The 144,179-nt window shown below is 42.1% G+C and overlaps 1 protein-coding gene, 3 long non-coding RNA genes and 1 pseudogene across 4 annotated transcripts; all 5 read left to right on the top strand.

Moving 5' to 3' along the window:
- The first annotated feature begins 14,750 nt into the window (after window positions 1-14,750).
- LOC133105633 (uncharacterized) lies at window positions 14,751-17,417 on the top strand. Its single transcript, XR_009703881.1, has 3 exons — window positions 14,751-14,829; window positions 15,973-16,044; window positions 16,929-17,417. It is a non-coding gene; the product is annotated as an uncharacterized LOC133105633 (long non-coding RNA).
- Window positions 17,418-21,640: 4,223 nt separating this feature from the next.
- LOC133141605 (butyrophilin-like protein 2) lies at window positions 21,641-27,543 on the top strand (annotated as a pseudogene).
- Window positions 27,544-38,142: 10,599 nt separating this feature from the next.
- On the top strand, window positions 38,143-86,107 carry LOC133141375 (uncharacterized). The gene is made up of 11 exons (XM_061261900.1): window positions 38,143-38,221; window positions 41,364-41,459; window positions 41,807-41,893; window positions 43,111-43,185; window positions 76,877-76,984; window positions 79,141-79,218; window positions 79,835-79,936; window positions 84,011-84,079; window positions 84,328-84,420; window positions 85,099-85,197; window positions 85,539-86,107. Exons 3-11 carry the CDS (start codon window positions 41,839-41,841, stop codon window positions 85,820-85,822), a joined length of 963 nt encoding a protein of 320 aa, XP_061117884.1. The 5' UTR covers window positions 38,143-38,221; window positions 41,364-41,459; window positions 41,807-41,838; the 3' UTR covers window positions 85,823-86,107.
- Window positions 45,349-50,996, top strand: LOC133141421 (uncharacterized). Its single transcript, XR_009710100.1, has 6 exons — window positions 45,349-45,404; window positions 47,205-47,306; window positions 48,956-49,027; window positions 49,273-49,365; window positions 50,031-50,129; window positions 50,470-50,996. It is a non-coding gene; the product is annotated as an uncharacterized LOC133141421 (long non-coding RNA).
- Window positions 86,108-92,386: 6,279 nt separating the features above from the next.
- Window positions 92,387-97,027, top strand: LOC133105508 (uncharacterized). The gene is made up of 3 exons (XR_009703860.1): window positions 92,387-92,465; window positions 95,311-95,380; window positions 96,550-97,027. It is a non-coding gene; the product is annotated as an uncharacterized LOC133105508 (long non-coding RNA).
- Window positions 97,028-144,179: the final 47,152 nt, after the last annotated feature.

Below are 144,179 nucleotides of genomic sequence, written 5' to 3' on the forward strand. Positions count from 1 at the left end.
TCTTATTGTGGCTACACCGGGACTTGAACCACCAACCTTCCAGCGCCCAGTCACGTACCTTAGGCATTAGGCTACAGGCTACTTATTTCAGTGGTGCATTCAATTTATTGGATTGAATTTGCCATTTTGCTGAAAATAAAATGAACAGGAAGTATTATTTTACATGCATAATGGAGCATGAAGGTGTTTTTCAGAACGGCTGGTGGTGACTGGTGCAGACGTGCCTGTATTTGCATATGCTGGTGAAGATGTGATTCTGAACTGCTCAGTGGACACCCATGTTCCTCTTGGAGAGTTAGAAGTAGAGTGGATGAAGACAAATGAAGAAATCCAGGTGCTGCTGTTTATGGAGGGGCGGTACAGACCGGAGTCACAGCCTGAGAGATTCAGAGGGCGTGCTGAGTTCTTCAGTGAGGAGATTCCCAAAGGCAACTTCTCAATGAAACTGAGGGATGTAAAAACTGAAGACAGAGGGGAATTCATGTGCACAGTCCACACAGACAGAGAATCGGTCAATGCAACGGCATACGTACAAGAACTCGGTAAGGAATGTGATCACATACTAATTAATTCCAAATATTACATTTACCAGAAAAGGGGAAAGAACATAGTGTAATGTTTTAATTGTGAAATAAGCATATTTCTCATCCAGTATGTTTTGTCATTACTGTCTAACATTCAAATTCTAATCCTTAAAACATTTCAGTCAAGCAAAAGATTTATGTAAATAATGTCAGCCATTCATAAACCATACAACAATATTGCAGTGTACTGAGCAGGAAAGATATGAGGCAATGTTTTGGTGATGCATGCAGATCTTCAAGTTATAAAACTATAGGCCTATACTTCAGTCTGAAATTTGTTCAAAGATCATTGTTGTGTTTTTTTTGTTTGTTCAGGACACTTCACCATGGGTTGGTAGGGGAGACTTACGATTTTTTAAAATAATCAGTAGAGTTCTAGAACATGTCTGTCAACCAGTACAGTCCAGTACAACCAAAGGTTGCGGCCATGAAATGTTACACATTGCCCGATAAACTGTACAAAATCTGCGATGATGCCCCTTAACTAGTAAAGTAAAAATGCCCTGCCCTCATATCTGCCAATAATTAAAGCCTTGGTGTTTATATCCATCCTTCACTCCAGTTCAATGCCCTAAACAACAAATAGAGGCTGATCTCCAGAAATGGTTCCATCTTTCCTCTACCCCATAAGATAAATATTGGACCACCCCCCCCCCCCCCCTAGAGATACTTTGATGTACTTTGATCCCAAAATTAAACTAGAAACCAAAAAACACAAAACATTACCTGGAGGGCTGTCTCTACCGCTCAATTACAACTTGTATAGATCCCAATCCAAGGTCTGCCGACATATCGAAGAAAGGCTGGTATATCAGACTTCAGGATGTTATTCACTCGACTATTCCTCTGTGACAAGCTCTTCTAAGCTCTTCTGCGTTTTGAGCCCACAACCTCATATCTTCTCACATCTTTTCGGGGAAAAAGTCAAGAAACATACAAATGCAATCTGCAAATAGTAATTTAGCCACTCCCATTTTTCATAACTATACACTGTTAACAGACTCCTCTCTTGACATTATAACCACTGGATTCAGAACATCAGCATATTTATTCTTCAAGGGTTCCGATTATATCTTTTCTACACAAGGACTCAGAACTGTACTGTCCTCTCAGGTCCTCTTCGCACTTGTACTTGTGTTTGATTTGCACTTCGTTGTACATCGCTCTGGATAAGAGCGTCTGCTCAATGCTATGTAATGTAATGTAATATTTTACTCAGTCCTCACTGTGCTGACAGAATGCTACATTGCCGGTTTGGCAGTAAAAAGTTGTTGAAAAACACATTTTCCTTACAGAGGAAGAAGAAATAGGACAAAATCATGCCTTTTCCAACAATGCCACCTGACGTTCTTCTGTTCAGCCTTTGATTCATTGAACTCTTTGTCACAGGTTTTTCCAATTGGCATATAAGCACCCTGGTTTTATCTATGGCTGCTGCAGTTTTTGCAGTTTTTATCGGCATTCCTGTTCTTCGATGTATACAAAATGAAGGTAGGTGTGAACTCACTTCATATAATTTGCCACTGAATGTATGATAAAATACAGCTCTTGCTGTATTTTGCAGTATTTTTCATGAAATATATACATATATACAGTATATTTAAATGTGCACAAATGGACTGGGAATTGATGGAAGAATACTCTGCACCTGGTCAAATCCACATATTGTTATTTACCATTATTGTGGTAGTAGTCTTATCAAATAGCTTGTTTCATTTTTATGAATTTACACTCAGTGAGCACTTTAATAAGTAGACTTATTATTTTTTTTCTACTGCTGTAGCCTATCCACATAGAGTAATGATGCGTTGTGTGCTCAGTGCTGCATTTCTGCATACCACTGTTGTAATGTGTGGTTATTTGCATTACTGTCACCTTGCTGGCAGCTTTGACCAGTCTGGCCATTCTCCTCTGACATCACTCATTAACAAGGCATTTCTGTCAGTGGATTTTTTTGTTTTGTTTTTTGCACCATTCTTTGCAAACCTGTGAATTCACATTCTGTGAAAATCCCAGGCGATCAACAGTTTCTGCGATACTGAAACCACCATGTCTGCCACCAACAATCATTCCACGGTCAAAGTACATTTTTTTCCTCATTCTCATGGTTGATTTGAACATTAACTGAAGCTCCTGACCTGTATCAACATGATTGCACTGCTGCCACACAATTGGCTGATTAGATAATCACCACTGAATAAGTAGGTGTAATAAAGTTCCTAATAAAGTGCTAAGTGAGTGTATAGTGCCTGCAATGAATTACGGGAGCTTGAGGCAAGGGAACTGTGAGTGCACTTATTTGTGATGATATTTAAAAGATATGAATGGTTCATTGACACAAACAAGCAATTTTTCTGAATCTTAAGAGCACAATTTTGTGAAATAGGGAATTTGACTTGCGCACACTGTTTCTACTGCCTTCAGACCGTAAAATCCATTTGAATTTTTTTGCATTTGTGCCAATTAGCTCTAATTTTAATCAAACCAACCTTGTCAGTTCTTGAGTACAAAGAGAAGGTAAGCCAGCCTCTGAGAATATAAACAACCGGGCATATTGGTTATAAAATACATTTTAAGCCGCGGTGGCGCAACAGGCTAAGATGCAGCGAACCTTGCTGTTGCGGTTCAGTTCATTGCAGTTGCACACCGCACGGCCAAAAGGATGAGTTTGGCCGGGTCACGGGGAGCGGCATAATTGGCTCGCCGCTCCGAGGGAGGGGGGAGGACTCAGCGGGGGGAGGCTCGCCGCATACAACAACAGCCCCGATCGCCTCGGAGTCACAGTCACATGGAGACGATGCGGCCTGGAGAAGAAGGCGTGTCGCTCTCGGGATCGTTAGATCTGTTCTTACTGCTGTATGTGTGCGGTGTATCCTCGATAACATGCTTAATTAATATAGATAGGGTACAATTGCCAACAAAATTGGGAGAAAAGGGGAAAGATCTGAAATAAATTCATAAAAGAAAATACATTTTATATTTTAGGGAATTCCTCATATTCCCTAAATACTAATCTTAGCACTGTTATGACCCAGCACATGATTAATAAAAATATTGTTCCATAGCTCAAATAATGTGTGCAAGAACATGTGTGTTAATTCTGACTTTTTCTTACTTCTTAGATGAAAGCAACAGGGCTCTGTTGCTATATTACATCCACGTCTCAGTTCCATGCATCCTGATATTCATCGCATTCGCCTTATGGGGTACAATTGAAGGTAAGTCTGCCTGCTTTGCTTAGTGCAGCTATTTCTAACAGTGTTCATGTTGTGATCCTTGACTATGGAGAGTGTAGACATGCAATCCTCCCCAAAACACCCGCCTGATTATTTTAACACCACAGACTCCCCTGCATCAGCTGCAGAAATTGCAGCATCAGAGTGAATGCACAGATTAATAAGAAACCACTAATCACTTGACCGTTACCATACTTTCTGCAGGGTCCCGCGGAGTAGCCATTCCAAAATGTGGAGAAAATAAGTTAAAAGAATAAAACTGATAAATAAAAAATACAGAGCTGCAGTCTTGGCACTGCTTGTGTTCTGATGTCCATTTTATTTTGCAGGTTCCTTTCGAGAGGCTTATGTTTGCTCTGTTATAAATTTCATGAGGATCCTAAGGATATTTAAGATGTCTCCATATAAACCTCCTGGTATGTTTTTATTTCATAATGCAGTAGTTTATTATCATAATTACATAACTCTGCCTCCTACATCACAAGATTTTATGTCCATATCCAATATTTTTTTCTTAGCTTAAAAATGAAGGCTTATCAAGAGTCCTTCATAGTGAGGCATTCTGTTTAGTTAGCTCATTTTAAACCAGCATGAAGACCAGAGAGCTGTCTTTGGGATTAAAGCAAGCCATTTTGAAGCTACTGTGCCACAAGATGCAACGGAAGGCAAGATTACAATTTGGAAATAAGTACAGAGATGAACCATTCACCTAACCTTTTTTGGAGAAGTAAGCCTTGAAATTTATCGTCCTATTGTCAACCAGAATGTTCTCCTTGTAGTGTGTCACAAGGATAACCACTCTCCTTATCCCTCCCCTATAACTCCTGACCCACAGTTTGCACCGCTGGCCTCCAGGCAAGACAATGCACATATTTGACTAACGTTGGGTTCACTTAAATTAGAGTGCCTTTTAAGGACTCTAAGACTATTTCTGGTTATATTCATGTAGCATTATCTAGCTAGCTAGTTGTTTTCATAAGGACATTATAGTCATGCTTTTATCCTAACTTGGCTAGCTATCTAGCAAAAATGATCATTGGATAAGTCAGCGTTCTTACCTTAGCTATCAATACTTGGTCAATGGTTGGCATTCATGAAGTGAATGAAGCGCTGTACAATTGATGCTTCACATTCACCCATTCATACACCGACAGCGTTTGGCTGCCATGTAAGGCACCAACCAGCTCGTCAGGAGCATTTGGGGGTTACGTGTCTTGCTAAGGGACACTTCGACACAGCCCGGGCGAGGGATCGAACCGGCAACCCTCCGACTGCCAGACGACTGCTCTTACTGCCTGAGCCATGTCGCATACTAATACTTGATATATGATGTTAGCTAGCTTGTGAAAATTCAGTCTCCCAAGATAAGCATGTATCATGGAAGTAGCTATGGTAACAAACAATAATGTGTGGAAAGTGGGAGCATGGTCTGTCAATCAGAGCTAATTGACCGTTCTTGTTACCACACCAAGACAGTTTGGGTAAACCTTTATTGTGGGAAATTTAGGCTTAGAAAATATGTTTTAAAATAAAAAAGTACGCATTGTATTTTGTTATTTTTGCCTAAAGACAACTGGCAAGTGTCACATTCAAACCACCATGTTACTCTTTTAAAATGAGTGGTTTCTTTTTACAGGTCCATGTCACATTAGACTCTCGAAATTGGCTGTGCCATTGGAGATGTTTGTCATTTTAGCAGGGTTCAATTCTGGTAAGTACATACTGCATACAATTATTTTAGTGCTTTTACAAAATGGGTTGCATTTTCTTTATTATATGACGTGGTTTAAAATGTAAACAAGTAGATTTTTAACATTTGAATAATTTATTATTCCTTCAGCTGTGTATGCTCTTCAGCCATCATTTACAGACATTTACATAGTAGAGCTTGGAGTATATTTTGGAGCGATGCTATTTTTTGGATTAATGGCACTGTGTGTTTCCGGTAAGAATATACATTTTTCATTTTACAATATTGTAAAATATGTTTCACATTCATGTGCTTACTATCAGTGATTGTATGCAAATGTCCAGTGGGATATATTGCATACCTTGCCTGAAATAAGTATGTTTATTATATACAATTGACTTGCTATGTATTATGAATAGGCAAGATTTCCGCACGTGGGATCCCTCATCTGTGCACGAGGATTTTGTTTTGCGTGGTTTCTTTTTTTCAATCATGATTAATTTCTTGCCTTAGCCCTTTTGTACCTTAGCCCTTTGATTACTTGGATTTTGACCCTTTGCTTGTGTTCCCGACTATTCTTTTGCTTGCTGTTTTGGTGTTGTCTTGGCTTGGACTCGGAATAAGCACTACGTTTTGGGATTATCCCGTGTTCTGCATCTGGGTCCTCAGTGCTGTGCGTAACAGGCCCTTGCAGGAATAGGAGGGCGTCTTCCAACAGAGGTGAGTGACCTGTGTAAATGGTGGATGTGTCCTGTGCCCTTTTGGTTTTCTGTGTTTTCGTTAGGCCCACAGCACATGCCTTAGGTTAGGAATCTCTCTGCAATGAAATCTAATTAGGAGCATTACGGTTTGACCAGCACCTGATAGGCTTAATTTGATCTATACGTTTCCCAGCAGATGGAGGGATTCCTAACATATGGCATGGGTAAATAGGATAGGTAAGGTGAAGGTTTATAGTGTAGGCATGGTAAGTGAAGCATGACTAGTGTAGGCATGGTATGGCAATTGAACGGTTATGCAAATGATGCATTATTTGAAATGTGTTAGTATAGTCCCTTTAAATTGGAAAAACGTCAGAATCACATTCAGTTTTTACGTTATCAATGCAGTCCTGTAGCACAGTGCTTAATGTTTTGCATCATCTATTTTTTCAGTTTGTCGGGTGATTAAATTGAGAAATTGATTGGCAAAGATCTGGTTGTCTTGGTGGATTGTTTGAGTGGAATCCTGTGTTTCTCATTAATATCCATCTGTTTCTCATGTTTATGCTTCTGCACATAACTGTTCCACCTGTCCCTATACAGCATGACCAAATGCACATCTGACCTAGTGACGTTAATTTGTGCAGCAGAAGGGCAAGACTGAGATGTGTGTCCACATGCTTTTGTAACCAGAAGTGTCAAACACCGTTCTTTTCTGTGCTTACAGTGTTGAAACCTTTAACTGTGATTCTGTTGCTACAACTCAGCATCAATTTCCAATTAATATGCTTCATGACCTTCATGCGTCGTAAATTTTTGGTCACAGTGGGTAAGTTGCCCTTTTATTAAATAGTTCATAACAAAAAATACCTACTACATACAGGGCTAACAGACACAGCAAAGGAAAGCCAAAACGTAGTCACGGTCACAGGCAAAAGTTTGATAACAAGTAGATAGTCCAAACAGGCAGATAAATAAAAACAAAACCCAAAGTCACAAACTGGGAATCCAAACTAAGTCCAAACACAGCGGGTCAAACACGAACAGAAGGAGAATCCAAAAGGCGGTGGTAGAGGTACACAAAACGGGTTGACGCACAGGCAGATCAGACAGAGAATCAGCTGGAGAGAATGGCTCGAGCTCATTACAATCTGGCAAAGAACGAACAGAACAGACAGGTTTAAATAGACAGGTAACGAAGGGAAATGAGAAATAAGGTGTGCATGATAATCAAGAAGTGGGACGCAGGTGACACGAATGAATGACATGAATGAACAGACTACAGAAAGAACAGAGGGAAACAAAAGGCGAAACACTGGGAAAACACAGATTATCTGTACATGAAAAGGGGACAGCTTTTTTAGTTTTTCTTCATCACAGATATATGAAAGGTATCACAGTATGTGTTTTTTCAATTAATAACATGGTTTTTAATTCTTAATCCATACATCTGTCAATGTAATTTTTTTAATTAAATGACGGACAGCAAAAATGTGTTAACTGCACTTAAGTTGTTAAGGTCTATGAACGCAAACATGTTTGAGATTATAAACATTAAGAATATAAACTATAAGCCTGGTGTATGGGAATTGGATCGATATTCTTTGTGTAACTGATGATCTCTCAGCAATAGAGGTGTTTTACTACATTTAACAAGTAAACGATACGTACACTCACCAAGCACTTTATTAGGAACATTTTTACTTTATTACACCTACTTATTCATGCGATTATCTAATCAGCCAATTGTGTGGCAGCAGTGCAATCATGTACAGTGGGAGCAATAATTATTTGATCCCTTGCTGATTTTGTAGGTTTGCCCACTTACAAAGAATGGAACTGTGTAGAATTTTAATCATCGGTACATTTTAACATTGAGAGATAGAATATCACAAAATAATCCACAATAACAACATCATATAAATTTTATGAATTTATTATCGTATTTTTGCATGAAATAAATATTTGATCCCCTCCCAATCAGCAATAATTCTGGCTCCCACTGACCAGTTAGTTTTCCAATAAGAAGCACTCCTAATCTCAACTCATTACCCAAAACACCTGTGTCAACTCGTTACATTGTTATGTAGCTGTATAAACGACACCTGTCCACACAATCAATCAGATTCCAATGTTTCCACCATGGCCAAGACAAAGGAGCTGTCTAAGGACATCAGGGACAAAATTGTAGACCTGCAGAAGGCTGGGATGGGCTACAAGAAAATAAGCAAGCAGCTTGGTGAGACTGTTGGAGCAATTATTAGAAAATGGAAGAAACACGAAGTCACCGCCAATCTCCCTCGGTCTGGGGCTCCACGCAAGATCTTGCCTCGTGGGATATCAATGATCATGAGAAAGGTCAGGGATCAGCCCAGTACTACACAGGAGGAGCTTGTTAATGACCTGAAGGCAGTTGGGACCACAGTCACGAAGAGAACCATCAGTAACACACTACACCGTGAAGGATTAAAATCCTGCTGCGCGCGCAAGGTTCCTCTGCTGAAGAAGGCACATGTACAGGCCCGTCTGAAGTTTGCCAAAGAACACCTGGATGATCCAGAGGAGGCTTGGGAGAAGGTGATGTGGTCAGATGAGACCAAGAGCTATTTGGCATCAACTCGACTCGCCGTGTTTGGAGGAAGAGAAATGCTGAGTACAACCCCAAGAACACCATCCCCTCTGTGAAGCATGGAGGTGGAAACCTTATGCTTTGGGGGTGTTTCTCAGTTAAGGGGACAGGACGACTTCACTGTATCGAGGGGAGGATGAATGGGGCCAACATGACAATGTGACATCCAACACGATAATGACCCAAAACATACAGCCAAGGCAACAAAGGAGTGGCTCAAAAAGAAGCATATTAAGGTCCTGGAGTGGCCTAGCCAGTCTCCAGACCTAAATCCCATCGAAAATCTGTGGAGGGTGCTGAAGCTTCGAGTTGCCAAGAGACAGCCTCGGAACCTTAAGGATTTGGAGAGAATCTGCAAAGAGGAGTGGACCAAAATCCCTCCCAAGATCTGTGCAAACCTGGTGAAAAACTACAACAAACGTCTGACCTCTGTGCTTGCAAACAAAGGTTTCTCCACCAAGTATTAAGTCCTATTGTTCTATGGATCAAATACTTATTTCATGTGAAAATATGATATTAAATTTATAAAATGTATATAATGTTGTTATTGTGGATTATTTTGTGATATTCTGTCTCTCAATGTTAAAATGTACCGATGATTAAAATTCTACACAGTTCCATTCCTTGTAAGTGGGCAAACCTACAAAATCAGCAAGGGATCAAATAATTATTGCTCCCACTGTAGATACAGGTCAGGAGCTTCAGTTAATATTCACATCAACCATCAGAATGGGGAAATCTAAGTTTTGATCTAAGTGATTTTGACCGTGGAATGATTGTTGGTGGCAGACAGGGTGGTTTGAGTATCTCAGAAACTGCTGATCTCCTTGGATTTTCATATACACTGGTCTCTAGAGTTTGCAAAGAACGGTGCAACAAAACTACCAAAAATCCAGTGAGCAGCAGTTCTGCAGACTGAATGAGAGATGTGAGAGGAGAATGGCCAGACTGGTCAAAGCTGACAGGAAAGTGACAGTAACACAAATAAGCACACATTACAACAGTGGTATGCAGAAGAGCATCTCTGAACATACAACGCATCATAACATTAAATGGATAGTCTACAGCAGTAGAAGTAAAAAATAATAAGTCTAATAAATACCTAATAATGTGTTCACTGAGTGTATATCCTAAAGCAAAGGGATTCACCAGCATCAGTTAATAACACATCTTTATTGTGTTCCTTTCTGTTTTTCAGTGTTGTTTGCAGTGAAAGTTTTTCTGCTTGCTGTCTCTGGATTTGTATTTGTCATGCAGGAAGTATGTGGATGTAAGTATAACTTGCTACATTGTACTGATGAAGGGCTTTTTTTATTTGTAATGAGGACGTTGAATCCATACAATTTGCAGTGCCGTTTGTGTAGGCTGGCTTATGATATTCCCACCCCTGCACTATGGGGGCTGCTGGTGATGTCACTGACTGCTGTTTTAGCGTTTTTCTTCACAGCTCTTAGGATTCATCTTGTCATGAATTGCTGATTTCATGCTGATTGCAGGATTTCTTTGGCTTCCTTTTAGATTTGCGTCAGAAAGTCTTCCTTCTACCTTGGGTCATTCTTGATATTGCATTGAGCTTTGTAAATCTGGGCATCATTTTGGAAAACGATAAAGGTATGGAATTTAGTTTGTGTTGATATATTTAATAATTTTTGCTCCTGTTGATTAAGCTTAGTCTGCCCTGATGTATCGCACGTTTTCATAAAGAGACTTCTCACCTCCATTATTACATTATTATTCAACATAAGCAGACTGTAGGCCTGGTCTTCAAACCCCCATGCCCCAGTGCAGTGACGTGGACACTGTGTTGTAGGAGACGCCGTCTTTCAGATAAGACGTTAAACCGAGGTCCTGACTCACTGGGGTCATTAGAGATCCCATGACACACTTTGTCCCGGTTAAATTCCAAACCCTGGTTTTTATTCAACCTGCCACCTAATCACCCCTGATTTAATTGGCCAAAAATTTGCCCTCTCCCTCTCCACCTCAGCTGTTGTGTGGAGAGCATTCTGGCACAAAATGGCTGCCATTGCATCACCCGGGTGGAGCTGCACACTGGTGGGGGTTGAGACCAGTTCCCCTTTATCACTGTAAAGTGCTTTGAGTGTGAGAAAAGAGCTATATAAATATACCTACCTACCTACCTAGCTACCTACCCAACCACCTACCTACCTATCTACCTTCCTTCCTGATAAATCCTCTGCTTTCTCCCTGTCTAAATAATGAAAAATAGGGCAGAAAAATTCTAAAAATAAAATGGTTTGTTCACAACTTTAATGAACTGATATGTGTGTTACTGCAGAGCTCCCTGTATGGATGTGTTTCTATGTGTTCCTCTACGTCCTGACTGCCACAGCGGCCTTTCAGCACAACACTGATGATTATGATGGTGGTTTTAAATGGGGTACAGTATCATTTGATTAATGCTTTTTTATCATTGATCGTGGAGCTTGATAGACTTTGGACTGGTTTTGATTCCTATTTTATCCACATAAACAACCAATTTGAATTACTTGTCATTGTTTTTATTCTTTTTCTGTATCAGGAGTAACTGTACGACCAGTAAAAACCAGGATAGAGTGACATAATTAAAAATGACAACTACATTTAACACAGTGTACATAATGAATCATTTTTATTCAAGTAAATAAACGTACTTAAGAAACCGATTTCATCTGAAAATCAAGCATGATATTTTTACTTAACTTGCATACTCAAACGGCCCTCCTTGCTTTTCAGATGTAGCTCATTTCCTAGTGTACGTGTTTGGTTCTACTTTAAGTGTCATTAATTCAGTTGCTCTAGCAACAGAAGTGTTTCTGAAAGCAGGTGAGTACGGTAAAAACATTTTGCATCTCAATGAAAACATCTGTGGTGATTGTCCCCTTGGTGATGTGAGAAGTGTATTCAAAGTATGCATTCCCTTTTTGCACACTTTATTGTGTTGTAGATATAGTTTTAAATGGATAAAATTGCCAAAAATGGATAAGAATTGATAAATGTTTATCAATCTACTCTCAATAACCCATAATGGCACTCCAAATTGTGGTCAGGTGCATCCTGTTTGCTTTAATTATGTGCAGTACCGGTTTGGACCACTGGAGGGTGGTTTGGTCCTTTGACAGACTTTTCAACCTATTTACTCACAGGTGTAATCATTTCAGTGCAGTCAGGCCACACCCTCGATAAACCCTCCTCTCACAGCACTCTGTGTAATTTGTGTTACGCTGAGGCTGGTAAACATTATCGCTGGGTCTCTGAGTTTGTTGGAGTCTAACTCTCCCTTAGAATACTCTATTTTCATTGAGAATAGTGTTTGTGGGAGTCTACTGTGTTAGTTTATTTGCTCCTGCAAGTTGACTTTTTGGGCGGCACGGATGGTGCAGTGGGTAGCACTGCTGCCTCACAGCAAGGAGGTCCTGGGTTCGAATCCCCGTCGGCCGGGGCCTCTCTGTGCGGAGTTTGCATGTTCTCCCCGTGTCTGCGTGGGTTTCCTCCGGGTACTCCGGTTTCCTCCCACAGTCCAAAGACATGCATGTTAGGCTGATTGGAGAGTCTAAATTGCCCGTAGGTATGAGTGTGTGAGTGAATGGTGTGTGTGCCCTGCGATGGACTGGCGACCTGTCCAGGGTGTATTCCTGCCTTTCGCCCAATGTATGCTGGGATAGGCTCCAGCCCCCCTGCGACCCTCTTCAGGATAAGCGGGTTCAGATAATGGATGGATGGAAGTTGACTTTTTGGGATCAATTTAAGTTCACCTTCTTCATGCTTCTGTTTGTGAGAATTTTTCTTCCCTGGTGGGATAGGTTTCAGTTAAAGGTTATACCTCCTTTTACCTTTTTGTTTTCCTGTCCCTTTAGTCTGATTTGCAGATTTAGTGGTTGTTCGTTTGCGAACAGCTTTTAGGAGCCCTGGTGCCTGCGTTTGGCCTAACACCCCAAGCCCCACCTTACAAATTATCCTCATCCTTGTGTCTAGAACTTGACTGTAGTCCACCTGTGGCAAATTGAATTGATTTGACATAGTTTAGGAAGGCGCACACCTATGTACACTGCACACACATTCAGACTGCAGGTCAGGACAAAACCAAGCCATGAAGGCCTAGGAACTCTCAACCTCTTCAATAAAATTGTGGCGAGGCATAGATCAGGGCAAGAGTATAAAACCATTTCTAATGATTTGAGTCTTCCCAGGAGCACAATGGTAGACATTTGGAACCACCAGGACAACTGAGTAATCGGGTAAGAAGGGCCTTGGTCAGGGAGGTGACCAAGAACCCAACGGTCACATTAACAGAGCTTTGGGAGAACTTGCCATTGACACGCAAATTCAAACTACCGGCAAACTGAATGTAGCATTCCACTATCCGATATCTACATAATAATTGAGTGTGACCACTGTTACCATAATTTTATTAAATCCATCGATTTTCCAACTCTTTTTTTTTTTTGTCTAGTACTGTAATCACTATCCAAGGGTTTTTTTAAGAGCTGTGTTCTATCTAATGTTCGCCAGTACTACCTTACCTAAATCTTCCAGAACCTTGTAGTTTTAACTATTTCTAAAATCAAGTAGCATTGTTGCCATAAAAGAAACCTCCTTAGACCAGTAGCATTATTACCCAAATCAAATATATTGAAAGTCAAATTTACCTGCCTTAAATGGACCGCATTAATCGTGTCACCACAACGATTGCCCTGCGCAATATAAAATGAAATGCAGGGTTGGACCACAGCATCTCAGACTTTTTTCTTTTTCTGTGTGTTGGTTGATAATTATAGGGTTTTTACGTTCTACAAATGAGTGGGGAGGACTATTTGAAACGTTTCAGTCCTCACGTTGGCGCTGATTATGTATGGGAAGCAGTGTATACTGCAATTTGTAATCTGCCATAAAATGGGCTTTGGGCTTTGGGCTTTGGGCTTTGGGCGATTATAAGACTGCCTTCTCCCTCGGTACTGTACTTTGGTTTTGGCTGGATTTTACGTGTATGAACATTGCTTGTTTTTTTTTTACTACGCTCACTGGACGCTCCTTGAATAAAGTCCTGATGGGACTTTATTACACCCCTGTTTCTGAGTCCTGCATTTTGGGTCCAACCCCCCCACGCACCTGTCTCAGAGTGGGGAATGTTAAATGAGGGTGTTGGCTGTTAAAACCGCTGGATTTGGAAAACGTATTTTATTAACTTCACTTCCCTGACACAAAAGTGTTAGAAATTATTGTAAATGTGACCATCTCTGAGAAATGTGTTGTACTTGTGCTGACTCTGGAAATCACAACGGCGCTAAACTGTGCGATTCTCTAAGTTTTTGTTATTATGTTTGTCTTTACAGAGAAAGGGAAGCGAACTGTGGAAGATTTTTGGTTGATTGTCTTGCCTTTTGAATCTTTATTTTTGGCCTGTTGGGTTGGTTTACAGATGTATGCATACTGTAAGTATCCTTTGGAAATATTGCTAACATTCGGTACGCTTCATATATGTCTGATATTTCTCAGATTACTCAATATTCCTAAAATTGCTTCAAATTGAAGACAACATCTTGCATGTGTTAATGCAATATTGTCATTTTGTGCTATATGTTGACCATCTTTGTCACTTTGGACTGTAGATAAGCGGAAAAGAGAAAAGTAAGTACAAACTACTTGTAATTAATTCACTTGCCTCAATTATGAGTGCATTAATTTGGTATCATTTTGAGCATATTCTTTGTTTTTGGTTATTACAATATTTCAGAATAGAACATGTGAAAAGCTTCATTTTTCTAATGTTTGAGTTGACTAAGTATATTCTTAGATGTTAAGTATAAAATCAAGATATAGTGAAAACCCTTCTAAATTAGGGGATTTAATAGTCTGAATCTAATTTGCTTTCACTGTTTGTTGCAATATTGTCATTTGATTTTTACTCCGAATAAGACATGAATTGATGCACATTGCCCAGTGCTGCCGAAGACGAGTCCAATCTCCAGCATCATCTCGGCATGATCAGGTATCAGAGACCGAGTGGGATCTGGGGTGGGGGGGGGGCGAGCTCAATCTGGGCCATGACTGGATCTCTCAAGATCCCAAACAAACCTCAAAATCAGCCAGGAAGTTAACGGATTTAAAGGTACAATGTGTAATTTCGGACTTCTAACAGAGAGGAATCACAGCAACAAACACACTGAAACCACAGCACTATTTATCCCAACACCCAACAATCATGCCACGGTCAAAATCACTGAGATCACATTTTTCCCCATTCTGATGGTTGATGTGAACATTAACTGAAGCTCCTGACCCATATCTGCATGAGCGTATGCATTGCACTGCTGCCACTTGATTGGCTGATTATACACTCACTGAGCACTTTATTAGGAAAATGTTTACTTTATTACACCTACTTATTCATGCGATTATCTAATCAGCCAATTGTGTGGCAGCAGTGCAATGCATGCATCAATGTAGATACGGGTCAGGAGCTTCAGTTAATGTTCACATCAACCATCAGAATGAGGAAAAAATTACTTTGACCATGGAATGATTGTTGGTGGCAGACAGGGTGGTTTGAGTATCTCAGAAACTGTTGATCTCCTGGGATTTTCACACACACTGGTGTCTAGAGTTTGCAAAGGATGGTGCAAAAAAAACAAAAGAATTCCAGTGAGCAGCAGTTCTGCAGACAGTAATGTCTTGTTAATGAGAGACACCAGAGGAGAATGGCCAGACTGGTCAAAGCTGACAGGAAGGTGACAGTAACGCAAATAACCACACATTACGACAGTGGTATGCAGAAGAGCATCTCTGAACACACAATGCATCATAACTCTCAGTGGATAGGCTACAGCAGAAGTCTAAAAAACAAATGCCAAATACCTAATAAAGTGCTCACTGAGTGACATTTGAAATAAACATAATTATCACAATAGTTCATTATTATGTTATTATGCACACACGGTAAAGTCAATAATGGTTTCAAATGAAAAATAAATGAATAAATCCTACAACACTGACTCAAATTAAAATCCATGCATCTGCAATTCTCTGAATATTCAGATGTTCCAACTCATCCTTTAAGATTACATTTAGGTTTTGTAAACTTGTTCTTGTTCAGAAGTTTCATGTATAACTTCAATATCGTTTCTCTTTGTAGACACCACAAGCAAAAGCAGTAGAGATGGACCCTCTCTCTCCACCTGAGCAGAGTACAGCACAAAGGCAGGAGGTATTTATCTGTGAGCCAGTCTGTCCACCAGGGGGCCTTGCTGCAGTCCTGAAGATTCTAGTGTAGAAACACATCAAAGTTACATTTGCGAATCATTCTTGGAAATATGTTACCCAGGCCAGTTGTTATGATTCCATACAGCAGTGTAGGTAAGCTTAATTTTATCTCATCTAGTATTTTTGGAACAGAATGGAGTGTAGCTGGATCAAGTGTGAAAAAACAAGATCTACTATGACTGGATCTTTTAAGCAAGACAATGATCCAAAGCAAATTTCGAAATCAACCAAGAAATGGTCGACTGAATGAAAAATCCAGACTTAAACCCAATTGACAGATTCTGTGGTCAAACATCCCCCAATAAACGCACCCATCTCATAACACACTGTCGAAGACTCAGTAGTGTTATCCTTGGTAGCCATGGTGTATAAAATACCGAAAAGGTGTGAATATTTATAGCACCAAATGGAGTTACATGAGAGTACATTCAGTACTCATGGTATTTAATTTGTATAGGCTCGTTCATCTTCAAGGGTAGGAATAATATTGTGGTGCACTGTATATTATACACGCAGCACGATTACTGTGAAGGGGTGTTTCCTTTTAATTCCAAATTAAGTAATTGTTGAATATGTTATGTGTGCACAGAAACATTGAGTGTTAAATTAACTCTGAGGATATTTTTATTGTGTGGCCTCATATGAGTCAGTTAGAGTTCATTATCACTGAATTTGTAACTGTTCAGCACACTGATCAGACTGAACTCTAACCCACCACGGCTGGGATCAGTTCACACCACGCTCACATACTGTCATCCTGTTTATCACATAACCTTGTCATCTGTGTTATTGTTTTAGAAATGTTTTTTTATCTCTCTGGTTTTACAGGGAATATGAAGATGGTCTCAGTGACGTGTATAGGATCCTTTGTTGTCGACACAAGGACACAGTCTAAGGACCAGATTATGTGTACCCACAATGCACTTTGCAGTATTGTTATTTGCTAATTGGTACACTGAATTATGACATCATTCATCTGTAAATATCAGTTCTCCCTTTGCTAATACTGCTCCATGCTGAAAACATGTTCCGGCTTTGTTTGAAATCAGGATGTTTGTTTCTCAAGAACATTTCTCTCATATTCTAAAGCCGAGCTAGCGAACACAGCTTTAGTGAAAATACAAAATTTTTGGCCATTTTTGTTGAATTCAATGGCACTTTATTTTCTTTATTCTTTATTTAGGAGACGCAGTGCATTGTGACACTGCGATGTCAATGCGTTTGTTACCTGCTTGTTTTCATGAGTGTGGCAACTAGCGGTGCTGAGGATGCTACAGCACTCCTTGTTGAGCGCATGGCAAAATGCTTTGTATGAGAACGACCCTATAACATTTTAATTAAATTCATTAAAACACTTTGCATAATGTCACTGTTGTTATTGACATAAACATTGTATGTTTTCAGAATATTGGGGACATCATTTTCTTTACACTTTATAATTTAATTATAGTGTTTCTTGTGTAAAATTCCGCAATGACCAGCTTGAAATGACCACCTACCATGTCTTTGAAAACCTAGCTTGAGCTGGTCAAACCATGTTGAGTATGAAGCTGGTATGAACAATCGACTGTAGAAAAATATGGACCGAGTGCCTGTTACCTCACCACTGACTATCCATGGGCCTGTTACCTCACCCACTGACTATCCATGGGCCTGTTACCTGACTATCCAAACCCACACAAACACGGGGAGAACATGCAAACTCCACACAGGCCCCAGCCGACGGGGATTCGAACCCAGGACCTCCTTGCTGTGAGGCGGCAGTGCTACCCACTGCACCACCCATGCCGCCTGCTAGCAAACATAGCTTTAGTTAATGCTGTGAAAATGTTACATTTTTCGCCATTTTTGTTGAGTTCAATGGTACTTTATTTTCTTTATTCTTTATTTAGGACACGCAGTGCATTATGACACTGCGGTGTGAATACGTTTGTTACCTGTTTGTTTTCATGAGTGTGGCGACTACAGCAAGGCTGTAGTATCGCACATGTAGGGCAGCCTGTAGCGTAGTGGTTAAGGTAAATGACTGGCACATGGAAGGTCGGTGGTTTTAATCCCGGAGTAGCCACAATATGATCCGCACAGCCGTTGGGCCCTTGAGCATCTTGGGCCTCTGGTTAAGAGCATCTAACAAATGCCAATAATGAAATGTCATGCAAAAGCACTCCCTGTTGAGCTCATGGCAAAATGATTTGTATGAGAACGACCTTAAAACATTTTAATTAAAACACTTTGCATAATGTTGCTGTTGTTATTGACATAAACATTGTATGTTTTCAGAATATTGGGGACATCATTTGCTTTACACTTTATAATTTAATAATAGTGTTTCCTGTGTAAAATTCCGCTATGACCAGCTTGAAATGACCAGCTACCAGGTGTTTCAAAACCTAGCTTGAGCTGGTCAAACCATGTTGAGTATGGAGCTGGTGTGAACAATCGACTGTAGAAAAATATGGACCGAGTGTCTGTTACCTCACCCACTGACTATCCGTGGGCTTGGGAAGAGTGTTTGGAAGCACTGGAAGTCAAGTTTACCGGTCTAAACTGGTCAACCAGCTACCAGCAGTTTCAAAACCTAGCTTGAGCTGTTTGACAGCAGGGAGAGCTAATGCACGCCATAGGCTGCACAGGATAAGTTGGCTAAAAACATTTCCTGTTGACGTAAAAGGAGCACGACTGAAGATGACCCAGGAAAGTAACTGGACTCCCACTATTGCCTGGTACCAGCACCGGCGCTGAGATGGTATGAGGTAATGTTACCTACACTCAGCAACACCCACAGTAGCCCTATAGGGTAATGAGGAGTCTAACGTGACAACACCCACAGTAGCCCTATAGGGTAATGAGTCTAATGTGACAACACCCACAGTAGCCCTATAGGGTAATGAGGAGTCTAATGTTACCTACACTCAGCAACACCCACCGTAGCCCTATAGGGTAATGAGGAGTCTAACATGACAACACCCACAGTAGCCCTATAGGGTAATGAGTCTAACGTGACAACACCCACAGTTGCCCTATAGGGTAATGAGTCTAATGTGACAACACCCACAGTAGCCCTATAGGGTAATGAGTCTAACGTGACAACACCCACAGTAGCCCTATAGGGTAATGAGGAGTCTAATGTTACCTACACTCAGTGAGCACTTTATTAGGCATTTATTACACTTATTTTTTAGACTTATTGGTCTTCTGCTGCTGTAGCCTTTCCACTTAGAGGTTGCTGATGCGTTGTGTGTTCAGAGATGCTCTTCTGCACACCACTGTTGTAATGTGTGGTTATTTGTGTTACTGTCACCTTCCTGTCAGCTTCCACCAGTCTGGCCCTTCAGTAACAACACGTTTCTTCACACAGAACTGCTGCTCACTGGGTGTTTTTTTGTTTTACACAACATTCCCTGCAAACTAGAGATTGTTCTATGTTAAAAACCCAGGAGATCATTAGTTTCTGAGATGCCCTGTCTGGTGACTACAATCATTTCACGTTCAAAGTCACTAAAATCACATTTCTTCCCCATTCTGACATTTGGTCTGGCTACATTTCGTGAGAGTGATAGTGTTGTGTGTTTTTCTTGTGTGAAAGCAGTGTCTTTGGATAAATGTAGCACATTCTATTAATCAGTCAAATTTTCCATCCATCCATCCATCCATCCATTATCTGAACCCGCTTATCCTGAACAGGGTCGCAGGGGGGCTGGAGCCTATCCCAGCATACATTGGGCGAAAGGCAAGAATGCACCCTGGACAGGTCGCCAGTCCATCACAGGACTCAGTCAAATTTTGCTATATATAATTTGTGTATAAATTACGTTTGCCTGAATATCAATTTGTATTATTCCCTGCACAAACCAGCGCACTTTGTATGCAGAGAGCCCCCATAGGTAAGGTCAAGCTCAAACCCATTCAAATCAGATAAATAACAATCCCCTGATGTGCAGCGTATGAAATATATTGATATACAGTACACATGTACATTGGGCTCCAGCATTATTGCCACCCCCGATAAAGCTTAACAAAAGGTTTTTGTAAACCAAAATACAATACTTATTGACTGAAGCTTTATTTTCCAATGTGCGTAAAATAGTATGTTTTATTAATGATTCAGTAGAATCAATGGAAATATCACAGGAAACAGACTATGTGGTGATAGGGTAACCAGAGACAAAAACGCTAGGAGGAGACGCAGTGTGGTGGGGTGGAGACGCAGTGCGGGGGGAGGAGACGTAACTTCAAAGCAACTTACAGTTGACTAAGGACAATGCCCCCTGTAGCAATGCGGGGTTAGGGCCTTGCTCAAGGGCCCAACAGCTGTCAGGATCTTATTAGAACCACCGACCTTGCGTGTCCCAGTCATTTACCTTAACCACTACCCTACAGGCCACCCTAATGGCCGACTCGAATGGCCAAGTGTAGCACTTTGTATTCATAGTTTCCCCAATTTCAGAGCACCATGATGTTTAAGATTCAGGTGCAAGGCAGAGTGGGGTAAGTTGTCACATGGGTTGAACACTGTTCATTTCTCAAAAACAAGAGGCACTCCCTCAAAAATGTAATAGCTATTTTGTGTGACTTTGACTTCTGAGGTAAACCTCCTGTTTATCTATGGTGAAAACCACCCTATTCTGAGGTGAGGATAGACATTTCTTATTTATTTTACGTTAATAAAAAAAATATACAAAAATATATTTTTGTACTGAGTAAAGGAGAGAATAAAGTGTCTTTTGATACTTTAGCTGCAGTTAATCAGCACCAAGGAGTAAAAAAAAAAGGCTTTGTGTTTCCTGTTTAAAGCCTTTCAAACTTGAATTTCTAAAACTTACGTTTCAAAAAAGAAGCTTTAAAGGCCATTGCATGTCCATTGGAAGATCAGACACCGATCTAAGATACAGTACATTGGTAGAAAAATGTATTCTTTTATTTTCATGCAACCAGGTTTGATGGTATTTGTTATCAGTGCAGCATTAATAGTACAATGGCAGAACAACACCTACCTAATCTACCTCCCACCTACACCGACCCAACCAACCAACCAATCTACCTACTGTACATACATACATACATACATACATACAAACGCTGCAGTGGTGTATACTAAGGCCTGTTACATACGCTATGCAAGCAACACATGCAACGACACGATTAGCAAAGCAAGGGGTGTTTCTCACGCTCCTGCGGAGAAAAATGCGTCGGGTAAATTTTCTATCGGGATGCAAGCATGGCACAATGCCAAACTTTCCGTTAGAGGCGCCTAATGTAAATACTGTTCACCGAACTACAAGTAAAAAACAATCATTTCCTTTGTGAACTGCTTTGAGAAATGACTACAGAAACATTTGAGTGGCATTTGGCTGAGCTGGTGCGGGCATATAAACATTTAATCACCATTTATTAAAAAAGAATCCATGCCCCATCCATGTTACCCATTTAGACCAGATTAGCCGAGGCTGCCACCTTGTGGCAGTGTGGGACCTCCAATAGAAGCTTGAGCTTGCCTATGTCCCAAATCTGCACTGTTGCTTGTGTTTCTTGAGTAGAGTATGCCTAGCGAGACAAATCGTAAACTATAGGAGAGCGAAATCGTAGATGAGATATTGAAATGGTGTCTATTATTGTGGGGAACGGTGTTATTCATGAAATACTTGTTTCTTAACTAAAACTTGACACCAAATGTTTTGTAGGTTTTTGCACGTATTCTGACGGATTTTCAAAGTGATCTGTTCTGGTCTCAGGTTTGTCAGTGCGAGGTCCTGCGATGCCACTACGTGTCCAGCTGGGGGCGTCTGTGACGTTGCCCTGCTCTGTGGATACCCCAATACCTCTGCGTGAGCTGGAGGTGCAGTGGACGAGGGAAGCCTGGTGCATCTGTTCCTGGGAGGAGAGAGTCGGCCAGAATCACAGAGCCCAGCGTACAGCGGCAGGGCCGAGTTTTTCACTGAAGAAATCTCCAAAGGAAACTTCTCTCTGCTGCTTAGGAATGTAACCACCGAAGACAAAGGGATGTACAAGTGTGTAGTTCACACTGAACACGAGTCCAATGAAACAAATGTGACAATAGATACTGGTAAGTTTCCAAATCCAGTTTTACGCCACTTTTTTGTTTTTACATATAGACAGTCTGAAAAGGTACTCTCTTTACTGCATCAAAGTTGTTAAATCAGCCATTTTCTTAGCTTAGAGGCACAAAGGCGTAAGAAGGTAAAATATTAAAATCAAATTCAAATGAAAAAGTTACTTGTGTTTTTCAGAACGGCTGGTGGTGACTGGTGCAGACGTGCCCGTATTTGCTTATGTTGGTGAAGATGTGATTCTGAACTGCTCAGTGGACACTCATGTTCCTCTCGGAGAGTTAGAAGTAGAGTGGATGAAGACAAATGAAGAAATCCTGGTGCTGCTGTTTATGGAGGGGCGGTACAGACCGGAGTCACAGCCTGAGAGATTCAGAGGGCGTGCTGAGTTCTTCAGTGAGGAGATTCCCAAAGGCAACTTCTCAATGAAACTGAGGGATATAAAAACTGAAGACAGAGGGGAATTCATGTGCATAGTCCATACAAACAAGGAATCAATCAATGCAAGGACATACGTACAAAAACTGGGTATGTACAACAAAGCAAGTAGACAGACTGATGGATGACTGATGCCTTAGTCTCCAAAAACACCCACAAGCCTCGGGTTCTTTTTAATGTTTTTAATTCCCTTATTAACCCCCGTGATGTATCCCCCATCATATCTTCACCCACACTCTGTGAACATTTTCTTAAATTTTTCATTGAGAAGGTCTCTACTCTTAGGCTAGCCCACACGAGTGTTAACACATTGAGTGTTACCATTGACCCTGCTCCATCTCTGTGCTCTGCCATTTTTGACCAGTTTGAGCCTATATCCCTCTCTTCGCTCTCAGATATAATTAAGCATCTGCGGCCTACATATTGCCCCTCAGACAGCATCCCCTCTCGTCTTCTCAAAGAAGTTTTTGATTCAGTTGGTGCTGCATTCAAACATGCTGTAGTGCAACCACTGCTCAAAAAGAAAAATCTTGACCCCTCGGTTCTCTCTAACTTTAGGCCTATCTCCAAGTTACCTTTTTCGTCTAAAGTATTGGAGAAAGCAGTTTTTATTCAGTTACAATCATTTTTAGATAAAAATGACTTCTGTGAAAAGTTTCAGTCTGGTTTTAAACCTCGGCACAGTACTGAAACTGCCCTTTTACGAGTTTTTAATGATCTGATAATAACTACAGACTCTGGTGAGCCTGCTATCCTGGTGCTCTTAGACTTGACAGCGGCATTTGACACCGTGAATCATGAGATTCTTTTATCTCGCCTTGAACACTGTGTGGGTATTAAGGGGGCTGCCTTGGAGTGGTTTCGGTCGTACCTATTGGACAGGAGTTTCTCTGTCCATGTGGGAGATTACTCCTCAGATACAGCCCCACTCACTTGTGCAGTCCCCCAGGGCTCTATTCTAGGTCCTATTTTATTTTCTTTATATATGCTGCCCCTGGGGTCAATTTTCAGGAAGCATACCCTTTCTTTCCATTGCTATGCTGATGATGTACAGATTTACTTACCTGTAAAATCTCAATGCAAGAAGTCACTGCAGCTTTTACTTGCATGTCTTAAAGACTTAAAAAACTGGATGGATGCTAACTTCCTGCATTTAAATGAAAATAAGACAGAGGTCATTATGTTTGGACATCCAGCTCAATTGGAGGACATTGTTGGTGCTTTGGGCCCCTGGCCCCCAAAAATGTTCCTGCAGCGAAAAGCCTTGGTTTCACCTTTGACAGTGCCTTTAAACTTGAGAAGCAAATTAGTGCTGTTGTCAAAGCTGCCTTTTTTCAGTTAAGACAAATAGCCAAGGTCAAGGCCTATCTTTCTCAAAAAGATTTGGAAAGAGTGGTCCATGCTTTTATAACATCTCGGCGGGACTACTGCAATTCTCTATATATAGGCTCTCTCTGCCGTCTGCAGCTAGTGCAGAACGCTGCTGCCCGCCTTCTGACTGGCAAAAAGAAACGGGAGCATATTACACCAGCACTGTCATCCCTACATTGGCTTCCTGTCCGTTACAGAATAAATTTTAAAATTTTATTATTTGTTTTTAAGGCAATGAATGGTCTAGCACCTACGTACTTGTCTGAACTCCTCAATATGTATACCCCGGCTAGATCACTTAGATCATGCAATCAGCAACTTTTGGATGTCCCTATGTCGAGGAGAGCTAGGAGGGGTGACCGGGCCTTTGAGGTAGCTGGCCCCAGCCTACCGCCACATATTAAATCTGCCCAAAACATAGATGTTTTTAAATCCTTGTTAAAAACCCACCTTTTTAGTGAGGCCTTTATGTCAGACATAAATGGGAAATCCAGATAATGTACATGTATTTCATTTTATTTCATTTCATTTCATTTCATTTCATTTTATTTCTTTTTATTTCTTTTTATCTCATTTTATTTCATTTTATCTTTAATTTTATTGCCTGGTTTTGTACAGCACTTTGGTCAACCATGGTTGTTTTAAATGTGCTTTATAAATAAAGTTTATTATTATTATTACTCTTACACACAATTTCACTCCAAATAAAATTTTCCAGAAAAGAGGAAAACGGAGAATGTAGTGTATTAATAGTGAATCAAGCATTTGAAAACATATATATAACATGTATATATATTTGCCTCCAATATGGTTTGTCATTAATGTCTAACATTTCAAAATCGCAAGATATCATTAAACATTTTTAGTCAGGTGTTAAATCTGTAAATAATGTCATTGCTAGAAATCCATTGCTTTCAAATTGCCAGTAGTGATTGTTACATCAGCATTAAACACAAGAAGAACATTCTAATCACATGCTGCATGTGAGATTTCTTCACCTTAAAGGGATATTTTACTTTGGTATAAAACAATTAAAATGTAATTTTGTGGAGATTACTCCATTATGTTTGAAGAGCATGAATAGAAGAAACATCAGCTGCCCCTGCTGATCCAGGTTGTCTGGCTCAAAATTCATTTACAGGATATTGCCAAAAGTAATAGTTTTAATGAGCAAACTAACTTCGGAGGGTAATAGATTGAGAAAAGAAATAATGTAAAATATGTTTGCGCGGCATGGATGGTGCAGTGGGTAGCACTGCCGCCTCACAGCGAGGAGGTCCTGGGTTCGAATCCCCGTCGGCTGGGGCCTCTCTGTGTGGAGTTTGCATGTTCTCCCTGTGTCTGCGTGGGTTTCCTCCGGGTACTCCGGTTTCCTCCCACAGTCCAAAGACATGCACGTTAGGCTGATTGGAGAGTCTAAATTGCCCGTAGGTATGAGTGTGTGAGTGAATGGTGTGTGTGCCCTGCGATAGACTGGCAACCTGTCCAGGGTGTATTCCTGCCTTTCGCCCAATGTATGCTGGGATAGGCTCCAGCCCCCCTGCGACCCTGATCAGGATAAGTGGGTTCAGATAATGGATGGATGGATGGATGTTTGAAGAGCATGAATAGAAGAAACATCAGCTGCCCCTGCTGATCCAGGTTGTCTGGCTCAAAATTCATTTACAGGATATTGCCAAAAGTAATAGTTTTAATGAGCAAACTAACTTCGGAGGGTAATAGATTGAGAAAAGAAATAATGTAAAATATGTTTGCGCGGCATGGATGGTGCAGTGGGTAGCACTGCCGCCTCACAGCGAGGAGGTCCTGGGTTCAAATCCCTGTTGGCCGGGGGGCCTCTCTGTGCGGAGCTTGTATGTTCTCCCCGTGTTTGTGTGGGTTTCCTCCGGGTACTCCGGTTTCCTCCTACAGTCCAAAGACATGCAGGTTAGGCTGATTGGAGAGTCTGTTCAGAATAAGATGATGGTTGAATGTATTTTTGTTTGCCTTATAAAAGTAAAAGCATATAAACATAACCTCTGATGCTCTGTGGGGGGCAACATGAGGTCAGGAGGTAAGAGTGGTTGTCAGGCAGTCGGAGGGTTCCTGGGTTTAACCCCCCACCGTGGGTGTGTAGAAGTGGGTATTTCCCCAATTGCTCCCAGCGATCTGGCTGGTGCCAGTTGGTGTGAGTGTGTGTGTGTGAGTATGTGTGAATGCATCAATTGCAATCAATCTGTACCAAGTGCTTTGGATGCAATAACATCATAACAGGAGGGAGTAACCAAACATGTAAAACATACGGCTCCGGGTTAGGGAGTCGACATTTGCATAGATTGAAGACGTAGTGATAGTCAGAGACAGGTGCAAACACTTCGCTGAAACTAAGCGAGTAATCAGGGATAGCATAGGGAGGCGAAGTTATAGAACAGTGCAGAAACACTAAGAGATTGCGTTAGTGAATTAGTAACGTGAATACTTCTAAACTACCCAATAAAAGTGACTGTTAGTTAGTTATTTAGTAAGACAGACAGTAAGTGTATTAATCGGATTAGTATTGTACAATATCTAGATTAGTAGTAGTTAGTAAGAATAGTGCTTTACAACATTTAACTACTGTAACCTTAGTTAATAGACCCATTACATTTTCAAGTATATTAATTGCTCTTTGACTATTGTTTTATGCAGGTGTAACATTTCTGACACTTGAACCGTGTGGGTGAAAACCTCATTACCTAGCCTGATGGTAATAGGAAGTGTGCCTAGACTGTCTAAATAATCACCAGTCACTGACTTAGGAAAAAGTTCAGAGCGTTGCATAGCTTTTGTTCTCAGAGATGGAATAGACATTCTAAAGGCTTCACTAATTAGTGATATGTCTGAACCTGTGTCTAAGTAGACTTTTGTGGCAATGTCCTCAATGACAGCCATTACATAGCGTGTGGCCTTTTTGTGCGAGGGTGGCAACACCTGTTGTGGGGCCTCATCACCAGTAGCAGCAGATACTTGGCCCACAGCATCTGCTACCATTCGTTTCCCCGCTCAAGGGGGTCTTCTTCAAAGCTCACATGATGGTTCCTCTCCCTGTGTGGTGGGTGTCTTTCCCCAGCAGGGTGGGCTTGGTGTGAGTCATACCTGGGTCTAGCTGAATCATATGGGGAAGAGTAGGAGGCGTGACTGTAGGAGTCATTTTGGTGTGTGTATCTTGCGTTGAAGCGGTCAGGAGAGCGGCACCTGTCTGGGCTGTAGTGCCTGAAGCGATCCTGACTGCTGGCAGAATGATGATCACGTCGATGATGTGGAGAAGATGGAGGAGTAGGTGAGTAGCGCCTATCACGGCGACCAGGAGAGTATCTGGGATGGGGATAATCACTCTGAGACCTGCTGGATCTCTGATGGTTGGTTGCAGAGGAGTAGGCACCACGCTCAGGAGACACAGATGGAGAGCGGCGATATCTTCCTCTGCTACCCTCACCCTCGTACTTGTGTTTGAAGAATTCAGCATGGGGAGCTCGGTGACTAGCAGAGTGGCTAAAATCTTGTCCCAGCTGAGTAACTTCAAGCCTGAGTGCATGAACATCCTTTGAGAGCTGCTTGACAGCATCAAAAAGTCCAGCAGATGGGTCAGAGTGAGGTTTTCTATGGTTGGTGGCAATCATAGCTGAAAGTGGCTCACCTTGTGGAGCAGGAGGAGCAGCATACTGTGTGGTTGCATGTGAAGAAGCAGGTGGAGGAAGGAATTTCAAAGCTTCCTGTGCACGTTCCCATCTACATGCAACAGCTAAGGCATCCTCCAGTATTTCAGTGTCCATTTTCATGACATTTTGCTTGAAGAATGGGATCTAAACCAGCAACAAATCTTCTGAAGCGTTCCATTGTAATAGCTGGCCACAGTTAGGAAATGCCTCCAGTACCAGCCTTGTGATTTCCGCAGCATAAACCTCTAAAGGTTCCTTAGGCAAACGCTGTCTGGCATTCACAAAAGACTGGAAGTGAAGCAAAAATTCTTTCCTCCCAAAAACATCATTTAGCTTAGCTGCACAGTCGCCATAGTCCCGCTGCACGTCTGGTGATAACGACAGCCAATATGCCAGTGCATCTCCACTAAGGAGAATTATCGTGGCAATATCTAACTGCTGTCCATCTGCACAGGCTTTAACTGCCAGCTCCAATCTACTTTTCCACACTGAAAAACTTTATCCTTACCATCTCCATGGAAATAAGGTAATTCCACTCTGTAGTGAAACACGGTCTTTGTCGTCTCTCGTTGGGCCGCGTCGCCATTAGCGTCGGGAGACTCGTCCTCAGCATCATTGAATACTGACCGCAACGACATGCTGAAAGTACTGTCCAACTTAAACAGCCTGGCGAAAATAAGTTAAAAAAATATTCGGTCTGCTTTTCCTTCTACAAGTGTCCGTTTCTTATTTAACAGTCCGTTTGACTGAAACAAACTCACGGAGTGCACCCGTAGACCGCAGCCGTTATTCGATAATTCCGGCCGGCGTCTGTTAGTTGAGTGCCTTGGCTCACGTCGAAAATTAAGAAAACACCGCTGCCACCAATCTGTAACCCTTATTTTTGTAGGGGTAGCTTTCTCCAGTCCTTCTGGCCTGAGTAACGCACGGGTTACAATGGATATTATCACTGTTTATTTCTTCCAATAACGACAACCAATACGGCACGACAGTAACTGACAACTCCACACTGTCTCCCCCACTAAACTGTCCCCCGCACACAACAGCAGGTAGGAATCAAAACCCAACAACTCAGAAATGTTACACCTGCATAAAACAATAGTCAAAGAGCAATTAATATACTTGAAAATGTAATGGGTCTATTAACTAAGGTTACACTACCAAGAGAAGCAGGAAGTAAGAATCGCGAGTTTGGAAGGAATGTTGAAAACCCGAAACTACCGTATAGTGGGACACGCAGACAGGGGAGTGACTAGGCTGGTAAACATTCAGATGCAGACATAACAGGGGATGACAAATTAGAACTGTAATGGAAAACGATAACCAAGGATGTATGAAAAATGAATAAATAACAAGAATAAACATAAATACAAACAGGACAGATACAGAAACATTACAGCCTCTCTGTGTGGAGTACACCCTGGACAGGTCGCCAGTCCATCGCAGGGCACACACACCATTCACTCACACACTCATACCCACGGGCAATTTAGACTCTCCAATCAGCCTAACCTGCATGTCTTTGGACTGGAAGGAGGAAACCGGAGTACCCAGAGGAAACTCACACGAACACGGGGAGGACATGCAAACTCCGCACAGAGAGGCCCCGGCCGATCAGGATTCAAACCCAGGACCTCCTTGCTGTGAGGCGGCAGTGCCACCCACTGCACCATGCAATTTGCATTAATTTGATTATTATTTGAAACCAGTTTTGCAGGCTCTGTTGGAGAGGCCTATGTTTGCAGTACTATAAATCTCATGAGGATCCTTGTGATATTTCAGATGTCTCCATACATGAAGTCACTTTCTGGTACGTTTTATTTTTATAATGCAGTATTTTGTGAAAATAATCACAAAATTATTTATTACTGGTCGAAGTCTATTTATTTATTTCTGGTCCTATATAACACAGGATTTTATGTCCATATATGGTACCAGAAGACAGAATGTATTCTTAGCTTAAAAATGAAAGCTTGTCAATTTGTTTCTCACACTCAATGAGACATTCTGTTTAGTCAGCCCAAGTCTATTCAATTTCTTGTGATTACAAAATTCTTATCTGGATAAAAGTAGCTGGAGTGAAACTGTTCCAACTTGCCCCAGCTATGGGGAAAGTGGAAACAGCTGGGGTAAGTTCAAACAAAGTCCAAAATGTCAGAAAACATGTCAGAAAGAATGCTTTGTTTTAATACAAGTGAAAGGTTGGTGAATCAAGCATTTCTTACTGTTGACATTTTTAAACTGATAATTGTCCTGCAGCTAGAAATGGTCTATATTTTGTGTACTCCAACCGCATTTGGCAACATTAATATGTAATGAATGCCTGGGAGGAAATTGATAAGAGCGAGTGCTAAGCAGGACCGAATAAGTGCGTGGTACACATGGAATGTGTAAGGAATAATGCACAGCGAGGTGGTCATTACACGGTTTTAACGCATGATGCGGGGCGAAGAACCACCCAATGCCAAGCCCAGGTGTGTGCCTACTTAATCAGTAGGCGTGGTCCTCCGTTTGGCTTGCCTCTCTCTCACAAACCCAGCCCCACCTACCATGCTCCCCTTCTCAGACCCCACCTGTTTAAACTATTTCTTCTCTTTTATCTCAAACACTTTTGTTTTTTCATATACCATATAGTATACAGTACTGTGCAGAATTCTTAGGCACCCGTATAACATTCTGTACAGATAGGATTATTTCAAAAATAATTCAATGAAAGGTCATAAATAAACGTACTATACATTTTACATTACATTTGAGTCATTTGGCAGAATAGTTCAAAACGGAATCAAATCAATAGTTTTTGTGACCACCCTTCGGCGTTAAAACTGCATCACTTCTCTGAGATGGCCAATGCTGTCCTACAGTTCTATAAGACAATCAGCAGGGAGGTTGTTCCAAGCATGTTGGAGAACTTGCCACAGTTCTTCTTCAGATTTTGGTTGGCTCCTTGCTTCTGATCTCAGACAGACTTGATCAAGTATTTTATGTAATTGCTTACAGAAATATGTTACTTTTTTAAATTAAATGCGAAAATATCTCTGTAACAATTTAATCTTTTGGATTTATATTTAGAAATCTCAAATGTGTTATTTTATACGAACACACAAATAAACGTATGTATAATAAAGTCTAGGGTGCCTAAGACTTCTGCATAGTACTGTATATATACTACACTTTTTAAGTCACAATGGGTAAAAGTGTCTGTTGAATTAATAAATTCTATTTATGCTGTGGCTCCTGGTAGAGAATCAAGGCTTCCGCATGTGTTTTTGAAACTTTCAAGAACGTAATAGTCAAAAAGTAGCGTCATGTGTCATCCAGATTGACAGTCTTGATTGTTTGTCCCAATTCCCAGCGATGTGTTTTGTAAACAAATACCGGTCATGTGAGGACTGAAATTAATTTTGCATTTTTAATATAGTAACATCGTGTTTTGCTGATTATAATTTGGCTGAAAAATAGTAAAGCTGAGTTGTCAAAGAAGTACTATCCTTAAAAAGCGAGTCAGGGTTGGGTGTGGACTGTGGACAGGCGTGGCTAAGGCGCGGCTAAGGCTCGGAGCAGGTTACGATGACAACGCTGCCCAATGACGTAACCCTCAAATTCAAAATAACTTACTTCGTCTGGCAATTCTTTGGATGAGAGAGAGGCCGGTGTTAAAATCCCACCTCGGTCTCAAGCAAATCTCCAACTCGTTACACTAGCAACTAGCAACAGAAAATTAAACTTTAGGAAGCTTTCAAGTTGTGTTAGGAGAGCTCTGTTTCGGGCTCTGGCTGTCTCCAACCAGGAAATACAGCAACATCACGAGCACTGGATACTACTGTTAAAATGACTGGTTTCTTTTTGCAGGTGCATGTTATAACATGGTCACAAACTTGGCACTGCCTTTGGAGAATTTTGGCATTTCAACTGGGTTAAATTCTGTACTGTACATACAGTACAAAATACTGTTGGTTCTAGATCACAGGATCTAAAAAGTGAAAAGCCAACTTACTCACATGATTTTAGCATTTTAAACATTTCTCTTTCCGCTTGACTTTGCTGTAGACCAGATGTGTATTACACCACTTTTGGTTCAGAGATGTAATGTGGGGTAGCAGTAGAACCCTGACCTGCCTGTGTACCTAAAAAAACATTGACTAAAATCATCAACATGACTATTTTCTGTTTCTCAGTGTTTAGCTGGTAAGAGTGATTTTATGTTCAGGGTTAGAAAGGGAACTGGCTGCACTATGCACAAGGTAGGAACTGTACTGTTAATTGTACTGCAAAAAACATTTTTTTTAAACATTTCAATTTAGTTAATTTTGTGGGCTCGCATTTCTGTTCAAATCAGTGGTATATCTCCTGAGGTATGTGACATACCACGCCCAAGATAGAATAAGAAACATCATTGTTGGAATCTGCTTTGGAATCATCGTATTGTATGGTTTATCTACAATTGTTTGTACAGGTAAGACTATACTTTACAAAACTTCAAAAGGAATGAATTGCTGTTCCTTGTCATCCATCCATTACCTTAACCCACTTATCCTGAACAGGGTCGCAGGGGGGCTGGAGCCTATCCCAGCATACATTGGGCGAAAGGCAGGAATACACCCTGGACAGGTCACCAGTCCATCGCAGGGCACACACACCATTCACTCACACACTCATACACTCATACCTATGGACTCTCCAATCAGCCTATCCTGCATGTCTTTGGACTGTGGGAGGAAACCGGAGTACCCGGAGGAAACCCACGCAGACACAGGGATTCGAACCCAGGACCTCCTTGCTGTGAGGCGGCAGTGCTACCCACTGCACCATTCATGCCGCCCTGTTCCTTGTCATGCGTAACGTATACATTGTGTGTTTTCTTGCAGGTGTGAAGTGAGACGTGTGGTGATACACTGTTCCTGAGTGTTTCTCTGGCTGAAGTGGACCGTTTTTGTGGAAATACTCTTTCTGATATACACACATGATGGAGCCTTTTTCTCAATGGGTAAGTTACCCTTTAGAATAAACATAAACCAAGCATGAACAGTACCAAGCATGTGCCGATGCACAGAAACATAAGCTCTCAGGCTGTCACAACGGCATGGCTCATCCAACGAAGTGAATAAAATCCCCAGCATCCATAGGTTCAGAATGCAGCCATGGAGGACCACAGTGTCTGCTGGATTTAAGACTGTTTCAAAGCCAGGGATTCGTTTTTTTTTTGTGTGTGCTATAGCTCCACCTCTCTCAACCTATGAGTGTGTGGAGAGCCTTGTAGTATATCAGTAATGTAGGAATATGAGAAAGGGGTCTTTATCACTGTGGTACAGGTCTTAGATTGCATTTAGGATTGGAGTTTCTGAAGTTTCCATCATTGATTAAGTGCTCCCACACCCTTAGAAGGCACGGGTAATGGCAGTCTAATGGTACATCTTCCATTTGATTTCTGGTTTTTGATTATTAGCTGTACATGAAACAAGACTGTTCTTCTGTTTGTTGCATTTTTCTGTCATAAATATATGAATTCAATGTAAATACTTCACAATTGAGTTAGTGTGTTGATAACTAGCCATATATTTGACCTCGTTTTTTAAAAGGATGAAAGTATTTGGTTTTTTATGCTGACATATTAATGTTCAGCGAATCCTTCTTGATCAAAGAAGCTTGGTCTTGGTCGGTCTTTCCCATTGTATTTATAATTTAGCATACTTTAAGAAATATAACTTAAGAAAAATAACTGTATGACCAGAAAAATAATTTAAAACAATGGGAAGATGCTACATGCAAAATGACAAATGTTACGTCCCTCTGGTGTCTAGGGGTAGGAGGATTGCGTAACATATATGTTGATGGGTGTGTTGCTTTAACTTGTGGAAGAACCTGTGCACTTGTAACTCGCTTTGGATTAAAAGCGTCTGCCAAATGACTGAAATGTAAAATGTAAATGTATGATGGGTGTCGAGTGCATTCAGTGTAAATAATGACAAGAATTAAAGTGCAAAAAGTGTATAAATTACAAAAAGTGCAAGAAGAGCTATTTACAAAGGTATTACAGTACAATCACATTTAGGTCACAAGGCCAAGGGACACTGTAAAATGAATTGATAATGTAAAACCTAATATCCTCACTATAAAATGAATTGATCATGTAAACCCTTCTAATATCCTCACTGTAAAATGAATTGATAATGTAAAATCCTCTAATATCCTCACTGTAAAAGGAATTGATCATGTAAAACCTTCTAAATGAATGGTAATAATTATGAAAATCTCTAAATAGCTTTCACTGTGTGTTCTAACAATGACGTTTGGTTTTAGTTTTTACTGATAATAAGAGGAGACTGGATGTTTGTCCAGAGCAGCCGAAGACAAGGCCGGTCTCTTACATCATCTCTGCACAATCAGGTGTGTCAGGAAATGATCTCTCCTCGTGTTATTAGGATAAATTTCAAATTTATTTTTCTTCATCAAGAAAACAGACAAGGCGCAGCAGAGAGAGGGTTTATGGTTACAAATTAAAACAGAAATAAATGAGAAAATCTTGACACTGACTTGAATCAAAATGTAAGTCCGTGGACCTCTTTGAATATTCAGCTGTCCCCACTTTCCAACATGAAGCTCTTATGTTATGTTATATTATGTTAAAGTAACATAATTCATGTATAATTCTCTTTGTAGATCCTAGAGGAAGCTGTAGAGATGGTACCTCTCTCTCGACCAGAGTAGGGAACAGCACACAGGAGTCAGTCTGTCCACAAGGTAGCATTACTGCAGTCCTCAAGATGACATCTTGCACAGTTTCTAGTTAAGACGTTAAGAGGTTTAATTTGCAAAGCATCCTGGGAAATGTGGTACAGAGCATACGTTATTGGTCCACACATATCAGAGATCAAAGAACAAGAATCTCAATCTGGGCCACAACAGGATCAAAATTTAAAAAATTAAATAATCCTCGGCAAACTTATTTATCAACCAAGAAATAGTTCACTGGATGAAAAATGAATCTTGCAAATGTCATCTTAGTCTGCAGACTTGAACTCTAACTTTTCAATTTGAACTGCAGCGAGCAATAAAGGTCCACAGAATGAAGGTTCAGAAGGATCTTGACAGATTCTGTGGTGAAAGAGCCTCCCTGTGTCCACACATCTCATGAAGCACTGCACACTTGGTAGTGTTATTACTGAATGTCAGGTATTAAAGGAACAATAGGGAAGATTTTTGTGCTAAAACATTGTTACAAGACCATTGTAAATCCCTTCCTGTCATTGAAAAAGGCTCACTTACGTGTTGACTCACCCTCTGTCTGTGCTTATAGTCCTTAAATTCAGGCTTCAAAATATGCAGTTGATGGGCCGGCACTCTGTACCAAAACATTGTATAGCTTTACAATAATTCAAGCTCATTGGTTGAAAATTGGTTCTAATTGCCACAGCAAATGGCGTTTCAACGTCAGCGGGGGGCGGATGTCCACTTCAGGGCCTGTCCATCCAGACACAGCCAGAGGGACCTGAAGGACTGCAACTCCCAGCATGCACAGAGGCCTGTCAGACTCATGCCTGAAGAACAGCAGCTCCCAGCATGCACTGAGGCACGTCAGACTCGTGCCTGAAGAACAGCAGCTCCCAGCATGCACTGAGGCCTGTCAGACTCGTGCCTGAAGAACAGCAGCTCCCAGCATGCACTGAGGTACGTCAGACCTGCGCCACAGACAGCTATATGCATGCCACATGGGATTGCACACCAATTTAACAATTCTGGCGGGACATCACAGACAACCCCTTCCTTCTTTTAATAAATAATAATAATAATAATAATACATTTTATTTGAAGTGGCGCCTCTCTAGACACTCAAGGTCACCTTACATTGGGCAAAATACAAAATAAACATGGTAAAAACATGATACAAAATATCCCATTTAAAATCATCAACAAAAATAGAAACCATGATACAATATATCCAATTAAAAATAATTTACAATGAACATACAATTAATATCAAACCAACAGACAGCAGACAGAGATAGACACAAGAACATGTAAAGGGAAGGAAACAGTCAGGGGTATGCAAGAGTAAACAGATGAGTTTTGAGAAAAACGAATACCAAGGAATTTCTAGGTTTTTGCAGTGCACGCATTCTGACGGAATTTCAAAGTGATCTGTTTTTCCGTGCGAGGTCCTGCGATGCCACTACGTGTCCAGCTGGGAGCGTCTGTGACGTTGCCCTGCTCTGTGGATACCCCAATACCTCTGCATGAGCTGGTGGTGCTGTGGATGAGGGATTCTGGAAGCCTGGTGCATCTGTTCCTGGGAAGAGAGAGTCGGCCAGAATCACAGAGCCCAGCGTACAGCGGCAGGGCCGAGTTTTTCACTGAAGAAATCTCCAAAGGAAACTTCTCTCTGCTGCTTAGGAATGTAACCACCGAAGACAAAGGAATGTACAAGTGTGTAGTTCAAACTGAACAAGAGTCTAGTGAAACAAATGTGACAATAGATACTGGTAAGTAGCCCCACCACCTTTTATGCGGTCTAACATTTTGAGAAGGATAATAATAATAATTTGTTATTTTGCTGACATTTTCATCCAAAGCAACTTACAGTTGACTAAGCAGAGGACAATGCCCCCTGTAGCAATGCGGGGTTAGGGCCTTGCTCAAGTGCCCAACAGCTGGCTGGATCTTATTGTGGCTACACTGGGGCTTATTGTGGCTACATTAGGCTACAGGCTACTTATTTCAATGGTGCATTCAATTTATTAGACAACAAACTGAATTAGCCATTTTGCTGAAAATAAAATGAACAGGAAGTATTATTTTACATGCATAAAGGAGCATGAAGGTGAAATTTGCCACACCCTATTAAAAATGAAATGCAAATGAAAAAGTTACTTGTGTTTTTCAGAGTGGCTGGTGGTGACTGGTGCAGACGTGCCTGTATTTGCATATGCTGGTGAAGATGTGATTCTGAACTGCTCAGTGGACACCCATGTTCCTCTCAGAGAGTTACAAGTTGAGTGGATGAAGACAAATGAAGAAATCCAGGTGCTGCTGTTTATGGAGGGGTGGTACAGACCGGAGTCACAGCCTGAGAGATTCAGAGGGCGTGCTGAGTTCTTCAGTGAGGAGATTCCCAAAGGCAACTTCTCAATGAAACTGTGGGATGTAAAAACTGAAGACAGAGGGGAATTCATGTGCACAGTCCATACAGACAGAGAATCAGTCAATGCAACGGCATACGTACAAGAACCGGGTAAGGAATGTGATCACATACTAATTAATTCCAAATATTACATTTATCAGAAAAGGGGAAAACACATAGAGTGTAATGTTTTAATAGTGAAATAAGCATATTTCTCATCCAGTATGTTTTGTCATTACTGTCTCATTTCAGTCGAGCAAAAAATGTATGTAAATAATGTCAGCCATCCATAAACCATACAACAATATTGCAGTGTACTGAGCATGAATGATCTTCATGAAGCAATGTTTTGGTGATGCATGCAGATCTTCAAGTTATAAAACTATAGGCCTATACTTCAGTCTGAAATCTGTGGGGTTTTTTTCTTCAGGAAACTTCACCATGGGTTGGTAGGGGAGACTTACGATTTTTAAAATAATCAGTAGAGTTCTAGGACATATCTGTCAACCAGTTCAGTACAGTACAAGCAAAGGTTGCGGCCATGAAATGTTACACATTGCCCGATAAACTGTACAAAATCTGCGATGATGCCCCTTAACTCATGAAGTAAAAATGCCCTGCCCTCACATATGCCAATAATTAAAGCCTTGGTGTTCATATCCATCCCGCACTCCAGTTCAATGCCCTAAACAACTTTCAAAATATTTTTCAACAAATAGAGAATAGATCTCCAGAAATGGTTCCATCTTTCCTCTACCCCATAAGATAAATATTGGACCACCCTCCCCCTAGAGATTTGGAAAGGCAAACATCCCAAAATTAACCAAAAACCATCCAACACAAAACATTACCTGGAGGGCTGTCTCTACCACTCAATAACAACTTATATAGATCCCAATCCAAGGTCTGCCGACATAAGGAAGAAAGGCTGGTATATCAGACTTTGGGATGTTGTTCACTCGACTATTCCTCTGTGACAAGCTCTTCTAAGCTCTTGTGCGTTTTCAGCCCACAACCTCATATCTTCTCACATCTTTTCGGGGAAAAAGTCAAGAAACATACAAATGCAATCTGCAAATAGTAATTTAGCCACTCCCATTTTTCATAACTATACACTGTTAACAGACTCCTGTCTTGACATTATAACCACTGGATATAATGAGCACATCTTACTCAGTCCTCACTGTGCTGACAGAATGCTACATTGCCGGTTTGGCAATAAAAAGTTGTTGTAAAAACACATTTCCCTTACAGAGAAGAAGAAATAGGACAAAATCATGCCTTTTCCAACAATGCCACCTGACGTTCTTCTGTTCAGCCTTTGATTCATTTAACTCTTTGTCACAGGTTTTTCCAATTGGCATATAAGCACCCTGGTTTTATCTGTGGCTGCTGCAGTTTTTGCAGTTTTTATCTGCATTCCTGTTCTTCGATGTATACAAAATCAAGGTAGGTATGAACTCACTTCATATAATTTCCCACTGAATGTATGATAAAATACAGCTCTTGCTGTATTTTGCAGTATTTTTCATGAAATATATACATATATGCAGTATATTTAAATATGCACAAATGGACTGGGAATTGATGGAAGAATATTCTGCACCTAGTCAAATCCACATATTGTTACATTACATTACATTACATTACGTGGCATTTAGCAGACGCTCTTATCCAGAGCGACATACAACAAAGTGCAAATCAATCACAAGAACAAGTGCAAAAGTAGACCTGAGAGGACAGTACAGTTCCGAGTCCTAGTGTAAACATACAGAAATTCAGAACCCTTGAAGAGTACAATCAACATTCAAACTAGCATACCACTGTTGGCAGCTAGAATACAACAACAGCCAATAAAAACACAATACCTATACAATATCTATACATAAGTGCCATTATGGTCTAAGGGGAGGGAAAGGTATAGCCTGAAGAGATGGGTCTTCAGTCTGCGCTTGAAGGAGGTCAGAGACTCTACCGTTCTGACATCCACCGGGAGGTCATTCCACCACCGTGGGATCAGGACAGACAGCAGTCGTGAGCGTGAAGAGCAGGTGTGGCGAGGGGGAGGCGCCAGACGGCACGAAATGGCAGAACGGAAGGGTCTTGTTGGTGTATAGGTCTTGATAAGGGATTGAATATACACGGGGGCTGATCCTTTAACTGCCTGGTATGCGAGCACCAAAGTTTTAAATTTGATGCGAGCCATAACAGGCAGCCAGTGGAGGTTGCTGAGCAGGGGGGTGACATGTGAATGTCTGGGAACATTGAATACCAGACGGGCTGCAGCATTCTGGATCAGTTGTAGGGGTCTGATGGCAGATGCTGGAAGGCCAGCCAGCAGAGAATTGCAATAGTCCAGGCGGGACAGGACCATTGCTTGAACAAGGAGCTGAGTGGAGTAGGTGGTGAGAAAGGGTCGGATTCTCCGGATGTTGTACAGGAAGAACCTGCACGCCCGGGTCACCGATGTTCTTGGAGAAGGATAGCCTGTTGTCCATCACCACTCCAAGGTTTCATGCACTAGGGGATGAGGTCACTGTGGTATCCCCTAGTGAGATGGAGAAATCAGAGAAGGGAGAGGTAAAAGCAGGGATGAAGATCACCTCCGTCTTATCTGGGTTGAGCTTTAGATGGTGGTTGCCCATCCAGCTCTGGATGTCTCTCAGGCAGGTGCAGATACGGGTAGAGACCTGTGTGTCTGATGGGGGGAAAGAGAGAAAGAGTTGGGTGTCATCGGCATAACAATGATAGGAGATGCCATGAGCAGAGATAACGGGGCCAAGGGATCTCGTGTAGATGGAGAAGAGGAGGGGTCCGAGGACTGAGCCCTGGGGGACTCCTGTAACAAGGGGGCGAGGGGTTGTTATTTACCATTATTGTGGAAGTAGTCTTATCAAATAGCTTATTTTATTTTTATGAATTTAGACTCAGTGAGCAGTATTTATTCAACTTATTTTTTTATTTCTACTGCTGTAGCAAATGGCAAATGGCAGGCATTTATATAGCGCCTTAATCCAAAGCGCTGTACAATTGATGCTTCTCCATTCACCCATTCACCCATTCACCCATGCATACACACACTCACACACCGACGGCGATTGGCTGCCATGCAAGGCCCCGACCAACTCATCAGGAGCAATTGGGGGTTAGGTGTCTTGCTCAGGGACACTTCGACACAGCCCGGGCAGGGGCTGTTTTTACTGCCTGAGCCATGTAGCCTATCCACGTAGAGTTATGATGCGTTGTGTGCTCAGAGCTGCACTTCTGCATACCACTGTTGTAATGTGTGGTTATCTGCATTACTGTCACCTTGCTGGCAGCTTTGACCAGTCTGGCCATTCTCCTCTGACATCACTCATTAACAAGGCATTTCTGTCAGTGGATTTTTTTTGTTTGTTTTTTGCACCATTCTTTGCAAACCTGTGAATTCACATTCTGTGAAAATCCCAGGCGATCAACAGTTTATGCGATACTGAAACCACCATGTCTGCCACCAACAATCATTCCACGGTCAAAGTCAATTTTGTTCCTCATTCTGATGGTTGATTTGAACATTAACTGAAGCTCCTGACCTGTATCAACATGATTGCACTGCTGCCACACAATTGGCTGATTAGAAAATCACATGAATATGTAGGTGTAATAAAGTAAAAATGTTCCTAATAAAGTGCTGAGTGAGTGCCTGCAATGAATTATGGGAGCTTGAGGCAAGGGAACTGTGAGTGCACTTATTTGTGATGATATTTAAAAGATATGAATGGTTCATTGACACAAACAAGCAATTTTTCTGAATCTTAAGAGCACAATTTTGTGAAATAGGGAATTTGACTTGCACACACTGTTTCTACTGCCTTCAGACTGTAAAATCCATTAATTTTTTTTTGCATTTGGGCCAATTAGCTCTACTTTGACGTATGATCTCATTTCAATCAAACCAACCTTGTAAGTTCTTGAGATATTCTACAAAGAGAAGGTAAGCTAGCCTCTGAGAATATAAACAACCGGGCATATTGGTTATAAAATACATTTTAAGCCGCGGTGGTGCAACAGGCTAAGATGCAGCGAACCTTGCTGTTGCGGTTCTGTTCATTGTAGTTGCACACCGCAGGGCCAAAAGGATGAGTTTGGCCGGGTCACGGGGAGCGGCATAATTGGCTCGCCACCCCGAGGGAGGAGGGAGGACTCAGCGGGGGGAGGCTCACCGCATACAACAACAGCCCCGATCGCCTCGGAGTCACAGTCACATGGAGACGATGCGGCCTGGAGAAGAAGGCGTGTCGCTCTCCGGATCGTTAGATCCGTTCTTGCTGCCGGGGGACGTGATCGTATGTGTGTGGTGTATCCTAGATAACATGCATAATTGATATAGATAGGGTACAATTGCCAACAAAATTGGGAGAAAAGGGGAAAGATCTGAAATAAATTCATAAAAGAAAATACATTTTATATTTTAGGGAATTCCTCATATTCCCTAAATACTTATCTTAGCACTGTTATGACCCAGCACATGATTAATAAAAATATTGTTCCATATCTCAAATAATGTGTGCAAGTACATGTGTGTTAATTCTGACTTTTTCTTACTTCTTAGATGAAAGCAACAGGGCTCTGTTGCTATATTACATCCACGTCTCAGTTCCATGCATCCTGATATCCATCGCATTCGCCTTATGGGGTACAATTGAAGGTAAGTCAGCCTGCTTTGCTTAGTGCAGCTATTTCTAAGAGTGTTCATGTTGTGATCCTTGACTATGGAGAGTGTAGACATGCAATCCTCCCCAAAACACCCGCCTGATTATTTTAACACCACAGACTCCCCTGCATCAGCTGCAGAGATTGCAGCATCAGTGTGAATGCACAGATTAATAAGAAACCACTAATCACTTGACCGTTACCATACTTTCTGCAGGGTCCCGTGGAGTAGCCATTCCAAACTGTCGAGAAAATAAGTGAAAAGAATAAAACTGATAAGTAAGAAATACAGAGCTGCAGTCTTGGCACTGCTTGTGTTCTGATGTCCATTTTATTTTGCAGGTTCCTTTCGAGAGGCTTATGTTTGCTCTGTTATGAATCTCATGAGGATCCTAAGGATATTTAAGATGTCTCCATATAAACCTCCTGGTATGTTTTTATTTCATAATGCAGTAGTTTATTATCATAATGACACAATTCTGCCTCCTACATCATAAGATTTTATGTCCATATCCAATATTTTTTTCTTAGCTTAAAAATCAAGGCTTATCAAAAGTCCTTCATAGTGAGGCATTCTGTTTAGTGAGCTAATTTTAAACCTGCATGAAGACCAGAGAGCTGTCTTTGGGATTAAAGCAAGCCATTTTGAAGCTACTATACCACAAGATGCAATGGAAGGCAAGATTACAATTTGGAAATAAGTACAGAGATGAACCAATCACCTAACCCTTTTTTGGAGAAGTAAGCCTTTTGAAATGTATCGTCCTATTGTCAACCAGAATGTTCTCCTTGTAGTGCGTAAGGAGAGGATAACCACTCTCCTTATCCCTCCCCTATAACTCCTGACCCACAGTTTGCACTGCTGGCCTCCAGGCAAGACAATGTAAATATTTGACTAAGGTTAGGTTCACTTAAGGACCCGTAGACCTTTTCTGGTTATATTCATGTAGCATTATCTAGCTAGCTAGTTGTTTTCATAAGGACATTATAGTCGTGCTTTTATCCTAACTTGTCGAGTTATCTAGCAAAAATGATCATTGGATAAGTATTCGTTCTTACCTTGTCTATCAATACTTGGTAAACGGTTGGCATTTATGTGTGCCTTTATCCAAGGCGCTGTACAATTGATGCTTCACATTCACCCATTCATACACACACTCACGGCAATTGGCTGCCATGTAAGGCACTGACCAGCCCGTCAGGAGAATTTGGGGGTTAGGTGTCTTGCTCAGGGACACTTAGACACAGCCCGGGCGGGGGATCAAACCGGCAACCCTCCAACTGCCAGACGACTGCTCTGACTGCCTGAGCCATGTCGCATACTAATACTTGATATACTATGTTAGCTAGCTTGTGAAAATTCAGTCTCCCAAGATAAGCGTGTATCATGGAGGTAGCTATGGTAACAAACAATAATGTGTGGAAAGTGGGAGCACAGTCTGTCAATCATAGCTAATTGACCGTTCTTGTTTCCACACCAAGACAGTTGGGTAAACTTTTATTGTGGGAAATTTAGGCTTAGAAAAATATGTTTTAAAATAAAAAAGTATGCATTGTATTGTGTTATTTTTGCCTAAAGACAACTGGCAAATGTCACATTCAAACCACCATGTTACTCTTTTAAAATGACTGGTTTCTTTTTACAGGTCCATGTCACATTAGAGTCTCGAAATTGGCTGTGCCATTGGAGATGTTTGTCATTACAGCAGGGTTCAATTCTGGTGAGTACATACTGCATACAATTATTTTAGTGCCTTTACAACATGGGTTGCATTTTCTTTATTATATGACATGGTTTAGTTGTCGGGATGATTTTTAACATTTGAATAATTTATTATTCCTTCAGCTGTGTATGGCTTCGCTGAAGTAGACCAGATTATTATGGTAGCAGGATTGTTGTTAGGGTCCCCCATTCGACTGGAATTTTTGAGGGCCCTCTCCAGCTGTGGGATAATATATACAGTACTGTGCAGAAGTCTTAGGCACCCTATACTTTATGATATATATGTTAATTTTTGTGTGTGTGTTAGTATAAAAGAACACATTTTTGATTTCCAAATTTTCATGATTTTCATTTTCCAAAAGATTTAATTTTACAGAGACATTTTTGTATTAAATTTTCAAAGGTAACATATTACTGGAAGCAATTGACTACTTTTTACACAAAAACTTTATCAAGGCTGTCAGAAGCAAGGAGCCAACCAAAGTCTGCAGAAGAACTGTGGCAAGTTCTCCAACATTACATTACATGAATGGCATTTGTCAGACTCTCTCATCTAGAGTGACATACCGTTGATTAGACTAAGCAGGCGACAATCCCCCCCTGGAGCAATGCAAGGTTAAGGGCCTTGCTCAAGGGCCCAATGGTTGTGTGGATCTTATTGCAGCTATGCCTGGATTTGAACCCCCAGCCTTGCGGGTCCCAGTCATGTACCTTAACCACTACATGCTTGGAACAACCTCCCTGCTGATTGTCTTAAAGAACTCCTGGACAGCGTTGGCTATCTCAGAGAAGTGATGCAGTTTTAACGCCAAAGGGTGGTCCCAAAAAATATTGATTTGATTCAGTTTTTAACTATTCTGCCAAATTACAAAAATGTAATGTAAATTGTGTAGAACGTTTATTTCATTGAATTCTTTTTTAAAGAATCTTATCTGTACAGAATGTTAAACAGGTGCCTGAGACTTTTGCACAGTACTGTACATTCCTATGGTGATGTGTCCTATAATACAGGCAGATTTGACACGGAGAGAAAAAAAGGCCTCGTAATTTTACATTTCCACGTCTTGTAGGTTTTGTGTGGTCTAATTGCATTGTGTCACAGCTGTTTGGGTTAAGATAATGGATGGATGGATGGATGGATGGAAGAATAAATGTCCTGCTTCAGTGTTCTAGGATACTCACCTTACATCTCAACCATACGGGAGTTTACTGATATGCTTTGGTGACAATGAACAGTTTCCAATGTCTGTTACCCAATCAGGGACAGGAACCTGCATTGTGGGGTATAAAGCTTGTAGCCACACAACACTTCTTTGTTGTAACTGCCCTGCCTTGTTTTTACTTGGTATGTTTCATACTGTAATCAAGACTATTTTGCTCTATTAATGAATTGTTATTGAACTGAATTTTGGACGATAAGTTTTACTTCACAAAGGACTACATTTCTACAATAGCCATGGATGGAGTTCTTTGCTGTCCGAATCAAATTGTACCACGGTGATCTCATCCACTATAATAACATCCGGTTTGCTGTCTACCGTGATCCATGTGAACGCAGTAAAAATGCTGAAAAAGACCACCATAGTTCCTTTGGATAATAATGTATTGGAGGGGAGGTGAAGTGATTATAAATATTGTTCTGACGATAAAGGTTTCTGGAGTTTGAAGAGACTGTATATTTATACAGCTTCCCAGCTGTGATGACCCTAATGTTCAAATGTGTAGAATGTACAGTATATTCCAGTATATGCCTTTTCACCAAAGAATGATTCACTTATTAATTTTAACTTCTATTAAAATGCTTGATTGGCGACAATTGACATGATAAATGAATAATTGTATAATATGTAATAATTGCCAATAATTGTTTTTTTATTTTTTTACGGAAATGTCTGTAACAAGGATCTTATTGTCCTGAGCAAAAACCTGAGGGTGGAAACGTTAATAAATACTGAGTATATGGAGCACTTTTTCATTTTAATTGTGACATTATGGTCAGTGTAAGAAAGGTAATCAAACTTTTTTACATTGTCTTTTGTTGTAATGTTCTGTCAGTGTTCTGTGCACCATTTCATTATCTCTCAATTCTTTTCAAATCAGTTGCTCTTCAGCCATTATTTACAGACCCTACAGTAAAAACAGGAGATAAAGTACTCAGTGGAATGATGCTTGGAACGCTGCTATTAATACTTGGATTCGCAGCAGTGATCTCTTCTGGTAAGAATATACATTTTTCATTTCACAATATTGCAAAATGTGTTACACATGTTCTTACTATCAGTGATTGGCTGCAAATGTCTAGTGGGATATCTTGCAGCATTATGAAATAGTGCATACCTTGCCTTAAATAAGTATGTTTATTATAAACAATTGACTTGCTATGTGTTATGAATAGGCAAGATTTCCGCACGTGGGATCCACATCCGTGCACAAGGATTTTGTTTTGCGTGGTTTTAAGTTTGTTTCTTTTTTTCAATCATAATTAACTTGAACTTTCCGTGAAAGCATGCCACTGCATTAGGCAGGACGATCAGGCCCTGTAATGTTTCTGTGTCCGTCCTGTTTGTATTAGTGTTTATTCTCGTTATTTATTCATTTTTCATACATCCATGGTTATTGTTTTCCATTACAGTTTTTCATTCGTGATCCCCTGTTATGTCTGCGTCTGATTGTTTACCAGCCTAGTCACTCCCCTGTCTGCGTGTCCCACTATACGGTAGTTTTCGGGATTTGAACATTCCTTCCAATCTCGCAGTTCTTACTTCCTGCTTCTCTCGGTAGTTAAATGTTGCAAAGCACTATTCTTACTAATTACTACTAATCTAGATATTGTACAGTACTAATCCGATTGATACACTTACTGTCTGTCTGACTAACTAACAGTCACTTTTATTGGGTAGTTTAGAATTATTCACGTAACTAATTCACTAACGCAATCTCTTAGTTTTTCCACACTGTTCTATAATTCCGCCTCCCTATGCTATCCCTGATTACTCGCTTAGTTTCAGCGAAGTGTCCGCACCTGTCTCTGACTATCACTACGTCTTCATTCTATGCAAATGTCTACTCCTTAATCCGGAGACGTATGTTTTACCTGTTTGTTAAAGTGCATCCAGTCCGCGTTTTCATCTCCCCGTGTTTTGGTGTTATTACCCTATTATGTTTCCCCACCTGTTGTCTATTTGTTCAGCAGCCCACCTTCTCCCGAGCCCCGCCTAGATTGTCACTTCCCTCATGTATTTAAACCTCAGTCTCCGCTTCATCCATTGTCAGAACGTTGATCATTGATCGTGCTGAGTTTTTGTATGCCTATTTCTGAGATTCATAAAAGACACCCCTTTGGTTTAGATTTTCGAGTTTTGCCTTGCCCTCTGGTTTTGTACCTTAGCCCTTTGATTACTTGGATTTTGACCCTTTGCTTGTTTTCCCAACTATTCTTTTGCTTGCTGTTTTTGGTGTTGTCTTGGATTATCCCATGGTCTGCGTAGAGTCCTCAGTGCTGTGCTTAACAGGCCCTAAATAGGATAGGTAAGGTAAAGGTTTATAGTGTAGGCATGGTAAGTTAAGCATTACTATGGTAGGCATGGTATGGCAATTGAACAGTAATGCAAATGATGCATTATTTGAAATTTGTTTGTATAGTCCCTTTAAATTGGAAAATGTCAGAATCACATTCAGTTTATACTTTATCAATGCAGTCCTGTAGCACAGTGCTTAATGTTTTGCATCATCTATTTTTTCAGTTCGTCGGGTGATTAAATTAAGAAATCGATTGGTAAAGATCTGGTTGTCTTGGTGGATTGTATGAGTGGAATCCTGTGTTTCTCATTAATATCCATCTGTTTCTCATGTTTATGCTTCTGCACATAACTGTTCCACCTGTCCCTATACAGCATGACCAAATGCACATCTGACCTAGTGATGTTAATTTGTGCAGCAGAAGGGCAAGACTGAGATGTGTGTCCACATGCTTTTGTAACCGGAAGTGTCAAACACCGTTCTTTTCTGTGCTTACAGGGACAGAACCTCTCCTTATGGTTCTGTTGCTACAAATCGCCATCAATGCCCAATTGGTGTGCATTACGATCCTCATGAGTAGTCAAATTTTTCTTGCACTGGGTAAGTTGACCTTATAATTCATAACAAAAAAAACCTACTACATACAGGGCTAACAGACCCGACAAAGGAAAGCCAAAACGTAGTCACGGTCACAGGCAAAAGTTTGGTAACAAGTAGATAGTCCAAACAGGCAGATAAACAAAAACGAAACCCAAAGTCACAAACTGGGAATCCAAACAAAGTCCAAACACAGCGGGTCAAACACGAACAGAAGGAGAATCCAAAAGGCAGTGGTAGAGGTACACAAAACGGGTTGACGCACAGGCAGATCAGACAGAGAATCAGCTGGAGAGAATGGCACGAGCACATTACAATCTGGCAAAGAACAAACAGAACAGACAGGTTTAAATAGACAGGTAACGAAGGGAAACGAGAAATAAGGTGTGCATGATAATCAAGAAGTGGGACACAGGTGACACGAATGAATGACATGAATGAACAGACTACAGAAAGCACAGAGGGAAACAAAAGGCGAAACACTGGGGACTTGACAGAAACACGGATATAGAAAACACAGATCATGACACATGGCACTGGATTTGTCCATATATAACAGCCTTCACGGTCTCCAGAGCTTTTCTGGCATATTCTCGAAGAATATCAAAATTCTGTCACAACAGAGTGTGCACAAGTTGATTTACTTCCATGGAAGACACTGCTAGAGTCTTGATTTCATTGGCTTATATTTGTTTACATTTTGATCACTATCTGCACATGAATAGGGGACAGTGTTTTTAGTCTTTCTTCATCACAGATATATGAAAGGTATCACAGTATGTGTTTTTTCAATTTATAACATGGTTTTTAATTCTTAACAATCCATACATCTGTCAATGTAATTTTTTAATTAAATGACGGACAGCAAAAATGTGTTAACTGCACTTATAAGTTGTTAAGGTCTATGAACACAGACATGTTTGAGATTATAAACCTTAAGAATATAAACCATAAACCTGGTGTATGGGGATTGGATAGATATTCTTAGTGTAACTGATGATCTCTCAGTAATAGAGGTGTTTTACTATATTTAACATGTAAAAGATATGTACACTCACCAAGCACTTTATTCAGAACATTTTTACTTTATTACACCTACTTATTCATGCGATTATCAGCCAATTGTGTGGCAGCAGTGCAATCATGTAGATACAGGTCAGGAGCTTCAGTTCATGTTCAAATCAACCATCAGAATGGGGAAAGTTTTGATCAAAGTGATTTCGACCATGGAATGATTGTTGGTGGTTTGAGTATCTCAGAAACTGCTGATCTCCTCGGATCTCCTCTGATCTCTAGAGTTTGCAAAGAATGGTGCAAAAAAACTTTTAAAAATCCAGTGAGCAGCAGTTCTGCAGACAGAAACATCTTGTTAATGAGAGATGTGAGAGGAGAATGGCCAGACTGGTCAAAGCTGACAGGAAGGTAACAGTAAAACAAATAAGCACATATTACAACAGTGGTAGAAGAGCATCTCTGAACACACAACGCATCATAAGATGAAATGGATAGTCTACAGCAGTAGAAGTAAAGAAGTAAAAAAAATAAGTCTAAAATACCTAATAATGTGTTCACTGAGTGTATATCCTAAATCAAAGGGATTCACCAGAATCAGTTAATAACACATCTTTATTGTGTTCCTTTCTGTTTTTCAGTGTTGGTTACAGTGAAATTTGCACTGCTTTTTGCCCAAGACTTAATGTCATGCTTGCTGAAAAGATGTGGATGTAAGTATAACTTGCTACATTGTACTGATGATGGGCTTTTCATTTGTAATGAGGATGTTGAATCCATACAATTTGCAGTGCCGTTTGTGTATGCTGGCTTATGATATTCCCATTCTGCACTATGGAGGCTGCTGGTGATGTCACTGACTGCTGTTTTCGGGTTTTTCTTCACATCTCTTAGGACTCATCTTGTCATGAATTGCTGATTTCATGCTGATTGCAGGATTTCTTTGGCTTTCTTTCAGATTTGCGTCAGAAAGTCTTCCTTCTGCTTTGGCTCATTCTTGATATTGCATTGAGCTTTGTAATTCTGGGCATCACTTTGGAAAACGATAAAGGTATGGAATTTAGTTTGTGTTGATATATTTAATAATTTTTGTCCTGTTGATTAAGCTTAGTCTGCCCTGATGTATTGCACATTTTCATAAAGAGACTTCTCACCCCCATTATTACATTATTATTCAACATAAGCAGACTGTAGGCCTGGTCTTCAACCCCCATGCCCCAGTGCAGTGACGTGGACACTGTGTTGTAGGAGACGCCATCTTTCGGACAAGACGTTAAACCCAGGTCCTGACTCACTGGGGTCATTAGAGATCCCATGACACACTTTGCAAAGAGTAGGCAGTTGCCCTTTGTCCCGGTTAAATTCCAAACCCTGGTTTTTATTCAACCTGTCTGATTTAATTGGCCAAAAATGTGCCCTCTCCCTCTCCACCTCAGCTGTTGTGTGGAGAGCATTCTGGGTGGAGCTGCACACTGGTGGGGGTTGAGACCAGTTCCCCTTTACCACTGTAAAGTGCTTTGAGTGCTATATAAATACACCAATCAACCTACCTACCTACCTACCTACCTACCCAACCACCTACCTTCCTATCGACCTTCCTTCCTGATAAATCCTCTGCTTTCTCCCTGTCTAAATAATGAAAAATAGGGCAGAAAAAGTATAAAAATAAAATGCTTTGTTCACAACTTTAATGAGCTGATATGTGTGTTACTGCAGAACTCCCTGTATGGATGTGTTTCTATGTATTCCTCTACGTCCTGACTGCCACAGTGGTCTTTCAGCACAACACTGATGATTATGATGATGTTGCATGGGGTACAGTATCATTTGATAAATGCCTTTTTATCATTGATTGTGGAGCTTGATAGATTTGGACTGGTTTTTATTCCTATTTTATCCACATAAACAACCAATTTGAATTATTTGTCATTGTTTTTATAATTATTTTTCTGTATCAGGAGTAACTGTACAACTAGTAAAAACCAGGATAGAGTGACATAATTAAAAATGACAACTACATTTAACACATCAGTGTACGTAATTAATCATTTTTATTCAAGTAAATAAACGTACTTAAGAAACCGATTTCATCTGAAACTCAAGCATGTTATTTTTACTTAACTTGCATACTGAAACTTCCCTCCTTGCTTTTCAGATGTAGCTCATATCCTTGTGTACGTTTTTGGTTCTATTTTAAGTGTCATTAATTCAGTTGCTCTAGCAACAGAAGTGTTTCTGAAAGCAGGTGAGTGCAGTAAAACATTTTGTATCTCAATGAAAACATCTGTGGTGATTGTCCCCTTGTGTGTGAGAAGTGTGTGGATACAGTGGCTTCAGAAAGTATTCAAAGTATGCATTCCCTTTTTGCACACTTTCTTGTGTTGTAGATAGTTTTAAATGGATAAAATTGCCAAAAATGGATAACAACTGATAAATGTTTGCCCATCAATCTACACTCAATAACCTATAATGGCATTCCAAATTGTGGTCAGGTGCATCCTGTTTGCTTTAATTGTGTGCAGTACAGGTTTGGACCACTGGAGGGTGGTTTGGTCATTTGACAAACTTGTCAACCTATTTACTCACAGGTGTAATCATTTCAGTGCAGTCAGGCCGCACCCTCGATAAACCCTCCTCTCACAGCACTCTGTGTAATTTGTGTTACGCTGCGGCTGGTAAACGTTATCACTGGGTCTCTGAGAAAAGAGTTTGTTGGAGTCTAACTCTCCCTTTGTTAGAATACTTTTTTTTTCATTGAGAATAGTGTTTGTGGGAGTCTACTGTGTTAGTTTATTTGCTCCTGCAAGTTCACTTTTTGGGATCAATTTAAATTCACCTTCTTTATCCTTCTGTTTGTGAGAATTTTTCTTCCCCAGTGGGGTAGTTTTCATTAAAGGTTATTCCTCCTTTTACCTTTTCGTTTCCCTGCCCTTTAGTCTGATTTGCAGATCTGGTGGTTGTTTGTTTGCGGACAGCTTTTAGGAGCCCTGGTGTCTGCGTTTGGCCTAACACCCCAAACCCCACCTTACAAATTATCCTTATCCTTGTGTCTAGAACTTGACTGTAGTCCCCCTGTGGCAAATTGAATTGATTTGACATAGTTTAGGAAGGCACACACCTATGTACACTGCACACACATTCAGACTGCAGGTCAGAACAAAACCAAGCCATGAAGGCCTGGGAACTCTCGACCTCTGCAGTACAATTGTGGCGAGGCATAGATCAGGGCAAGGGTATGAAACCATTTCTAATGATTTGAGTCTTCCCAGGAGCACAATGGTAGACATTTGGAACCACCAGGACAACTGAGTAACCGGGCAAGAAGGGCCTTGGTCAGGGAGGTGACCAAGAACCCAACGGTCACATTAACAGAGCTTTGGGAGAACTTGTTGTTGACACGCAAATTCAAACTACCGGCAAACTGAATTTAGCATTCACTATCCGATATCTACATAAAAATAAATAAAGCAATACATCCTTGGACACATGTTAAATGCAATGTGACTAAGTTGAAAAATGTAACCACTGTTCATAATTTTATTAAATCCATCAATTTTCCAAATTTTTTTGTTGTCTAGTACTGTAATCACTATCCAAGGGTTTTTTTTAAGAGTTGTGTTCTATCTAATGTTCGCCAGAGCTACCTTACCTAACTATGTATAGAGTTATTCCATGCCAGGAGGTTGGACCACAGCATCTCTCAGACTTGTTTCTTTTTCTGTGTTTTGGTAGATAATTATAGGGTTTTTACGTTCTACGAATGAGTGGGGAGGACTATTTGAAACGTTTACGTTTCAGTCCTCATGTTGGCGCTGAGTATGTACGGGAAGCAGTGTATACTGCAATTAGTAATCTGTCATAAAATTACCATTATCTGAAATATCTAATCTAATCACAAATTTAGTATTTTAATGAATAATTAAAATAACAAATATACAGATAATCTGAAGGTTGGAGTTCTTCGGAACTCAGCTCTCATGTCATGCAACACCAAAACAGACTGGGTTTAAATTATATATATATTTTTTAACAAAGCTACAAAGAAAGTACACAAGGGATAATCTAATCTAATGAATGCTAACAAGGGATGCTAACCAAGGAATGTAGGTGTGTGTGTGTGTGTGCGTGTGTCGGTGAGGGTGTGCGCGTAATTGTACCAGAATTCATTTTGTCTCTGGACAAAGAGAGGGGAGAATACACGGTGTGTTTGTATAGTGTGCGTTAGTGGTTATTATTGGAGTTTGGAGAGTTAGCTGTGGTTAGGAGTAGAACACGTGTGTGATTACTGTGCAGGCTATGTACGTGATAACGGCAAACCGATGAACATAAATGAGCTACACATATTTCAGCCTAGGGCGGCACGGGTGGTGCAGTGGGTAGCACTGCTGCCTCACAGCAAGGAGGTCCTGGGTTCGAATCCCCGTTGGCCAGGGCCTCTCTGTGTGGAGTTTGCATGTTCTCCCCATGTCTGCGTGGGTTTCCTCCCACAGTCCAAAGATATGCAGGTTAGGCTGATTGGAGTGTGCGTGAGTGAGTGAATGGTGTGTGTGCCCTGTGATGGACTGGCGACCTGTCCTGGGATAGGCCCCCCTGTAAAATCAGCCACATGTAATTTGTAACATGTTTATAATAAAATAAAATTTAAAAATGTATAAAATTATCCCCACAGTATCTTTACCTACAGAATTGATCCCCAATGAAAAAAGTGCATGTTTAGGGCAAAATAATAGAAAGTAGGTGCATGTTTTCTGATGCTCGATATGAATTCTACACCCATAACTACACCTAGATCCCTTTTCCTTACAAAGTTAGGGACCTCTAAACATCATGTCGTGCCATGCCATGTTTTTTGTCGAGGCACCCGTCAGACTTTAAATGGCTCTACTGGCAAAACCAAACAGAATATGAAGCTCAAATGTTCAGGAATTCTATATCTCATCATTATCTACCATCCATCCATCCATTATCTTAACCCGCTTATCCTGAACAGGGTTGCAGGGGGGCTGGAGCCTATCCCAGCATACATTGGGCGAAAGGCAGGAATAAACCCTGGACAGGTCACCAGTCCATCGCAGGGCACACACACCATTCACTCACACACTCACACACTCACACACTCACACACTCACACACTCACACACTCATACCCTCATACCTATGGGAAATTTAGACTCTCCAATCAGCCTAACCTGCATTTCTTTAGACTGTGGGAGGAAACCGGAGTACCCGGAGGAAACCCACGCAGACATGGGGAGAACATGCAAACTCCGCACAGAGAGGCCCCGGCCGACGGGGATTCGAACCCAGGACCTCCTTGCTGTGAGGCGGCAGTGCTACCCACTGCACCATCCGTGCCGCCCATTATCTACCAACACACGGAAAAAGAGAAAGAACTGAGAGGTGCTGTGGTGCGGCCTCCTGGAGTTGGCATGGAATGGCTCTGTAGCAGGGGTCTCCAACCCTGGTCCTGGAGAGCTACTGGGTCTGCTGGTTTTTGTTTTCACCTTAAAATCAGCACCTGTTGAGACCCAGGTAACCAGGTGAGGTGAGTTAATTAATTAAATTAGAGCAGTTGATTATAGTTAATTGCAGGGTAAGAATGAAAACCAGCAGACCCAGTAGCTCTCCAGGACCAGGGTTAGAGACCCCTGCTCTATAGAAACCTGTGTTGCTTAAAATAAAAGTAAAATCATCAGTCACCTATAGGATCCTACCAAAAAGACCAATCGCCTATCCATATGAAAGGGCGGCCTCTAGCGTAGTGGTTAAGGTACATGACTGGGGCCCTCAAGGTCGGTCGTTCTAATCCCGGTGTAGCTCCAGTAAGATCCCTGACACAAAAGTGTTAAACACTAATTGTAAATGTGACCGTCTCTGAAAAATGTGTTGTACTTGTGCAGACTCTGGAAATCACAAGGCTGAACTGTGGGATTCTCTTTAAGGTTTTTATTATGTATGTCTTTACAGAGAAAGGGGAGCGAACTGTGGAAGATTTTTGGTTGATCGTCTTGCCTTTTGAATCTTTATTTTTGGCCTTTTGGGTTGGTTTACAGATGCATGCATACTGTAAGTATCCTTTGGAAATATTGCTAACATTTGGTACCCTTCATATATGTCCGATATTTCTCAGATATTACTCAATATTACTAAAATTGCTTCAAATTGAAGAGAACATCTTGCGTGTGTTAATGCAATATTGTCATTTTGTGCTATATGTTGACCATTTTTGTCACTTTGGATTGTAGATAAGCGGAAAAGAGAAAAGTAAGTACAAACTACTTGTAATAAATTCACTTGCCTCAATTGAGTGCAATAATTTGGTAAACATAATTTTGAGCATATTCTTTGATGTTGTTTTTGGTTATTACAATATTCAGAATAGACCATGTGAAAAATCTTCATTTAAAATTTTTTTAAAAATGTTTTAGTTGACTAAGTATATTCTTAGATGTTAAATATAAAATCAAGATGTAGTGTAAACCCTTCTAAATTAGGGGATTTATTTGTGTCTGAATCTTTAATTTGCTTTCACTGTTTGTTGCAATATTGTCATTTGATTTGTCCTTAGAATAAGACATGAATTAATGCTCATTACCCAGAGCTGCCGAAGACGAGTCCAATCTCCAGCATCATCTCGGCATGATCAGGTGTCAGAGACCGAGCGGGATCTGGGGTGGGGGGGACGAGCTCAATCTGGGCCATGACTGGATCTCTCAAGATCCCAAACAAACCTCAAAATCAGCCAGGAATTTAACTGATTTAAAGGTACAATAGGTAATTTCAGACTTCTAACAGAGAGGAATCACAGCAACAAACACGCTGAAACCAAAGCACTATTTATCCCAACACCCAACAATCATGCCACGGTCAAAATCACTGAGATCACATTTTTCCCCATTCTGATGGTTGATGTGAACATTAACTGAAGCTCCTGACCTCTATCTGCATGAGTGTATGCATTGCACTGCTGCCACTTGATTGGCTGATTATACACTCACTGAGCACTTTATTAGGAAAATGTTTACTTTATTACACCTACTTATTCATGCGATTATATAATCAGCCAATTGTGTGGCAGCAGTGCAATGCATGCATCAATGTAGATACGGGTCTGGAGCTTCAGTTAATGTTCACATCAACCATCAGAATGAGGAAAAAATTACTTTGACCATGGAATGATTGTTGGTGGCAGACAGGGTGGTTTGAGTATCTCAGAAACTGTTGATCTCCTGGGATTTTCACACACACTGGTGTCTAGAGTTTGCAAAGGATGGTGCAAAAAAAACAAAAGAATTCCAGTGAGCAGCAGTTCTGCAGACAGTAATGTCTTGTTAATGAGAGACACCAGAGGAGAATGGCCAGACTGGTCAAAGCTAAAAGGACGGTGACAGTTACTCAAATAACCTCACATTACAACCGTTGTGTGCAGAAGAGCATCTTTGAACATACAACACATCATAATGCTAAGTGGACAGGCTACTGCAGTAGTAGTCTAAAAAAACAAATACCAAATACCTAATAAAATTTGATATCAACATTATAATTATCATTATAGTTCATTATGTTATTATACACACGGTAAAGTCATTCATGGTTTCAAATGAAAAAAAAAATTAGAATTCTGCGACACTAACCCAAATTAAAATCCATGCATCTGCAATTTTTCAAATATTCAGATGTTCCAACTCATCCTTTCAAGTGCACATTTAGGTTTCAAACTTGTTCTTGTTCAGAAGTTTCATGTATAATTTCAATATCGTTTCTCTTTGTAGACACCAGAAGCAGAAGCGGTAGAGATGGACCCTCTCTCTCCACCTGAGCAGAGTACAGCACAAAGGCAGGAGGTATTTATCTGTGAGTCAGTCTGTCCACCAGGGGGCATTGCTGCAGTCCTGAAGATTCTAGTGTAGAAACACGTCAAAGAAGTTACATTTACGAATCATTCTTGGAAATATGTTACCCAGGCCAGTTGCTATGGTTCCATACAGTAGTGTAGGTAAGCTTAATTTTATCATCTAATATTTTTAGAACGGAATGGAGTGTAGCTGGATCAAGGGTGAAAAAACAAGATCTACCATGATTGGATCTTTTAAGCAAGACAATGATCCAAAGCAAATTTCAAAATCAACCAAGAAATGGTCGACTGACTGAAAATTTTTGTTAACTGACCATGAAAATGCTCTCGACTTAAACCCAATTGACAGATTCTGTGGTCAAACATCCCCCAATAAACTCACACATCTCATAACACACTGTAGAAGACTGTCGTGTTATCCTCGGTAGCCATGGTGTATAAAATACTGAAAAGGTGTGAATATTTATAGCACCAAATGGAGTTACATGAGAGTACGTTCAGTACCCATGATATTTAATTTGTATAGGCTTGTTCATCTTCAAGGGTATTAATAATATTGTGGTGCTCTGTATATTATACACACAGCATGATTCCTGTGACGGGGTGTTTCCTTTTAATTGGTAAATGGTTGTCATTTATATAGCGCCTTTATCCAAAGCGCTGTACAATTGATGCTTCTCATTCACACACACACACACACACACACACACACACACACACACACGGTGATTGGCTGCCATGCAAGGTGCCAACCAGCTCATCAGGAGCATTTGGGGGTTACGTGTCTTGCTAAGGGACACTTCGACACAGCCCGGGCGGGGGGATCGAACCGGCAACCCTCCGACTGCCAGACGACTGCTCTTACTCCCTGAGCCATGTCCCCCATAATGTCACCCCTTAATTCCAAATTAAGTAATTGTTGAATATGTTATTATTATGTGTGCACAGAAACATTGAGTGTTAAATGAACTCTGAGGATATTTTTATTGTGTGGCCTCATATAAGCCAGTTAGAGTTCATTATCACTGAATATTTAATTGTTCAGCGCACTGATCAGACTGAACTCTAACCCACCACGGCTGGGATGAGTTCACACCACGCTCACATACTGTCATCCTGTTTATCACATAACTTCGTCATCTGTGTTACTGTTTTAGAAATGGTTTTTTTTTATCTCTGTGGTTTTACAGGGACTATGAAGATGGTCTCAGTGACGTGTAAAGGATCCTTTGTTGTCGACACAAGGGCACAGTCTAAGGGCCAGATTATGTGTACCCACAATGCACTTTGCAGTATTGTTCTTTGCTAATTGGTACACTGAATTATGACATCATTCATCTGTAAATCAGTTCTCCCTTTGCTAATACTGCTCCATGCTGAAAACATGTTCCTGCTTTGTTTGAAATCAGGTTGTTTGTTTCTCAAGAACATTTCTCTCACATTCTGGTGAAAGCCTAGCTAGCGAACAGAGCTTTAGTTAATGCTGTGAAAATGTTAAATTTTTGGCCATTTGTGTTGAATTCAATGGCACTTTATTTTCTTTATTCTTTATTTAGGAGACGCAGTGCATTGTGACACTGCGGTGTGAATGCGTTTGTTACCTGCTTGTACTCATGAGTGTGGCAACTAGCGGTGCTGAGGGTGCTACAGCACTCCCTGGTGAGCTCATGGCAAAATGCTTTGAATAAGAACGACCTTAAAACATTTCAATTAAATTCATTAAAACACTTTGCATAATGTTGCTGTTGTTATTGACATAAACATTGTATGTTTTCGGAATATTGGGGACATCATTTGCTTTACACTTTATAATTTAATAATAGTGTTTCTTGTGTAAAATTCTGCTATGACCAGCTTGAAATGACCAGCTACCAGGTGTTTCAAAACCTAGCTTGAGCTGGTCAAACCATGTTGAGTATGGAGCTGGTATGAACAATCGACTGTAGAAAAATATGGACCGAGTGCCTGTTACCTCACCTACTGACTATCGGTGGGCTTGGGAAGAGTGTTTGGAAGCAACAGAAGTCAAGTTTACCGGTCTAAACTGGTCAATCAGCTACCAGCAGTTTCAAAACCTAGCTTGAGCTGTTTTTCAGCAGGGAGAGCTAATGCACGCCATAGGCTACACAGGATAAGTTGGCTAAACTTCACATTTCCTGTTGGTGCATTTCCTGTTAGAGAAGATCAGATAGTATCAAAATGGTTCAGAACTTATTTTGACGTAAAAGGAGCACGACTGAAGATGACCCAGGAAAGTAACTGGACTCCTGCTATTGCCTGGTACCAGCACCGGCGCCGAGATAGTATGAGGTAATGTTACCTACACTCATCAACACCCACAGTAGCCCTATAGGGTAATGAGGAGTCTAATGTTACCTACACTCAGCAACACCCACAGTAGCCCTATAGGGTAATGAGGAGTCTAACGTGACAACACCCACAGTAGCCCTATAGGGTAATGAGGAGTCTAATGTGACAACACCCACAGTAGCCCTATAGGGTAATGAGGAGTCTAACGTGACAACACCCACAGTAGCCCTATAGGGTAATGAGGAGTCTAACGTGACAACACCCACAGTAGCCCTATAGGGTAATGAGGAGTCTAACGTGACAACACCCACAGTAGCCCTATAGGGTAATGAGGAGTCTAATGTGACAACACCCACAGTAGCCCTATAGGGTAATGAGGAGTCTAATGTTACCTACACTCAGTGAGCACTTTATTAGGCATTTGTTACACTTTATTAGGTTATTTGTGTTACTGTCAGCTTCCACCAGTCCGGCCCTTCATTAACAACACATTTCTTCACACAGAACTGCTGCTCACTGGGTGTTTTTTTGTTTTACACAACATTCCCTGCAAACTAGAGATTGTTGTGCGTTAAAAACCCAGGAGATCATCAGTTTCTGAGATACCCTGTCTGGTGCCTACAATCATTTCACGTTCAAAGTCACTAAAATCACATTTCTTCCCCATTCTGACATTTGGTCTGGCAACATTTCGTGGCAGAGAGTGATAGCGTTGTGTGTTTTTCTTGTGTGAAAGCAGTGACTTTGGATAAATGTAACACATTCTATTAACTCACATTTTGCGATATATAATTTGTGTATAAATTACGTTCGCCTGAATATCAATTTGTATTATTCCCTGCACAAACCAGCACGCTTTGTATGCAGAGAGCCCCCATAGGTAATGTCAAGCTCAAACCCATTCAAATCAGATAAATAACAATCCCCTGATGTGCAGCGTATGAAATATATTGATATACAGTACACATGTACATTGGGCTCCAGCATTATTGCCACCCCCGATAAAGCTTCACAAAAGGTTTTTGTAAACCAAAATACAATAGTTATTGACTGAAGCTTTATTTTCCAACGTGCGTAAAATAGTATGTTTTATTAATGATTCAGTGGAATCAATGGAAATATCACATTTTTCAAATCAAAAAATATTTAAGGAAACCAATGACTGTGACAGAAAACAGACTATGTGGTGACAGGGTAACCAGAGACAAAAACACTACAACACGGCGCGGGGGGTGGAGACGGGTCCTGCAGGAGACGCAGTGCGGGGGGTGGAGACGCAGTGCGGGGAAGAGAAGACGCAGTGTGGGGGGTTGGAAACGCAGTGCGGGGGGAGGAGACGCATTGTGGGGGGTTGGAGACGCAGTGCGGGGGGGGAGACGCAGTGCGGGGGGTGGAGAAGCAGTGCGGGGGGAGGAGACGCAGTGTGGGGGGTTGGAGACACATTGCGGGGAGGAGGAGACGCAGTGCGGGGGGAGGAGACGCAGTGCGGGGGGGAGGAGACGCAGTGCGGGGGTGGAGATGCAGTGCGGGGGGTTGGAGACGCAGTGCGGGGGGAGGAGACGCAGTGCGGGGGTGGAGACGCAGTGCGGGGGTGGAGACGCAGTGCGGGGGGAGGAGACGCAATGCGGGGGGAGGAGACGCAGTGCGGGGGGGTGGAGACGCAGTGCGGGGGGTGGAGACGCAGTGCGGGGGGAGGAGACGCAGTGTGGGGGGAGGAGACACAGTGCGGGGGGAGGAGACGCAGTGCGGGGGAGTGGAGACGCAGTGCGGGGGGAGGAGACGCAGTGTGGGGGGGTGGAGACGCAGTGCGGGGGGAGGAGACGCAGTGTGGGGGGAGGAGACACAGTGCGGGGGGAGGAGACGCAGTGTGGGAGGAGAAGACGCAGTGCGGGGGGAGGAGACGTAACTCCAAAGCAACTTACAGTTGACTAAGCAGAGGACAATGCTCCCTGTAGCAATGCAGGGTTAGGGCCTTGCTCAAGGGCCCAACAACTGTGTGGATCTTATTGTGGCTACACCGGGATTAGAACCACCGACCTTGCGTGTCCCAGTCATTTACTTTAACCAATGGCCGACTCGAATGACCAAGTTGATAACCCCTTCCAGAGTCTGAGGGAGATCTTTGAAACTCATCTTGAACATGCTCAGAAAGTCCAAAACAAGTCACAGAAGGCTTTACGGCCGAAATCAGAGGCGTGCGCCAAAGTCCGAAATCTAGCGGCATAGTCTGAGACAAATTAAACAAATCACTGACTGACTGAAACAGAAAACAGACTACGGTGGTCAGAGAGGCAAAAACGCTAAGGACTTAGATAGGAAATGGAGAACAGAGAAACACAGATGGCAAAATGGCACGGACGTCAGAACAAAAAATTAAAACTCACAGTGTTGGTGTGATACAACTCTTTTGGTTTAAGATACATGGTATCAGGTTAAACCTTGCTCTTTCACGCTACCCAAACAAATTCTCATGCAAAATTTAAAAAGCACAACTGAACACAAAGCCGCAACTTGTATCACCTTGCAGGGCAAAGTTAGATTGTCTCATAAACATTAGAGAGAGACTGTTGATTGTGATCCTCACACAAATTTTGTCCAGACTTTTGTCGACCTAGTGATGAATATCAAGATGAGAGTTTCCTATTGGTTTCTGTTGTTCTGCACTACCATCAGGACTGAAGGTAAATTGTCTTTTCTTAGTAGTACAGGGATAACTGGTGTTTTAACTGGGGTTTTTTTTTATATGTACTGTGAGCTCCATATTGTTTGGGTTTTTTTTATTTATTTGGTGCACAATTTTAGTATTACACAATTTTAGATTAGGGAGCAAACATTTCACGTGGTTAAAGTGAAACTTTTACCAACCTACCTACTGTACATGCATACATACAAACGCTGCAGTGGTGTATACAAAGGCCTTTTACATACTCTATGAAAGGAACACATTCAACTACGCAATTAGCAAAGCAAGGGGTGTTTCTCGTCGCCCAAATTTTCGATCGGGATGCAAGCACGGCACAATGCCATACATTCCGTTAGAGTCACCTAATGTAAATACTGTTCAACAAACTACAAATGAAATAACAATCATTTCCTTTGTGAACTGCTTTGAGAACTGACTACAGAAACATTTGAGTGGCATTTGGCTGAACTGGTGCCGGCATATAAACACTTAATCACCATTTATTAAAAAAGAATCCATGACCAGATTAGCCGAGTCTGCCACCTTGTGGCAGTGTGGGACCTTTGCCTGTGTCCCAAATCTGCACTGTTGCTTGTGTTTCTTGAGTAGAGTATGCCTAGCGAGACAAATCGTAAACTATAGGAGAGCGAAATCGTAGATGAGATATTGAAATGGTGTCTATTCTTGCGGGGAATGGTGTTATTCATGAAATACTTGTTTCTTAACTAAAACCTGACACCAAATGTTTTGTAGGTTTTTGCACGTATTCTCACGCATTTTCAAAGTGATCTGTTCTGGTCTCAGGTTTGTCAGTGCGAGGTCCTGTGATGCCACTACGTGTCCAGCTGGGGGCGTCTGTGACGTTGCCCTGCTCTGTGGATACCCCAATACCTCTGCATGAGCTGGAGGTGCAGTGGATGAGGGATTCTGGAAGCCTGGTGCATCTGTTCCTGGAAGGAGAGAGTCGGCCAGAATCACAGAGCCAAGCGTACAGCGGCAGGGCAGAGTTTTTCACTGAAGAAATCTCCAAAGGAAACTTCTCACTGCTGCTTAGGAACATAACCACCGAAGACAAAGGGATGTACAAGTGTGTAGTTCACACTGAACACGAGTCCAATGAAACAAATGTGACAATAGATACTGGAAAGTTTCCAAATCCAGTTTTACACCGCTTTTTAGTTTTTACATATACACAGTATGAAAGGGTACTCTCTTTACTGCATCAAAGTTGTTAAATTTTCCATTTTCACACTGAAAATGTTGTGCAATGATAACTCACACAATTTCACATTGAATGATAAAATATAGCTCTTATGTACAAAATTATTTATTACTGGTCAAAGTCTATTTCTTTATTTCTGGCTTCTATATAACACAGGATTTCATGTCCATATATGGGACCAGAAGACAGAATGTATTCTTATCTTAAAAATGAAAGCTTGTCAATTTTTGAAAAAACACTCAATGAAACATTCTATTTAGTCAGCCCAAGTCTTGTAAATTTCTTGAAATTACAAAATTCTTATCTGGATAAGAGTAACAGGAGTAAAACTGTTCCAACATGCCCCAGCTATGGGGAAAGTTGAAACAGCTCTGGGGTAAGTTCAAACAGCGTCCGAAAGGTCAGAAAACAGGCTAGAAAATGCTTTGTTTTAATAAGTGAAAGGTTGGTGAATCAAGCATTTCTCACCGTTTACATTTTTAAACTGATAATTGTCCTGCAGCTAGAAATGGTCTATATTTTGTGTACTCTAACCGCATTTGGCAACATTAATATGTAATAAATGCCTGGGAAGAAATTGATAAGAGCGAGTGCTAAGCAGGACCAAATAAGTGCGTGGTATACATGGAATATGTAAGGAATAATGCACAACGAGGTGGTCATTACAGTTTTAACGCATGATGCGGGGCGAAGAACCACCCAATGCCAAGCCCAGGTGTGTGCCTACTTAATCAGTAGGCGTGGTCCTTGGATTGGCATTCCCTCCACTGGCTGCCTGTCATGGCTCGCATCAAATTCAAAACATTGGTGCTAGCCTTCCAAGCAGTTAAGTGGTCTTCCCCAGCTTACCTACAAAAAATCATCAGACCCTACACCCCTGCCAGACCTCTTCGTTCAGCCTCCACAGGCCGCTTGGCACCTCCCCCTGTCTGAACCTCCACCTCACGCTCACGACTACTGTCTGTTCTGGCTCCACGGTGGTGGAACAATCTCCCCGTTGAGGTCAGAACTGTAGAATCTCTCCCCACCTTCAAGCGCAAACTGAAGACACACCTTTTCAAGCAGCACCTCTCCCCATCCCTCCCTACCTCCCTGTGAACCTTAATTGTTGTCTTTGTGATTTACTTTGTGTTTCGGTATTTTTAGTTGGCTTGGTAAGCAATATTTGGATAGTTAAGTTTGGTCACTTTTGCTTTGTTGTTTGTTTGTTAGTTTGTTTGTTTAAAAAAAAAGAAAAAAAAAGGGAAAAAAAGGCCCTGGTCCTTATCTTTGTTGTACGGGTAGCAATTGAAATTGTACTTCCCTCTAGGGTCTTTCAGCGCACTTATCCCTGGTTATGGGTATGCACTTCGTTGTACATTGCTCTGGATAAGAGCGTCTGCCAAATGCCAATAATGTAATGTAATGTAATGTAATGCATGCCTCTCTCTCACAAACCCAGCCCCACCTACCACGCTCCCCTTCTCAGACCCCACCTGTTTAAACTATTTAAACAGCATATTGCACTCTGCTTTCTTCTCTTCTCTTTTATCTCAAACGCTTTTGTTTTTTCCTTACTATGAAAATATACCATATAGTATACAGTACTGTGCAGAATTCTTAGGCACCCGTATCACATTCTGTACAGATAAGATTATTTCAAAAATAATTCAATGAAAGGTCAGAATAGTTAAAAATGTAATCAAATCAATATTTTTTGTGACCACCCTTTGGCGTTAAAACTGCATCACTTCTCTGAGATGGCCAACGCTGTCCTGCAGTTCTATAAGACAATCAGCAGGGAGGTTGTTCCAAGCATGTTGGAGAACTTGCCACAGTTCTTCTGCAGACTTTGGTTGGCTCCTTGCTTCTGATCTCAGACAGCCTTGATCAAGTTTTTATGTAAAATGTAGTCAATTGCTTACAGTTGTCCCAATTCCCAGCGATGTGTTTTGTAAATAAATACTGGTCATGTCAGGGTTGGGTGTGGACTGTGGACATTGTGTGAGGCGCGGCTAAGGCTCGGAGCAGGTTACGATGACAACGCTCCCCGATGACGTAACCCTCGAATTCAAAATAACTTCTTTCGTCTGGCAATTCTTTGGACGAGAGAGGCTGGTGTTCAAATCCCACCTCGGTCTCAAGCAAATCTCCAACTCGTTACACTACCAACTAGCAACAGAAAATTAAACTTTAGGAAGCTTTCTAGTTGTGTTAGGAGAGCTCTGTTTCGGGCTCTGGCTGTCTCCAACAAGGGAAATACCGCAACATCATGAGCACTGGATACTACTGTTAAAATGACTGGTTTCTTTTTGCAGGAACACGTTATAACATGTTCACAAACTTGGCACTGTCTTTGGAGAATTTTGGCATTTCAACTGGGTTAAATTCTGTACTGTACATACAGCACAAAATACTGTTGGTTCTAGATCACAGGATCTAAAAAGTGAATAGCCAACTTACTCACATGATTTTAACATTTTAAACATTTCTCATTTCTCTTTCCTTATGGCTTTGCTGTAGACCAGATGTGTATTACACCACTTTTGGTTCAGAGATGTAATGTGGGGTAGCAGTAGAACCCTGACCTGCCTGTGTACCTAACAAAACATTGACTAAAATCATCAAATTGACTGTATTTTCTGTTTCTCTGTTTAGCTGGTAAGAGTGATTTTATGTTCAGGGTTAGAAAGGGAACTGGCTGCACTATGCACAAGGTGGGAACTGTACTGTTAATTGTACTGCAAAATAAATAAATAAATAAATAGGTTTTTTTTTAAACATTTCAATTTAGCTAATTTTGTGGGCTCGCATTTCTGTTCAAATGAGTGGTTCTCTTGAGGTATGTGACATACCACACCCAAGATAGAATAAGAAACATCATTGTTGGAATCTGCTTTGGAATCATCGTATTGTATGGTTTATCTACAATTGTTTGTACAGGTAAGGCTATACTTTACAAAGCTTCAAAAGGAATTCATTGCTGTTCCTTGTCATGCGTAACGTATACATTGTGTGTACAATCAGTGTTTTCTTGCAGGTGTCAAGTGAGACGTGTGGTGATACACTGTTCCTGAGTGTTTCTCTGGCTGAAGTGGACCGTTTTTGTGGAAATACTCTTTCTGATATACACACATGATGGAGCTTTTTTCTCAACGCGTAAGTTACCTTTTAGAATAAACATAAACCAAGCATGAAGAGTACCAAGCATGTGCCGATGCACAGAAACATAAGCACTCAGGCTGTCACAACGGCATGGCTCATCCAACGAAGTGAATAAAATCCCCAGCATCCATAGGGTCAGAGGGTCAGAATGCAGCCATGGAGGACCACAGTGTCTGCTGGATTTAAGAGTGTTTCAAAGCCAGGGATTAGTTGTTTTTTTTGTGCTATAGCTCCACCTCTCTCAACCTATGAGTGTGTGGAGAGCCTTGCAGTATATCATTAATGTAGGAATATGAGAAAGGGGTCTTTATCACTGTGGTACATGTCTTAGATTGTATTTAGGATTGGAGTTTCTGAAGTGTGCGGTTGCCCAACATGCTGCACATCGGAGCGCTCAGTGAAGGGTGTTGGGGGCTCCATAATGGTGTGCATATGTGGGGCATTTATCCATCATTGATTAAGTGCTCCCACACCCTTAGAAGGTACGGGTAATGGCAGTCTAATGGTACATCTTCCATTTGAGTTCTGGTTTTTGATTACTAGCTGTACATGAAACAAGACTGTTCTTCTGTTTGTTGCATTTTTCCGTCGCAAATATATGAATTCAGTGTAAATACTTTACAATTGAGTTAGTGTGTTGATAACTAGCCGTATATTTGACCTCGTTTCAGAAAAGGATGAAAGTATTTGGTATTTCTTGCTGACATATTAATGTTCCGCGAATCCTTCTTGATCAAAGAAGCTTGGTCTTGGTCGGTCTTTCCCATTGTATTTATAATTTAGCATACTTTAAGAAATATAACTTAAGAAAAATAACTGTATGACCAGAAAAATAATTTAAAAAATGGGAAGATGCTACATGCTAAATGTTACGTCCCTCTGGTGTCTAGGGGTCCACAAGGTAGCATTACTGCAGTCCTCAAGATGACATCTTGCACAGTTTCTAGTTAAGACGTTAAGAGGTTTAATTTGCAAAGCATCCTGGGAAATGTGGTACAGAGCATACGTTATTGGTCCACACACATCAGAGATCAAAGAACAAGAATCTGAATCGGGGCCACAACAGGATCAAAATTTAAAAAATGTAATAATCCTTGGCAAACTTATTTATCAACCAAGAAATAGTTCACTGGATGAAAAATGAATGTTGCAAATGTCATCTTAGTCTGCAGAATTGAACTCTAACTAACTTTTTGATTTGAACTGCAGAGAGCAATAAAGTGCCGCAGAATGAAGGTTCTGAAGGATCTTGACAGATTCTGTGGTGAAAGATCCTCCCTGTGTCCACACATCACACGAAACACTGTGCACTCAGTAGTGTTATTACTGAATGTCAGGTATTAAAGGAACAATAGGTAAGGTTTTTGTGCTAAAACATTGTTACAAGACCATTGTACATCCCTACCTATCATTGAAAAAGGCTCACTGACATATTGACTCACCCTCTGCCTGTGCTTATAGTCCTTAAATTCGGGCTTCAAAATATGCAGTTGATGGGCCGGCACTCTGTAGCAAAATATCATATAGCTGTACAATAATTCAAGCTCATATATACCATATATATATATATATATATGTTTGCCTGTCCACTATCCATAATAAACTTGCACACCGTTGTTATCATTATCTTGATTATTTTGAATTTCCTTATTCTTATTATTATTATATATTTTTTCATCCTCTCTCTCTGGTTGTTTGCTGGTTTATTTTGTTTGTTTGGTTCTTTTCTGTTTTGAATGTCTGATTATTTTGTGGCCCTGTATTGCACTTTATTGCACAATAAAAAATGTAAAAAAGAGCAAGGCCCCCAACCCTACATTGCTCCAGGGGGGATTGGCCCCCACTAAATGTAATTGACTCTCAATCGTTTTGGATAAAAGCACCAGCTAAATAACACATTCTATTATTTAAATGATAGTCTAATCATGCCTCTCTTCTAGTTTATGACATGCCGATGACAACTTTACTGACTTGGCCTATGCTTATGCCGATGCTAAAATTGCTGAGCTATGTTCCCTAGTTATTCCTGTTGTTCAAGTATACACCCAGCTTTACTTCCTGCTCATCGGTCTGCAGGTATACTAGTATTTTTTTTTGTGTGTGTGTGTGTGTGTGTGTGTGTGTGTGTGTTACATGTACTAAAGGCGCGGGAGCCATACACGTGAAAGTATAAGTAAAAATAATATTTTTGTCTTGCGTTATTGGAATGTCCCAAATTCGTTTGTATTAGCCTCGCTAAATTATAATACTCCACGCATTTTGGCCAGGCTTATGTAGACCTAATGATGAAGATCAAGATGAGAGTTCTCTCGTGGTTTCTGTCGCTGATTTGCGCTATCAGGACTGAAGGTAATTGACAGGTCATAGTACGGCGATATCTGGTGTTTCTTAAGAAAAATATGTCAGGTTTAAACGAATTTTTTCGGATTTTCTGGAATTAATCATCTCTGTATGTCGACAGAGTATTAACCTACGGATTTAAAAACGTTTCGATTCCGACATTATTATTTCCGAAATAATTCAGTTTCATTTTTCATTATTTTCCAGATTAACAGAACAAATGTATCCTATTGCGATGTGACATATATTCTAAATTATTTTTCGTTTCATAACGTGCTAATGAAATAAAACGAATACCAAGGAATTTCTAGGTTTTTGCAGTGCACGCATTCTGACGGAATTTCAAAGTGATCTGTTTTGGTTTCAGGTTTGTCAGTGCGTGGTCCTGCGATGCCACTACTTGTCCAGCTGGGGGCGTCTGTGACGTTGCCCTGCTCTGTGGATACCCCAATACCTCTGCATGAGCTGGAGGTGCAGTGGATGAGGGATTCTGGAAGCCTGGTGCATCTGTTCCTGGGAGGAAAGATCCGGACAGAATCACAGAGCCCAGCGTACAGCGGCAGGGCCGAGTTTTTCACTGAAGAAATCTCCAAAGGAAACTTCTCTCTGCTGCTTAGGAATGTAGCCACTGAAGACAGAGGGATGTACAAGTGTGTAGTTCACACTGAACGCGAGTCTAGTGAAGCAAATGTGACAATAGATACTGGTAAGTAGACCCACCACCTTTTATACAGGCGGTCTAACATTTTGAGAAGTATAATAATAATAATAATAATTTGTTATTTAGCTGACATTTTTATCCAAAGCAACCTACAGTTGACTAAGCAGAGGACAATGCCCCCTGTAGCAATGCGGGGTTAGGGCCTTGCTCAAGTGCCCAACAGCTGCGTGGATCTTATTGTGGCTACACTGGGGCTTATTGTGGCTACATTAGGCTACAGACTACTTATTTCAATGGTGCATTCAATTTATTAGACAACAAACTGAATTGGCATTTTGCTGAAAATAAAATGAACAGGAAGTATTATTTTACATGCATAATGGAGCATGAAGGTGAAATTTGCCACAACCAAATAGCAAAAAAAGGTTACTTGCATTTTTCAGAATGGCTGGTGGTGACTAGTGCAGAGGTGCCCATATTTGCATATGCTGGTGAAGATGTGATTCTGAACTGCTCAGTGGACACCCATGTTCCTCTTGGAGAGTTAGAAGTCGAGTGGATGAAGACAAATGAAGAAATCCAGGTGCTGCTGTTTATGGAGGGGCGGTACAGACCGGAGTCACAGCCTGAGAGATTCAGAGGGCGTGCTGAGTTCTTCATTGAGGAGATTCCCAAAGGCAACTTCTCAATGAAACTGAGGGATGTAAAAACTGAAGACAGAGGGGAATTCATGTGCATAGTCCATACAGACAGAGAATCAATCAATGCAACGACATACGTACAAAACCTGGGTAAGGACTGTGATCACATACTAATTCATTCCAAATATTACATTTATCAGAAAAGGGGAAAAAACATAGTGTAATGTTATAATAGTGAAATAAGCATATTTCTCATCCAGTATGTTTTGTCATTACTGTCTAATATTCAAATACTAATTCTTAAAACATTTCAGTCAAGCAAAAGATTTGTGTAAATAATGTCAGCCATCCATAAACCATACAACAATATTGCAGTGTACTGAGCATGAAAGATCTTCATGAAGCAATGTGTTGGTGAAGTTATAAAACTATAGGTCTATACTTCAGTCTGAAATTTGTTCAAAGATCATTGTTGTGTTTTTTTTTTTTGTTAAGGACACTTCACCATGGGTTGGTAGGGGAGATTTAGGATTTTTTTACTAATCAGTAGAGTTCTAGGACATGTCTGTCAACCAGTACAGTACAGTACAAGCAAAGGTTGCGGCCATGAAATGTTACACATTGCTCGATAAACTGTACAAAATCTGCGATGATGCCCCTTAACTAGTAAAGTAAAAATGCCCTGCCCTCACATATGGCAATAATTAAAGCCATCCATCCATCTATCCATCGTCACCCGCTTATCCGGAGCCGGGTCGCGGTGGCAGTAGGCAAAGCCAGGTATTCCTGGCGTCCCTCTCCCCAGCAACGCATTCCAGCTCCTCCTGGGGGATCCCGAGGCGTTCCCAGGCCAGGAGAGATATATAATCTCTCCAGCGGGCTCTGGGTCTACCTCGGGGTCTCCGCCCAGTTGGACGAGCCCGGAAAACCTCCAAAGGGAGGCGCCCGGGTGGCATCCTGATTAGATGCCCGAACCACCTCAATTGGCTCCTTTCTACGCGAAGGAGCAGCGGCTCTACTCCGAGCTCCCTCCGGATGTCCGAGCTCCTCACCCTATCTCTAAGGCTGAGCCCGGCTACCCTACGGAGGAAGCTAATTTCGGCCGCTTGTATACATGATCTCGTTCTTTCGGTCACTACCCAAAGCTCATGACCATAGGTGAGGGTTGGAACGTAGATCGACCGGTAAATCGAGAGCTTCGCCTTCCGGCTCAGCTCCCTCTTCACCACGACGGTCCGGTGCAACGCCCACATTACTGCTGATGCTGCACCGATCTGCCTGTCGATCTCACGCTCCCTTCTACCCTCATTCGTGAACAAGACCCTGAGATACTTGAACTCCTTCACTTGGGGCAAAGACTCGCTCCCAACCTGGAGGGAGCAATCCACCGTTTTCCGGCAGAGAACCATGGCCTCGGACTTAGAGGTGCTGACTCTCATCCCGACCACTTCACACTCGGCTGCAAACCGCTCCAGTGGTGCTGAAGGTCACAGTCCGATGAAGCCAGCAGAACCACATCATCCGCAAAAAGCAGAGATGCGGTTCTGAGGTCACCAAACCGGACACTCTCCTCACCTCGGCTGCACCTTGAGATCCTGTCCATGAGTACCACAAACAGGACCGGTGACAAGGGGCAACCTTGGCGGAGTCCAACACCCACTGGAAACGTGCTTGACTTTGTGCCGAGAATGCAGACACAGCTCTCACTTTGGTGAGACCGGATGACCGGATGACTCGTAACAAAGGCCCCGGTACCCCATACTCCCACAGTACACCCCACAGGGTTCCCCGGGGGACACGGTCGAAAGCCTTCTCCAAGTCCACAAAGCACATGTGGACTGGATGGGCAAACTCCCCTGACCCCGCCAGCAACCCCGCCAAGGTAAAGAGCTGGTCCACTGTTCCACGACCAGGACGGAAGCTACATTGCTCCTCCTGAATCCGAGGTTCGACCGTTGGTCGGAGCCTCCTTTCCAGAACCCTAGAGTAAGCTTTCCCAGGGAGGCTGAGGAGTGTGATACCCCGATAATTGGAGCACACCCTCCGGGACCACCACCCCGGTCTGCCACTCTGCAGGTACTGTCCCTGACCTCCACGCGACACTGAAGAGGCGTGTCAGCCAAGACAGCCCAACAATGTCCAGAGCCTTCAGTATCTCAGGGCGAATCTCATCCACACCCGGTGACTTGCCACTGAGGAGCTTTTTGACTACCTCAGCAACTTCCGCCAGGGATATCGGTGCAGATTCCCCCGAGTCTTCAGGCTCTGCCTCTTCCACAGAGGACATGTTGTTCGGGTTCAGGAGCTCCTCGAAGTGCTCTTTCCACCGCCCAACAATATCCCCAGTCCGGGTCAGCAGTTCTCCTCCCCTGCTGAAAACAGCCTGACACAAGCCCTGCTTTCCCTTTCTGAGTCGTCGGATAGTTTCCCAGAACTTCCTCGAGGCCAACCGAAAGTCCTTCTCCATAGCCTCCCCAAACTCCTCCCATACCCGGGTTTTTGCTTCAGCGACTGCCGAAGCCGCAGCCCTTCTGGCCACCCGGTACCTGTCTGCTGCTTCAGGGGACCCCCGGGCCAGCCAAGCCCGAAAGGCCTCCTTCTTCAGCTTGACGGCCTCCCTCACCGCTGGTGTCCACCAGCGGGTTCTTGGGTTGCCGCCCCGACAGGCACCGATGACCTTCTGGCCACAGCTCCTGCTTGCTGCCTGGAGGCTTTGAACATGGCCCACTTGGACTCCATGTCCCCAACTTCCCCCGGGATGCGTGAGAAGTTCCTCCGGAGGTGAAGACCTCGCGAACAGGGGCCTCTGCCAGACGTTCCCAGTTCACCCTCACTACATGTTTGGGTTTACCAGGTCTGTCCGGCAGCCTCCCCGGCCACTTGATCCAACTCACCAGCAGGTGGTGATCAGTTGTCAGCTCTGCTCCTCTCTTCACCCGAGTGTCCAAGACATACGGCCGCAGGTCTGATGATACGACCACAAAGTCGATCATCGATCTTTGGCCTAAGGTGCTCTGGTACCAAGTATACTTATGAGCTACCCTATGCTCGAACATGGTGTTTGTTATCGACAATCCATGACCAGCACAGAAGTCCAATAACAAGACACCGCTCGGGTTCAGATCAGGCAGGCCATGGAACTCCAACACAGTGGCGCTCAGCTGCTGGCTTGTGAGTATCCCCACACCCGCCCGGCGCCTCTCACCTTGAGCAACTCCAGAAAAGAACAGAGTCCAGCCCCTCTCCAGGAATTTGGTTCCGGAACCAGTACTGTGCGTAGAGGTGAGCCCAACTATATCTAGTTGGTACTGCTTTGTTTTGCCTCCCGCACTAGCTCCGGTTCCTTCCCCACCAGAGAGGTGACCAGTCAGAACCAGTCTGCGACGCCGAGGATCAGCACGCCCAGATCCCCACCTTTGCCTACTGCCCGTTGGGCAAAGCACCCGACTCCGATGCCGACCCCTGCAGGTGGTGAGCCCACAGGGCGGCGACCCCACGTGACCAGTTTGGGCTGTGCCCGGCCGGGCCCCATGGGATAAGGCCCGGCCACCAGACGCTCGCCGACGAGCTCCCCTCCCGGGTCTGGCTCCAGAAGGGGGCCCCGGTTTACCTTTTCCAGGCGAGGTAACTGGGTCATTGTGTGGCCGTATCATCGAGTCTTTGAATCGCTCTTAGTCTGGCCCCTCCCCCGGGAGCAATTTGCCTTGGGAGACCCTACTGGGGGCTAACAGAGCCCCCGACAACCTAGCTCCCAGGATCACCGGGACACACAAACCCCTCCACCACGTTAAGGTGGCGATTCCTTGGAGGGGATAATTAAAGCCTTGGTGTTCATATCCATCCCTCACTCCAGTTCAATGCCCGAAACAACTTTCAGAGCTACTTTGATGTAAAATTTTATTTGGAAAGGCAAACATCCCAAAATTAAACTAGAAACCATCCAACACAAAACATTACCTGGAGAGCTGTCTCTACCACTCAATTACAACTTGGATAGATCCCAATCCCAGGCCTGCTGACATATTGAAGAAAGGCTGGTATATCGGACTTCAGGATGTTATTTACCTGACTATTCCTCTGTGACAAGCTCTTCTAAGCTCTTCTGCGTTTTGAGCCCACAACTTCATATCTTCTCACATGTTTTTGGGGAAAAAGTCAAGAAACATACAAATGCAATCTGCAAATAGTCATTAAGCCACTCCCATTTTTCATAACTATACACTGTTAACAGACTCCTGTCTTTATAACCACTGGATTCAGAACATCAGCATATTTATTCTTCAAAGGTTCCGATTATATCTGTATGTTTACACTAGGACTCGGAACTGTACTGTCCTCTCAGGTCCTCTTCGCACTTGTACTTGTGTTTGATCTGCACTTTGTTGTACGTCGCTCTGGATAAGAGCGTCTGCTAAATGCCATGTAAAGTAATGTAATATTTTACTCAGTCCTCACTGTGCTGACAGAATGCTACATTGCCGGTTTGACAATAAAAAGTTTTTGTAAAAACACATTTTCCTTACAGAGGAAGAAGAAATAGGACAAAATCATGCCTTTTCCAACAATGCCACCTGACGTTCTTCTGTTCAGCCTTTGATTCATTGAACTCTTTGTCACAGGTTTTTCCAATTGGCGTATAGGCACCCTGGTTTTATCTATGGCTGCTGCAGTTTTTGCAGTTTTTATCAGCATTCCTGTTCTTCGATGTATACAAAATGAAGGTAGGTGTGAACTCACTTCATATAATTTCCCACTAAATGTATGATAAAATGCAGCTCTTGCTGTATTTTGCAGTATTTTTCATGAAATATATACATATATACAGTATATTTAAATATGCACAAATGGACTGGGAATTGATGGAAGAATACTCTGCACCTAGTCAAATCCACATATTGTTATTTACCATTATTATGGTAGTAGTCTTATCAAATAGCTTATTTCATTTTTATGAATTTACACTCAGTGAACATCAGGTATTTATTAGACTTATTTTTTTGATTTCTACTGTTGTAGCCTATCCACGTAGAGTTATGATGCGTTGTGTGCTCAGAGATGCTCTTCTGCATACCACTGTTGTAATGTGTGGTTATTTGCATTACTGTCACCTTGCTGTCAGCTTTGACCAGTCTGGCCATTCTCCTCTGACATCACTCATTAACAAGGCGTTTCTGTCAGTGGATTTTCTTCTTTTTTTTTCTTTTTTTTTACCATTCTTTGCAAACCTGTGAATTCTGTGAAAATCCCAGGCAATCAGCAGTTTCTGAGATACTTAAACCACCATGTCTGCCACCAACAATCATTCCACGGTCAAAGTCAATTTTTTCCCTCATTCTGATGGTTGATTTGAACATTAACTGAAGCTCCTGACCTGTATCTGCATGATTGCACTGCTGCCACACAATTGGCTGATTAGATAATCGCATGAATAAGTAGGTGTAATAAAGTAAAAATGTTCCTAATAAAGTGCTAAGTGAGTGTATAGTGCCTGCAATGAATTATGGGAGCTTGAGGCAAGGGAACTGTGAGTGCACTTATTTGTGATGATATTTAAAAGATATGAATGGTTCATTGACACAAACAAGCAATTTTTCAGAATCTTAAGAGCACAATTTTGTGAAATAGGGAATTTGACACACTACACACTCTGACTGTTTCTATTGCCTTCAGACTGTAAAATCCATTTCATTTTTTTTGCATTTGGGCCAATTTGCTATACTTTGAAATATGATCTGATTTTAATCAAACCAACTGAAGCCATGTCGCTCTCCGGATCGTTAGATCCGTTCGTGTTGCTGGGGGATGTGATCGTATCTGTGCGGTGTATCCTAGATAACATCCATCCATCCATCCATCCATCCATTATCTGAACCCGCTTATCCTGATCAGGGTCGCAGGGGGGCTGGAGCCTATCCCACCTATACACAGGGCGAAAGGCAGGAATACACCCTGGACAGGTCGCCAGTCTATCCCAGGGCACACACACCATTCACCCACACACAAATACCCACGGGCAATTTAGACTCTCCAATCAGCCTAACGTGCATGTCTTTGGACTGTGGGAGGAAACCGTAGTACCCGGAGGAAACCCACGCAGACACGGGGAGAACATGCAAACTCCGCACAGAGAGGCCCCGGCCGACGGGGATTCAAACCCAGGACCTCCTTGCTGTGACGCGGCAGTGCTACCCACTGCACCATCCATGAATATCATTTTCTTTATTATATGACGTGGTTTAAAATGTAAACAAGTTGTCGGGATGATTTTTAACATTTGAATAATTTATTATTCCTTCAGTTGTGTATGGCTTTGCTGAAGTAGACCAGATTATTTTGGTAGCAGGGTTGTAGTTAGGGTCCCCCATTCGACTGGAATTTTTGAGGGCCCTCTCCAGGTGTGGGATAATATATACAGTACTGTGCAGAAGTCTTAGGCACCCTATACTTTATTATATATATGTTTATTTCTTTGTGTGTGTTAGTATAAAAGAACATGTTTTTCATTTCCAAATATTCATTTTCCAAAGGACATGCAGGTCAGGCTGATTGGAGAGTCTAAATTGCCCGTGGGCATGAGTGTGTGAGTGAATGGTGTGAATGGTGTGCCCTGTGATTGACTGACCTGTCCAGGGTGTATTCCTGCCTTTCACCCAATGTATGCTGGGATAGGCTCCAGCCCGCCTGCGACCCTGTTCAGGATAAGCGGGCTAAGATAATGAATGGATGGAAAAATAAATGTCCTGCTTCAGTGTTCTAGATACTCACCTAACACCTCAACCATATGGGGGTTTACTGATTTGCTTTGGTGACAATGAACAGTTTCCACATCACATACATAGGCAACAATGTCTATTACCCAATCAGGGACAGGAACCTGCATTGTGGGGTATAAAGCTTGTAGCCACACAACACTTCTTTGTAACTGCCCTACCTTGCTTTTACTTGGTATGTTTCATACTGTAATCAAGACTATTTTGCTGTATTAATGAATTATTATTGAAATGAATTTTGGACTATAAGCTTTACTTCACAAAGGACTACATTCCTACAATAGCCATGGATGGAGTTCTTTGCCGTCCTAATCAAATTGTACCACGGTGATTTCATCCACTATAATAACATCCGGTTTGCTGTCTACCGTGAAAAAAAAAAAACGCTGAAAAAGACTACCATAGTTCCTTTAGATAATAATGTATGGGAGAGGAGGTGAATTATAAATATTGTTCTGAGGATAAATATGAAGGTTTCTGGAGTTTGAAGAGACTGTATATTTATACAGCTTCCCAGCCGTGATGACCCTAATGTTCAAATGTGTAGAATGTGCAGTATATTCCATGTCTTTCACCAAAGAATGATTCACTTATTCATTTTAACTTCCATTAAAATGCTTGATTGGCTACAATTGACATGATACATGAATAATTGTATAATATGTAATAATTGGCAATAATTGTTTTTGAAATTTATTTTTGGAAATGTCTGTAACAAGGATCTTATTGCCCTGAGCGAAAACTTGAGGGTGTTAACGTTAATAAATACTGAGTATATGGAGCATTTTTTCATTTTAATCGTGACATTATGGTCAGTGTAAGAAAGGTAATCAAACTTTTGCTGAATTTCTGGACATTTTTACATTGTCCTTTGTTGTAATGTTCTGTCAGTGTTCTGTGCACAATTTCATTATCTCTCAATTCTTTTCAAATCAGTTGATATTCAGCCAGTATTTACAGACTCTACAACAGACAATAGAGTATTGCTTGGAGTATGTTTTGGAGGATTGCTATTATTTGGATTAATAGCACTGTGCGTTTCCGGTAAGAATATACATTTTTCATTTTACAATATTGTAAAATATGTTTCACATTCATGTTCTTACTATCAGTGATTGGCTGCAAATGTCCAGTGGGATATATTGCAGCATTATGAAATAGTGCAAACCTTGCCTTAAATAAGTATGTTTATTTAATAAAATTGACTTGCTATGTGTTACAAATAGGCAAGATTTCTGCACGTGGGATCCCTCATCCGTGCACAAGGATTTTGTTTTGCGTGGTTTTTTGTTTGTTTCTTTTTTTCAATCAGAATTAATTTTACATTATTACATTACATTATTGGCATTTGGCAGACGCTCTTATCCAGAGCGACGTACAACAAAGTGCATACCCATAACCAGGGATAAGTTCGCTGAAAGACCCAAGAGGTAAGTACAATTTCAACTGCTACCTGTACAACAAAGATAAGGACAAGGGCCATTTTTTTTTTTTTTTTTTTTTTTTTTTTTGAACAAACAAACAAACAGAGCAAAAGTCACCAAAGTTAACTATCCAAACACTGCTTACCTAGCCAACTAAAATACTGATACACAAGTCACAGAGACAACAATTAAGGTTCACAGGGAGGTAGGGAGGGATGGGGAGAGGTGCTGTTTGAAGAGGTGTGTCTTCAGCTTGCGCTTGAAGGTGGGGAGGGATTCTATAGTTCTGACCTCAACGGGGAGTTCGTTCCACCACCGTGGAGCCAGAACAGACAGTAGTCGTGAGCGTGAGGTGGAGGTTCTGAGAGGGGGAGGTGCCAAGCGGCCTGTGGAGGCTGAACGAAGAGGTCTGGCAGGGGTGTAGGGTCTGATGATTTTTTGCAGATAAGCTGGGGAAGACCCTTTAACTGCTTGGAAGGCTAGCACCAATGTTTTGAATTTGATGCGAGCCATGACAGGCAGCCAGTGGAGGGAAGTAAGCAGGGGGGTGACGTGTGAGTATTTGGGAAGGTTGAAGACCAGACGAGCTGCTGCATTCTGGATGAGTTGGAGGGGTCTGATGGCAGACGCTGGGAGGCCAGCCAAGAGGGAATTGCAGTAGTCCAGGCGGGACAGAACCATTGCTTGGACCAGGAGCTGGGTCGAGTAGGGGGTGAGAAAGGGGCGGATTCTCCGTATGTTGTATAGGAAGAACCTGCAAGACCGGGTCACCGCCGCAATGTTCTCGGAAAGGGACAGTCTGCTGTCCATCACCACGCCGAGGTTCCTTGCACTGGGTGACGGCGTGAGTGTGGTATCCCCGAGGGAAATGGAGAGATCCAGATGGGGAGAGGTATTAGCAGGGATGAATATCATTTCAGTTTTACCTGGGTTGAGCTTTAGATGGTGGTTGTCCATCCAGCTCTGGATGTCCCTCAGGCAAGCAGAGATACGGGCTGAAACCTGCGTATCAGACGGCGGGAACGAGACGAAGAGTTGGGTATCGTCCGCATAGCAGTGGTAGGATAGCCCATGTGCAGTGATCACAGGGCCAAGGGAGCGAGTGTAGAGAGAAAAAAGAAGCGGGCCAAGGACTGAGCCCTGGGGAACTCCTGTGGCGAGGGGCCGAGGTGTCGATACCGAACCAGCCCAGGCAACCTGGAAGGAGCGACCAGAGAGGTAGGACTCAATCCAGTCCAGGGCTGTGCCACAGATGCCCGTTGCTGACAGGGCAGACAGGAGGATGGAGTGATCCACAGTGTCGAAGGCAGCAGAGAGATCTAGAAGAATGAGGACAGAGGAGAGGGAGGCTGCTCGTGCGGCATGAAGTGACTCACTGACGGAGAGGAGCGCAGTCTCTGTCGAGTGGCCCGATCTGAAGCCAGACTGATGGGGGTCTAGCAGGTTGTTGTTAGAAAAGAAGGAAGAAAGTTGAGTAGAAGCGGCTCGTTCTATAGTTTTAGAAAGGAAAGGAAGAAGAGATACCGGGCGGTAGTTCTGGATGATGGAGGGATCCAGGGTGGGCTTTTTTAGCAGCGGAGTGATGTGGGCCCTCTTGGAGGATGCCGGAAAACAGCCGGATTTCCTGCCTTAGCCCTTTTGTACCTTAGCCTTTTGATTACTTGGATTTTGACCCTATGCTTGTGTTCCCAACTATTCTTTTGCTTGCTGTTTTTGGTGTTGTCTTGGCTTGAACTTGGAATAAACACTACGTTTTTGGATTATCCTGTGCCACAGGACCTGCTGTCTGCGTAGGGTCCTCAGTGCTGTGCGTAATAGGCCCTTGCAGGAATAGGTGGGCGTTTTTCAACAGAGGTGAGTGACCTGTGGAAATGGTGTCCTGTGCCCTTTTGGTTTTCTGTGTTTTCATTAGGCCCACAGCACACACCTTAGGTTAGGAATCTCTCTGTAATGAAATCTAATTAGGAGCGTTACGGTTTGACCAGCACCTGATAGGCTAAATTTGATCTGTACGTTTCCCAGCAGATGGAGGGATTCCTAACATATGGCATGGGTAAATAGGATAGGTAAGGTGAAGGTTTATAGTGTAGGCATGGTAAGTTAAGCATTACTATGGTAGGCATAGTATGGCAATTGAACGGTAATGCAAATTATGCATAATTTGAAATTTGTTAGTGTAGTCCCTTTAAATTGGAAAACGCCAGAATCACATTCAGTTTTTACTTTATCAATGCAGTCCTGTAGCACAGTGCTTAATGTTTGAGTGGAATCCTGTATTTCTCATTAATATCCATCTGTTTCTCATGTTTATGCTTCTGCACGTAACTGTTCCACCTGTCCCTATACAGCATGACCAAATGCACATCTGACCTAGTGATGTTAATTTGTGCAGCAGAAAGGCAAGACTGAGATGTGTCCACATGCTTTTGTAACCAGACGTGTCAAACACCGTTCTTTTCTGTGCTTACAGGGACAAAACCTCTCCTTGTGGTTCTGTTGCTACAATTCGCCATCACTGCCCAATCAGCGTGCATTTTGATCTTCTTGCGTATTCCATTTTTTATTGCACTGGGTAAGTTTCCCTTTTATTAAATAATTCATAACAAAAAATACCTACTACATACAGGGCTAACAGACACAGCAAAGGAAAGCCAAAACGTAGTCACGGTCACAGGCAAAAGTTTGATAACAAGTAGATAGTCCAAACAGGCAGATAAACAAAAACAAAACCCAAAGTCACAAACTGGGAATCCAAACAAAGTCCAAACACAGCGGGTCAAACACAAACAGAAGGAGAATCCAAAAGGCGGTGGTTGAGGTACACAAAACGGGTTGACGCACAGGCAGATCAGACAGAGAATCAGCTGGAGAGAATGGCACGAACACATTACAATCTGGCAAAGAACAAACAGAACAGACAGGTTTAAATAGACAGGTAACGAAGGGAAACGAGAAATAAGGTGTGCATGATAATCAAGAAGTGGGACACAGGTGGCACCAATGAATGGCATGAATGAACAGACTACAGAAAGCACAGAGGGAAACAAAAGGGGAAACACTGGGGACTTGGACAGAACCACAGATATAGAAAACACAGATCATGACACATGGCACTGGATTTCTCCATATGTAACGGCCTTCTCGGTCTCCATAGCTTTTCTGGCATATTCTTGAAGAATACCAAAACTCTGTCACAACAGAGTGTGCACAAGTTGATTGACTTCCATGGAAGACACAGTCTTGATTTCATTGGCTTATATTTGTTTACATTTTGATCACTATTTGTACATGAAAAGGGGACAGTTTTTCTTCATCACAGATATATGAAAGGTATCACAGTACGTGTTTTTTCAATTAATAACATGGTTTTTCATTCTTTTCTCATTTTTTTAATTAATTGACGAACAGCAAAAATGTGTTAATTGCACTTATAAGTTGTTAAGGTCTATGAACACAAACATGTTTGAGATTATAAACTATAAACCTGGTGTAAGGGAATTGGATAGATATTCTTAGTGTAACTGATGATCTCTCAGTAATAGAGGTGTTTTACTATATTTAACATGTAAAATATATGTACACTCACCAAGCACTTTATTAGGAACATATTTACTTTATTACACCTACTTATTCATGCGATTATCTAATCAGCCAATTGTGTGGCAGCAGTGCAATCATGTAGATACAGGTCTGGAGCTTCAGTTAATGTTCACACCAACCATCAGAATGGGGAAATCTATGTTTTGATCAAAGTGATTTCGACCATGGAATGATTGTTGGTGGTTCGAGTATCGCAGAAATGCCGATCTCCTCGGATTTGCACAGACACTAGTGTCTAGAGTTTGCAAAGAATGGTGCAAAAAACTCCAGTGAGCAGCAGTTCTGCAGACAGTAATGTCTTGTTAATGAGAGATGTGAGAGGAGAATGGCCAGACTGGTCAAAGCTGACAGGAAGGTGACAGTAACACAAATAAGCACACATTACAACAGTGGTATGCAGAAGAGCATCTCTGAACACACAACGCATCATAACATTAAATGGATAGTCTACAGCAGAAAAAATAAGTCTAATAAATACGTAATTATGAGGTTGAGGAATGGCGGAGAGCCAGGCGCGACTAAGGGTAATCCCTAGTAAGCGGGCACGCGAACGTGTCCGCCACTAAACCCAGGGAGGTCGAGGACACGAAAACAACTCGGAGACAGCTCCGATCAAATAAAGAAAATAGCCCCAAAAAACGGCTAATGAAAATAAAGCAACCCTTAAAAACCAGGGCGAATAACACAACCAAAAAGAAGGCTAAAAGGCGAGCCTTGAAACCCCGGACCGGGGATCCCCAAAATAAAAGTACAACCTAGTAAAAAGACTAGGTAAACAAAATAAACAACCGTGAGTCGCAGCTCCGGAAAACGCACAAACCAAAATATATACCGGGGACAACGTCCCTCACCCACAGACTCACACGAGCCAAAAACAAAAGAGAAAAGAAAACTAAAGAACCTACAGGAAGGTGTTCGCAGTGTAGACACACACACAACGAGCAGAACACCTTCCTTACCTTTTTTTTCGTTTAGTTTTTTCTTTTAAATTCGAAACCCAGAACCAGCACAATACCTGACTCATTTAACCGTAAGTCTACCGTGTGCTTACCAGCTTGGTGGCAGAGCGAACAGTGACACCAAAGCCTTTGGTCGATGGTCAAAGAGGGCTTAATACCTTCTGGAGGTAGCCACCCCGTTGGCACTAATGAGCCCCAGGTGAAAATAATAAACCCCTGGTGGCCACAACCGGTACTACCTCCCAACCCTGACAGGACCCCCCTTCTAAGGAGCGGCCCCAGACGATCCTTCAGCCCCCCGCCTGCGGAATTCGCAGATGAGCTCTGGGTCCAAAATGTCCCTAGAGGGGACCCAAGAGCGCTCCTCGGGGCCATAGCCCTCCCAGTCCACGAGGTACTGTCTACCCCTGCCCACGCGGCGCTCGGCCAGGATGCGGCGCACCGTATAGGCCGGGCCCCCATCAATGAGCCGTGGAGGTGGAGGAGGAGCCTCCGCCGGGGCCAGCACACTTGTCAGCACCGGTTTAAGGCGGGAGACATGGAAGGTGCGGTGAATTCTCATTGACCGGGGCAGTTGGAGGCGCACCGTCACCGGATTGATTTTTTTAATAATTCTGAAAGGGCCCACGTAGCGAGGAGCAAGCTTACGGGACTCGACCCGCAATGGCAGATCCCGAGTGGACAGCCACACTCTCTGCCCTACCCTGTAGGAGGGGGCTGACCGGCGACGCCTGTCGGCCAGCCTCTTTTGGGTAGCCGTAGCCCGTAGGAGCGCAGCCCGTACTTTATTCCAGGTGACCCGGCACCGCCGAACAAAAGCCTCCGCGGAGGGCACCTCAACCCCCCTCTCCAGTTCCGGGAACAGTGGCGGAGCGTAACCAAATTGAGCCTCAAAGGGCAAGAGCCCTGTGGAGGCGTTGCGCAGAGTGTTGTGCGCGTACTCTGCCCACATGAGTTTGCGACTCCATGAATTGGGGTTAGCAGCGGCTAGACACCGGAGTGTGTTCTCCAGCGTCTGGTTTGTGCGTTCCGTCTGCCCATTGGTCTCTGGGTGAAAGCCCGATGAGAGACTCACAGAGGCCCCTAACAGAGAGCAGAACGCATGCCAGAAACGAGACGCGAACTGGGGTCCGCGGTCAGACACCACGTCCTGAGGCAGACCATGTAATCTAAAAACGTGATCGACCACCAACCGTGCGGTTTCCGCTGCCGACGGTAATTTTGGTAGCGCCACGAAATGAGCCGCCTTGGAAAACCGATCGACCACCACCAAAATAACCGTGTTGCTTTCAGATGACGGCAACCCCGTAATAAAATCTAGGGCCACGTGGCTCCAAGGACGCCTCGGGATGGGTAATGGCCGTAATAGCCCTGAGGGAGGCTGGTGCGAGCCCTTGCTGCGGGCACAGACCGAACAGGCGGCCACAAACTCCCGAACGTCCTTTTCCATCCCGGGCCACCAGAACCGCCTGGACAAAAAATCCCTGGTGCGGTGAACCCCGGGATGCCCTGCCAGCTGTGAGGCATGTCCCCACTGCAGCACCTGGGACCGGACCCCAGCGGGCACGAAGAGGCAATGAGGCGGATCCCCTCCTGGATCCGGCTCTAGGCGCGACGCTCTTCGTACCGCCGACTCAACCTTCCAGATCACTGGCGCCACTATCTGATCTCTAGGGAGAATGGGTTGAGGAGTGTGCTCCCTGTCGGTATTATCAAACACCCGGGAGAGGGCGTCGGGTTTCATGTTTTTTGACCCTGGACGGTATGTCAGAATAAACTAAAAACGCACAAAAAACAGCGCCCAGCGGGCCTGACGCGAGTTGCGTGTTTTGGCAGTTTGTATGTATTCTAGATTTTTGTGGTCCGTCCACACCGTGAACCCAAAGAGGGCTTAATACCTTCTGGAGGTAGCCACCCCGTTGGCACTAATGAGCCCCAGGTGAAAATAATAAACTGGTGGCCACAACCGGTACTACCTCCCAACCCTGACAGTAATAATGTGTTCACTGAGTGTATATCCTAAAGCAAAGGGATTCACCAGCATCAGTTAATAACACATCTTTATTGTGTTCCTTTCTGTTTTTCAGTGTTGTTTCCAGTGAGAATTTTACTGCTTCTTGCCTTTGGAGTAACATTATGTCTGGTCAAATGTGGATGTAAGTATAACGTGCTACATTGTACTGATGAAGGGCTTTTTTTATTTGTAATGAGGACGTTGAATCCATACAATTTGCAGTGCCGTCTGTGTATGCTGGCTTATGATATTTCCACCCCTGCACTATGGAGGCTGCTGGTGATGTCACTGACTGCTGTTTTAGGGTTTTTCTTCACAGCTCTTAGGATTCATCTTGTCATGAATTGCTGATTTCATGCTGATTGCAGGATTTCTTTGGCCTTCTTTCAGATTTGCGTCAGAAAGTCTTCCTTCTGCCTTGGGTCATTCTTGATATTGCATTGAGTTTTCCAATTCTGGGCAATATTTTGAAAAATGAGAAAGGTATGGAATTTAGTTTGTGTTGAGATATTTACAAATTTTTGGTCCTGTTGATTAAGCTTAGTCTGCCCTGATGTATTGCACGTTTTCATAAAGAGACTTCTCACCCCCATTATTACATTATTACTCAACATAAGCAGACTGTAGACCTGGTCTTCAAACCCCCATGCCCCAGTGCAGTGACGAGGACACTGTGCTGTAGGAGACGCCATCTTTCAGATAAGACGTTAAACCGAGGTCTTGGTCACTGGGGTCATTAGAGATCTCCTGACACACTTTGCAAAGAGTAGGCGGTTCCTCTTTGTCCCGGTTAAATTCCAAACCCTGGTTTTTATTCAACCTGTCTGATTTAATTGGCCAAAAATGTGCCCTCTCCCTCTCCACCTCAGCTGTTGTGTGGAGAGCATTCTGGCACAAAATGGCTGCCATTGCATCACCCGGGTGGAGCTGCACACTAGTGGGGGTTGAGACCAGTTCCCCTTTATCACTGTAAAGTGCTATATAAATATACCTACCAGCCTACCTAACTACCTACCCAACCACCTACCTACCTATCGACCTTCCTTCCTGATAAATCCTCTGCTTTCTCCCTGTCTGAATAATGAAAAATAGGGCAGAAAAAGTGTAAAAATAAAATGGTTTGTTCACAACTTTAATGAGCTGATATGTGTGTTACTGCAGAACTCCCTGTATGGATGTGTTTCTATGCATTCCTCTACGTCCTGACTGCCACAGTGGCCTGTCAACACAACACTGATGATTATGATGATGTTGAATGGGGTACAGTATCATTTGATAAATGCCTTTTTATCATTGATTGTGGAGCTTGATAGACTTCGGACTGGTTTTTATTCCTATTTTATCCACATAAACAACCAATTTGAATTATTTGTCGTTGTTTTTATAATTATTTTTCTGTATCAGGAGTAACTGTATGACTAGTAAAAACCAGGATAGAGTGACATAATTAAAAATGACAACTACATTTAACACATCAGTGTACATAATGAATCATTTTTATTCAAGTAAATAAACGTACTTAAGAAACCGATTTAATCTGAAAATCAAGCATGGTATTTTTACTTAACTTGCATACTCAAACTGCCCTCCTTGCTTTTCAGATATAGCTCATATCCTAGTGTACGTGTTTGGTTCTACCTTAAGTGTCATTAATTCAGTTGCTCTAGCAACAGAAGTGTTTCTGAAAGCAGGTGAGTACAGTAAAAACATTTTGCATCTCAATGAAAACATCTGTGGTGATTGTCCCCTTGGTGATGTGAGAAGTGTGTGGATACAGTGGCTTCAGAAAGTATTCAAAGTTTGCATTCCCTTTTTGCACACTTTATTGTGTTGTAGATATAGTTTTAAATGGATCAAATTGCCAAAAATTGATAAGAATTTATAAATGTTTATCAATCTACTCTCAATAACCCATAATGGCACTCCAAATTGTGGTCAGGTGCATCCTGTTTGCTTTAATTGTGTGCAGTACCGGTTTGGACCACTGGAGGGTGGTTTGGTCATTTGACAGACTTGTCAACCTATTTACTCACAGGTGTAATCATTTCAGTGCAGTCAGGCCACACCCTCGATAAACCCTCCTCTCACAGCACTCTGTGTAATTTGTGTTACGCTGAGGCTGGTAAACGTTATCGCTGGGTCTCTGAGAAAAGAGTTTGTTGGAGTCTAACTCTCCCTTTGTTAGAAAACTTTTTTTTTTTCATTGAGAACAGTGTTTGTGGGAGTCTACTGTGTTAGTTCATTTGCTCCTGCAAGTTCACTTTTTGGGATCAATTTAAGTTCACCTTCTTTATGCTTCTGTTTGTGAGAATCTTTCTTCCCCGGTGGGGTAGTTTTCAGTTAAAGGTTATTCCTCCTTTTACCTTTTCGTTTTCCTGTCCCTTTAATCTGATTTGCAGATTTAGTTGTTGTTCGTTAGCGAACAGCTTTTAGGAGCCCTGGTGTCTGCGTTTGGCCTAACACCCCAAGCCCCACCTTACAAATTATCCTCATCCTTGTGTCTAGAACTTGACTGTAGTCCACCTGTGGCAAATTGAATTGATTTGACATAGGTTAGGAAGGCACACACCTATGTACACTGCACACACATTCAGACTGCAGGTCAGGACAAAACCAAGCCATGAAGGCCTAGGAACTCTCAACCTCTTCAATAAAATTGTGGCGAGGCATAGATCAGGGCAAGGGTATAAAACCATTTCTAATGATGTGAGTCTTCCCAGGAGCACAATGGTAGACATTTGGAACCACTAGGACAACTGAGTAACCAGGCAAGAAGGGCCTTGATCAGGGAGGTGACCAAGAACCCAACGGTCACATTAACAGAGCTTTGGGAGAACTTGCCGTTGACACACAAATTCAAACTACCGGCAAACTGAACGTAGCATTCCACTATCTGATATCTACATAAAAATAAATAAAGCAATACATCCTTTGACCCATGTTGCAGGCAACGTTACGAAGTTGAAAAATTGAGTGTAACCACTGTTCATAATTTTATTAAATCCATCGATTTTCCAATTATTATTATTATTTTTTATTTTTTTCTATTGTAATCACTGTCCAAGGGTTTTTTTAAGATGTTGTGTTCTATCTAATTTTCGCCAGAGCTACCTTACCTAAATCTTCCAGAACCTTGTAGTTTTAACTATTTCTAAAATCAAGTAGAATTGCTGCTATAAGATAAACCTCCTTAGACCAGTAGCATCATTATCCAAATCAATGATGCTACTGTCAAATTTACCTGCCTTAAATGGACCACATTAATCGTGTCACCACAACGATTGCCCTGCGCAATATAAAATCAAATGCATTGGCAAAATGTACCATTAGGTAAAAATATAAGCCAAATCGCAGAGAGTTATTCCATGCCAGGAGGTTGGACCACAGCATCTCTCAGACTTTTTTCTTGTTCCGTGTGTTGGTAGTTAATTATAGGCTTTTTACGTTCTACGAATGAGTGGGGAGGACTATTTGAAACGTTTACGTTTCAGTCCTCGTGTTGGCGCTGATTATGTACGGGAAACAGTGTATACTGCAATTAGTAATATGTCATAAAATTACTATTATCTGAAATATCTAATCACAAAGTTAATATTTTAATTAATAATTAAAATAACCAATATTACTGATTAAATATACAGATAACCTGAAGGTTGGAGTTCTTCGGAAGATTGATTTGACTCGGCTCTCATGTCATGCAACACCAAAACAGACACCGGGTTTAAAAAAGAAAATGTATTCAACAAAGTTAGAAAGAGTACACAAGTACACAAGGACTAATCTAATGAATGCTAACACGGGATGCTATAGGGAATGCTAACCAAGGAATGTGGGTGTGGGTGCGTGCGCGTGTACGCGCGTACCTACACTTTGTCTTGGATAAAGGAGAGGTGTGTGTGTGCGCGTGTCGGTGAGGGTGTGCGCGTAATTGTACCAGAATTTGTTTTGTCTCTGGACAAAGAGGGGATGATACACGGTGTGTTTGTATTGTGTGCGCTGGTGGTTATTATTGCAGTTTGGAGAGTTATCTGTGGTTAGGAGTAAAACACGTGTGTGATTACTGTGCAGGTTACGTACGCGACAACGGCGAACCGATTCACATAAATAAGCTACACCTATCTCGGCCTCTCTCCTAGCTCTTATAGTGTGAAAGTTTATTGCTTCCGCCCTTACGGTATTGGCTTAACGATACCTAGATGTCACGCCGGTGTTGTGTTGCAAGTGTCCTGTGGTATCACGTGGGAAATGTAGTTACGTGGTCCCTACATAATGATGAGATATACAATTCCATAAATTTCGCCGATAGAAGCATTTAACGTTTGGTTGTTGCCATGAAAAATGTCACGGCACGAAATGTGACGTTTAGAGGACCAAAGCTTAGTAAGGAAAAGTCCTGTTACTAATAACATTGGCTGAGATATGGCCCATGGAAAAATCTATTTGCCCATTTTTAGCACAGATTTAGCTTTGGTACTCAACAGGTTGTTTACACAGCACTTCCAACTATCCTAACCTCATTCATCTTTAGATGCCTATAACATCCCTATAATATGAAATGGAAGAGTGCAATTGGCCTATAAAATCAGCCACTTGTTGTACATGTTATTTGTAACATGTTTATAATAAAATAAAATGTAAAAATTAATTAAATTACCCCCAAAATATATTTACTTTTGGAGATACCACCCTCCAAAATTGATCCCCAATGAAAAAAAGTATGTTTTGGTCAAAATAATAGAAAGTAGGTACATGTTTTCTGATGCTTGATATGAATTCTACACCCATATCTACCCCTAGATCCCTTTTCCTTACAAAGTTAGGGACCTCTAAACATCATATTTCGTGCCACACCGCTTTTTTTGTCGATGCACCCGTCAGACTTTAAATGGCTCGACTGGCAAAACCAGCTGAAATGTTCAGGAATTCTATATCTCATCATTATCTACCAACACACGGAAAAAGAAGAAGATCTGAGAGGTGCTGTGGTGCCTCCTGGAGTTGGCATGGAATGGCTCTATAGAAACCTGTATTGCTTAAAATAGAAGTCAAATCATCAGTCACCTATAGTATCCTACCAAAAAGACCAATCGCCTATCCATATGAAAGGGCAGCCTCTAGCATAGTGGTTAAGGTACATGACTGGGGCCCTCAAGGTCGGTGGCTCTAATCCCGGTGTAGCCACAATAAGAGCCCTTGAGCAAAGCCCTTAACCTGAATATCAGACTTCAAGTTTTACTTCACAAAGGACCAAATTCCTACACATCGAATCTACGCAGAGGCTACGCCGCGTAGTTACACTTCTGGGGAGGTGCGCATCAGGCTACGCTGTGGGCTATGGTGTAGGGAACGCAGCTACGCACAGAAGTATGAATCAGGCTTTAGACAAATAATTATATAATTTTCTTAATTGTAATCTATTTGTGAGTTGTGGCAACATGTTTCACTGCCAATCAACAAATTCAGCTAATCAATTGATAACTGATATCTTGGATAATATTGAACAAATTAAATAACACACATGCATTTTACATGTTGGATAAGTGAGGGGTTTTAGCTGTTGATGCGCTTGGTATGTCACGTTTCATGTTTATTCATTGTCTGTTACGTTATTGTCATGTCACGTATTTTGTAAGTCTAGTCTCGCCATGTTTTTATGTTTTATTTCTTGTTACGTTTCATTGTCTTGTCATGTTATGTTTCATGTTTAGTTCTTGTTACCATTAATTTCTTAGTCTTGCCATGTCATGTTATATAGTTTATTGTCATAATTTTGCAAACTTGTTATGTCATGATGTATGTTTTTTTCATGTTATGTGGTTCTGTTCATTGTTTAGCATACACTTTTTTGTGTCTTTCTGCAAACCTTGCATTCCTGCTTTCTCTCTCCCTTTCTGTCACTCACACCCTAATTGTTTCAATTTCCCTTGTCTTCATACTAATCTACTAACTTTAGGTCAGGATTGGGTAATACTAACATTCTAACCATGTGTTCATGTTACCTTATGTTTCTTGTGCATGTCATTTACTGATTTACTAACGCTAGGGCAGGATAGGTTTATTACTAACGATTACTAATTACCTCGTTAACTTGTCAATCCTCCACACCTGATTTCCATTCTCATGCTGCTCTCAAGCTAATTGTCTGCACCTGTCTACACCTGCATATAAGCTCAGTTCCAGCTCAGTCTTGTCTTTGCGAAATTGTTGTCCCCTGTTTGTCAGTGCACTTTGGAGCGATTTTGTCAAGCCATTTGGATACCTGTTACGAACCAAGCCTGTTTATTGACCAAAGATTATTGACTTCTGTTTTGTTGACCATTGCCTGCCTGAACCATGACTTTGCCTGCTATCTTTGTGCTTTTGCCCCATGGAGCAGACTTCGGTCTTGACTCTTGCGCCGTCATCGTCATCGTCATCTTCTGCCCTGCTGACAGCTTTCGTGGCTACGGACTTTTTGCATGGTTCTGTTATCTCTTCCCAAGGCTTTTCTCATCACTCTTACGCTGATGACACCCAACTCTTTATTTCCTTCCCCCCGACACCCAAGTCACCACACAGATATCTGCCTGCTTGGCTGATATCTCTGCGTGGATGACTTCCCACCACCTGAAGCTCAACCTTGCCAAAACTGAGCTTCTCTACATCCCCTCTAAATCCGCTCCGTCAATTGACCTCTCACTGACTGTTGAGGACTTTGTAGTTTCCTCCTCCTGTACGGCAAAGAATCTTGGGGTGACTCTTGTATTCTCTTGGACTCTTGGTTCTTTCTGTATAATATACACCGTATCCGTCATCTCCTGACGGAGAAGGCCACCCAGCTCCTAGTCCAGGCGCTCGTCATTTCCCGCCTGGATTACTGCAACTCCCTCCTAGCCGGTCTCCCAGCGTGTGCCATCAAGCCCCTCCAGCTGGTCCAGAATGCTGCAGCCCACCTGATCACCAGTCAGCCCAGGTCGGCTCATGTCACCCCGCTTCTCATTGGCCTCCACTGGCTTCCTATTGCCGCATGCATCCGATTCAAGGCCCTAGTGTTGGCATTTCAGGCTGCTAAGAGGACTGCCCCACCTTGCATACAATCCTTGATCACTCCCTACTCCCCAGCTAGACCAGTCCGGTCTGCCAGCTCTGGTCGCCTTATGGTTCCCTCTCTACGTGCACCTGGCGGTCGAGCTGCACGTTCAGACCTGTTTTCTGTTCTGGTTCCTCAGTGGTGGAATGACTTGCCTACCACTGTCAGGACAGCAGAATCCCTCCCCCTATTTCGATTGAGACTGAAAACACACCTTTTCAAACTCTACCTTAGTCCTCCCTCCTGATTTCCCCCGCCCCCCCTTTCTGATATCCCTATCCTCCTTGTCTAACCCAAAAAAACTTATGACGACTACATGTTTAGAACAGCATTCCATGTGTATTTTCCAAGTTATGTATGTGATGCTTTGACTTGTGAAGAACCTATGCACTTGTAAATCGCTTTGGATTAAAAGCGTCTGCCAAATGACAAAAATGTAAATGTAATGTAAATGTGTACCGATTACGAGACTGCCCTCTCCCTCGGTACTGTACTTTGGTTTTGGCTGGATTTTATGTGTATGAACATTGCTTGTCTTTTGACTACGCTCACTGGACACTCCCTGAATAAGTCGCTGACGGGACTTTATTACACCCCTGGGGAATGTCAAATGAGGGTGTTGGCTGTTAAAACCGCTGGATTTGGAAAACTTATTTTAGTTCAACTTCACTTCCCTGACACAAAAGTGTTTGAAATTATTGCAAATGTGACCGTCTCTGAGAAATGTGTTGTACTTGTGCTGACTCTGGAAATCACAAGGCCAAACTGTGGGATTCTCTTTAAGGTTTTTATTATGTTTGTCTTTACAGAGAAAGGGGTGCGAACTGTGGAAGATTTTTGGTTGATCGTCTTGCCTTTTGAATCTTTATTTTTGGCCTTTTGGGTTGGTTTACAGATATATGCATACTGTAAGTATCCTTTGGAAATATTGCTAACATTTGGTACACTTCATATGTCCGATATTACTCAATATTACTAAAATAGTTTCAAATTGAAGAGAACATCTTGCATGTGTTAATGCAATATTGTCATTTTGTGCTATATGTTGACCATTTTTGTCACTTTGGACTGTAGATAAGCGGAAAAGAGAAAAGTAAGTACAAACTACTTGTAATAAATTCACTTGCCTCAATTAGGAGTGCATTAATTTGGTATACATAATTTTAAGCATATTCTTTGTTTTTGGTGATTACAATATTTCAGAATAGACCATGTGAAAAGCTTCATTTTTCAAATGTTTTAGTTGACTAAGTATATTCTTAGATGTTAAGTATAAAATAAGATATAGTGAAAACCCTTCTGAATTAGGGGATTTAATTGTCTGAATCTTGAATTTGTTTTCACTGTTTGTTGCAATATTGTCATTTGATTTTTACTCAGAATAAGACATGAATTGAGGCGCATTGCCCAGAGCTGCCGAAGACGAGTCCAATCTCCAGCATCATCTCGGCATGATCAGGTGTCAGAGACCGAGCGGGATCTGGGGTGGGGGGGACGAGCTCAATCTGGGCCATGACTGGATCTCTCAAGATCCCAAACAAACCTCAAAATCAGCCAGGAAGTTAACTGATTTAAAGGTACAATAGGTAATTTCGGACTTCTAACGGAGAGGAATCGCAGCAACAAACACGCTGAAATCACAACACTGTTTATCCCAACACCGTTTATCTCCGTGAACAGGCTGATGTTGAAACGCCATTGGCTGTGGTAATTAGAACCAATTTTCAACCAATGAGATTGAATTATTGTACAGCTATAAAATGTTTTGGTACAGAGTGCCGGCCCGTCGACTGCATATTTTGAAAAACGAATTTAAGGACTGAAAACACAGGCAGAGGGTGAGTCAACATGTCAGTGAGCCTTTTTCAATGATAGGAAGGGATTTACAGTGGTCTTGTAGCAATGCCTTAACACAAATCTTACCTATTGTACCTTTTAAAATGTAGTTAATGTGGTTGGAAATGACATTGAACAAAGATTTCAGAGTGCAGAATTAATGTTCTGAAGTATCTTCTGTGGTCAAAGATGGCCCAATATACTCCCCCATCTCACAAGCACAGCAGAAGACTCTTATCCGTGCAAAGCCATGGTGTATGAAGTACTAAAAACAAAGGAATGAATACTTATTCTTTTGAAAATAAATGTGAAATTTGAGAAATCGGCTTGGTATAAATTCTATTGAACCACTAAGAGTTGAATATTTGCCACATTTCAGGATAAAAAAATAATAAAAAAATCTCAATACTTAAATCTAATATTTATTTTTATACAGTGTGTGTGTGTGTGTGCATATATATATATATAATTTTTTTTTTTTTTTTTTGTGGTGCCTCAGGGTAGATCCTGAGGCCGTGGGTGGGGCCCAGCTGAAAACCAAGACACAGGAGTCTGTAATATCCAGAAAAAATGAATCTTCTTATTTTTTCCGTTTTCTTTTTTTTCGTCGGGGTATTGCTGATAGCGCCCCCCTCAGGGCAAGGGTAGGAAAACGGGAGAAAATAATAGGGCCATTGAGGCAAAAATGAATTTGGTTCTTCCCAGACTGGGGTATTCTTCAGGGCCTCCTTCCTTCTTTCCTCCGGGGCCGCGTCAGGGCTGGGGGAAGCACACAGAGATAGGGTTAGGTAAGGGTGCTCGATTATCCTCACGTGTCCGTTGGTAAAGGTGGGGCCTCCTTTTAGGTTCAATCCTCCAGGTCAGTACGGCAGAGGATCTTTCCTCTCGCTGCTCTTCCTTCCTCAGAATAGGCGCCGACTGACTCCGTTTGCAGCCTCGACCGCGCCTTAAATATCTTCCCCTGCTCATTAGGGAAAAGGGCTGCAGCTGAGTCAGTAGTTTTCCACAGTGTTCACTTACGTGCGCTGTCCGGGGTCCTGGACTGCAGGTAGAGGGTTCTCTCTCCATGGTGCTGATCTCCCCATCACTTCCCTAGGAAAATAGACCCCTTCGCATACCTCTCCCAATGCGTAACGGTTGCAGGGTTGCGTTGTGCGGGTCCTTCTGGGGTTCTCTACCCACGTGGCGCAACATGCAGGAGCAGGGGCGCCACAATGTATATACACACACACTCACTCATTAAGCACTTCATTAGGTATTTATTAGAATAATTTTTTTGACATGTTTTATGCTGCTGTGGCCTATCCACTTAAAGGTTGTGTGTTCAGAGATGCTCTTCTGCATACCATTGTTGTAATGTGTGCTTATTTGTGTTACTGTCACCTTCCTGTCAGCTTCCTCTGACATCTCTCATTAACTAGGCATTTCTGCCCACAGAACTGCTGCTCACTGGTTTTTGGTTTTTCCATTCTCTAGAGTAAACTCTAGAGACTGTTGATGATCAAGAGTTGCAGAAATACTTGAACCAGCCCGTCTGGCACCAACAATCATGCCACGGTCAAAATCACTGAGATCACATTTTTACCCATTCTGATGGTTGATGTGAACATTAACTGAAGCTCCTGACCCATATCTGCATGAGTGTATGCATTGCACTGCTACCACTTGATTGGCTGATTATACACTCACTGAGCACTTTATTAGGAAAATGTTTACTTTATTACACCTACTTATTCATGCGATTATCTAATCAGCCAATTGTGTGGCAGCAGTGCAATGCATGCAATCATGTAGATACGGGTCTGGAGCTTCAGTTAATGTTCACATCAACCATCAGAATGAGGAAAAAATTACTTTGACCATGGATTGATTGGTGGTGGCAGACAGGGTGGTTTGAGTATCTCAGAAACTGCGGATCTCCTGGGATTTTCACGCACACTAGTGTCTAGAGTTTGCAAAGAATGGTGCAAAAAACTTAAAAAATCCAGTGAGCAGCAGTTCTGCAGACAGTAATGTCTTGTTAATGAGAGACGTCAGAGGAGAATGGCCAGACTGGTCAAAGCTGAAAGGAAGGTGACAGTTACGCAAATAACCACACATTACAACAGTGGTGTGCAGAAGAGCATCTTTGAACATACAACACATCATAATGCTAAGTGAATAGGCTACAGCAGTAGTAGTCTAAAAAAACAAATACCAAATACCTAATAAAATTTGATATAAACATTATAATTATCATTATAGTTCATTATGTTTTTATACACACGGTAAAGTCATTCATGGTTTCAAATGAAAAAAAAACGTTAGAATTCGAATTCTGCAACACTAACCCGAATTAAAATCCATGCGTCTGCAATTCTTCAAATATTCAGATGTTCCAACTTATCCTTTCAAGTGCACATTTAGGTTTCAAACTTGTTCTTGTTCAGAAGTTTCAGGTATAATTTCAATATTGTTTCTCTTTGTAGACACGACAAGCAAAACCATTAGAGATGAACCTTCTCTCCACCTGAGCAGAGTACAGCAACCAGACAGGAGGTATTTATCTGTGAGTCAGTCTGTCCACCAGGGGGCATTGCTGCAGTCCTGAAGATTCTAGTGTAGAAATGCATCAAATAAGTCACATTTGCTAATCATTCTTGGAAATATGTTACCCAGGCCAGTTGCTATGGTTCCATACAGTAGTGTAGGTAAGCTTAATTTTATCATCTAGTATTTTTGGAACGGAATGGAGTGTAGCTGGATCAAGGGTGAAAAAACAAGATCTACCATGATTGGATCTTTTAAGCAAGACAATAATCCAAAGCAAATTTCAAAATCAACCAAGAAATGGTCGACTGACTGAAAAATTTTGTTAACTGACCATGAAAATACTCTAGACTTAAACCCAATTGACAGATTCTGTGGTCAAACATCCCCCAATAAACTCACACATCTCATAACACACTGTAGAAGACTCTGTTGTGTTATCCTTGGTAGCCATGGTGTATAAAATACTGAAAAGGTGTGAATATTTATAGCACCAAATGGAGTTACATGAGAGTACGTTCAGTACCCATGATATTTAATTTGTATAGGCTCGTTCATCTTCAAGGGTATTAATAATATTGTGGTGCTCTGTATATTATACGCACAGCATGATTCCTGTGACGGGGTGTTTCCTTTTAATTGGTAAATGGTTGTCATTTATATAGCGCCTTTATCCAAAGCGCTGTACAATTGATGCTTCTCATTCACACACACACACACCGACGGTGATTGGCTGCCATGCAAGGTGCCAACCAGCTCATCAGGAGCATTTGGGGGTTAGGTGTCTTGCTCAGGGACACTTCGACACAGCCCGGGCGGGGGATCGAACCGGCAACTCTCCGACTGCCAGACGACTGCTCTTACTCCCTGAGCCATGTCGCCCCATAATGTCGCCCCTTAATTCCAAATTAAGTAATTGTTGAATATGTTATTATTATGTGTGCACAGAAACATTGAGTGTTAAATGAACTCTGAGGATATTTTTATTGTGTGGCATCATATGAGCCAGTTAGAGTTCATTATCACCGAATATGTAACTGTTCAGCACACTGATCAGACTGAACTCCACGGCTGGGATGAGTTCACACCACGCTCACATACTGTCATCCTGTTTATCACATAACTTCGTCATCTGTGTTACTGTTTTAGAAATGTTTTTTTTATCTCTGGTTTTACAGGGAATATGAAGATGGTCTCAGTGACGTGTAAAGGATCCTTTGTTGTCGACACAAGGACACAGTCTAAGGGCCAGATTATGTGTACCCACAATGCACTTTGCAGTATTGTTCTTTGCTAATTGGTACACTGAATTATGACATCATTCATCTGTAAATATCAGTTCTCCCTTTGCTAATACTGCTCCATGCTGAAAACATGTTCCTGCTTTGTTTGAAATCAGGTTGTTTGTTTCTCAAGAACATTTCTCTCACATTCTGGTGAAAGCCTAGCTAGCGAACAGAGCTTTAGTTAATGCTGTGAAAATGTTAAATTTTTGGCCATTTGTGTTGAATTCAATGGCACTTTATTTTCTTTATTCTTTATTTAGGAGACGCAGTGCATTGTGACACTGCGGTGTGAATGCGTTTGTTACCTGCTTGTACTCATGAGTGTGGCAACTAGCGGTGCTGAGGGTGCTACAGCACTCCCTGGTGAGCTCATGGCAAAATGCTTTGAATAAGAACGACCTTAAAACATTTCAATTAAATTCATTAAAACACTTTGCATAATGTTGCTGTTGTTATTGACATAAACATTGTATGTTTTCGGAATATTGGGGACATCATTTGCTTTACACTTTATAATTTAATAATAGTGTTTCTTGTGTAAAATTCTGCTATGACCAGCTTGAAATGACCAGCTACCAGGTGTTTCAAAACCTAGCTTCAGCTGGTCAAACCATGTTGAGTATGGAGCTGGTCTGTATCAATCGACTGTTGAAAAATATGGACCGAGTGCCTGTTACCTCACCCACTGACTATCCGTGGGCTTGGGAAGAGTGTTTGGAAGCACCAGAAGTCAAGTTTACCGGTCTAAACTGGTCAACCAGCTACCAGCAGTTTCAAAACCTAGCTTTAGCTGTTTTTCAGCAGGGAGAGCTAATGCACGCCATAGGCTACACAGGATAAGTTGGCTAAACTTCACATTTCCTGTTGGTGCATTTCCTGTCAGAGAAGATCAGATCGTATCAAAATGGCTCGAAACTTATTTAGACATAAAAGGAGCACGACTGAAGATGACCCAGGAAAGTAACTGGACTCCCGCTATTGCCTGGTACCAGCACCGGCGCTGAGATGGTACCTACACCCACAGTAGCGCTATAGGGTAATGAGTCTAACGTGACAGAGATGCTCTTCTGCACACCACTGTTGTAATGTGTGGTTATTTTTGTTACTGTCACCTTCCTGTCAGCTTCCACCAGTCCGGCCCTTCATTAACAACACGTTTCTTCACACAGAACTGCTGCTCGCTGGGTGTTTTTTTGTTTCACACAACATTCCCTGCAAACTAGAGATTGTTGTGCGTTAAAAACCCAGGAGATCATCAGTTTCTGAGATACCCTGTCTGGTGACTACACAGGGTTTCACGGTCAAAGTCACTAAAATCACATTTCTTCCCCATTCTCACATTTGGTCTGGCAACATTTCGTGGCAGAGAGTGATAGCGTTGTGTGTTCTTCTTGTGTGAAAGCAGTGTCTTTGGATAAATGTAGCACATTCTATTAATCAGTTAAATTTTGCTATATATAATTTGTGTATAAATTACGTTTGCTTGAATATCAATTTGTATTATTCCCTGCACAAACCAGCGTGCTTTGTATGCAGAGAACCCCCAGAGGTAATGTCAAGCTCAAACACATTCAAATCAGATAAATAACAATCCCCTGACGTGCAGCATATGAAATATATTGAGATACAGTACACATGTACATTGGGCTCCAGCATTATTGCCACCCCCGATAAAGCTTCACAAAAGGTTTTTGTGAACCAAAATACAATACTTATTGACTGAAGCTTTATTTTCCAATGTGCGTAAAATAGTATGTTTTATTAATGATTCAGTGGAATCAATGGAAATATCACATTTTTCAAATCAAAAAATATTTAAGGAAACAAATGGCTGACTGAAACAGAAAACAGACTACGTGGTGACAGAAGGTAACGAGAAAAACGCGACGCAGTGCAGGGGTGGAGATGCAGTGCGGGGGGCTGGAGATGCAGTGCGGGGGGTGGAGACGCAGTACGGGGGGGGGGGCGCAGTGCGGGGGGGGGGGGACGCAACTCCAAAGCAACTTACAGTTGACTAAGCAGAGGACAATGCCCCCTGTAGCAATGCGGGCTTAGGGCCTTGCTCAAGTGCCCAACAGCTGTGCGGATCTTATTGTGGCTACACCGGGATTAGACCTTGCGTGTCCCAGTCATTTACTTTAACCAATGGCCGACTCGAATGGCCAAGTTGATAACCCCTTCCAGAGTCTGAGGGAGATCTTTGAAACTCATCTTGAACATGCTCAGAAAGTCCAAAACAAGTCACAGAAGGCTTTACGGCCGAAATCAGAGGCGTGTGCCAAAGTCCGAAATCTAGCGGCATAGTCTGAGACAAATGAAACAAATCACTGACTGACTGAAACAGAAAACAGACTACGGTGGTCAGAGAGGCAAAAACGCTAAGGACTTAGTTAGGAAATGGAGAACAGAGAAACACAGATGGCAAAATGGCACGGACGTCAGAACAAAATTAAAACTCAGTGTTGGTGTGATACAACTCTTTTGGTTTAAGATACATGGTATCAGGTTAAACCTTGCTCTTTCACGCTACCCAAACAAATTCTCATGCAAAATTTAAAAAGCGCAACTGAACACAAAGCCGCAACTTGTATCACCTTGCAGGGCAAAGTTAGATTGTCTCATAAACATTAGAAAGAGCTTGTTGATTGTGATCCTCACACAAATTTTGTCCAGACTTTTGTCGACCTAGTGATGAATATCAAGATGAGAGTTTCCTATTGGTTTCTGTTGTTCTGCACTACCATCAGGACTGAAGGTAAATTGTTTTTTCTTAGTAGTACAGGGATAACTGGTGTTTTAACTGGGTTTTTTTATATGTACTGTGAGCTCCATATTGTTTGGGTTTTTTTTATTTTATTTGGTGCACATTATTAGTATTACACAATTTTAGATTAGGGAGCAAACATTTCACGTGGTTAAAGTGAAAATTTTACCAACCTACCTACTGTACATACATACATACATACAAACGCTGCAGTGCTGTATACAAAGGCCTTTTACATACTCTATGAAAGGAACACATTCAACTACGCAATTAGCAAAGCAAGGGGTGTTTCTCACGTTCCTGTGGAGCGAAATACGTCGCCCAAATTTTCTATCGGGATGCAAGCACGGCACAATGCCATACATTCCGTTAGAGGCACCTAATGTAAATACTGTTCAACAAACTACAAATGAAATAACAATCATTTCCTTTGTGAACTGCTTTGAGAACTGACTACAGAAACATTTGAGTGGCATTTGGCTGAACTGGTGCCGGCATATAAACATTTAATCACCATTTATTAAAAAAGAATCCATGACCAGATTAGCCGAGTCTGCCACCTTGTGGCAGTGTGGGACCTCCAATAGAAGCTTGAGCTTGCCTATGTCCCAAATCTGCACTGTTGCTTGTGTTTCTTGAGTAGAGTATGCCTAGCGAGACAAATCGTAAACTATAGGAGAGCGAAATCGTAGATGAGATATTGAAATGGTGTCTATTCTTGCGGGGAATGGTGTTATTCATGAAATACTTGTTTCTTAACTAAAACTTGACACCAAATGTTTTGTAGGTTTTTGCACGTATTCTCACGCATTTTCAAAGTGATCTGTTCTGGTCTCAGGTCTTCTTGTCAGTGCGAGGTCCTGCGATGCCACTACGTGTCCAGTTGGGGGCGTCTGTGACGTTGCCCTGCTCTGTGGATACCCCAATACCTCTGCATGAGCTGGAGGTGCAGTGGACGAGGGAAGATTCTGGAAGCCTGGTGCATCTGTTCCTGGGAGGAGAGAGTCGGCCAGAATCACAGAGCCCAGCGTACAGTGGCAGGGCCGAGTTTTTCACTGAAGAAATCTCCAAAGGAAACTTCTCTGTGCTGCTTAGGAATGTAACCACCGAAGACAAAGGGATGTACAAGTGTGTAGTTCACACTGACCGCGAGTCCAATGAAACAAATGTGACAATAGATACTTGGTAAGTTTCCAAATCCAGTTTAACGCCACTTTTTTGTTTTTACATATAGACTGTCTGAAAAGGTACTCTCTTTACTGCATCAAAGTTGTTAAATTAGCCATTTTCTTAGCTTAGAGGCACAACGGTGTAGAGAAGGTAAAATATTAAAATCAAATTAAAATGAAAAAGTTACTCGTGTTTTTCAGAGTGGCTGGTGGTGACTGGTGCAGACGTGCCTGTATTTGCATATGCTGGTGAAGATGTGATTCTGAACTGCTCAGTGGACACCCATGTTCCTCTCAGAGAGTTAGAAGTAGAGTGGATGAAGACAAATGAAGAAATCCAGGTGCTGCTGTTTATGGAGGGGCGGTACAGACCGGAGTCACAGCCTGAGAGATTCAGAGGGCGTGCTGAGTTCTTCAGTGAGGAGATTCCCAAAGGCAACTTCTCAATGAAACTGAGGGATGTAAAAACTGAAGACAGAGGGGAATTCATGTGCATAGTCCACACAAACAAAGAATCAATCAATGCAAGGACATACGTACAAAAACTGGGTATGTACAACAAACCAAGTAGACAGACTGATGGATGACTGATGCCTTAGTCTCCAAAAACACCCACAAGCCTCGGGTTCTTTTTAATGTTTTTAATTCCCTTATTAACCCCCGTGATGTATCCTCCATCATATCTTCACCCACACTCTGTGAACATTTTCTTAAATTTTTCATTGAGAAGGTCTCTACTCTTAGGCTAGCCCACACGAGTGTTAACACATTGAGTGTTACCATTGACCCTGCTCCATCTCTGTGCTCTGCCATTTTTGACCAGTTTGAGCCTATATCCCTCCCCTCGCTCTCAGATATAATTAAGCATCTGCGGCCTACATATTGCCCCTCAGACAGCATCCCCTCTCGTCTTCTCAAAGAAGTTTTTGATTCAGTTGGTGCTGCATCCAAACATGCTGTAGTGCAACCACTGCTCAAAAAGAAAAATCTTGACCCCTTGGTTCTCTCTAACTTTAGGCCTATCTCCAAGTTACCTTTTTCGTCTAAAGTATTGGAGAAAGCAGTTTTTATTCAGTTACAATCATTTTTAGATAGAAATGACATCTGTGAAAAGTTTCAGTCTGGTTTTAAACCTCGGCACAGTACTGAAACTGCCCTTTTACGAGTTTTTAATGATCTGATAATAACTACAGACTCTGGTGAGCCTGCTATCCTGGTGCTCTTAGACTTGACAGCGGCATTTGACACCGTGAATCATGAGATTCTTTTATCTCGCCTTGAACACTGTGTGGGTATTAAGGGGGCTGCCTTGGAGTGGTTTCGGTCGTACCTATTGGACAGGAGTTTCTCTGTCCATGTGGGAGATTACTCCTCAGATACAGCCCCACTCACTTGTGGAGTCCCCCAGGGCTCTATTCTAGGTCCTATTTTATTTTCTTTATATATGCTGCCCCTGGGGTCAATTTTCAGGAAGCATACGCTTTCTTTCCATTGCTATGCTGATGATGTACAGATTTACTTACCTGTAAAATCTCAATGCAAGAAGTCACTGCAGCTTTTACTTGCATGTCTTAAAGACTTAAAAAACTGGATGGATGCTAACTTCCTGCATTTAAATGAAAATAAGACAGAGGTCATTATGTTTGGACATCCAGCTCAATTGGAGGACATTGTTGGTGCTTTGGGCCCCTGGCCCCCAAAAATGTTCCTGCTGCGAAAAGCCTTGGTTTCACCTTTGACAGTGCCTTTAAACTTGAGAAGCAAATTAGTGCTGTTGTCAAAGCTGCCTTTTTTCAGTTAAGACAAATAGCCAAGGTCAAGGCCTATCTTTCTCAAAAAGATTTGGAAAGAGTGGTCCATGCTTTTATAACATCTCGGCTGGGCTACTGCAATTCTCTATATATAGGCTCTCTCTGCCATCTGCAGCTAGTGCAGAACGCTGCTGCCCGCCTTCTGACTGGCAAAAAGAAACCGGAGCATATTACACCAGCACTGTCATCCCTACATTGGCTTCCTGTCCGTTACAGAATAAATTTTAAAATTTTATTATTTGTTTTTAAGGCAATGAATGGTCTAGCACCTACGTACTTGTCTGAACTCCTCAATATGTATACCCCAGCTAGATCACTTAGATCATGCAATCAGCAACTTTTGGATGTCCCTATGTCGAGGAGAGCTAGGAGGGGTGACCGGGCCTTTGAGGTAGCTGGCCCCAAGTTGTGGAACAGCCTACCGCCACATATTAAATCTGCCCAAAACATATATGTTTTTAAATCCTTGTTAAAAACCCACCTTTTTAGTGAGGCCTTTATGTCAGACATAAATGGGAAATCCAGATAATGTACATGTATTTCATTTTATTTCATTTCATTTCATTTCATTTCATTTCATTTCTTTTTATCTCATTTTATTTCATTTTATTTCATTTTATCTTTAATTTTATTGCCTGGTTTTGTACAGCACTTTGGTCAACCATGGTTGTTTTAAATGTGCTTTATAAATAAAGTTTATTATTATTATTATTATTACTCTTACACACAATTTCACTCATTTTCCAGAAAAGGGGAAAACGGAGAATGTAGTGTATTAATAGTGAATCAAGCATTTGAAAACATATATATAACATGTATATATATTTGGTATGACACAATTAAAATGTAATTTTGTGGAGATTACTCCATTATGTTTGCAGAGCATGAATAGAAGACACATCAGCTGCCCCTGCTGATCCAGGTTATCTGGCTCAAAATTCATTTACAGGATATTGCCAAAAGTAATAGTTTTGAAGAGCAAACTAACTTTGGAGGGTAATAGATTGAGAAAAGAGAGAAATAATGTAAACTATATTTGCGCATGGGTGGTGGTGCAGTGGGTAGCACTACCGCCTCACAGCTAGGAGGTCCTGGGTTCGAATCCCTGTCGGCCGGGGCCTCTCTGTGTGGAGTTTGCATGTTCTCCCCGTGTTCATGTGGGTTTCCTCCCACAGTCCAAAGACCTGCAGGTTAGGCTGATTGGAGAGTCTGTTCAGAATAAGATGGTTTGATGTATATTTGTTTGCCTTATAAAAGTAAAAGCATATAAACATATCTCACATATCTCTTCCCATGGCTTTTCTTATCATTCTTACGCTACCCACTGCACCATGCAATTTGCATGAATCTTATTATAATTTGAAGCCAGTTTTGTCTTGCAGGCTCTGTTGGAGAGGCCTATGTTTGCAGTACTATAAATCTCATGAGGGTCCTTTTGATATTTAAGATGTCTCCATACATGAAGTCGCTTTCTGGTCCGTTTTTTATTTTATAATGCAGTATTTTGTGAATATATGTACAAAATTATTTATTACTGGTCGAAGTCTATTTCTTTATTTCTGGCTCCGATATAACGCAGGATTTTATGTCCATATATAGTACCAGAAGACAGAATGTATTCTTGAAAACACTCAATGAGACATTCTATTTAATCAGCCCTAGTCTGGTAAATTGCAAATTTCTTGAAATTACAAAAATCTTATCTGGATAAAAGTAACAGGAGTAAAACTGTTCCAACATGCCCCAGCTATGGGAAAAGTTGAAACAGCTCTGGGGTAAGTTCAAACAGCGTCCGAAATGTCAGAAAACAGGCTAGAAAATGCTTTGTTTTAATACAAGTGAAAGGTTGGTGAATCAAGCATTTCTTACCGTTGACATTTTTAAACTGATAATTGTCCTGCAGCTAGAAATTGTATATTTTGTGTACTCCAACCGCATTTGGCAACATTAATATGTAATGAATGAAATTGATAAGCGCGAGTGCTAAGCAGGACAGAATAAGTGCATGGTACACAGGGAATATGTAAGGAATAATGCACAGCGAGGTGGTCATTACAGTTTTAACGCATGATGCGGGGCGAAGAACCACCCAATGCCAAGCCCAGGTGTGTGCCTACTTAATCAGTAGGCGTGGTCCTCGGATTGGCGTGCCTCTCTCTCACAAACCCAGCCCCACCTGCCACGCTCCCCTTCTCAGACCCCACCTGTTTAAACTATTTAAACAGCCTATTGCACTCAGCTTTCTTCTCTTCTCTTTTATCTCAAACGCTTTTGTTTTTTCCTTACTATGAAAATATAGGATATAGTATACAGTACTGTGCAAAAGTCTTAGGCACCCGTATAACATTCTATACAGATAGGATTCTTTAAAAAAAAACAGTTCTTCTGCAGACTTTGGTTGGTGCCTTGCTTCTGATCTCAGAGAGCCTTGATCAAGTTTTTATGTAAAAAGTAATCAATTGCTTACAGTTATATGTTACTTTTTTAAAATAAAATGCTAAAATATCTCTGTAAAAATTAAATCTTTTGGAAAATGAATATTTGGAAATTTCAAATGTGTTCTTTTAAACAAATAAACATATGTATAATAAAGTCTAGGGTGCCTAAGACTTCTGCACAGTACTGAATATATACTACACTTTTTCAGTCACAATGGTTAAAAGTGTCTGTTGAATGAATAAATTATATTCATGCTGTGATTCCTGGTAGAGAATCAAGGCTTCCACATGTGTTTTTGAAACTTTCAAGAACATAATAGTCAAAAACTAGCGTCAGATTGACACTCTTGATTTGAAACAAGTTTGTCCCAGTTCTCAGCGATGTGTTTTGTAAATAAATACTGGTAATTTAGCATTTTTAATATAATAACATCGTGTTTTGCTGATTATAATTTGGCTGAAAAATAGTAAAGCTGAGTTGTCAAAGAAGTACTATCCTTAAAAAGCGAGTCAGGGTTGGGTGTGGACTGTGGACAGGCGTGGCTAAGGCGCGGCTAAGGCTCGGAGCAGGTTACGATGACAACGCTCCCCAATGACGTAACCCTCAAATTCAAAATAACTTCCTTCGTCTGGCAATTATTTGTACGAGAGGCCGGTGTTAAAATCCCACCTCGGTCTCAAGCAAATCTCCAACTCGTTACACTAGCAACTAGCAACAGAACATGAAACTTTAGGAACCTTTCTAGTTGTGTTAGGAGAGCTCTGTTTCGGGCTCTGGCTGTCTCCAACCAGGGAAATACAGCAACATCATGAGCACTGGATACTACTGTTAAAATGACTGGTTTCTTTTTGCAGGTGCACGTTATAACATGTTCACAAACTTGGCACTGCCTTTGGAGAATTTTGGCATTTCAACTTCTCTTTTTAATTGATTATCCGCTAACATGCCACTTCTCTCGATTTTCGGCATGTGCTTCATTCACAGGAAAATACTTTATTGTTGAAACAGGTCATTTAATTCTATCACATCTTGTTAGGGTTTCTCCGACATGTCAGACGGACTAAGCGGTCACTTCATTGACGTCCTGTAACATAAACATCTGATATTGTGGGTTAGCACTCAACATTTTTCAACATCAATCCTTTAATTATGGGAACCCCACAGCAGCTGCAGAAGAACAGTACTGCGAATCCTGCTACTATCAGGGTCAGTACAAATGTTATTGCTGCTTTCCACCCCCCAGAAATGAGCCACTGCCACCAGGAGTTATCATATACATCAGGGGTCTCCAATCTTATCCAGAAAGGGCCGGTGTGTGTGCAGGTTGTTGTTTTAGCACAGGACTAAGACAGCTGATTCTACTCATCTAGGTCTTGATTAAAGACCACGATTAGTTCATTAGTATAATCAGGTGTGTTACTGCTGGGTTAAAACAAAAACCTGCACCCACGCCGGCCCTTTTAGGATAAGATTGGAGACCCCTGATATACATAGTCATTTTGTTGTGCATCCGACAGGTCTTTTAAGCGCTGCAAAGCCTGATCTATTTCTCCGCCTTTCTCATCATTTGCTGGTATGTAGATGCAACACGGGGCTCCCACGATATGACACACTCCCCCCTGCGCCGCCGTCAACAGGTCTAGCACCACCCGATTTTGCAGTGTCATTAGCCGTAAGGCAGTCAACTATTGCTGTACGCTTCTAGTTATGTTGCTGGTCTCATTTATAAGTGCACTTAAACGGTAATTCACAGTCTCCAAACGTAGCATTAGCTTCCCCACCCCTGTCCAAGGAAATAGGGCGAGGGCTACCTTCTGTCCCGTTGTCCACAATTTTGCGTCATCTGGGACATTGGTGCCCCAGATAGAATCATGAGGTGCACTGGCGTCTCGCCTCCCCCCTGTGGTCTCATGCGCACTCACAATGTACGTGTGATCTCTCAATTGTACATAAGCACATACCCCTCCCCAGTTTGGTGGTCATGCCACATATATATCCGATGTCCACACAACCAATACCAACCGTCCACGGCTCTCGTCCCATTCCAATGCGGTGCCGATAGGTTACATAGCGTGCCATTTGGACTGTTCTCTCTACCTGTGAAAAAGGACTGTTTGGTTACGAGCGGATATCCATAGAAAATCAGTAGTTTCCCCTGACACCCCTGGGTTACTCCCACAAATTCAGTGCCATTTCCCTTGACACAACGCCAAAATTTCTGCCCCGAGTTATACTGGACTACCATGAGTGGAATATTAGAACTGATATTCCCCAATTTCAGATATCCATCTTTGTCGGTACAATATTTTAACCCAAAATCCATTATCAGGTCGAGTGGGGGTGTACTGGGATCCATTGATGTTCATGTACTACGAGCAGTGGATACCGCAATAGCGCACTTTATTGTACTATTCACACTTAGCGTGGGCGCTGCAACTTGTATCACCTCTACCCTGGGTCTAGATATAGAGGCCGAAAATTGTGTGCACACATAACATTCAGTGCGGTTTGCAGAATGTGTTGATCTATTTGCATATCTCCACGATGAGTTAGTAGCATATATGTGTGCAGGATTTCCTGATTCAGATAGGTAATCATTCGCCCCCAGATATTTACACTTACACTTACCATGTATGTCCCTATGATCAACAGAAACAGGGAGGAGAGAGGCATCTCTGGGAACTGGTCTGGAGTCTCTACTGACTTGGAGCATAAATAAGTTCTTCACCAGGTTTGAGATGGACGAGCTCTATATGCCACGCCCCCCTTTGGAGCTGGACTCCCTCCAAGTCTATCCTGACCCTTTAATAATACTGAAATGCACCTACACACCAGCAACTGGAGGCGATACTACCTTACAGTGTGACTGATGTATGCACGTCTCTCTCTCCTGGATTCTCACTGCAGTAGGTGTGGTGAGGAGCACTTGATATGGACCCTTCCACGTCGGTTCACTCCACTTTTTCTTTTTACCGACACTTCGCACCAGGATCCAATCTCCAGGCTTAATCTCTTCTGGTGGCATCTAACAGTGGCTGCACAATCTGTGCATAGTCAGGAATCGAGCTCCGGCAGAAATTTACAGTACCCAAAAGTGACATAATTTCCCTTTTTAGTTCTAGGTTTCGGCATCTGGGCTATTGCCAGTTGTCGCTCAGGCAATATAGTCTTTCCCGTTTTTGAAATGTTATGGCCGAAATATAGAAGTTTTTTTATTGAAGTTTCCTGCCACAGTTGCAATTTGCTTTTGTTTACCTTGTGACCTTGTGAGGCTAAAAATTTCAAACATGCCAAAGTATCTATATACGCGAGCAAATTAATATGTCATCGACATATGTTATCATTTGGCTCCCTTGAGGGGGAGTAAATTTCGCTATGTTTGCCTCCATTGCTTGCGTAAATATCGCTGGTGATTCCACATATCCCTGCGGACAACGCGTATATGCATATCTCTTTCGCTGAAATGTAAACGCAAACCAAAATTGAGAATCTGGGTGAATAGGCACAGAAAAGAAAGCATTTGCTAAATAAATCACAGAAAAATGAGCAGATTGCGGTCACATATCATTTAAAATAGTATTGGGGTCCGGTGTGACAGGAGCCCTTGGAATTACCGCTGCATTTACTGCTTGTAAATCCTGCACTAATTTCCATTCTCCGTTCGCTTTACGGGCTGGAAAAAGAGGCGTGTTACATGGAGAATCTGGGCAAAACACAATTACCCATTTATCAAATAATTCACGTATAACGGGTTCCATGCCTTTTTCTGCTTCAGGCTTTAAAGGATATTGACGTCGATACGGACGGAAAGTTCCCTTTGGAGCTATTTTTACCATTGCTGCATCGTGTATTAGTCCAAGGTCATTCTTACTGGTTGTCCATAGAGTTTTAGGCACGTCACTCAGCAGTTCCTCTTGCTCTAGAGTGAGGCATATTTTTTCTCACATCGGATTACTTAAATCGACTTCCCCCATAAAACGGACCCGTGTGCCGTGCAAATTCCATTGTAGTGGTATTGCAGTAATTTTTTAGTTCAGGCGAGTACATTGTTATCGGAGAATCACAGATCTGCTCCCAGTCCTGTGCCCTCTGCGCAGAGCGTACAACTGCTCCCGTATCTTTCCAGTGCTTAGACGGAGCTTTCCCTAGTGAAATATGGGGCGGTGCCCCACTCCGATATCCACCGTGATCGTCCGGCGACAACTGTAATGATGCCACTGCTAACTCATCGGTGTAATAAAACCATAGAGCTGTAGCAGAAGTCGGGGTACCCAATTTAAATTTGGATTCGTATCTCGGATCCGCTCAGCTTCTTCATGCCAATGAAGTGCTGCTTCATAACCAAACTTTTTTTAACAACTTTTTGTCATCACCTGTCCGCCTCATTATATCACGCATAAGTTTATTCGTATGGGCAGGCTTCAGGAGTCCACTAAAACCAAATTCCTTTACCCAAAATGATTCCCATTTCCCCGAACCATTATGCCGACGCTCCACACTCTCCCCAGTCATAGTCAAAGTAACGTCATCTGTCCCACAACAGTCTTTACAGCAGTTACAACAACACCCCCCTTTACTGTTAGTGTGTTAGTGTTACTGTTCGTGTTTTATTTATTTTAGTTTTACTCTCTCTGTCTCACATAAACACAAGCAGAATTCAGGGATACCGTCACTCACCCGCCCGCTCCTCTCCGAGCCCAAAGAGCCTTGACTCGCTCCGGCTTTTGGAGAAACTCCCGACTGCCCTCCTACTAGCCCAAAGAGCCTTGACTCGCTCTGGCTGAGGTCTTTCTCTATATCGTCTCGCAGACGACCCGTGCACGGTTTGCAGTCAGCGCTGATTCTCCAGGGAGTGCAGGTGAGATATTGGTATCCCAGACCAGCCCCCAAATGTGGTGGGAATTTTAATTTATTCCTGTAAGAAAACACTCAGAGACAGAGACAGTAAATAAAATCCAATCTTTACTATGCATAGGGTCCAAGTTGCAAAAACAAGGACAGAGGTTTCTCTCCTTTGTCTGGATATATGTATGCGTGGAGCGCAACAAATGTACGCCCCATTTGATTAAACATTCCCAATGGTCAATATTCAAAGACAATTCCCCACTCTTCTCCTTACTACAGATTGTTTATTCATATCTCCCCCCTTCAAGGTACTGCTTATTCAGATATATGTTCTCAAAACATTCCAGCATGATGTATACGCAGTGGCCTGCGCATTCCCTGCGCGTCTGAGAAGTCTATCTTATCTTGTTTTAACTCCCTATTTCCAGGAAGATAATCCCCATGGTAGCTTCCGTCATGAGGTCTTATGTTTTTGGTTCTGCAGGCTCTCAGGCACCAAGACAAGATAGTCCAGAACACACAGTTAATGGCCATGGCCTTGGAGGCCCACAGTACAGAAAGGGAGAGACATCTCACACAGTTACAGAAAATAATATTCATGAGCACAAAGCAAGTTATGGTACTTTAATAATTATGTATGATCTGCATCACTCCAGCATAAGCAATTAATAATAGGATAAGCAATTAATAATAAAATAATCACATGAATGTATAATTTCAACAACATTACCCTTTAGAGTAAACATAAACCAAGCATGAACAGTACCAAGCATGTGCCGATGCACAGAAACGTAAGCACTCACTGATTTCTGGTTTTTGATTACTAGCTGGATGGTGCAGTGGGTAGCACTGCCGCTTCACAGCAAGGAGGTCCTGGGTTTGAATCCCTGTTGGCCTCTCTGTGGGGAGTTTGCATGTTCTCCCCGTGTCTGCATGGGTTTTCTCCGGGTACTCCGGTTTCCTCCCACAGTCCAAAGACATGCATGTTAGACTGATTGGAGAGTCTAAATTGCCCGTAGGTATGAGTGTGTGAGTGAATGCTGTGTGTGCCCTGTGATGGACTGGCGACCTGTCCAGGGTGTATTCCTGCCTTTCGCCCAATGTATGCTGGGATAGGCTCCAGCCCCCTGCGACCCTGTTCAGGATAATCGGATTCAGATAATGGATGGATGGATGGATTACTAGCTGTACATGAAACAAGACTGTTCTTCTGTTTGTTGCATTTTTCTGTAATATATAATATATGTAATATATGTAATATATGAATTAAATGTAAATATTTTACAATTTAATTAGTGTGTTGGTAACAAGCCAGGAGCGGCACGGATGGTGCAGTGGGTAGCACTGCCTCCTCACAGCAAGGAGGTCCTGGGTTTGAACCCCCTTTCGGCTGGGGCTTCTCTGCCTGGAGTTTGCATGTTCTCCCCTTGTTCGTGTGGGTTTCCTCCGGGTACCCTGGTTTCCTCCCACAGTCCAAAGACATGCAGGTTAGGCTGATTGGAGAGTCCAAAGACATGCAGGATAGGCGATTGTATCTTTAAGTCTTACAGTACGAAGTCCTGACCCTGCAAATTACAGGAACATCTCGGTGAAAATAGACTCTTGCTCCTGTTCACATCACGGCAACACAGAAAATAGCTGGAACATTTACGGCATGACAGGCATGTTAGCCTAGTGGCTAAGGTACCTGACTGGGACAGCCCGTAGCCTAGTGGCTAAGGTACCTGACTGGGACAGCCCGTAGCCTAGTGGCTAAGGTACCTGACTGGGACAGCCCGTAGCCTAGTGGCTAAGGTACCTGACTGGGACAGCCCGTAGCCTAGTGGCTAAGGTACCTGACTGGGGCAGCCCGTAGCCTAGTGGCTAAGGTACCTGACTGGGGCAGCCCGTAGCCTAGTGGCTAAGGTACCTGACTGGGGCAGCCCGTAGCCTAGTGGCTAAGGTACCTGACTGGGACAAGGAAGGGTGGTGGTTCAAGCCCTGGTAAGCACTGTAATATCTGACCCGCTGTTGGACCCTTGAACAAGGCCACATTGCTCCAGGGGGGGATTGACCCCTGGTTAGTCTAATCAACTGTAAGTTGCTAAATAACAAATTAATTGTATTATTATTTAAAGCCAGTTTTGTCTTGTTGGCTCTGTTGGAGAGGCCTATGTTTGCAGTACTATAAATCCCATGAGGATCCTTGTGATATTTAAGATGTCTCCATACATGAAGTCACTTCCTGGTACGTTTTCTTTTATAATGCAGTATTTCGTGAAAATAAGCACAAAATTATTTATTTGTTTCTGGCTCCTATATAATACAAGATGTCCGTATATGGTACCAGAAGACTTAAAAATGAAAGCTTGTAAAAAATTTTCTCACACTCAATGAGACATTCTGTTTAGTCAGCCTAAAGTCTTGTGATTACAAAATTCTTATCTGGATAAAAGTAGCTTGAGTGAAACTGTTCCAACATGCCCCAGCTATGGTGTAAGTTCAAACAACGTCCGAAATGTCAGAAAACATGTCAGAAAGAATGCTTTGTTTTAATACAAGTCAAAAGTTGTTGAATCAAGCATTTCTTACCGTTGACATTTTTAAACTGATAATCGTCCTGCAGCTAGAAATGGTCTATATTTTGTGTACTCTAACCGCATTTGGCAACATTAATATGTAATGAATGAAATTGATAAGAGCGAGTGCTAAGCAGGACCGAATAAGTGCGTGGTACACATGGAATATGTAAGGAATAATGCACATCGAGGTGGTCATTACAGTTTTAACGCATGATGCGGGGCGAAGAACCACCCAATGCCAAGCCCAGGTGTGTGCCTACTTAATCAGGAGGCGTGGTCCTCGGATTGGCTTGCCTCTCCCTCACAAACCCAGCCCCACCTGCCACGCTCCCCTTCTCAGACCCCACCTGTTTAAACTATTTAAACAGCCTATTGCACTCGGCTTTCTTCTCTTCTCTTTTATCTCAAACGCATTTGTTTTTTCCTTACTATGAAAATATAGGATATAGTATACAGTACTGTGCAAAAGTCTTAGGCACCCGTATAACATTCTATACAGATAGGATTCTTTAAAAAAAAACAGTTCTTCTGCTGACTTTGGTTGGTTCCTTGCTTCTGATCTCAGAGAGCCTTGATCAAGTTTTTATGTAAAAAGTAATCAATTGCTTACAGTTATATGTTACTTTTTTAAAATAAAATGCTAAAATATCTCTGTAAATTAAATCTTTTGGAAAATGAATATTTGGAAATCTCAAATGTGTTCTTTTAAACAAATAAACATATGTATAATAAAGTCTAGGGTGCCTAAGACTTCTGCACAGTACTGAATACATACTACACTTTTTCAGTCACAATGGTTAAAAGTGTCTGTTGAATGAATAAATTATATTCATGCTGTGATTCCTGGTAGAGAATCAAGGCTTCCACATGTGTTTTTGAAACTTTCAAGAACATAATAGTCAAAAACTAGCGTCAGATTGACACTCTTGATTTGAAACAAGTTTGTCCCAATTCTCAGCGATGTGTTTTGTAAATAAATACCGGTAATTTAGCATTTTTAATATAATAACATCGTGTTTTGCTGATTATAATTTGGCTGAAAAATAGTAAAGCTGAGTTGTCAAAGAAGTACTATCCTTAAAAAGCGAGTCAGGGCTGGGTGTGGACTGTGGACAGGCGTGGCTAAGGCGCGGCTAAGGCTCGGAGCAGGTTACGATGACAACGCTGCCCAATGACGTAACCCTCGAATTCAAAATAATTTCCTTCGTCTGGCAATTCTTTGTACGAGAGGCCGGTGTTAAAATCCCACCTCGGTCTCAAGCAAATCTCCAACTCGTTACACTAGCAACTAGCAACAGAACATGAAACTTTAGGAACCTTTCTAGTTGTGTTAGGAGAGCTCTGTTTCGGGCTCTGGCTGTCTCCAACCAGGGAAATACAGCAACATCATGAGCACTGGATACTACTGTTAAAATGACTGGTTTCTTTTTGCAGGTGCACGTTATAACATGTTCACAAACTTGGCACTGCCTTTGGAGAATTTTGGCATTTCAACTTCTCTTTTTAATTGATTATCCGCTAACATGCCACTTCTCTCGATTTTCGGCATGTGCTTCATTCACAGGAAAATACTTTATTGTTGAAACAGGTCATTTAATTCTATCACATCTTGTTAGGGTTTCTCCGACATGTCAGACGGACTAAGCGGTCACTTCATTGACGTCCTGTAACATAAACATCTGATATTGTGGGTTAGCACTCAACATTTTTCAACATCAATCCTTTAATTATGGGAACCCCACAGCAGCTGCAGAAGAACAGTAATGCGAATCCAGTATATCAGGGTCAGTACAGATGTTATTGCTGCTTTCCACCCCCCAGAAATGAGCCACTGCCACCAGGAGTTATCATATACATAGTCGTTTTGTTGTGCATCCGACAGGTGTTTTAAGCGCTGCAAAGCCTGATCTATTCCTCCGCCTTTCTCATCATTTGCTGGTATGTAGATGCAACACGGGGCTCCCACGATATGACACACTCCCCCCTGCGCCACCGTCAACAGGTCTAGCGCCATCCGATTTCGCAGTGTCATTAGCCGTAAGGCAGTCAACTATTGCTGTATGCTTCTAGTTATGTTGCTGGTCTCATTTATAAGTGCACTTAAACGGTAATTCACAGTCTCCAAACGTAGCATTAGCTTCCCCACCCCTGTCCAAGGAAATAGGGCGAGGGCTACCTTCTGTCCCGTTGTCCACAATTTTGCGTCATCTGGGACATTGGTGCCCCAGATAGAATCATGAGGCGCACTGGCGTCTCGCCTCCCCCCTGTGGTCTCATGCGCACTCACAATGTACGTGTGATCTCTCAATTGTACATAAGCACATACCCCTCCCCAGTTTGGTGGTCATGCCACATATATATCCGATGTCCACACAACCAATACCAACCGTCCACGGCTCTCGTCCCATTCCAATGCGGTGCCGATGGGTTACATAGCGTGCCATTTGGACTGTTCTCTCTACCTGTGAAAAAGGACTGTTCGGTTACGAGCGGATATCCATAGAAAATCTGTAGTTTCCCCTGACACCCCTGGGTTACTCCCACAAATTCAGTGCCATTTCCCTTGACACAACGCCAAAATTTCTGCCCCGAGTTATACTGGACTACCATGAGTGGAATATTAGAACTCATATTCCCCATCCATCCATCCATCCATCCATCGTCACCCGCTTATCCGGAGTCGGGTCGCGGGGGCAGTAGGCAAAGCCGGGTATTCCAGGCGTCCCTCTCCCCAGCAACGCATTCTAGCTCCTCCTGGGGGATCCCGAGGCGTTCCCTGGCCAGGAGAGATATATAATCTCTCCAGCGGGCTCTGGGTCTCCCTCGGGGTCTCCGCCCAGTTGGACGAGCCCGGAAAACCTCCAAAGGGAGGCGCCCGGGAGGCATCCTGATAAGATGCCCGAACCACCTCAATTGGCTCCTTTCGACGCGAAGGAGCAGCGGCTCTACTCCGAGCTCCCTCCGGATGTCCGAGCTCCTCACCCTATCTCTAAGGCTGAGTTCGGCCACCCTACGGAGGAAGCTCATTTCGGCCGCTTGTATACGCGATCTCGTTCTTTCGGTCACTACCCAAAGCTCGTGACCATAGGTGAGGGTTGGGACGTAGATCGACCAGTAAATCGAGAGCTTCGCCTTCCGGCTCAGCTCCTTCTTCACCACAACGGTCCGGTGCAACGCCCGCATTACTGCTGACGCTGCACCGATCCGCCTGTCGATCTCACGCTCCCTTCTACCCTCACTCGTGAACAAGACCCCGAGATACTTGAACTCCTTCACTTGGGGCAAAGACTCGTTCCTAACCCGGAGGGAGCAATCCACCGTTTTCCGGCAGAGAACCATGGCCTCGGACTTGGAGGTGCTGACTCTCATCCCGGCCGCTTCACACTCGGCTGCAAACCGCTCCAGTGCGTGCTGAAGGTCACGGTCCGATGAAGCCAGCAGAACCACATCATCCGCAAAAAGCAGAGATGCGATTCTGAGGTCACCAAACCGGACACTCTCCTGACCTCGGCTGCGCCTTGAGATCCTGTCCATGAATACCACAAACAGGACCGGTGACAAGGGGCAACCTTGGCGGAGTCCAACACCCACCGGAAACGTGCTTGACTTTGTGCCGAGAATGCGGACACAGCTCTCACTTTGGTTATACAGGGACCTGATGGCTCGTAACAACGGCCCCGGTACCCCATACTCCCGCAGTACACCCCACAGGGTTCCCCGGGGGACACGGTCGAAAGCCTTCTCCAAGTCCACAAAGCACATGTGGACTGGATGGGCAAACTCCCATGACCCCGCCAGCAACCCTGCCAAGGTAAAGAGCTGGTCCACTGTTCCACGGCCAGGACGGAAGCCACATTGCTCCTCCTGAATCCGAGGTTCGACCGTCGGTCGGAGCCTCCTTTCCAGTACCCTAGAGTAAGCTTTCCCAGGGAGGCTGAGGAGTGTGATACCCCGGTAATTGGAGCACACCCTCCGATCCCCCTTCTTGAAAATGGGGACCACCACCCCGGTCTGCCACTCTACAGGTACTGTCCCCGATCTCCACGCGACACTGAAGAGGCGTGTCAGCCAAGACAGCCCAACAATGTCCAGAGCCTTCAGCATCTCAGGGCGAATCTCATCTACACCCGGCGACTTGCCACTGAGGAGCTTTTTGACTACCTCAGCAACTTCCGCCAGGGATATAGGTGCAGATTCCCCCGAGTCTTCAGGCTCTGCCTCTTCCACAGAGGACGTGTTGTTCGGGTTCAGGAGCTCCTCGAAGTGCTCTTTCCACCGCCCGACAATATCCCCAGTCCGGGTCAGCAGTTCTCCTCCCCTGCTGAACTCCTCCCATACCCGGGTTTTTGCTTCAGCGACTGCCGAAGCTGCAGCCCTTCTGGCCACCCGGTACCTGTCTGCTGCTTCAGGGGACCCCCGGGCCAGCCAAGCCCGAAAGGCCTCCTTCTTCAGCTTGACGGCCTCCCTCACCGCTCATATTCCCCAATTTCAGATATCCATCTTTGTCGGTACAATATTTTAACCCAAAATCCATTATCAGGTCGAGTGGGGGTGTACTGGGATCCATTGATGTTAATGTACTACGAGCAGTAGATACCGCAATAGCGCACTTTATTGTACTATTCACACTTAGCGTGGGCGCTGCAACTTGTATCACCTCTAGCCTGGGTCTAGATATAGAGGCCGAAAATTGTGTGCACACATAACATTCAGTGCGGTTTGCAGAATGTGTTGATCTATTTGCATATCTCCACTATGAGTTCGTAGCATATATGTGTGCAGGATTTCCTGATTCAGATAGGTAATCATTCGCCCCCAGATATTTACACTTACACTTACCATGTATGTCCCTATGATCAACAGAAACAGGGAGGAGAGAGGCATCTCTGGGAACTGGTCTGGAGTCTCTACTGACTTGGAGCATAAATAAGTTCTTCACCAGGTTTGAGATGGACGAGCTCTATATGCCACGCCCCCCTTTGGAGCTGGACTCCCTCCAAGTCTATCCTGACCCTTTAATAATACTGAAATGCACCTACACACCAGCAACTGGAGGCGATACTACCTTACAGTGTGACTGATGTATGCACGTCTCTCTCTCCTGGATTCTCACTGCAGTAGGTGTGGTGAGGAGCACTTGATATGGACCCTTCCACGTCGGTTCACTCCACTTTTTCTTTTTACCGACACTTCGCACCAGGATCCAATCTCCAGGCTTAATCTCTTCTGGTGGCAGCTCCGCTGGCAATCTGGGAGGAAGCACATTTCGAATCTCACTTTTATTAGTTAACATCAGTGGAGGCTGGTGACTTCCAGAATTGAGGAGGCCATTTTTTTCCGCTTGCTCACTTCACTCGCGATGGAATGTTCCCTGTTCTCTTATCTGTCTTTGTGCTGGCCAAAGGCATACTATTTGGAGTGTAAGCTACAGTCAGAAAGTTCTGGCTGATGAAATTCATTGTGCAGAGCTTAGCCTTGTGCCTTCCTGAAGAAATGACATTGCTGTAAGTCTATGAGCCTGCCTGATAATTAAGCTGAGAAATGACATTTGGATGTAATATAAATGCCAAGTGAACACGTGTAAAAGGCAGGAATTTTAATTATGTAGCTAAAAACAATTTTGTTTAGCTTACATTTTTCATTCTTCTACAGCTTCAACAGGTAATCACCAATTTAATCAAGTTTAGCATATAAAAAAGATAAGATAACACTTTCTTTATCATATGTAGTTTTATTCAATATATTTAATATAAAATATGTAAAAATAGGGTTCCAGTTGGCTTTATCTAACGTTAACGTTATCCACTAGAGGGCAGCACTCTATTCGTATTTAGAGTGAATTTCCTCACAGAGCAACAATTCGGTAATTTGATATGGAAGATTATTAAATTGACTTGTAATAAAACGAAATGGACTACATTAAAAATAAAACTGTTCAATAAATCCCAAATGGTGTCTAGCATGACCTATTGAATGTCATTCTCACTCCCTAGTATCTGGAATCTGCATATCTCCAGCCCAAGAGCTCAAATTGCGCTAGAATCTCGCCGACTTCCGAGGTAGTTTTAAGCAAAAGTGTTTGGCCAAATGAGCTATAAACTCCAGGGATGATAGCCAGGGGTGTTCTCTAAATTTCCTGAAAAGCACAAGTTGATAGGACACTCGTAGCCACTATGGCGAGTGTTTGTTTGACTGAAGTGACTAGCGAATTCTCAAAATGGCTTCTGTGTTGAATAGGAAAGGAAAGGATAGTTGATTCCAAATGAACCAGTAGCATGTGATTGGACGAACAAAATGTCAATCTTTCAGCCCTGGACACAATGCCTGGTGAGGCCAGGCCTCCGTTGCCCACCCATTTTCAGCGATCTGGCCAATCACATATTGGCATGAAAAAAAATGCATTACATTTACTTCTATGAGAAGCTAATTTCCTAGGGGAGGCCTGGCCTCCCTTAATACAAACTGATAGGGAAATCTGGCCTGTTGCTTTACAATTGCAATATTGGGTTTTAGCCATGGGAAAATTTAGATTTATGAACAAAACTAAAATAATATGAATATAAAAAATAAAAAATATGTTTTTTGTTAAAATAAATAAATAAAATAAATATGTTTATTGTTTTTTTTAAATCTCTCTCTTCTCTCAAATTATTGGGGAGGCCAGGCCTCCTCCACCTCTATGGAGGAGCCTCCACTGGTTAACATTATATTCATATATTCTGCCAGGGTTGCTTCTTCCACTTGTGTTCTGCAATGTTTCTTTAACTCTATTCCCAATTTTGCTCCTAGGCGGGTCAAGACTTCATTCCTAAATTCTGGCCCATTATCACCATATAATGCTTTTGGAATCCCCCACCTAGGAATGATTTCTCTACTCAGACATTTTGCTACTGTAATTGCATTTATAGATGTGGCTGGGAAAGCTTCTACCCATTTAGAGAAAGGTCATATCATTACCAATACATATCTCTTCCCTTCACACGGTGTTAGATGTATAAAGTCCATCATCCATGTATGGAATGGCTCAGGGGGTGTAGGAATTGCCCCCTTTTGTGCTACCACCCCACCCCGTGTATTATAACTTTGTCATGTTGGGCATTTCTTAGAAAAGTTTTTTAGGTAAGTGGTGAGTCCAATGGTATAGTAACTTTGATCTATTACCCCCCTCATCCCTTCTCTTGATACATGGCACTGCCCATGTACCAAATGAGCAGCAATATGGAAGAGAGATTTTGGCAAGATAGGCTTACTATCGGGTCCCACCCATCCTTCATTAGTGTGTTGTGCGCCATGTGATGTCCATTGACGTTTTTCTTGTGAGGAAGCTATGAGGTTGAGAAATGGTGGAGAGCTAGGAGCGACTAAGGGTAATCCCTTGTAAGGCACTAAACCCCGGAAGGTAGAGGAAATCAAATAAAGGAAATAGCCCCAAAAAACGGCTAAGGAAAATAAAGCAACCCTTAAAAAACCAGGGCGAATAACCCAACCAAAATGAGTGCTAAAAGGCGAGCACTGCAACCTCGGACCGGGGATCCCAAAATCAAAGTACAACCTAGTATAAAAGACTTGAAAAACGCACAAACTACATACCGGGGACAACGTCCCTCACCCACAGGCTCACACGAGCCGAAAACAAAAGAGAAAACCAAAAGAACCTATAGGAAGGCGTTCGCAGAGTACACCACACTAGCGAGCAGAACACCTTCCTTACCTTGTTTTCTTTTAAATTAATTCGAAAACCCAAGCCAGCACAATACCTGACTCCTATAATCACTGAGACTACCGTGTGCTTTACCAGCTTGGTGACAGAGCGAACAGTGACACCAAAGACGCGATGGCGTCTGGAGGCTGCCATAGGGACGGCATATATCAAATCTAACAGTGGCTGCACAATCTGTGCATAGTCAGGAATCCAGCTCCCGCAGAAATTTACAGTACCCAAAATTGACATAATTTCCCTTTTTAGTTCTAGGTTTCGGCATCTGGGCTATTGCCAGTTGTCGCTCAGGCAATATAGTCTTTCCCGTTTTTGAAATGTTATGGCCCAAATATAGAACTTTTTTTATTGAAGTTTCCTGCCACAGTTGCAATTTGCTTTTGTTTACCTTGTGACCTTGTGAGGCTAAAAATTTCAAACATGCCAAAGTATCTATTTTACATTGTTCCACCGTACGCGAGCAAATTAATATGTCATCGACATATATTATAATTTGGCTCCCTTGAGGGGGAGTAAATTTCGCTATGTTTGCCTCCATTGCTTGCGTAAATATCGCTGGTGATTCCACATATCCCTGCGGACAACGCGTATATGCATATCTCTTTCGCTGAAATGTAAACGCAAACCAAAATTGAGAATCTGGGTGAATGGGCACAGAAAAGAAAGCATTTGCTAAATAAATCACAGAAAAATGAGCAGATTGCGGTCACATATCATTTAAAATAGTATTGGGGTCCGGTGTGACAGGAGCCCTTGGAATTACCGCTGCATTTACTGCTTGTAAATCCTGCACTAATTTCCATTCTCCGTTCGCTTTACGGGCTGGAAAAAGAGGCGTGTTACATGGAGAATCTGGGCAAAACACAATTACCCCTTTATCAAATAATTCACGTATAACGGGTTCCATGCCTTTTTCTGCTTCAGGCTTTAAAGGATATTGACGTCGATACGGACGGAAAGTTCCCTTTGGAGCTATTTTTACCATTGCTGCATCATGCATTAGTCCAATGTCATTCTTACTGGTTGTCCATAGAGTTTTAGGCACGTCACTCAGCAGTTCCTCTTGCTCTAGAGTGAGGCATATTTTTTCTCACATCGGATTACTTAAATCGACTTCCCCCATAAAACGGACCCGTGTGCCGTGCAAATTCCATTGTAGTGGTATTGCAGTAATTTTTTAGTTCAGGCGAGTACATTGTTATCGGAGAATCACAGATCTGCTCCCAGTCCTGTGCCCTCTGCGCAGAGCGTACAAATGCTCCCGTATCTTTCCAGTGCTTAGACGGAGCTTTCCCTAGTGAAATATGGGGCGGTGCCCCACTCCGATATCCACCGTGATCGTCCGGCGACAACTGTAATGATGCCACTGCTAACTCATCGGTGTAATAAAACCATAGAGCTGTAGCAGAAGTCGGGGTACCCAATTTAAATTTGGATTCGTATCTCGGATCCGCTCAGCTTCTTCATGCCAATGAAGTGCTGCTTCATAACCAAACTTTTTTTAACAACTTTTTGTCATCACCTGCCCGCCTCATTATATCACGCATAAGTTTATTCGTATGGGCAGGCTTCAGCAGTCCACTAAAACCAAATTCCTTTACCCAAAATGATTCCAATTTCCCCGAACCATTATGCCGACGCTCCACACTCTCCCCAGTCATAGTCAAAGTAACGTCATCTGTCCCACAACAGTCTTTACAGCAGTTACAGCAACACTTTACTGTTAGTGTGTTAGTGTTACTGTTCGTGTTTTATTTAGTTTAGTTTTACTCTCTCTGTCTCACATAAACACAAGCAGAATTCAGGGATACCGTCACTCACCCGCCCGCTCCTCTCCTAGCCCAAAGAGCCTTGACTCGCTCCGGCTTTTGGAGAAACTCCCGACTGGCCTCCTACTAGCCCAAAGAGCCTTGACTCGCTCTGGCTGAGGTCTTTCTCTATATCGTCTCGCAGACGACCCGTGCACGGTTTGCAGTCAGCGCTCCAGGGAGTGCAGGTGAGATATTGGTATCCCAGACCAGCCCCCAAATGTGGTGGGAATTTTAATTTATTCCTGTAAGAAAACACTCAGAGACAGAGACAGTAAATAAAATCCAATCTTTACTATGCATAGGGTCCAAGTTACATGCAAAAACAAGGACAGAGGTTTCTCTCCTTTGTCTGGATATATGTATGCGTGGAGCGCAACAAATGTACGCCCCAAAATGATTAAACATTCCCAATGGTCAATATTCAAAGACAATTCCCCACTCTTCTCCTTACTACAGATTGTTTATTCATATCTCCCCCCTTCAAGGTACTGCTTATTCAGATATATGTTCTCAAAACATTCCAGCATGATGTATACGCAGTGGCCTGCGCATTCCCTGCGCGTCTGAGAAGTCTATCTTATCTTGTTTTAACTCCCTATTTCCAGGAAGATAATCCCCATGGTAGCTTCCGTCATGAGGTCTTATGTTTTTGGTTCTGCAGGCTCTCAGGCACCAAGACAAGATAGTCCAGAACACACAGTTAATGGCCATGGCCTTGGAGGCCCACAGTACAGAAAGGGAGAGACATCTCACACATTTACAGAAAATAATATTCATGAGCACAAAGCAAGTTATGGTACTTTAATAATTATGTATGATCTGGATCACTCCAGCATAAGCAATTAATAATAGGATAAGCAATTAATAATAAAATAATCACATGAATGTATAATTTCAACAGCATTACCCTTTAGAGTAAACATAAACCAAGCATGAACAGTACCAAGCATGTGCCGATGCACAGAAACGTAAGCACTCACTGATTTCTGGTTTTTGATTACTAGCTGGATGGTGCAGTGGGTAGCACTGCCGCCTCACAGCAAGGAGGTCCTGGGTTTGAATCCCTGTTGGCCGGGGCCTCTCTGTGTGGAGTTTGCATGTTCTCCCCGTGTCTGCATGGGTTTTCTCCGGGTACTCCGGTTTCCTCCCACAGTCCAAAGACATGCATGTTAGACTGATTGGAGAGTCTAAATTGCCCGTAGGTATGAGTGTGTGAGTGAATGGTGTGTGTGCCCTGTGATGGACTGGCAACCTGTCCAGGGTGTATTCCTGCCTTTCGCCCAATGTATGCTGGGATAGGCTCCAGCCCCCTGCGACCCTGTTCAAGATAAGCGGGTTCAGATAATAGATGGATGGATGGATTACTAGCTGTACATGAAACAAGACTGTTCTTCTGTTTGTTGCATTTTTCTGTAATATATAATATATGTAATATATGTAATATATGAATTAAATGTAAATATTTTACAAATTAATTAGTGTGTTGGTAACAAGCCAGGAGCGGCACAGATGGTGCAGTGGGTAGCACTGCCTCCTCACAGCAAGGAGGTCCTGGGTTTGAACCCCGTTCGGCTGGGGCTTCTCTGCCTGGAGTTTGCATGTTCTCCCCTTGTTCGTGTGGGTTTCCTCCCACAGTACAAAGACATGCAGGTTAGGCTGATTGGAGAGTCCAAAGACATGCAGGATAGGCGATTGTATCTTTAAGTCCATACCCTGCAAATTACAGGAACGTCTCGGTGAAAATAGACTCTTGCTCCTGTTCACATCACGGCAACACGGAAAATAGCTGGAACATTTACGGCATGACAGGCATGTTAGCCTAGTGGCAAAGGTACCTGACTGGGACAGCCCCGTAGCCTAGTGGCTAAGGTACATGACTGGGACAGCCCCGTAGCCTAGTGGCTAAGGTACCTGACTGGGACAGCCCGTAGCCTAGTGGCTAAGGTACCTGACTGGGACAGCCCGTAGCCTAGTGGCTAAGGTACCTGACTGGGACAGCCCGTAGCCTAGTGGCTAAGGTACCTGACTGGGGCAGCCCGTAGCCTAGTGGCTAAGGTACCTGACTGGGGCAGCCCGTAGCCTAGTGGCTAAGGTACCTGACTGGGACAAGGAAGGGTGGTGGTTCAAGCCCTGGTAAGCACTGTAATATCTGACCCGCTGTTGGACCCTTGAACAAGGCCACATTGCTCCAGGGGGGGATTGACCCCTGGTTAGTCTAATCAACTGTAAGTTGCTAAATAACAAATTAATTGTATTATTATTTAAAGCCAGTTTTGTCTTGTTGGCTCTGTTGGAGAGGCCTATGTTTGCAGTACTATAAATCCCATGAGGATCCTTGTGATATTTAAGATGTCTCCATACATGAAGTCACTTCCTGGTACGTTTTCTTTTTATAATGCAGTATTTCGTGAAAATAAGCACAAAATTATTTATTTATTTCTGGCTCCTATATAACACAAGATTTTATGTCTGTATATGGTACCAGAAGACTTAAAAATGAAAGCTTGTAAATTTTTTTCTCACACTCAATGAGACATTCTGTTTAGTCAGCCTAAAGTCTTGTACATTTCTTGCGATTACAAAATTCTTATCTGGATAAAAATAGCTTGAGTGAAACTGTTCCAACATGCCCCAGCTATGGTGTAAGTTCAAACAACGTCCGAAATGTCAGAAAACATGTCAGAAAGAATGCTTTGTTTTAATACAAGTCAAAGGTTGTTGAATCAAGCATTTCTTACCGTTGACATTTTTAAACTGATAATCGTCCTGCAGCTAGAAATGGTCTATATTTTGTGTACTCTAACCGCATTTGGCAACATTAATATGTAATGAATGAAATTGATAAGAGCGAGTGCTAAGCAGGACCGAATAAGTGTATGGTACACAGGGAATATGTAAGGAATAATGCACAAGGTGGTCATTACAGTTTTAACGCATGATGCGGGGTGAAGAACCTCCCAATGCCAAGCCCAGGTGTGTGCCTACTTAATCAGGAGGCGTGGTCCTCGGATTGGCTTGCCTCTCCCTCACAAACCCAGCCCCACCTGCCACGCTCCCCTTCTCAGATCCCACCTGTTTAAACTATTTAAACAGCCTATTGCACTCAGCTTTCTTCTCTTCTCTTTTATTTCAAACGCTTTTGTTTTTTCCTTACTATGAAAATATACCATATAGTATACAGTATTGTGCAGACTTCTTAGGCACCCGTATAACATTCTGCACAGATAAGATTATTTCAAAAATAATTCAATGAAAGGTCCTAAATAAACATACTATACATTTTACATTACATTTGAGTCATTTGGCAGAATAGTTAAAAACGGAATCAAATCAATAGTTTTTGTGACCACCCTTCGGCGTTAAAACTGCATCACTTCTCTGAGATGGCCAATGCTGTCCTACAGTTCTATAAGACAATCAGCAGGGAGGCTGTTCCAAGCATGTTGGAGAACTTGCCACAGTTCTTCTTCAGATTTTGGTTGGCTCCTTGCTTCTGATCTCAGACAGCCTTGATCAAGTATTTTATGTAATTGCTTACAGAAATATGTTACTTTTTAAAATTAAATGCAAAAATATCTCTGTAACAATTTAATCTTTTGGATTTATATTTAGAAATCTCAAATGTGTTATTTTATACGAACACACAAATAAACGTATGTATAATAAAGTCTAGGGTGCCTAAGACTTCTGCATAGTACTGTATATATACTACACTTTTTAAGTCACAATGGTTAAAAGTGTCTGTTGAATGAATAAATTCTATTCATGCTGTGGTTCCTGGTGGAGAATCAAGGCTTCCGCATGTGTTTTTGAAACTTTCAAGAACATAATAGTCAAAAAGTAGCGTCATGTGTCATCCAGATTGACAGTCTTGATTGTTTGTCCCAATTCCCAGCGATGTGTTTTGTAAATAAATACCGGTCAATGCAGGACTGAAATGAATTTTGCATTTTTTATATAATAACATCTTGTTTTGCTGATTATAATTTGGATGAAAAATAGTAAGGCTGAGTTGTCAAAGAAGTACTATCCTCAAAAAGCGAGTCAGGGTTGGGTGTGGACTGTGGACAGGCGTGGCTAAGGCGCGGCTAAGGCTCGGAGCAGGTTACGATGACAACTCTCCCCAATGACGTAACCCTCGAATTCAAAATAACTTCCTTCGTCTGGCAATTATTTGGACGAGAGAGAGGCCGGTGTTCAAATCCCACCTCCGGTCTCAAGCAAATCTCCAACTCGTTACACTAGCAACTAGCAACAGAAAATGAAACTTTAGGAAGCTTTCTAGTTGTGTTAGGAGAGCTCTGTTTCGGGCTCTGGCTGTCTCCAACCAGGGAAATACATCAACATCATGAGCACTGGATACTACTGTTAAAATGACTGGTTTCTTTTTGCAGGAACACGTTATAACATGTTCACAAACTTGGCACTGCCTTTGGAGAATTTTGGCATTTCAACTGGGTTAAATTCTGGTAAGAGTACTGTACATACTGCACAAAATACTGTTGGTTCTAGATCACAGGATCTAAAAAGTGAAAAGCCAACTTACTCGCATGATTTTAGCATTTTAAACATTTATCTTTCCGGATGGGGCGGCACGGATGGTGCAGTGGGTAGCACTGCCGCCTCACAGCAAGGAGGTCCTGGGTTCGAATCCCCGTCGGCCGGGGCCTCTCTGTGCGGAGTTTGCATGTTCTCCCCGTGCCTGCGTGGGTTTCCTCTGGGTACTCCGGTTTCCTCCCACAGTCCAAAGACATGCAGGTTAGGCTGATTGGAGAGTTTAAATTGCCCATAGGTATGAGTGTGTGAATGAATGGTGTGTGTGCCCTGCCATGGACTGGCGACCTGTCCAGGGTGTATTCCTGCCTTTCGCCCAATGTATGCTGGGATAGGCTCCAGCCCCCCTGCGACCCTGTTCAGGATAAACGGGTTAAGATAATGGATGGATGGATCTTTCCATATGGCTTTGCTGTAGACCAGATGTGTATTACACCACTTTTGGTTCAGAGATGTAATGTGGGGTAGCAGTAGAACCCTGACCTGCCTGTGTACCTAAAAAAACATTGACTAAAATCATCAACGTGACTGTATTTTCTGTTTCTCAGTGTTTAGCTGGTAAGAGTGATTTTATGTTCAGGTTTAGAAAGGGAACTGGCTGCACTATGCACAAGGTAGGAACTGTACTGTTAATTGTACTGCAAAAAACATCCCTCAAAGCTCACCTTTTTAGAGCTGCTTTTAATGCCTGATTTAATGTCTCTGTTTATACTTTGATTGTCTTTTTTTGTGCCCTTTAATTGTATTTTAATCATTGTATCACTTTTATGTAAAGTGTCTTTGAGTACCTTGAAAAGCACTCTATAAATAAAATGTATTATTATTATTATTATTATTATTATTATTATTATTATAGTCTAAATCAATTGGCTGACAATTTAACATCGCATGCAATGTCATTTGTACAGGCGTAAGCCTTTTAACCGTGTTCGCGAAATCTGTGAGAAAGTGTGACTCGAAACCATCTCAACTGGAAAAGCCTGTCTTTGTGTTATCGCCACCCACTATTATTGGCATGGCTGGGGGGGGGGGGTTTGGCAGACACATGGTGGGGTAGTTCATGTTAAAATCCTTTGCTGTTCGATTGTAAACCATAATCAGTGACATGCAGAAATATTTGTCCTTGCAGTTTTTCCATTGCTGTTTCGTAAGTCACAACATTTTAATTGAGTTATTTTTCACGATCTGATTCATGCTATGAAAGCAAGGAAACAAAAGTAGAAGTATTTTCTTAAGTGTACAGTGTGCACGCAAGTACACACATGCAAACACACAAACTCCACATATACATACATTGACACAACACACGCAATCACACATCACACACACACCACATGCACTCACGTACACACACACACACACATGCTCATGACACACGCATTTCTTGCATGCCTATAAGCTGGGTGTATACTTGATAAAACAGCCAAAATCAAACCTGCCAAACTTGGGGCAGCATATAAATGTGTGTATACCACAGAACTGTATCAGAACAGTACAACAATACGAGAATATAAGACTGAAAAGTGTCTGGATTTAAGGACCAAAGCATTTCTGCTTCTAATGTGAACAGAGAGAGACACTTCAAGCTTGGAGCTCTATAGCTGACAACATCCCAGTAGTTTCACAATTTTAACATTAAATTAGCATTACATTACTTTACATTATTGACATTTGGCAGACGCTCTTATCCAGAGCAATGTACAGTTGATTAGACTAAGCAGGAGACAATCCTCCCCTGGAATGTAGGGTTAGGGGCCTTGCTCAAGGGCCCAACAGCTGTGCAGATTTTATTGTGTCTACACCGGGATTTAAACCACCGCCCTTGCGTGTCCCAGTCATTTACCTTAACCACTACGCTACAGGCCACCCCTTACCTACATTATATTTATTTGCAGGCTGTTCTATCAAAAGTGACATACTGAGTCAATGGAAGAACGGCAGATCACAGGTCAGACAAAGTACAATTCTCATAAATGGTCAGTTACTGTATGTACACACAAAGCACTTTATTAGGAACACCAGTACACCTACCTCTTCATGTGATTATCTAATCAGCCAGTTGTGTGGCCCAGGCATTAAACCAATGGCCAACGTGGGCTGCAGCCCAGGGCCTCCCTGCTGAAGGGGCCGCCCCAAGATGCCCTCAACCGTTTTTTCATCAATCACAGGCTTTCATCAATCACATTAATTACAGGCATATATGGCTCAGCCAAAAGTAATCCTTCTGACATTGTTCACGTTCATACACTACACACACCGTTTCATACAGAGGGTATCACTTTTTATTGAATGTTAAGATTAACCAGCTAAAGATTTGCCCGCAAAACAGAGTGCAGAACTTTGGAACATCATGAACAGGGGTTTGGAACATCGTTTGGAACCTCCGAACACAGAGAAGTTGTAGAGTTATTTGTAGTTTTCCATATAATTATTGCTCCAATTCAAATCAATCAAAGTGTTTTAGTGTCTGGGATAGCCAATGAGCAAACATAATCATAAACCACATTCTTCATGAGAAACAAATACCATAAATTCTGATGGAAGTGGCCGCTTCCCCGTGTTCTGTTCGGAAAAGGGAGTCCATGTTAAAATCCTTTGCTGTTCGATTGTTTTGAGTAAACAGTAATCAGTGACATGCATGAGTTCTTTTTTTATCTTCACTATCTGATTCATGCTATGAAAGCAAGGAAACAAAAGGAGAAGTATTTTGTTAAGATTAAATTATTCCATTTTGGATTTTTTCAAACACACAAAATCCATATATACATACATTGACACATCACACACACACACACACACATGCACATGACACACACACACACACACATTTCTTGCATGCCTATACATGCATGCAGATGAGCAGGAAGTAAAGCTGGGTGTATACTTGATAAAAATTCTGCCAAAATCAAACCTGCCAAACTTGGGGCAGCATATAAATGTGTGTATAACACAGACCTGTATCAGAACAGTACAACAATACAAGAATATAAGACTGAAAAGTTAACTTTAGTGTCTGGATTTAAGGACCAAAACATTTCTGCTTCTAATGTGAACAGAGAGAGATACTTCAAGCTTGGGGCTCTATAGCTGACAACATCCCACTAGTTTGACTATTTAACATTAAAATTGCCAACATTACATTTATTTGGCAGGCTATCAAAAGTGACATACTGAAAGTAATTGGAAGAACTATAGATCACAGGTCAGACAAAATACAATTCTCATATTTATTAGGAACACCTGTATACCTACCTATTCATGTAATTATGTAATCAGCCAGTTGTGTGGCCCAGGCGTTAAACCAATGGGCTGCAGCCCAGGGAAGCTATTGCCGTATGCATCCGATTCAAGGCCCAAGTGTTGGCATTTCAGGCTGCTAAGGGGACTGCCCCACCTTCCATACAATCCTTAAGCACTCCCTACTCCCCAGCTAGACCACTCAGGTCTGCCAGCTGTGGTCACCTTATGGTTCCCTCACTACGAGCACCTGGCGGTCGAGCTGCACGTTCACGCCTGTTTTCCGTTCTGGTTCCTCAGTGGTGGAATGACTTGGCTACCACTGTCAGGACAACACAATCCCTCCCTCTATTTCGATGCAGACTAAAAAGACACCTTTTCAAACTGTACCTTAGTCCTCCCTCCTGATCCCCCCCCCCCCTTTCCGATATCCCTCTTGTCTAACCCAAAAAAATAACAAAAATAAATTTGCACTTACAATGACTGTATTTTGTTCAGAACAGCACTTCATGTGTATTTTACTAGTTATGGATGTGTTGCTTTAACTTGTGGAAGAACCTATGCACTTGTTAGTCGCTTTGGATTAAAAGCGCCTGCCAAATGACTAAAATGTAAAACAATGCGTGTTTGCCCTGCGATGGACTGGCAACCTGGCCAGGGTGTATTCCTGCCTTTCACCCTATGTATGCTGGGATAGGCTCCAGCCCCTCTACAGACCTGAAACGTGACACTAAGTGAACATAAGTGAACCTGATCTCTAAATGGTACAATGTTAAACATGACACATTTCTTCACATTTTAAAGCAAGACAACTTTTCATAGAATTTTCCAGTTTTAAAATAATAAAAAAGGAAAAAGACCCTGTGCAAAAGTTTGGGAACCCTGTCAGTTAGTACTTTGTAACTCCTCCTGGGGCAACTATTATAGCTTGTAAACTCTTCCTGTAGCCAGTCTTTGAATTCTCGCTTTTGGGGTTTTTCCCCATTCTTCCTGGCTGAACACCTCTGGCTCAAAAATATTCTTCAGCCTCCTTGCATGTCTGCGGACTGTGGCCATTCCAGAATCTTCATCCGTTTCTTCCTGGACGTATTCTCAACGTTTATGGTTGATTTCGAGATATGCTTTGGATCATTGTCTTTATGGAATACCCAGCCTCTCTTCAACTTCAATGTCTGGGCTGAACTTTGAACATTAGCCTCTAGAATTTCTTGATATTTGGAGGAATCCATTCTTCCTTCCACTTGCACAATATTGCCTGTGCCCCCAGCTGCCACACAACCCCAAAGCATAATGGATCCACCTCCATGCTTAACAGTTGGCAAGGTGTTCTTCTCTACAAAGGCGTGACCATTTTTCCTCCTAACATACAGTACTGTGCAAAAGTCTTAGGTACCCCAGACTTTATTATATATATGTTTCTTTTTGATGGGCGGCACGGATGGTGCCGTGGGTAGCACTGCCGCCTCACAGCAAGGAGATCCTGGGTTTGAATCCCTGTCGGCAGGGGACTCTGTGTGGAGTTTGCATGTTCTCCCCGTGTCTGTGTGGGTTTCCTCTGGGTACTCCAGTTTCCTCCCACAGTCCAAAGACATGCAGGTTAGGCTGATTGGAGAGTCTAAATTGCCCATAGGTGTGAGTGAATGGTGTGTGTGCCCTGTGATGGACTGGTGACCTGTCCAGGGTGTATTCCTGCCTTTTGCCCAATGTATGCTGGGATAGGCTCCAGCCCCCCTGCGACCCTGTTCAGGATAAGCGGGTTTGGATAATGAATTAATTAATGAATAAATGAATGGATGTTTCTTTTTGTGTGTGTGTTAGAGTAAAATAACATATTTGAGGTTTTCAAATATTCATTTTCCAAAAGATTTAATTTTACAGGGACATTTTTGTATTTAATTTTAAAAAGTAACATTTACTGTCCGCAATTGACTACTTTTTACATAAAAACTTGATCAAGGCTGTCTGAGATCAGAAGCAAGGAGCCAACCAGAGTGTAGAAGAACTGTGGCAAGTTCTCCAACATGCTTTGAACAACCTCCCTGCTGATTGTCTTATAGAACTATTCTGCCGAATGACTATGTAATGTAAAATGTATAGTACGTTTATTTCAGTGCAGCGACTAACATTGTGAGGTGTAGCTAAACAACGCCCCACAGTCTGGTATCTCTTAAGGCTCTGTTCTAGTATGTGGATAGGAGCCCACAGTCTGGTGTCTGTTAAGGCACTGTTCTAGTGCATGGATGTGCCCCATGGTCTGGTATCTGTTGAAGCCCTGTTCTAGTGCATGGATGTTAATTATGCAGTTTACTCACCTCACCTGCTTTCTTGGGTCTTAACTGGTTGCTGAAGGCAAAAACAAAAACCAGCACACCCTGCGGCTCTCCAGGACCAGGAGTGAGGACCCCAGCACACCCTGCGGCTCTCCAGGACCAGGAGTGAGGACCCCAGCACACCCTGCGGCTCTCCAGGATCAGGAGGGAGGACCCCAGCACACCCTGCGGCTCTCCAGGACCAGGAGTGAGGACCCCAGCACACCCTGCGGCTCTCCAGGACCAGGAGGGAGGACCCCAGCACACCCTGCGGCTCTCCAGGACCAGGAGTGAGGACCCCAGCACACCCTGCGGCTCTCCAGGACCAGGAGTGAGGACCACTGATCTGCACTCTCCTGCTTGCAGAGATGCCGGCATCAGTGTGACTGTTTAGATCAGCTGTTCCAAACTCGGGAAAGAATGTGGAAAATCATTAATAATACACTGCTTTTATTTAGATGTGTTTTTTGTCTTGCAGGCTCTGTTGGAGAGGCCTATGTTTGCAGCACTATAGATCTCATGAGAATCCTCGTGATATTTAAGGTGGCTCCAAACATTAAGTCACTTTCTTGTTTGTTTTTATTTTATAATCCAGTGTTTTGCAAACATATGCATAAACATATACACATAAGTGTGCATTCCACCTATAGTGTGTGTTTCAGAGAACCCAAGTGTGCACCTCACCTATATCTCGTGCGCTGGGCTTGGAGGGCTTTTTTAATCTCAGGTGGATGTCCTCAGAATTGCGTAGATGTCCTGGGTCAACTGTCATTTTTATTTTGGTTGTGAAAGTTAGCAAACACAAACGGGCTGCCAAACTAGTAGTTATTTATATGGTACGCAATAAGAAATAATGATATAAGTTCACTGAATGTTGCATCATGAGCACTGGGTACTGCTGTTAAAATTCTTTCTACAGGTACATGCTATAAGAGACTCACAAATCTGTTTCTGCCTTTGGCAAATTTAGTCATTAAAACAGGGTTAAATTCTGTACGTACTGCATAAAAATACTCATGCTGGCTCAACAACACACTACTTTGCATTTTCATCTTATCTGCATGCTTTTAGCATTTTAAACATTTATTACTTGGTGAGTTGGGTAAAGCTGAAGTAGACCAGATATGTATAATTAATTCTCTCATAGCCTAATTGGTATTTGGACAGATAACTTTATCTGGCGGATACTACAACAAAATGTGGGAAATATTGTCATAATTAATATTTAATGGTAATATTTTCCCATAACCTTGTCATGAAACCATCGAGCGTTTTATGGTAGCATTTCTTGTGTGTTGTGGTTTCTGTAAAATACTTCATTTTCTACATTTCTGCATGTCAATATCTCCTGTTTTGAAGCAATTGACATAGAAACGAAAGGAAATGTACTGCATGGAGTCATTTTCGGAGCGGTTCTATTGTCTGGTTTCTTGCCAGTCCTTTCATTAGGCCCATCAGGCTCATCGGGTACTTTACAAAAGTAAAACTGAATTCATCACTGGTCTGCTCTTTTCTTTTACTATAGAGCAACATTTGCCTGTTTACTGTAGAGCGAGAACATTTGCCTGTTCAGTGTTTTGCTTGGTTTAGTATAGTACAGTATAGTATTGTAAGGTACATGTGTAAGGGTAATTTTCTTAATGGATTCTTAATTGACAATGTGTGTTAACATAAAGACCATCACATGATTACAAATAACCTTTTAGTGATAATCCTTATTACTATTAGACCACTTTCTGAATTAAGTGTTTACTGTGAGTCTTTCTCTGTCTCTCTCCAGCAGACAGACAGCCTTTGACTTTAATGTCTCTGCTTCTCAGCTAGCACATTCTGGTCTTACAGCAAGGTCAACAAGGGGTATTCAGAAGACAAAATACTGATAAATGTTCGTGGCCAGCTTCATGTCTTTTTGTTTTGGTGAAGCCTCCCCCTTCAGGAAAAATGTGTATAAGAGTCTGAATGTGTCTGATTCAAATCAGAAAGCCGGTAAGCAAATAAATATGAAAGTTAAAGAGAAGAATAGCTATTGTTGTGTTTTGACTGGATCTGTTTCATCAGACGATGCTCACCTGTGAAATATTAAAAAGGGCATTTTTCCCTAACACATGCCATGTCTGCAGGTCTATGTTGTATATGGTGGTGTTATTGTGATCATGGATGGCGGGAGGGGGGTTTATATGGTTATAGCGTCCTTTGTAAGGTGCTTTTGGGTAAAGGTGGGCTGGCTGTTATGACACATAACTGTCCTCGTACATCATGTCCAAATGCACATCTGATCCTAGTGACTTTAATTTGAACAGCAGAAGTTTGAATGAGAAGAAGTGTGTGTCCACAATGGATTAGTAACCACATGTCTAAAACACTTCTGTACTTTCAGCATGTTGTACTGGGTTGGTCTGCCCTTTTCTGCATTTCAACATAATTCTGTAAACACTCTTTCTTTTTTTCAGATTTTTCCCCTTTTCTCCCAATTTAGTAGCCAATTATGCCCCCTTTAATGAAATTTGTGTTAGATACACCGTCCACACCGAGGAAGAGCGACACACCTTCTTCAAGACATCTCATCTCTCTAATCGTGTCCATGGTTCCATGGCGTCCAAGGCTCTTATTGTGCGGCAATCAGCTAATCCTGCTAAGGCCCTCCCTCTGGAGCAGCGAGCCAATTATGTCAAACCCTGGTCCCCGGTGTGCAACTGCAGCAAACTGCAACCACAAGTCTGCTACATCTTAGCCTGTTGCGCCACTGCAGCCAAGTGAGAACACTCTTTCTGATTGCTATGCACACCAAGTTTGTAAGTTGCCCTCCAAATTCATTCTTATTGAGCAATACCGACCGTAATTAGGTAGCGCACAAAAAATATGGGTTACTACATTTATACAGTGCTTTTCTCAACACTCAAAGCGCTTTCAGTGATGAAGGGGGAACTTGCCTGAACCAACACCAATGTGGAGCACCCACCTGGGTGATGCATGGCAGCCATTTTGTGCCATAATGCTCACAGCACACCAGCTGAGATGGAGAGGGAGAGAACAATGTATTTAGCCAGTTGAATCAGGGGATGATTAGGTGGCAGGTTGAAAGAGCCAGGGTTTGGAATCTAACCAGGACACCAGGGAAACCCCCTACTTTGTGAAGACTGGGATTTTTAATTAAAACAGGCTGTGGCCATTTGGCAGGTGCCAGGTGCATTGGGGTATGGCTGTTGGCCACGAGACAGCCAAGCCTTATTCTCAGGCTTATATCTGTGCTTCAATTTCTGACTGACTGTACCAGAGGAGCGTTGTTTTTTGCATTTGGGATGGGGCAATACAGTTTGCCCCCTGTAGTTGACATGATTCTCTGCTTTATCTCAAGACCCATGTAGGCGGCACGGATGGTGCAGTGGGTAGCACTGCCGCCTCTCAGCAAGGAGGTCTTGGGTTTGAATCCCGGTAAGCTGGGGCCTCTCTGTGTGGAGTTTGCATGTTCACCCTGTGTTCATGTGGGTTTCCTCCCATAGTCCAAAGACATGCAGTTTAGGCTGATTGGAGAGTCTTTGTTTCCCGTAGGTGTGAATGGTGTGTGTGTGTGTGTGTGTGTGCGCCCTGCGATGGACTGGCGACCTGTCCAGGGTGTATTCCTGCCTTTTGCCCAGTGTATGCTGGGACAAGCTCCAGCCCCCTGCGACCCTGTTCAGGATAAGCAAGTTAAGATAATGAATGTATTCTACTTGTGGTGGGAATTTTAATTTATTCCTGTAAGAAAACACTCAGAGACAGAGACAGTAAATAAAATCCAATCTTTACTGTGCGCATAGGGTCCAAGTTACATGCAAAAACAAGGACAAAGATTTTTCTCCTTTGTCTGGATATATGTATGTGCAGAGCGCAACAAATGTACGCCCCCTTTGAATATTAATATTCCCAATGATCAATATTCAAAGACAATCCACCACTCTTCTCCTTACTACAGATTGTTTATTCATATCTCCCCCCTTCAAGGAACTGTCTATGCAGATACATGTTCTCAAAACATTCCAGCATGATGTATACGCAGGGGCCTGTGCAATTAACTGCGCGTCTGAGAAATCTATCTTATCTTGTTTTAACTCCCTATTTCCAGGAACTTAATCCCCATGGTAGCTTCCGTCATGAGGTCTTATGTTTTTGGTTCTGCAGGCTCTCAGGCACCAAGACAAGATAGTCCAGAACACACAGTTAATGGCCGTGGCCTTGGAGGCCCATGGTACAGACAGGGAGAGACATCTCCACTCACACAGTTACAGAAAATAATATTCATTAGCACAAAGCAAGTTATGGTACTTTAATTATGTATGATCTGGATCACTCCAGCATAAGCAACTAATAATAGGATAAGCAATGAATAATAAAATAATCACATGAATATTGTTACGACTGTAAATAATGTGCCAATATTTGTAAGGTGATCTCTCCTCCTGTAGCCTGTTGGGTGTGTGTGAGAGAGAGAGTTAACAGCTGGAAATGAGTGGCAGCTGGTTTCCTGTGATTGGAGTACCTGAAGAGACTGCTGGCTGCTGATTGGTCCAGGAGACTACTTCCACATATTTAAGTGGCAGCTGACAGCCACTTCCTGCCCTTACCTCTGTTCCCATACAAGACCTGTGTGTTTCTGTGAAAATAGTTTTTGCAGCTGAACTTTATAAGCTCAGTATGCAGTATGCAGTATGCAGTGTTGTAATGTTGGCAGTTGCAGCCCAATGTGAATGTCAATCTTGATGAATATGCACAAAAATACTGTCAACTCAAAAAGAATATAAATAAAAATAAGCTGTCCAACATATAAACTAGTGCGTTTTGTTACTGATTCAATGACAAACCATTTGTCATATACAATTCCCCAAAAACCAGGTTTCAATATTTTTGACATACCTGGTTTAATATTTAGTGCAAACACCACAGGCAAATATGACAGCCAGTTTCCTATAATTTGTGATAAGTTAGAGAACGCATTTGGAGGGATTTTGGCTCTCCAAGCAGAACCTTTGAGAATCAAAACCTTGGGTTGGCACTTATGGACCCCCTCTTCAGTTCAGACCTCAGGTTTTTTGGGATTTAAATCTGGAGACTGAGATGGCCATTGCAGAAGGATGGATCTTCTCTTTTTTCTGATGTTTTTTCCAGACTTCTGTTGCAGGTTTTAAGCATACACAAACCCATATAAGCTTTTGAACTGTTGCAACGATATATTTATATTAAAGAAAGACCATATGCAACAGGTAATGTCCCTAATTTTGTTCAGCAATAAATTATGGCCAATTAGCCACTGATTACCTTTTTATAACAAATGAAGATATACAATTTTATATTTTAATATACAATATTATATTTTTTTCACCCTGCTGAGACATAGACCACACAACAGACTTCCCCAAAAAAAGAAAAAAAAAAATTATTTGGAACATTATTAAGAAGAAAACAAGCATTGCCGTATGTTTGGGATCATTGTCTTGCTGTGGGATGAAGCACCAATGAATACAATGAGTTTGCATGTGAGTGAACTTGAGCAGATATGATGTTTCTGAATTCTTCAGAATTCATTCTGCTGCATTATCAATGCAAGCACATGCACTAGCCCAAACTATATCAGCCCCAATACCATATTTCAGAAATGAGGGGGGGTGATTTGGTTTGTGGGCAGTTCCTTTTAGCCTCCACAATTTTACCAGGTTCTGTATTTCCCGGTCTGACTTTTCTGTGTATTTTGTCCCTGTTCTCTTTCCGTAGTCCTGTCATCTTGTTATTCATTTCATCTTGTTACCTGTTCGCTACTTCCACACCTATTTGTCATTTAAGTTAATTACGTCTGTATTTAAACCATCAAACTACTAAAAGTTTTCTACATATTCTGAATGAAAATAATTTTTAAAATGTATTTTATATAATCTTTTTGCTCATCGTGATCAAGGGTATGAATACTTTTGTGGTGCACTGCATATTACACACATTACTGTGAGGTAATGTTTCCATTCCATCGCAAATAAAGTCTTAATATTATGTAAACACTGAAAACATGATAGTGTTAGATCAGCACTGTTCCCATCAGACTCTAAACCCACTGTGGTCGGGAGGAGTTCATGCCACACTCACATACTGTCATCCTGTTGATGCACATCATATATTTTCATCATCTGTGTTCTTGTTTTATAAATGCTCATTATATCTCTGTGGTTTCACAGGGAAGAGACATAACACAGAAACCACAAGCTGTTTGGATGATAAGCGCTCATTAGTTAAAACAAATATATATATATATACAGTATATATATATATATATATATATATATATATATATATATATATATATATATATATATATATATATATATATATATATTAGATAAATATGCTGCCCTCTGGGGTATGTACAACACTTTCTGGTGCTGTTTTTACGTCTGATTTCTGGACTTGCTTTGACTACAGTGGAATTAATTCAACATTTTTCAATCTCAAAATATCAATCCTTATTTCATTGTCCTTTCAGTATGTCCTTATGCCAGTGAGTGTGAGCCATCTCATTTTCTCACCCCCCCCCCAAGTCTGGTTTTATTCAATACAATCACAACGAATATAGCCCAAGTCCCTACTCTGAAAACAACCTGTGTACACGACAGTTATTATTTATTATTTCCTCTATTTGGTAGCTAGCACCCTCTCAAAGACATCCAAGCTACCACATACCTACCCTGTTCAAAATGTCTGGTGCAATCCCAGAGTGCAAGCAGGAAGGAGCGATTGGATGGCATATTATGCATTCCCCCCTCCATTATCATGAAATGTACTGTTTGCACCAAAATTATTCTCAGTTTCAAACTGCACACGTAGCCTTCCAAATACTGACTCAATAGAAAAGGCAGTCTGGTGAATATGTTTTCCGATTTGGAGTTGCACCTTTAGCAGTGTTGCACCGGAGAACGGCAAAGGTGCCATCACGTCACTAATGCAGTGTTCACATGTTGATGGTCAAAAAACGTTATCCCATTAATGCGGAACAGGTGATGGCAGCAGCTGTATAAGCTAGGGAACAAGGTGGCAAACATTTTGTTTCCCTGGCGAATTGATCTAACTGGCTGTTCACACCAACATTGGTTAACTTGGAGATACGATCACATTAAATAGTTTCATATTGAGACACAAGAATTAAATTTGCATTTTGTATGTGTATTTTTGTAGTATTTTTGTTGTTTCTATTACCTCTCCCCATATTTTGTATGCTCTTGACATTGCCATTGTGTAGTGTGGTTGTTCTTGCTACTCTACATTGTCTTCTCTCTCCAACCATTCTTGCAAAGACATCTCTGTGCGGCTCAAAGTTCAAAATCAGGCCACACCCGCAGCATGGCTTCTGAGTCTTAGTAGTGTCGGGGCACACACAACCCAACAAGAGGCGCACACAACCATTTACATACTGTAGTTTATGCATTTAACTTAATCCAATCAAATTGCCACAGTTTCTTGGGCCAGTTGAGCAAGTACCTGCATCAGCTCATGCAAATATTATTAGAGAGCAGATAGCAAAGGGAAGGGAAGCTCTGTTTTGGCAGTAATTTCTTCAGGCGTCAATGGGACAGCTTGTGTGGGAGGTAAAGAGATAGGGGTCAGGTTTAGTAGATGACTGCTTTTATGATCGTGTTTATTCCCATTTTCTGGGCTAATCATTGACAGCACATCATGTCACCGTGGCCCAGGGCAGCCTACTTTCACATTCGGTTTTAAAGTACTCAGACAAATTTAGCCCAGACTTTCGTTGACTTCGTCACGTCAAGATGAGAAGTTTCTGTTGGTTCCTGACGTTCTGTACCATCAGGGCTGAAGGTACAGCGATTGGTCTTTTCTCAGTAGTATGGCAATAGCTGGTGTGTTAATTGTCTTGAAAAATATATATATATTCCCGTGAATATCATAGCATTGAAACAATTTTTTCTTCTGATAGGAAGCTTCTCTCTCTCTCTTTATTTCCGTATAATGGAAATAAAATGTTCTGAGTGCTGTTTCATATTACTGAAGGAACACAGTTTTTTGTCATTGTGTTCCTGTTTGCTTTGCCAGTAAAAAGATTGAATTGCCCTAAGATGTAGACTTCACTTGTATTCTAGTTTATGTCCAGTATCATAACGTGCTCATGAAATGAAACGGACACTCAGGAATTTTTAGGTTTTTATACACGTATTCTGACAGATTTTCAAAGTGATCTGTTCTGGTCTCAGGTTTGTCAGTGCGAGGTCCTGCGATGCCACTACGTGTCCAGCTGGGGGCGTCTGTGACGTTGCCCTGCTCTGTGGATACCCCAATACCTCTGCATGAGCTGGAGGTGCAGTGGACGAGGGAAGATTCTGGAAGCCTGGTGCATCTGTTCCTGGGAGGAAAGATCCGGACAGAATCACAGAGCCCAGCGTACAGCGGCAGGGCCGAGTTTTTCACTGAAGAAATCTCCAAAGGAAACTTCTCTCTGCTGCTTAGGAATGTAACCACCAAAGACAGAGAGATGTACAAGTGTATAGTTCACACTGAACACGAGTCTAGTGAAGCAAATGTGACAATAGATACTGGTAAGTAGCCCCACCACCTTTTATACATGCGGTCTAACATTTTGAGAAGTATAATAATAATATTTTTTTATTTAGCTGACATTTTTATCCAAAGCAACTTACAGTTGACTAAGCAGAGGACAATGCCCCCTGTAGCAATGTGGGGTTAGGGCCTTGTTCAAGTGCCCAACAGCTGCATGCATCTTATTGTGGCTACACCGGGACTTGAACCACCAACCTTCCAGGGCCCAGTCATGTACCTTAGGTATTAGGCTACAGGCTACTTATTTCAATGGTGCATTCAATTTATTGGGCAACAAACTGAATTTGCCATTTTTCTGAAAATAAAATGAACAGGAAGTATTATTTTACATGCATAATGGAGCATGAAGGTGAAATTTGCCACACCCTGTTAAAAATAAATAGCAAAAAAAAGTTACTTGTGTTTTTCAGAGTGGCTGGTGGTGACTGGTGCAGACGTGCCTGTATTTGCATATGCTGGTGAAGATGTGATTCTGAACTGCTCAGTGGACACCCATGTTCCTCTCGGAGAGTTACAAGTAGAGTGGACGAAGACAAATGAAGAAGTCCAGGTGCTGCTGTTTATGGAGGGGCGGTACAGACCGGAGTCACAGCGTGAGAGATTCAGAGGGCGTGCTGAGTTCTTCAGTAAGGAGATTCCCAAAGGCAACTTCTCAATGAAACTGAGGGATGTACAAACTGAAGATGGAGGGGAATTCACTTGCACAGTCCATACAGACAGAGAATCAATCAATGCAACGGCATACGTACATGAACTGGGTAAGGAATGTGATCACATACTAATTCATTCCAAATATTACATTTACCAGAAAAGGGGAAAAAACATAGAGTGTAATGTTTTAATAGTGAAATAAGCATATTTCTCATCCAGTGTGTTTTCTCATTACTGTCTAACATTCAAATACTAATCATTAAAATATTTCAGTCAAGCAAAAAATGTATGTAAATAATGTCAGCCATCCATAAACCACACAACAATATTGCAGTGTACTGAGCATGAAACATCTTCATGAAGCAATGTTTTGGTGATGCATGCAGATCTTCAAGTTATAAAACTATAGGCCTATACTTCAGTCTGAAATGTATTCAAAGATCATTGCTGTGTTTTTTTTTTGTTAAGGACACTTCACCATGGGTTGGTAGGGGAGACTTGGGATTTTTAAAATAATCAGTAGAGTTCTAGGACGTGTCTGTCAACCAGTACAGTACAGTACAACCAAAAGTAGCGGCCATGAAATATATATCAAAATATTTATCAATAAATAGAAGCTGATCTCCAGAAATGGTTCCATCTTTCCTCTACCCCCACAAAATAAATATTGGACCACCCCCACCAGAGATACTTTGATGTAAAATTTGATTTGGAAAGGCAAACATCCCAAAATTAAACTAGAAACCATCCAACACAAAACATTACCTGGAGGGCTGTCTCTACCACTCAATTACAACTTGGATAGATCCCAATCCAAGGTCTGCCAAAACATTGAAGAAAGGCTGGTATATCAGACTTCAGTATGTTATTCACTCGACTATTCCTCTGTGACAAGGTCTTCTAAGCTCTTCTGCGTATTGAGCCCACAACCTCATATCTTCTCACATCTTTTCGGGGAAAAAGTCAAGAAACATACAAATACAATCTGCAAAATAGTCATTTACCCACTCCCATTTTTCATAACTATACACTGTTAACAGACTCCTGTCTTGACATTATAACCACTGGATATAATGAGCATATCTTACTCAGTCCTCACTGTGCTGACCGAATGCTACATTGCCAGTTTGGCAATAAAAAGTTGTTGTAAAAACACATTTTCCTTACAGAGGAAGAAGAAATAGGACAAAATCATGCCTTTTCCAACAATGCCACCTGACGTTCTTCTGTTCAGCCTTTGATTCATTGAACTCTTTGTCACAGGTTTTTCCAATTGGCATATAAGCACCCTGGTTTTATCTATGGCTGCTGCAGTTTTTGCTGTTTTTATCGGCATTCCTGTTCTTCGATGTATACAAAATGAAGGTAGGTGTGAACTCACTTCATATAATTTGCCACTGAATGTATGATAAAATACAGCTCTTGCTGTATTTTGCAGTATTTTTCATGAAATATATACATATATACAGTATATTTAAATATGCACAAATGGACTGGGAATTGATGGAAGAATACTCTGCACCTGGTCAAATCCACATATTGTTATTTACCATTATTGTGGTAGTAGTCTTATCAAATAGCTTATTTCATTTTTATGAATTTACACTCAGTGAGCACTTTATCAGGTATTTATTAGACTTATTTTTTTAGATTTCTACTGCTGTAGCCTATCCACGTATAGTTATGATGCGTTGTGTGCTCAGAAATGCTCTTCTGCATACCACTGTTGTAATGTGTGCTTATTTGCATTACTGTCACCTTGCTGTCAGCTTTGACCAGTCTGGCCATTCTCCCTTCTCTCTCTCTCTCTCTTCTCACTCATTAACAAGGCATTTCTGTCAGTGGATTTTTTTATTTTTTTTTCTGCACCAATTTTTGTAAACCTGTGAATTCACATTCTGTGAAAATCCCAGGCGATCAACAGTTTCTGAGATACTTAAACCACCATGTCTGCCACCAACAATCATTTCACGGTCAAAGTCAATTTCTTTCCTCATTCTGATGGTTGATTTGAACATTAACTGAAGCTCCTGACCTGTATCTACATGATTGCACTGCTGCCACACAATTGGCTGATTAGATAATCACATGAATAAGTAGGTGTAATAAAGTAAAAATGTTCCTAATAAAGTCAGTGTATAGTGCCTGCAATGAATTATGGGAGCTTGAGGCAAGGGAACTGTGAGTGCACTTATTTGTGATGATATTTAAAAGATATGAATGGTTCATTGACACAAACAAGCAATTTTTCTTAATAGTAAAAGAGCACAATTTTGTGAAATAGGGAATTTGACTTGCACACACTCTGACTGTTTCTATTGCCTTCAGACTGCATTTGGGCCAATTATCTCTAATTTTAATCAAACCAACCATGTAAGTTCTTGAGACATTCTACAAAGAGAAGGTAACCCAGCCTCTGAGAATATAAACAACCGGGCATATTGGTTATAAAATACATTTTAAGCCGCGGTGGCGCAACAGGCTAAGATGCAGCGAACCTTGCTGTTGCGGTTCAGTTCATTGTAGTTGCACACCGCAGGGCCAAAATTGGGAGAAAAAGGGAAAGATCTAAAATAAATCTATAAAAGAAAATACATTTTATATTTTAGGGAATTCCTCATATTCCCTAAATACTAATCTTAGCACTGTTATGACCCAGCACATGATTAATAAAAATATTGTTCCATCGCTCAAATAATGTGTGCAAGAACATGTGTGTTAATTCTGACTTTTTCTTACTTCTTAGATGAAAGCAACAGGGCTCTGTTGCTATATTACATCCACGTCTCAGTTCCATGCATCCTGATCTCCATCGCATTCGCCTTATGGGGTACAATTGAAGGTAAGTCTGCCTGCTTTGCTTTGTGCAGCTATTTCTAACAGTGTTCATGTTGTGATCCTTGACTATGGAGAGTGTAGACATGCAAGCCTCCCCAAAACACCCAGCTGATTATTTTAACACCACAGGCCCACTGCTCAGCTCTGCACAGACATGAGTCAGAGGAAGACTCTTTTTACGAGCAGCTTTAGCAACCAGTCCACCAGTGGGGGTTGCTTGAGAGTGA

The sequence above is a fragment of the Conger conger genome, chromosome 12 (assembly GCF_963514075.1).
Source record: "Conger conger chromosome 12, fConCon1.1, whole genome shotgun sequence".
Classification (NCBI taxonomy): Eukaryota; Metazoa; Chordata; class Actinopteri; order Anguilliformes; family Congridae; genus Conger; species Conger conger.

Bases quoted from the DNA above. Each gene is read 5' to 3' on its own strand.
- LOC133141375 (XM_061261900.1), top strand. From the start codon at position 41,839: ATGAATCTCATGAGGATCCTAAGGATATTTAAGATGTCTCCATATAAA. The intron at 79,937-84,010 runs GTAAGTTTCCCT...TCTGTTTTTCAG, and splicing joins TCCATTTTTTATTGCACTGG to TGTTGTTTCCAGTGAGAATT. The intron at 84,421-85,098 runs GTATGGAATTTA...GTGTTACTGCAG, and splicing joins TATTTTGAAAAATGAGAAAG to AACTCCCTGTATGGATGTGT.